General features: G+C 42.3%; 2 protein-coding genes and 1 long non-coding RNA gene across 4 annotated transcripts in view; 2 read left to right on the top strand and 1 right to left on the bottom strand.

The window, feature by feature from the left end:
* The first annotated feature begins 14,879 nt into the window (after positions 1–14,879).
* LOC139340585 (uncharacterized) lies at positions 14,880–78,140 on the top strand. 2 transcript variants are annotated; one of them, XM_070976497.1, is made up of 5 exons: positions 14,922–15,400; positions 32,709–32,839; positions 69,014–69,211; positions 72,126–72,192; positions 72,668–78,140. In XM_070976497.1, the coding sequence occupies exons 1-5, from the start codon at positions 15,106–15,108 to the stop codon at positions 73,645–73,647; spliced, it is 1,671 nt and encodes a 556-aa protein (XP_070832598.1). In that variant the 5' UTR covers positions 14,922–15,105; the 3' UTR covers positions 73,648–78,140. The 2 variants fall into 2 exon arrangements, with proteins under 2 accessions (XP_070832605.1, XP_070832598.1); XM_070976504.1 differs by lacking the exon at positions 69,014–69,211 and having other exon boundaries at positions 14,880–15,400.
* A 62,108-nt stretch (positions 78,141–140,248) lies between these two features.
* Positions 140,249–143,687, top strand: LOC139349058 (putative nuclease HARBI1). Its single transcript, XM_070989532.1, has 4 exons — positions 140,249–141,927; positions 142,027–142,139; positions 142,220–142,325; positions 143,659–143,687. The coding sequence occupies exons 1-4, from the start codon at positions 141,489–141,491 to the stop codon at positions 143,685–143,687; spliced, it is 687 nt and encodes a 228-aa protein (XP_070845633.1). The 5' UTR covers positions 140,249–141,488.
* LOC139340613 (uncharacterized) overlaps positions 141,096–144,179 on the bottom strand; it is a 3,192-nt gene continuing 108 nt past the window's right edge. The window contains exons 1-3 of the long non-coding RNA XR_011602955.1: positions 144,169–144,179; positions 144,011–144,081; positions 141,096–141,148 (exon numbers count right to left, since the gene is read on the bottom strand). The exon at positions 144,169–144,179 is cut by the window's right edge and continues 108 nt beyond it. This is a non-coding gene — a long non-coding RNA (uncharacterized lncRNA). The remainder of the gene's footprint in view (positions 141,149–144,010; positions 144,082–144,168) is intronic.

Here is a 144,179-nt window from a genome sequence, read left to right on the forward strand (position 1 = left end):
ATACATTGTAATGTTAAATGTAACGTGAACGATTACCAAACGTTCGGAACGTAGTGCAATAAGAATAATAAAGGTTTGGCGCCCTAAAAACTGCACAATGTGGTACTAAATGCTAACGTTACTTACGTAACTTTCGCACCCGTCTCTTTGTCTCCGCAGCTGCAGTTCGGTCGGGGCTGCTCCTCCAGAGCGAGCAGTCTGGCTTTTGTCACGGCCATTCTCCTCGCCAACTGCGCCATCAGCTGCGTTAGCAGTCGAGACAATCCACTGAAGATGCTGAGCAGTTTCTTCTCTAAATTGTTTGGACTTTCTGGATATGGTCGCTCCGCAGCCAGGCCGTCCACTCGTCGCAGAGGAGTGCCTTCTGGGATGAACTGAAGATGACGTCCGGCCATTGTATGAACAGAGCTAAAGTTTAGCAGGACGCGAAACGTAACTGTTGTAATCCAAGCTCGATTCACGTTCACAAACGCGCCAAGGTCGTTTTCTGCCGACGTCATTGCGTCAGAGGAGGCGTCCAATCATATGCGAGGTCGCGCTCTCGGAATTTCTCGCGAGACCATTTTTGTTGTGTAAATGAAAAACATGCTGTGATTTTGTTAGGTACTTTGATTTTCTAAATTGATTTTCTAAAGTGACATCATCGAAAATAAAAAAAGGAAAGTTACTTTGGTGTGTTCCTTTTTATTCCTACTTAAAGAATCATCAGTGGACTGACTCTGCTGGAATTTTGCAAGCTAATCACACAAGCATTGTTCATCTGGTGTTGTGGTGGCAAAATGCGAAAAATTGTGACCAGTGTCCAAGAACTGTAGATGCTTTAATTTTCACGATTTTGATTTAGCAATTTAAGTGGAAAATTAAAGACCTTTGAGAGTCAGGACACTTATCCTGTATGTAATCTGTAAAATTATTTAAACACACTTTTAAATCCTCATGAAAAAAAAAAATCTTTATATTCTGTAGGCACAGAACACACACACACACACACACACACACACACACAAACACAAAATCCCAATTTGCATTTGTATAGCTTTGCAGCATTTACATTTGCATTTTAACACCTCACGGTCACAGTGGCTGAGGGAGAACTTCCACGGCAATTTACAGTGACGGAAATTGACGGAAATGTGACTTTTCATGCAGTGGCTGCAGCTCAAAAAGAGAATTTAAAAAAAGAGGATTTAAAAACAGAAGCTAGACCCCCACCTTTACCTGTAGTCCGAGGGGAGCTGAGAAAGTCACACTGGGGAGGAAGAAGCTTCGAGAAGGGTAACAACTCAGCTTGGAGCCAGGTTTCTGTCAGAAACATAAAATCCAATTCCCGGAAAGTGAAGAAGTCATTCAGGATGAAAGTCTTGTTTGCTAGCGATCTAGCATTGATCAGGGCCAGACGAAGAGTGCGGTCCTCGCAGGCCGAGGGGGCAGCCCGAACCAGCAGACGAAGGTTTGAGGAGTCCACACCGCCTCTGTGAACCCGAATCCACATGGGAGGAGAAGGCACCCCTGACAGGTCAGGAACAGAGGCATCCAGCACGTCTCCTGGGACAACCGGACGGAGCCATCGGCATCATGAGCCAGGAACACGATGACATTTGTTGTGGGAACCGCCACAGGTAAACGGCGGAGGTATGCCGGTATGTCCGACAGGAAAGGAAATTTTAATATTCTATCTCCCAAATTGTGCGACAACAGACGATCGGACACTCGGATATTAAAAAGGGTTTGACGATCATAAACGAGTATGGCAGAGACATCTTTGCAGCATATACAGAGAAGTAAAAAGACAACAAACAACAGACTAGGCAGAGCTGACAGACAGCGTACCTTGCACAATGGTGCCATCATTCATAATGCCTTAAAACATAAGTCAGCCTTTTTGACCGTGCGCTATCGCAGAACAACCAAGCTGCACACAAACCAGTCCCCTCTGATCAGGTTCAGCAAAGATCCTGTAGAGTCTGCCAATCTCTGGAGCACTCCACCCTTGCGCACTGCAGATAGAAACGCCTGTGTTTAGCATGCTTTGAGCCAAATCATATTAAGAAATATGGCCTGCCGAGGTCGGCAGACCTCCCAGCCACAAAACACCCAGCCTTTAAACTAGCTGGCCTGCATTTTGGGGGGGATGTGTGGGCGCTAAAGAAACCCCTGGCATTGACATTGAACAACAGTACATGAAAGCATGTGCAGCAGCACCAGCTGGTGCCAAAGTAATAGCACAGAACACACAGAGAGTCAGTCCATTTGATCAACTGTTTTACACCCCTGTCATCATAAACAACACATTTCAGGTGCAGGGGATGCTTGATGCTTGAGCTTGCAGCGAGCCAGCAGAACTGAAGATGCTGAGTGAAAACACACTCTCAGCACCCATTCCCCTCACACAGGAGGTTGTGCTAGTAGGTTGTAGAGGGACACTGAGCAAACCAAAATGCATGTATGAGGTGGAAATGAAACTGTATGGACAGAGTTGCATCGTGCCTGTTCTTGTGGTGCCTGGCCAACATGATGACCTGATCATAAGCACAAATGTCATCAGATTTCTCATACATCAGTTGAAAGTAACCAATGACTATTGGCGTCTAGTTTCCAGTGGCAGTCTTCTCCCAGGGTGTGAGCAGTTCCTCAACCTCTTGGCAAACTCATCCCGGTGGAGAGGTGAAGAGCTTCCATACGTGATCGGGACTGTCAAGCTTCAGCAGTCAGTCACCTTGTTGGCTAAGCAAGAACATCTAGTTTGGGGGAAACTGCCAAACAATGTCCCTATGTCGCCCGGCAGTCCAGTAATTGTTGAGCCCACTTCCTCCAAGTCCATGCCTCGTAAGATCATGGTCGGCCGTGTCATCACACCATTGTGGGGTGACAGATGGATTCCCATGAAAGTTACTAACCTGACAGACAAACCCATTACCTTGAAGAGAAACAGTAAGTTGGCAGATGTGTCTCCCTGTCTGGCTGTGGAGGACTTTGAGGTTTTCCAGGGCACCAACCAACCTGGAAGAACCAAACAAGATGAAAAACATGATAATGCCTTGCCTGGAGATTTGAAACAGTGACTAAAACAGGTTGGGCTGTCATTGATATCGACTAGTGGCATACCGACCAAGTGGGGAAGGAGAAGTTGGTTGAACTGCTTGAGAAATACAACAACATCTTCTCCAAACATGCACTGGACTGTGGCTGTGGCAAAAGGCTTCACACATCGCATCAGGCTCACTGATGAAAGACCATTCCGCCTCCCCTATCGGCACGTACCACCAGCACATTACCAGAAACTACGGCAGGTACTGTCTGAAATGGAAGAGCAGGTGATAATAAGAAAATCAGTGAGTGGCTGTGCCTCCTCCCTCGTGCTTGTGTGGAAAAGGATGGCAGTTTGAGACTCTGCACAGACTTTAGGTGGCTAAATGCGAGGACCCTCAAGGATGCGCACCTGCTACCACATCAGTCAGACTCTTTGGCCGCTTTGGGTGGAAACACCTACTTCAGCACGATGGACCTGACCTCTGGGTTTTATAACATCCCGAGGGGTTAAGAAGTACACTGCATTTACAACTCCTATGGGGTTGTAAGAGTACAACAGGATGCAGTAGGGTTTGTGTAACAGTCCTGCCTCATTTATGCGCATGATGCTCAGCATATTTGGAGATCTGAATTTCAGCAGTCTGTTGTGCTACCTTGACAATGTACTCATGTTTGCTGCAACTGAAGAGGAGGCTCTGAGGAGGTTGGAAGGTGTTTTCCAGAGGCTATGACTTCATAACCTCAAACTGAGTCCCAAGAAATGCCACTTGATGAGATCCTCTGTCAAGTTTCTGGGTCACATTATAGATGGCGAAGGGGTGGCTGTGGACCCAGCAAAAGTTGAGGCCATATCAAAGATGTCAAAAGCAGACCCGATTGAGGATGATGGCGACACACCATCAGTGAAAAGGATAAAATCCTTCCTTGGGATGTTTTTTTATTATCAACACTTCCTCCCCAACTGCTTCTCCATGGCCAAACCATTGTTTGCTCTCACTGCCAGACAAAAGAAACGTGGGAAGGTCAAGTTCCAACACTGGTTCCTAAAACCCAAGCTCGACCCCTGTGAGCAACGCTGGGAGTCCAAGCTCGCCCCTTACACATTTGACCTGAAACACATACCTGGCACCAAGAATGTAGTGGCTGATGCCCTTAGCAGAGACCCCTTTGCAAAAACAGTTAGTCACAGGCTCATCACAGAACAGTATAGCCATCTTCTTGCTGAAGCTGAGGGTGTCAGTCACAACGGTATCCAAGACACCTTCCGGTTAAAGGTTCAATGTCACCGGGTAAAGATATCAAGCAGCAGCACTGTGACATCTCAGTCTGGCCTTCTCAACTGTCCCTGTGATGCTGTGGCTGTTAAAGCTGTTTTGGATGCTCATGATCATTGGAAGACTGCTGCTGAGACAAGAGCTGTGGAGTTCATCCAGTCTGTTCAGGATCTGTTGCCACCAGGGCAAGATGGCATTCCCTGTTTTCACATTGCAGGACCTCCAGCGCAGCCAGGAACTTGATTCCATCATTTCCACAGTCATTCCATTTGTCATCCGTAGGAGGCGCCCATCTAGACGCAAATGAGCAGGACTTAATGCAGAAGCCATGGTGCTTGTTAAACAGTGGGACAGACTCAAGGTTCAAAATGGTGTCCTCTACAGAGTTACCAGGGACCACATCCGTAAACAGAAAAGACTGCAATACATTCTGCCAGAAGGCCTCAAAGAAAAAGCATTACATGGCATACATGATGCTGCTGGACATCAGGGGCAGGCAAGGACCCTGTATCTCACAAGGCATTTTGGCCAAAAATGGAGTCTGATGTAAAAGAGTATGTGAAGCACTGCCAAAGGTGTATTCTGGCCAAAACACCTGATCCCTCTGCTCGAGCCCCTCTTGAAAGCATCAGAACGTCCGCTCCTATGGAACTAGTGTGTTTTGATTTCTGGAGTGCCGAGGACAGCAAGCAGCAATCAGTGGATGTTCTTGTCATGACAGATCACTTCACTAAGTTGGCTCACGCTTTTCCTTGCACAAATCACACTGCTAAACAAGTGACTAAGAAGCTGTGGGATCACGTCTTCTATGTCTGAGAGGGCTCGGGGCGCTCGCTCACCTGTGCAACCTGAGAGCAGCTTGCAGCAGCATTTTGTTTGTTTTCTGTCTGTTCTACCTGTTCGATGCTCCCCTATCTCAACTCTCCTAATATTTAATGCTTTGGAGTACACGTGGAATCTTTTTTAATCATGAAGGGAGTCTACCTGGGGGTCTTAGCCACTCTCTGGTCTCTGATCTGTCAGTTCACCAGCGGCCATCAAGATGGTGGAGCTGTAAAGTTCATATACAGCCGGGAGTCACTGCTGGCTCTCCGTCCTCCAGCAACAGGAGCTGACTTCTCACATACCCCTTGCTCGCCATAGAGGACTTTGAATGCCACGGAGAGTGGATCACTTTCGAGGAAATGCCGGAGGAAAAGAGGAAGGAGAGGCGGCGTTCAGCGCAGACTGAGGAGATTCGGGCTGAGTGACAGACGCCGGCTTCCACCTCTTCCCACAGTCCTTCTCTCCAATGTTCAGTCTATCTGGAATAAAATCAATGAGATAGCGATCTATGCCAGATGCAGACGTGAGTTCAGGGAGACATGTCTCCTCGCTTTCACTGAGACGTGGTTGGGAGAACGAGACAGGAATGAGGATCTCCATATAACCGGCTTCGGCTCCCCTATCCGTCTGGACCGCTCTCCTCCTATAACGAACAAATCCAAGGGAGGTGGAGTATTCTTTTACATAAATGAAAGATACTGTAAGACTGTTGTGGTGCGGGAGAGAATATGTACCTCTGATATTGAACTTTTATGTATGTTGCTTCGTCCCTTCTACCTGCCGAGGGAGTTCCCTCAGCTGTTCTTTTCAATTGTTTACATTCACCCGAGAGCTGACGTCACGGCAGCCTGTCAGCTGATCGAAGACATGAACAATAACTTGAATACGCTCTCTCCTGATGCTCCTAAATTTATTTTAGGGGATTTTAATCACTGTCGAATTGATAAAACACTGAAAACTTACAAACAGTATGTGACATGTGCAACAACTATGAGGAACTCCACCATTGATCTGTGCTATGGCTCAGTAGCCAATGCCTACAGGTCCATCCGCATGCCTCCCTTTGGAGCCTCCTCCCATAGCTGTGTCCTACTTCTACCGACCTATAGGTCAGTCTGTAAACGACAGGAGCAGACGATAAAGACAGTGAAATGCTGGTCGGAGGACAGCATTGATAACTTAAAAGCTTGTTTTGATTGTACAGCGTGGGATGTGTTTTATGATTCATGTTCCGATCTGAATGAACTGACACAGACTGTCTCCTCCTACATATCCTTCTGTGTCGACATCAATATCCCCCAGAAGAACATCACTGTCTACCCCAACAATAAATGGGTCACTAAAGGCTTAAAAAATATCATAAATAAAAAGAAAAAAATCTTTTATACAGGAAACAACCAAGAAAAGAAAGACATTAACAAAGAGGTAAAGAACGAAATTCGGAGAGCCAAAAGAGCTTATAAGGACAACGTAGAACAGAAGTATAGCACTGGTGACCTGCGGGCAGCCTGGAGAGGCATTAAATCCATGTCCTCAATCACCAATATCCCGGAGGAAACCAGGAAATCAATTAGGAAAGAGGGTAGAAATGATGATCTGCCAAATGCTTTTAACACCTTTTATTCACGATTTGAAAAACATGACCTTTTAGACAATCTCTCTGCGCTTAAACAGGAGATCTCCTCAGACACGGACTGTAATATGGTCATCACTGAGGAGTGTGTGAACATGCTCCTGAAGAAGGTCAACATAAGAAAGGCCTCTGGCCCAGATGGAATCTGTGGGCGCACATTAAAGTATTGTGCTGACCAGCTCAGCAGTGTGCTCCACCACATCTTTCAGATGTCACTCAACTGCAGTCTAGTCCCTGATTTATGGAAATCTTCAATAATAATTCCTGTTCCCAAAAACTCCTCCCCCAAACAACTCAATGATTTTAGACCAGTAGCCCTCACATCTTTGTGCATGAAGGTCTTTGAGAAAGTTGTTAAAAACATTATTACCTCGCACATACAGGGGGGAATCGACCCACTTCAGTTTGCTTATCAAGCAGGGAAAGGTGTGGATGACGCCAAGCTTTTTATTCTTAACTGTCTCTACAGACATCTGGAAAAGCATCAATCCCACGCTTGGCTTCTATTTGCAGACTTTTCCTCGGCTTTCAACCTGATGCAGCCGCATCTTTTATTGAGTAGACTAATAAGTGATTTTAATCTGCCCCACCAGGTTGTTTTATGGTTGTCAGACTTTTTAACCAACAGAAAGCAGAGGGTTCTTGTAAATGGCTGTGTCTCAGACTCCTTAGCCCTGTCCACCGGTTCACCACAAGGGTGTGTCCTCTCCCCTTTACTTTTTATCTTATATACAGACGAATGCAGGAGTGTCAAGAAAGGCAGCTACCTCATCAAATTTTCTGATGACACTGCACTGTTGTCTCTTCTTCAAGGATCTGAATCAGGACATGGGGAGGCTCTTGTTGATTTTGTTTCATGGTGTGACAGGAACTATTTAGACCTAAATGTGTCCAAAACTAAGGAGCTGATAATTGATTTTAGACGCAACAAAAACACAGCCACAGACAGTACCATTCATGGTGAAATTGTAGAAAGGGTATCCTCATATAAGTATTTAGGAACCTTTTTTGATGAGACCCTGAAATTTGACGGAAATACTGAAGATATTATGAAGCGAGGGCAACAGAGAATTCATCTTTTACGGAAACTAAACTAATTTTCTGTCAGTCCTGCCATCCTCTGTCGTTTTTACCAGTCCTTTATCGAAAGTCTCTTGTGTTTTTCTTTTATCTGTTGGTTCCCCAACCTTACACTGCGAGATAAAAACAGCTTGCACAACATCATAAAAACTTGCTCCAAGATAACTGGAGTGAAACTGAGGGATCTGGCAAGTTTTTGTGACCAACAGACTTTGAGGAAGGCAGAACTTATCCTCTCATCTCCTGGTCATGTGCTGGCCAGTGAATTTTCTCTGTTGTCCTCAGGCCGTCGCTATGTTTCACCAGTCTGTAGGACCAACCGCTTTTTGAAGTCTTTTATCCCCTCTGCCATTCGTCTTTTAAATTCTTTATAAGGTCCTTTCTTATTCCTTTTTAATTGGTAGGTCACATCCTGTAAATTTGCGTTACTCTCCTCAGTCGTCTTTGGACGCCGTGAGGAGAGGTAAGCATTACGGAGTTCTTGTTTATAAAGTGTTAAAATACAGTGAAAATGCTAAATGGGGTTACAAATTTTACTTGGTACAGGTCACACACGTTACCGGCTGCTTGTACATTTATTTTGAAGTTCGTATTCATCAAATAGACTAGCAGTGTATGAAGTAGTAGACCTCAGTCGTCTTCGGACGCTGTGAGGAGAGGTGTAGCTGTGGAAAGCTGGTCATGAGTAGCTGCTGCTGTACTGATTTTTTATGTGTTTTGCACAGAGAATAAATCCCCCCATTCAGTCAGGCAGAGGTTGTCCTTGTCTCCTTCTTTACCACCCACATCACAACGCAGGGCTGCAACATTGAGTGTCAGGCCAGACTGGTTACATATACATAGACACACACACACATACATATGTATGTAACACATATGTATTTTTTACATTATATTGTATTCTGCACACTACTGCTGTTCACATTTAGAGTTGGCTGGAAAGACAAAAGAAAACCTCACTCCAAGTACCAAGATTTGAAGCTGGGATAAATCACAACTTCACGCACAACTTCAAATGCTATTTTGCTGTCCAAAGTCAACACCTACAGCAGCATAACTGTTAGGAGCCTGCCTTCCTGTCTCTCCTTTTTTTGTCTCCTTGCCCTTTTTCCCTGTGTTTGTGTTGGGCATCCCCTTACCTGCTGCCAGCTCCGTCTCCTGGTACTCACCTGTGTGCACTCTTCCTGATCAGGCTGAGTATTTAAGGAGTGAGCTTTCTCCCACACGTTGCCAGATTATTCCTCATCCTTCCATGACGGTGTCTGGTCTACTGGTTTGTAAGTACTATGTCTCTTTGTTCTCCCCTCTTCTCTGAGAAAGCGTTAATGTTCCATTGTTTTGTTCCGGCCACTTATTCTGTGCTTTGCTCTTTTGTTTCAGTGCCTCCCTGCCACTTCCACGCGTGCCTCGTTTGTCATACCCGCTTCATCGGCGCTCCTTTTGTTTGTCCACTCCTTTTGAGTGCATCTTTCGTTTGTTATTCATCCACTCCTTTTGAGTGCGTCTTTAGTTTGTTTTTGGTCCACTCGTTGAGTGCGTTTTTTGTTTCCTGTTTGTTTAATAAACAGGGTTTTTATTTCCATAAGTTCTGTCTCCGGGTCTGCATCTTTGGGTCTGACTATTTGGAGGCTGACAGCCTAACAATAACTGCAGCGTGTAGACATGAAATACCTGTTTTTGATTAATCCGGTGTATTAGATACCTGACAATGAATGACTAAGTCTTATAAATCCAAAATTACCATTAAACAGCTGTGATGTGCCCACACATCACAGCAAGCAGAGATATGAAGGGAGAGGTATCCCAGTATACACCAAAGTCTCTTAAAGTTGAATTGTTGTAATCATCTCATGATATAGTATATCATCATATTGCCCACACTTTTTTTTTTAACACATATCTTTATTGATTTTTAACTTTTAACACATTACATCTCTTTTACAGCATAAATTGGTAGCATTGTTTGTCACCCTTGAACAACATACTCGTGGACAGACAGTGGAGATCCTTCTCAAATAGATTGCTTCAGCTCTGCTGTCACAAGGACTGCTTCAGGAAATCTTTCTTGCCACGAGCCATCACACTTTACAATAGCAATTTACAAAGTTAATCCACCAACCTCACAACCCCAATACTTAAAATTTTTATCTGCACTATTGCAATATTGCACAACATTTATTTATATTTACAGTATATTTACATTTAGTTTTATCTTGTATTCACTGCTGCTTTTCTGTACATATTTTTTGTCACTTTTTTGTTTACTTCTTTAAATTCTTGTATATATTCTATGGTCGTCTGTATGTTTTTGTTCATTGCTACTGCAAAAAAAACAATTTCCCTAGGTACCTCTATCTGTGGACCCTTTATTGCACTCCACACTCAAAACTGTTCATGTGCTCTAAAAGGATTACTGAGGGATACTGAAAATCTAACCTTGAGTTCAAGATGATGTGCTATAGACTGTGCCTTATTACCAGTGGCGTAGCTAGGCTGTATTCCACATGGGTTTTGAGGTCAAAGGGGCCCGACATTGCACACGCAAATAAAGGACAGAAAAAAGCCAAAAAAGTAAGGAATAAGTAAGCCAGGAATACACCATGACAGTGATTAGAATTGAAATAGCTGCCTTGTTTTATTGCTATCCATTCCCACCCTTTCCCCAGACCCTATACAAACAGGCAAAACAATAAATAAATAAATGACATACATGACCACCATAACATAAATAACAACACATAAATAACATTTTCCCAACACAATCCCGATACAAATAAATACACAAAATAAAATTACAATAAAATAACTTAAGGTGCCATTACACTCCTGTGACGGGCATATCAACACTTTCCAAATACAATACACAAAATAAAACTTGGCTCCAATAAACAACTCAAGGTGCCATTGCACCACCAGGCATAGAAATCTAAGAATAACTTCAGTAAATGTTGGTTAACATAAAAGTGCAGCTGCATGACAGCAAAAAGGGCTATTGAAAAAATACAAAATAATGAGTTGAGAACTTTGCATTTCTGCCACGATTTGACTTAGCCTAGAACTTTGTTTTTCTTTTCTTCATCGTAGCAAATGTCTCAACAACATCGTTAAAGTTAGCCCTCTCAGTAAGGTCTCTCTCAATGAAAGGAAATGCCAGGTTTGAGAGACGAGACTCACTCATCGTTGAGCGCAGGTATGATTTAATTAGTTTAAGGCGACTGAAAGTGCCTGAAAGCTCTTCCTGTGCACTGCTTATTGGAACAGTCAGATAGATCCTATATAATTTTTCAAGGTTCGGATAGGCCCGGTGCAGGTCATTTGCAATGAACTTAACTTGAAGTGCAACTTCAGCTCTGTTTTATATATTCACACACGTTTGTTTGCCTCTGCTCCAAACCATGGATGTATCATGGTCTAAATGCGCACCACCGTCAGAGCGTCTTGTTCCCATGACAACTGACCGGAGAAAGACACATGGCGCATCATGCTTATGGGCTTCACCTGTGGCTGTGGCCACACCAAGCAGCTGGAGCGGATCCAGGTTCGGTCACGTTCAGATTACCGGTAGTGTCGGTTCTTGTGACAACCCTAGTCTCAAGTCTGAGGTCATGATAGCGCAGTGTTACAGCAGACAGTGCTTGTTTACCTGCTGTGGCCGTGCGGCTGCTCGGACCCGTGTTGTCACTGGCCTGGCTGCTCCCGCCACGATAGAAGAGATCTGTCAGCTTTGTGCATTTGGCCGCATCCTCAATTAACTTCTCCTTCTTTTTTGCCCTCCGCTTATCTGCACCACACATCTCTTTTTTCTGGTGTCTTCTTTCTTTTAAGCATCTTTGCCTCTACCTTGCTTTTTGTTTTTCTTTCTTTCTTTTTTCCCAGAAAAATAACGGTCGCTGTCTGAGCAGCTGAGCCAATCACAATCAATAGATGCATGGATCAGTTCAAATTGGGAGGGGGCGCTCGTATCCCCCCTTATATGCAACACAATGCAGTGACCCAGTCTGACGTTACACTCCGAGCTACCTGCAGCTGCGAGGGTCAACCGCGGCAACATTACATTTAAAAAAAAAAATTTTGACCACAAGAGGGCCCATGGGTTTACAAAACCCACCAACCCTACGTCATCTACACCACTGCTTATTACTTTAATGATGTGGGACAAAGAAAGAAAATAATAACAAAAAAAAGTGTAAAGTTTATTTTTAGTAATTGAAAAATATATTAAACCTTATTTTTATTTTAGACAGAATATCAAACGAAAAGCCTTATTTCTATTTGCAAAGCAGCAAAAAACTGATATTTCTTTTTTCCAAGAGACACATTCAGTTAAGAACGATACACAGTTATGGAAAGCGCAGTGGGGCAATGATATTTGGTTACCACATGGCTCAGAAAGAGCAGCAGTTATTACTTCTGAATTCCATAAAACATTCTCCAAACAGCTGGCATGCTTCCTCCTTGGTCTTTTCCTATGATGTATAGGCAATGAATCTCTTCCTCCTTTCTTCATAAGTTTATTCCTTAAAGGCAGGGTCAGGCAGGGATGCCCCATATCCCCTTATCTTTTTTTGCTCTGCACTCTGCTTCCCACTGACTCTATAAGGCTTAGTACATTAAAAAGGTATTTCAATTTGCTTTTGCTTTGCTTTGCTTGAACATAAAGAAATGTGAATTGCTTGCTCTGAAATATTATGACATCCCTTCTGTTTGTAATATACCTGTAAAAGACAGTCAGTCATTACTAAAGATAGAGAAGCCAGATGCTATCTGAATTTTAACTTGATTATTGACAAAAAACAATGAACTCATATTATAAGGGTGGCCTTAACTTTTTAGACTTTTATACTTTAAATAATACTTTCAAAATAAATTGCCTGAAACAGTTCATCAAAAACCTATCATCAATTTTCATACCAAATTTTATTTTTTCTAAATTAGGAGGCCTAAATTTCATCTTACTTTGTAATTATAATGTTTTTAAAAAATCCCTCAAAACTGTCCTGCATTCATAAACAGATGCTTCTCTCGTGGTCATTGATCTACAAACATAATTTTTCCCCACATACTACATATGGAACAATAAAGACATTACGTACAGAAACAAATCCTTATTTTACCCTTTTTGGTTTACTCAAAACTAGTGCTGGCAGGCGATTAAAAAAATTAATCTAATTAATTACAGGATTTGTAATTAATTAATCTAATTAATCGCATTTTAATCTCATATCTGCTAAAGGTCCCCAAATAAAGAATTTGAATTCTAGGACATTACAATTCACTGACATTCACATTACAGCTGGTGAATTCTTTTCATCACTGTAGTTCTCGACGGTAGCTGGAAATTAGAGTCAGATGACGCTATCTGAAACGCTTCTTTTAGGCCCTCGTCTTCCACGATTGAAATCGGCCCGCAATCAGCAGCAACCCACTTTGCGATTGAGTTTGTCAGTTTTTCTGTCGTGGCTTTGCTCATTCGTTTTCCTAACTCAGCAAGTGTGGGTTGGCGGAGTGAGCTCACGGTAGCACTAGCAGCAACTACATGTTTAGCGTTTAAATGATAATTCAGGCTGGAGCTGCTACGGTGATAGGAAAATTCTTTTTTTGCACAAGGTACAAATCACTGCGTTCTTGTTAATAGTCCCGTCTTTGTTCTTTTTATAAATAAACTTGCCGTTCAAAGGTCCAAGTAGGCTTGCCTCGCTCTCCGGTGTCGCATCCATGTCTGTTGTCACCCTGCTTTTGACTAGTGGTGCAGGTAGGATGCGACCTGCCACTGCAACCTACGGGTCACTCAAAGGGCCAAATTTAAAATGCTTGCGCATTGACTTGCCACTCATGATTAATTGCGTTAATTTTTATAGCACGTTAATTTGCAGCGTAATTAATTAATCTAATTAACGCGTTAAACTGACAGCCCTACTCAAAACATACTCTTGGTTCATCAGTTGTTTAACCTAGATGGGTCATTAATGACATATCAAGAATTTATCTTAAAATAAAGTATCATAATCCCTATTAATGCATTTAATAGTATTATAAATGCAATCCCTGATGGAGTAATTATGTTCTTTAAAAACAGCAGGACAGAATCCAACATTATTATCCATTGATCCAACCAAACTTGAAATTGGTCAAATCTGTTTCTCTTCAACAAGCAACAGTAATTGTCGTATATGCTCATTATTTCAGAAAGATGTCGTATCAATTCCATATGTGGTAGCTTAACACCTTTATTAATAACCTTGACAGGAAAAAGATTTGGAGTTTGCCAGCTAGATATATTTAAAAAGTATAAGATATAAAAGAAGTATCTTTCAAAATAATTCACAGATTTTACCCATCTTAAGTTTTTTTTTGTTTTGTTACAACGATTCAAAAGAAGTTATAGATATAAATTACTCTTTCCGTGAAGGACACCCTGAAGATATATTTCATTTTTCCTTTTGCTTTGAACATAAAATATATATATTTTCCTTTTGCTTTGAACATAAAATATATATATATATATATATATATATATATATATATATATATATATATATATATATATATATATATATATATATATATATATATATATATATATATATATATATGATATGTATATCATATGTATGATATACATATATATAATTAATCTTCTTATATATTTAACCAAATGTCATGTCCACAAATGTCGATTCATGAATCAAAAACTACTCTTTTCTGACTTTGTTAATGAGGTCAAACAATATATTGAAACTATTAAATATTCCACTAATATGCAAGCCATTAAGACTTTTGATTTATGTGCTATTTTTAATTTATTTGTGTGGTATGATGTTCTGGAGTACTGCCTCTGAATGTTTGTAGCCCCCTGGCGGTTGTTCTTACACTGTATTGTATTGTATTGTATTGCACTGTACTATTTCCCTAATAAAGATTTACAATTGAACAACAACCAAAAAAAACAAAAACCAAAAAACTCTATCTGCAGCAGCTACAGGACACGCCTAGTACACAACCACTGACTGGTTGGGTTAGGACAGCGTTTCAGAGGGGGTGTGTCGTGTGAAGAAGTGGGTGTGTTAGATAGTACAGTGGGTGTGTCGTGTAATCCGCGAGACTGCATCTTGACTCGTCCTAATCAATAAAGACTACACAGCTGTGGACCACGCACTACAAACGTAGTTATGCGTTTCAGATAGCACGGCGACGTTTTTAGAAGTGCCACTGTAGACTTTAGGAGAAAATACGTTTCTTCGTCCGAAAGGCCGAGTGTTGACAATGGCAATGTCGATTGCTATGGACTTCCATTCTCAGATTGCCTCCATCATGGAGGTACTGGCTAATGCAGCCGTCGCAGAAATTTGTAAAGTTGTGGACGATGGATACGCGGTAGTTCAACTGGAAATGTCCCGGAGACAGAAGGAGAACGAGTTCCTGCGAAGGAAAATCAAACTGCTGGAACTGCAGATTGTCAGGTATCGAGCGGAGAGAGTGAGGGGAGCAGAGAGCTCCATCAGCAGCCGCTTCCCCGGGGTCCGTGTGCTCAGCCGCCCGAACACGGACTCACTGGCCGGTATGTATCCCCGACACCTACGACGGTGACGTTAGTCAGCACGACTCCGCTCAGAAATCTGTTACAAGTGTGTTCGCACTTAAAGAACAGCTTTTCTCTGCGGCTTGGTTTTGAGACCCCTGACGTTTCTGCCTCCACCTCGATACATTGGAGGTCAATGGAATTTCTTTTACGCTATTCTAAGCATTAAAAATTACATGTAAAAAAATTCAGCATCTCTTTTTGGAAACAATGTTCCAGGTCCTGTGAATGTGGATCAGAAGCCGTAGTATCAGTGTTTATATATATATATATATGTGTGTGTGTGTGTGTGTGTGTGTGTGTGTGTGTATGTATGTGTGTGTGTATACACACACACACACACACACACACACACACACACACACACACACACACACACACACACACAATTGGCATACATTTCTTCACATCGATGACAAATAAATCTAAACAGGTCTTACCAAAATCACTCTGCTTTTCATATCTGAAGGCCATACAACATGAAGTAAAATCTGTCTGAGAAAAAAAAAACTTTCAGGAAGGTGAAATATATCTCAGGTTCATTTTAAATATTACATATTATTGGTAATTAATGTTGTCTGTCAACTTTTAAGTTCAAGACATATGGGGGTCACGTGACGCAAATGTCGGAGTAGCAGCTCATTGCCTGGGCTCCCGCAGCTTATTTTTTGTCAGAAAAGCCTGGTCACAGTGAGCGGACATCATAGTCTAGAAGTAGGAGAATGCCTAGCACTCAGAAAAAACTCAGTCTTATTGCAAAATCCGCTAAATCAGCAGGAAATCAGTCACCTCCGAGCAGCCAAGATGACATGGTGGACGACATGCGGCCACTTTTTGGCCAAGTCGATGCCGATAGCTTGGTGGATAGAATAACTGCTTGAAGGCGTGGAGGTTTCCTTTGATTAAAAGATTGACCCAGTTCTGAAGAAACTCGAAGCCTGCTCGTCTAAAATCGCCACACTAGATACATGAATTACAGAGGCTGAAGACTGTATCTCGAACTCCCTGGACACCACAGCGATTCATAAGCTTCCTGAGCTTGAGAGCACCAATAGACAAGATTGACAATTTGGAAAACGGGCCGGCGGTGCAACATGCGTGTTGAAAGCAACGAAGGCACTAACCCTGTTGCTTTCTTTAGGACCTGGCTGCCGGAGCTTCTGAAGGTTAGCTTTAAAGGAGGGTCTGTTAAGGTGGATCGCTGCCATCGCGCCCTCACACGCCATCCATCCCCCGACCAGCGGCCCCGGGCTGTTTTCCTAAAGCTCCACAATTTTCAGGATACAGTCCGGATCATGCAAGCGGCAAGGAAAGCACAGTCCCTGATGTATAACGGTGCAACAATTATGATATTTGAGGATTCTCTGCAGCCGTTGTACGGAAGCGACAGGGATTTTACCAGGCGAAACAGCAGCTTAAGGAGAGAGGGATCGTCTTCGCCAAGCTGTACCCAGCGTTGCTCAGGATTAAACACAACGGGCAAGAAAAAGCCTTTAAACATCCTAAAGAAGTGGCTGACTTTTTGGATAAAGAGTCACAGCGCAGAGGTTCTTCCCCTGTGCTCCCTGCTGACTGAGCGCTTCCCTTCATTTCAGATACAGCATGCTACCGTGGTCATCTACTGAACTTCTCTGGGAATATGAGGTTTGATTGTTAGAGGAGTGTGTGAGCATAAAACCTAATAATATGGCACTGAGACTGACAAGACTGTCTCCTAATTTTCTTTACTCATTCCTCCTTCTTCTGTTGTCAATAGGAGATTTGCTATATGTTACTGAATGTGCTATATGGTTATTCTGGGTACATAGTCTGTGTGTTAATGTTCTCTGGGCTATGGATCCTTTTTTTCCCCGCGTGTTTTCTTGGCATCGGCCTACACATTGACAGTTGCTCACAAGCTCACTGTTGACTTTGTAATTTGTTTATCTTATTTACTTATTTATTTTATTCTGTTTTATTTTTCTCTGATCAGAGAAATCAGAATCAGAGTTTCTCAGCTGCTCTCAGCTGTACTTCCTGTGGTTCCATTAACAATATGCATCCATACAGTTCAAACCAGGATACAACAAAACTAAACAAAAAACAGGACCACTTTATGGCATCAACTTACTGAAATCAGTGGGTGCTTTTCATTCCATAAATTGGTCTCCTCATCTCCTCCACTCGCTTCCTCTCCTCGCGTCTTAGCTCCGCCCAGCGAGGACATGAAAGAGGGATGCGAAGAAGAGATGTGAGGACGGAGGAGACGAAACTCCGAAATGAAAAATCCTCGCTCCACAGCGTCAGTCCGAAGCGACGTCAATTTCTGATGACGTTTGCACAGCTGTAAAAGCTGTAAAACGTGATATTATGGTCAGATCTGCAGTCAGACTGTTCTACTCCTGATTGCTATTGATGAAGTTTCAATTTTATGCCGTTAGAGGCATAACAGAGGACGGCTGTGTGGTAGATTAAACCAACAGCATTGTAGCCTCGCTTTGAAAAAACGTAATATACCAAAAATTTTAATTAATTTCTTGGTGACAGAAACAATTGTTAAAAGGACACAGTTGAAACAAGAATCAAGATTACATTTGTGAAGACCTGCTCCCGCCGTGATTCAAACATGTGCCACGTACGACACGCCCTTAAATAATAAAAGACTTCCGCGTAGGCTACACCGGTGTATCCTCACTCTGATCTCCTTCAGAAGCCTCCTCTCTCCTCGTCTCCTTCAGGTGCATTTAAGCAATTGGAAGATCCTTCATCATGGCGGAGGGGTAACGACTTCCGGGTCGACGAAGGAGAGAGGAGACGAGGAGGCACAATTCAACGTAATGAAAAGCACCCAGTGTCAGTGAGACCCCTGGGCCTGTTTGCTGGCCACAAGCATATCATACCTGGGCCTGATGGGAGACAGTGAGACGCGCAGGGTATTCCCCACATTCAGCCTGCTTCTAAGTCTGGTCTTAGTGGCGGTCATGGCAGAAAAACCGGCCTCACACAGATATGATGTTGGGAATGGGAAGCAGCGTCTTTAGAGCAAGAGTGCTGATCTTGTTGTATTCTCCCGATACTTTGATCCAGAAGGATGACAGTGATGTTGAATCAAAGAGTGTTTTCAGTCCTCCGTCATTCCGGAGCTCAATCAGCTGGTCCCCTTGTTTTGACGGGAGCTGGTCTCGACCATCGTCATTGTGAAATGGATTGCGCATCCATCCTTTGCCATTCCCTGGGTCCTTTGCAGGTGGGAAATAGCGCTCAAACGCATCAGACAGTGATGTCAGGTGGGAAGGATGCTTTGTAGTTAAGTGCCTTTGGAGTTTGGATGGCTTCATTGCTTCGTTGGCCAGCGTTTCTCCACACAAAACACACAATGGGTTTTGCACCTCCGAATCGCCCGTCGCAACAAGTCCATATTTTATGTAGGAGTTGTCGTACTTGCAAGTGAAGTTCTTTTTGTTTTGTTTTTTTGGTAGCATTTTCCACTTGTTCCTCACTGCTTCTTTTACTCGAACAACCCGCGAAAAAACGGTTCGTAGCGGTTTGCTGAGGTCCACTCATCTCTTTGTTGGCTAACGCTGCACCTAACCTGCACAGCACCTGTGTACTGCTAATTAGTCTGGGCGGGTACCGCAGTGTCAGGAGCAGATCCGCCAAGCCATCACAGGGCTGTTCATAGACACCTGCGGCCGGCTGCGGGGGGGCTGGCTGCGGGGGGGCCGACCGCGGCCAGCGGAAATGGCTCATAACAATAAAAAAAAATTATTAGCCATTTCACGGCCCGGCAGGACCAACTCTGCGGACTGGTACCGGTCCACGGACCAGGGGTTGGGAGCCACTGGTGTAATAGACCAAAGTCTGACCCCAATGTCTAACTGTTATCTTTTCTTGTTGTTCCTTGTACATAGTTCTGTTTTAAATGCTAGCAAAGCAGTGGTCTTATTGTTTTTCAGTCTAGCTTCAGGGAGCTCTGTTTACTTTCAGGTTTTTTTTTTTATTTATTTATTTTTATTCACATATAGCCAGGATGGTTTCTTTAATACAAGATGAGCAGTGACAGACCCGCACTGAAATTGTGCAGTTGGAATGTGGGGGGGTAATCCTGTTAAGCGTCACTCATGTCTAAATATGAGATCCTTAGATGGTAAATTCTCGGCCTTCTCCTCCTCCTCAAAGCAATGATGTACTCCATCTTTGCAGATAACGTTAAGCATTACTATGATTGTATTTGGAATTAAATGATGTGGGTAATAGTAGACAACGATCATCACTTGCTTTTTTCCATGTGTCTGTCCCTCTCTCTGTCTCTCGAGTGCTCTGAGATAGATGCAGAATATATGCTCTGTAGGATGCCACAGCTGTTTCTGGTTGGCACAGCAAAGTTAATTGAATAGTTTACATCCCTGTTTCACCTGAACTTTTTTTCTGCAGGTTTAGTGCAGGAAGTTCACAAGCTGATTCACCTTCTGGTGAATAAAATGTTTTCAAATATGTGCAGTGTTTTGGAAACATAGCAGAAACTGAGGTGGACTTGACATCTGTAACATACAAACAAACAAACAAGCAAACATGATAGACAGTACAGTAAGATTGACTGAACTATAAAACCAGCCTAGACATATGAACAACTTTAGTCACTCTTCTCACTCGAAACATACATGAACTATTAAACTATATTTTTATTGCAAGTGTGTTTGAGAGAAAAAAAGTACATGTAAGAGATGTTTATAACCTGGCTTTTCCACAGTGCTCAGCGGAAGCATGTCTTTAGCTATATGATATGTCGCTGCCTCCGTTACGTCTTTGTGCCTTTTAGATAATTTGTCATCAGGCAATGAAGCAGAGTACCTCTGCATGGTGGTCAGCTGCTTGTGCGGTGGTGCTGCGGTTGGCGGATGTTGGCGAATATGGCTGCGCTCGAAAGCGTGAGTGCAGCTAAGGTGGTTAAATAAGTTTGTGGTATTACCGGTCTTGGTGGGGATGAAAGTCTTGCATAAGTTACAGACCACATTGGTCTGACTACGGTCCGACTTATAAAATCCAAAAAACTCCATACTGGCGAGCTGACTTTCCCTGTTCTATCGACAATTTCTTCGCTTGCTGCAGCGCTCACTTTCTATTTCTCATCTCACTCCTCGCAGAGCAACAAACACGTGACAACGACATGGCGCAACCGAACTTGATAATGTTACATGATAGGCGTGTTAGCGTGTCTCTCTCACTGATCAGCGATTACTCCTACGTTGCTCAGTTACCTGAGAGTGAGTGCCTTTGTTCATGCAACCAGCCTCGCTTCCCAACTTCAGGTTTCTTCCGACGAAGAAAAAAAAATAATCGAATGCTTTATCGAACGCATTTTATATTGATATTGATGACGTGTCTATCGCGAAACATATCGCTATCATTTTATCGGCCCAGCCCTAACTGTATGTGCTGACTCAGATAGTTGCATTGAATCATGGCTGTTGCTAATTATTGATCGCAGTGAAATGCCAGACACTGTGGAAATCTGCCTGTGAGGTATTGGTGACGTGAGCGCATGACTCCGCTGGTTTACGAAAATCCACTTACCTGCCGGTGCAACGCTGGCGCACAGAGTTGACCAGTTCTGGGGTGGCGAGCTTTCAGCACACTTTTGCATTGCTGGCGCAGACTGAAATGGGACGAAAATCAAAAGGAGTCGAAAATAGAGCCCATGGAGACTAATATCTCCCTGGTACTAAAAAAGGGGAAACCATCTGAAGAGTGCTCTTCATATAGTATAGTATATTATATAATTTTTTCTAAGAGTGAAGCCATGCCTCTCTGTTGCTCACAAACATTGGACCCAAACATCTCACACCCGTTTCGCTGGTCTCCAGCAGGATTCCTTTACCTAGGTATAAAAGTCTCACCGTGCTTAAAGGATCTGTATAAATTAAATATTGCTCCTCTGTTACAAACTGTAAAACAGGACCTTAATAGGTGGTGTGACCTGCCCCTATCCCTTGTAGGTTGCATTCATTTGATCAAAATGAACATCCTCCCACATCTCCTATATTTCTTTCAGATGTTGCCACTTATACTGTCAAAGAAAGTTTTTTCAAAATTAAATGGTGCAATTATATCATTTGCGTGGCATAAAAAGAGACCCAGGTTAAGATACAGTTTTCTCTGTCTACCTGTTAGAAAGGGTGGATTAGCAGCACGTTCATTTTCATTTTACCTGTGGGCTGCACAGTTCAAGTTTCTGTTGGAATGGTTCATAGGTGACCCTGACTCTGTCTGGCTTGGTTGCGAATAGAGATTGACCGATATGGATTTTTCAGGGCCGATACCGATTATTAATAATCAAGTGAAAACGACAGATGATATTTAGAACCGATATTCGTTTGCAGTAAAAATGAAAATTTTGGAGTCAAAATTTAGATTAACACACCTGGGACTAGAATGAATACAGTATACTGTTTGTTTGTTTTGTGTACACTGAAAAAAAAGATCTTAACTTTTTGTAAAATAACACAAACACAAAATCTTAATTGAAATGCCTTTAAGTTTAATTATTTAAAAACAAAAAGTGATGATTAATGATTCCTCTCCCTTTCCCTTAATGATGAAGAGCAAACCAATAAAGAGGGTGGCAGGAGCCTTGGCTCACTACATTTGATAGCTTTAGTATAGGGATGGGCCCTAAGAAGAAATCGTCGATAGAACAGGGAAAGTCAGCTAGTCAGTATGGAGTTTTTTGAATTTTATAAGTCGGACTGTAGTCAGACCAATGGTGGTCTGTAACTTATGCAAGACTTTCGTCCCCACCAAGACCGGTAATACCACAAACTTATTTAACCACCTTAGCCGCGCTCACTCTTTAGAGCGCAGCCGTATTTGCCAACGTCTGCCAACCGAAGCACCACCGCACAAGCAGCTGACCACCATGCAGAGGTATCTGCTTCAGTGCCTGATGACAAATCAACTAAAAGGCACAAAGACGTAACGGAGGCGGCGGCATATCATATAGCCAAAGACATGCTTCCGCTAAGCACTGTGGAGAAGCCAGGTTATAAACATCTCTTACACGTACTTTTTTTTTTCTTAAACACACTTGCAATAAAAATATAATTGAATAGTTCATGTATGTTTCGAGTAAGAAGAGTGACTAAAGTTGTTCATATGTCTAGGCTGGTTTTATAGTTCAGTCAGTGTTACTGTACTATCATGTTTGTTTGTTTGTTTGTTTGTATGTTACAGATGTCAAGTCCACCTCAGTTTCTGCTATGTTTCCAAAACACTGCACATATTTGAAAACATTTTATTCACCAGAAGGTGAATCAGCTTGTGAACTTCCTGCACTAAACCTGCAGAAAAAAGTTCTCAGGTTTCTCTCTGTTTACATTTTTACACTTTATTTTACATTTATTATTTGAGTGTTTTCCATGGTTGTGTTGACATTTCCTTTCTGCCTTGATAGCTGAGGGGATTATAATCAGAGGAAGGTTCAATTTAAAATAAAAATGTTTAAATTGAATGTATTTTTCTCCTGGTCCTTATTTTAAATAGGTCATAAAAAATATCAATAATTATTGATATCGACCAATATAAAACACTTATATCGCCATAGAGTTTTCAGCCATATCGCCCAGCCCTACTTTAGTAGTTACTTTTCAGATTACATTTTTACATAAAACAGCATAATGAATAAATAAAGATTAAACCTTCAGGGGTTCCCAGAGTTTTTTCACCGATAGTTCCTTATTTATTATTATATTTATTTATATATATATATATATAGAGAGAGAGAGTAATAAAGGCATATTCTGAATCTCAGAATTGGGACAGCCTTCGCGCAGCGCTATGACGTAATCGGCCTTCAAATGCGTCCTCCTCCGAGTGCTGAGGGAGAGGCGATTGTAAACAAACAAGGACACGTTAGCATGCAGTACTGTTAAACTTATTGGCTATAATCACATCCGGTGTTGTTTATTGATAAACTAGGAGCTGCCCCACGGGCTGAGACACGTTAGGAAATTTATTATTCCCACAAAGTAACGGTAACCGAAAGGGCCTATATTATTATTGTGCGTCTGACCACAGCTATAAAGTGGTTGTGGCAGTTATAACGTAGCGGTGGGTCATCATGAAATACGCCTTGCTGAATTTGTGAACAGTTTCGTCTCCAGAGCCAAACAGCGGAATTCAGCAGGTTTTCCTTCCTTATACTTGCTAGTCTACCTACTGGTATGTCGTTATGTCTTTTTTTATTATTGTGAAGTAAGGAGCTTCAGGTCATGTTCACTTGGTTACGTCTTTTTTTTTTTTTTTTTTGGTGCGTGACATTATTTATCTTGCAAAGTCGTATGCTTAATGTGATTAGACAAGTAGGTCTATGAAATTTCAACTCTGGGCTTGCATGTTATCACTGAAATTAATCATGAGGTTGTGGTGTTTTTAAAACTTCATCATAGAGGGTTCTTATTGCAACTTCGACTGACTCTGTCACCTTATTTCTGCTGGATCACTGGAGCAGTCGTCTGCTTCTCCTCGTCTGTGGCGCTGCATGTAGAGGCTTCAGTGTTGATTGGCTGTCACTGACTCACTTGTGCCATGTAGCCAATTGGTGAGGGCTGTGGGCGGGACATTGTTACACAGCCAAGAGGGGTGACTTCAGGTGGAGAGACGGCTGCATCAGAGTCAAAGGAGCGCATTTTAAAATACATTGATTAATTCTATTGGTTATCGGTGGAAAAAACGGCTGATGCCAATCATTGAAAAAAATGCCGAATATCGGCCGATATTATCGGTTAGGCCGATAATTGGTCGATCCCTAGCTGCGAATCAGCTTCTTTAGGTAGGATCCCCTTGTGGAATTTGTTGTATGTCTCTCCTGGCAAGGTTGCAACAGGAATAAAAGCAGATGATGTGCTTTTAAAGAATATGCTAAACATTTGGTGTCAGGAAATTGGAAGGGTACAGTAACTGCTTCTCTTTGTTAGCTCCTATTCATGAGAACCCTGACTTTCAGCCTGACCTTCAGGCTGGCCTGGCTGGCTGGAAGCACAAGGGCTTTAAAGTTGTTGGGGACATGATTCAGGGAGGCTCAATCCTCACATTTCAACAAGTGAAAAGCAAATATGGTGTCACCAATAGGGATTTCATTAAATTTGTTCAAGTTCGAAGCTTCATTTTGTGTAATTTGAAAGATTTTTCTGGAGGACTGGCCATTTCTCCTACATTGGTAAACAATATGCAACTTAAATCTTTCACTAAGACACTTTATACAGATGCAGCAGCCTCGAAATTCCCCTTCCAGCCAGAGGCCATCCAGCTCCCAGCCGGCTCCCAGCCGGCTGCCAGCCAGCTACCAGTCCCCCCCCTCCTCTTGGGGGTATGCCCAGAATCCACTATAAACACGCCTCTTCATTCAATTGCAGGGTGTCACCAGGAGATGGCGTGTCCCTCACAGGAACACATCTCAGGGGCAAAGATTTTTACTCCACTACATTCATCTGCTTTAGTAGGCTTATTTGTAGTTAGGCAGTCACAGTTACTCAACTATTTTACGTTGATTATTTAAATCAACTTAGAAAAATATTTCTCGCACAAAGTCTTAAAAAAGTCATAAATGTGTGTTTCTATCAGCCTGTTTTAATGCATATTTTCGATTTGCAAACAGGAAATTCCTAATTTTTTCTCTTACAATATACTGTATAAATTTTTTTGTGATTGTTGCGATCAAAAAAAACAAACTCATGTAAAAAAGTTGTATATAATCACTTCCTATTTGATAATAAGCATACTTCACATTACAGAAACAGTCGAAAAGATTCAGTTCCCAAAAAGCCCAAAACATAACTTCGAAAAAAAAAAGTTACAAAATCATTCCTGAGTCATAAAAATGATGTAGCTTTACAAAACAGCCTGTGACTCCAAGAATAAACAGGCTCCATCTGTTTACATAGAGTTTGCTTTTGATAATTATCAACAAAAATGATGACCTAATTTTACTTTACATGCGCTGGAACAGAGACAGAGCTGCAGGAGCAGAGCGCGTCATCTGGAGATTCCAGGGCTCGTCTATGTTTTCCGCAACAGGTGCGCGGCTCTCGGCAAAAATAGACCAGGAAGCGGCCAGTAGACAGTCATATTAGTATTGGTTGAATATGCGCTAATTTTTGCGATCGCAAGATTTCCTGGTCGGACTGATAACATACATTTTGATGCATGAGGGAGGTGGGAAAGTTGGCTTATCCATAAATGTAATTAAGTGTAATGGAAACATTTAGTGAAGTCTATAAAGTAGCCAGCGACACAATATTAATATCTGTGGCACAAATTGATTTTTAATTACTGGAAGTAAGCGCTCCCCTCAGCCCTACACCTATTTTACTGGCCATAGCTAGTCTGTGGGACAGTGGGGGCTGGGAGCCTGTTTGGCTGGCGACCATCCATTGAGTTAGAACAAAGGATACACTGTAATGCAAATAATGACTTTTCAGCCAACAACGCGGCCGGCTCCACACTACACATGCCTGACAGAGTGACAGACAGGAGAACATCATGACGCCCATGGTGATGTGTCAATGAAACTACAGGTTTACTCAGCTCTGAAATGTGCCGGGAGTTAATCACTTCAAATGCACAAATGCAGTGAAGTTCACAAACCACCAACAGTTTATAGAATAGGATGGACTGTCTATCAGTGGCCATTAGAGCAGCTCTCTAATAATTAAAATAGATGTCACACTGTGCGGAAGAGCTTAATAAGTTAACGAGATTTGGCCACGACAGCTGAAATGTAAACTTCTGTGATGCAAAACTGTGTTTGCTTCTGATGTCTAAGTGTGAAGCGTTTTAAATCATGTGCATCTTCTTTGTACTCAGAAGCACATCAAGAATGCATTTTTTACTTCGGAAATTATGAAGAATCAACAAAATATCACAGCCTAGAGAAGGATCACAAACTTTTCAATGTCTAATGTCAATTTAGTCGCCTTTATATTTATTTATTTACGTGCATAACGTGCTGTCTGCCACCAGCTTTGTGTGGAAATACTTCAAAATATGAAACAATGAAACAATTGGATTTATACTTTATCCAAAATCGGGGTGAAATATTGCATGCCACGGATTAGATAGATACAGAAATCATCATCTGAGAAATACTCATGATACTGATTTCACTGTTTATTGGCCGTTTTCATGTGTGTGTGTTAACTGATTGGTCAATAAAAACAAGTAGATTGGCCCATCTACATCGGCCCATTGGCCCTTTATGCCCCACAACATTGTTTTTTTTCATGGGTCTGATTGGCCCATTAGGATTATTCATGATTGAATGTAGGTGTCCGTGCGGGGGATGAGGCTCGCTGGCTGCGGAGGGAGAGTTGATGTTGTAGTAAGAACCTGTCTGCCTGGTCTAACATGATGAAGTCATGTTGAACATTTCCGTTTCCCAAAAAAACATTTATTTGAGGTGCAGCGGCACAATATTAAGATCAAACACGCGTGCACAACGCCTGGCGTAAAAAAATGCATTCTTGGTGTGCTTCTGAGTACTATGTTTTCCCGCGAATATAACTTTTTTCAATAGTTACTGTTTATATTCATTGCGTGAACAGTCTGAAAAAAGAGACAGAGACACAGAGAGGAGAACACAGACAGTCACACAGACAGAGTGATGAAAAAGATCAGTGATAATTAACTACAGTATATTAAGCCTATGATGTTAAACATCGCAGTGCGCAGTGCGAGCCGTCTGCTGCGCTCCGCAGCCGCCTGTGAAGGCGAACGAAATCTGGAACCTTTCAGCTCAATGACATGACTTTGAAAGCACCAAGTGACTTGTTTTAACGAATTTCGTTAGATTAAAATATGTAGAACTGTAAAATATCACTTCCATGAGGCTGTTCAGTCAGACATTAACAGATCACAGGCTGAAATTGGCATTTCATCCTCCCGTCCCTCCCTCTTCAGCGCACTGTAAATGATTTCTGTCCAGTAATATACAGTACACACACATACAGGACTCTGCGTATTGCTGGTAAACGTATCAAGTAGCGACCCGCAAATCTAAAATGCGCTATAAACAGGAAACCCACCAACAGAAAAGCAGAGTGGCTCCGTGAATCAGGCAGAGTATTAAACATTTAACTGTTTAGCAGTTCAGAATGCTAGAAAAACGCGACACACAACTTCTGTTATTCATGATTAATTTTCTGGGCACAAATCACTCGGCACGCAGAGATGCGCTGGGAGCCTCTCCAAAGGTGGAGAGAGATGTGGAGGAAAAGGCAGGATTGGTAGATGAGCAGATCCAAGTTTGTGAACGAGCACTACAATAATGTGGATGATTAAGCATAATTATGTTTAAAAAACTGCACATGGTGCTCTACTAGACAAGCAGTTTTTCTTACAGCAGTGGAGGCTATGTGCAGATCTAATGAACAAGACACGGCAGCTGACACGGTAACCAATTATAATGACTGCTCCTCCTGGTGGACTGATCGAGCGAGTGCAGGTAGTTTCCGCAAATGGAGCTTAGGGGCGTTATGAGTTGGCCCCGCGCTGATGACGTCATCGCGGGGGATCTCATTACAGTCACGAACCCGCCTACTGCAGAGCAGGGACCGGTCACGGACCCGCCAGGGCCCCAGCACGAGATTAGGGGAATTTCGAGGCCGCTACATCTGTAAGAGTCTCTGTAATCTCAATGTTGATAACTCTGCTAAAGTAAAAGGCAGATGGGAATCTGACTTGGGTACAATAGAGCCTGGAGACTGGGATGCCCTGTGTGGCCAGCCCTCCAAGGTCCTGGGGCCTCATGTAAAAAGACTGGCGTGGATTTCCTACTGAGACATGGCGGACGCTCAAATCCAGAACGTCGTACGCACAAAAATATCCAGATGTATGAATCTGTGCGCATGCACGAATCCAAGCACATTTCCTTTGTACATCCCAATCAACATGTTGGAGTACCCAACCCCTCGCTGTCCACGCCCCTATTTAAATACGCAAATCACATTTAAATGAGTTAGAAATATCTTAAGCTGTAGTTTAACCAGCAAGAAACAGCAAGTCACTAACTTTAACCACTGACTAGTAATGATGCTGTGAAGACTGGATAGAATTTGGGGACGCACATGCTGAATGCGCATCACGGGGATTAATATTAGGACAATGACACGAATAAATTTGCTCACCAAGAAGCCACCCATCGCGCACAGAGCCAGCTTGTAGTCTGTTCCCAACCATGCTGTTACTCAGAATGTATGAATCGTGCGTTGAACCATGCCACCTTGCTACAATGTTGGTTAATTGCATTTGCGCATCACATATGATCTGTACATTGATCGAATGAAAATGTTTCCTGTTGACATATACAAATTCATCATGTGATGGTGCTTTTATAGCAATGTGTGTGCAGTTGATAGCTCCGATTATGTTTGGAAAACCGGCTCTCGCTGCAAATCGCACTTTCATGTTGACCTGTTCAGCTGCATTGTATGGGAATTTGATATAACTGGCTGATGTAAGGGATAAAGGATAATGCCCGACGAGGTGTCCATTATTGAAAGAAATACATATTAAATCAATTATTAATACGTTAATGTTGTTTTTTTTACTGTTAAAATCGCAAGTTTTTCCACAACAAATGGCTGAGTGGACTATTTAATATCTCTCGTGATGCGTTGCCGAGGTAACTGGCTCTGGCCACAGAACCTGCAGCTCGGTCGGCCTAATCAGTGGAGGGAAGTGAGATGATTGCTTAGTTACATGATGCAAAGTATCATTTCAGAGGGCAAGTGCTCCTCTTACCACTTGTGTGTGTCCAGAGGATGATGCGAAATTTTGTTTCAAAGAATCAAAGTCCACAGATAGTTTCCTAAATTGTTTTTATTGCAAGAAATATTATCCACCATTCACTCTTATCATTAAATGTGTATCAAGCCTATCCTAAATCTGTTGCCACGGTTACCAACTAGCGTTTGAGCCAGCACAATAATTTAGAACAATCAGGCTATTTGACAGGAACTTTTTTATAGGTGTCCTACAACACTTTATAATGGACACCCTGCAGCCAATCAGAATCGAGTATTCACCCAGACCATGGTATAAATGTGGATAATTCCGTCCTACACGGCTGGCATGGCTCGGCTCAAGGTCGACCAGCACAGTCCCGATTGGTCGGCCAGCTCCCTCTGGAATGCCCCGGTTGCTAGGAACCCCAGTGTGGTCAGCACCTGTATGGGAACAGGCAGCGCATGGCTCCTCGCTGTGTTGCGCTTTAAGGCCGGCCACAGCTCTGCGCACAGTTCCAGGAGGACTGCCCTCGGGAACCCAGCGGTTTCTCCTGCAGGTGGTGGGCCCACAGGATGAAGATAGGGTGCCACGTAGTCTGTTCGGGCTGTGACTGGCTGGGCTCCCTGGCAAGCCCGACCACCAGGTGCTCGCTGAAAAAAGTCAAGAAAAAAACGAAAAAAAACCCAAAGCGGCTCGCACTCCGGCTCTCAGGCAGGAGCCGGCTCCGATCGTTCACTTCAAAGAGCGACTCTAAGAGCCGTTTCGTTTGCGACAGAGACATCACTACTGACTAGCGTCCTCTTCATCAGCTGTCTTTCTCAGAGAAATATTTGAACAAGCTCATCCGAAAATGCAGTCAGCAGTTACATCATGGTGTGTAGATATTAGCTCAATGCTATCAATTAGTTTACTCACATTAGTGACACTGAGTTGGCACTAGGCCCAATTAACTTAAGCTACCGATATCTTACGTAACGTTAGCTGGCCATCAATATTTTTCGAATGTCTATTTAACTTGTAAAATCTGTTATGAGTGTAGTGTGTACTAGGGGACTACCTTAATTTGATGTTGCATTCGTTGATAAAATAACGGGGCACCACCTTCCTCAGCTAAGAAGGACTGCAGAGATTAACTGCTATAACGCTGATAAATACTAACGAATGAACTAACAGTAAACCAGTCTGATAACCTGAAGTGTGAACTCTGGATACAGGGATCGTATATATTCAGTTCAAAAGGACACCGTCTAACCAGGACTTATATCAAAATATCATTTATTAAGCAGAATTATGGATAATGAGTGATGTATCATGAATAATAAGACAAGATGGGAGGTGATATGACAAAACACACAAGAAACTTATGGCGACATAATGGTAAATAAATTGGCGATAGTGAGAAGTAGTTGCAAGGGGATAATAAGGACGCGAACGTAAAGTTAGGGAATTAACGAGTAGTTGAGAGAACTTGGATAAATTGGCAGTATCTTAACCTCACGGACCAACTCTTATTCAAACCCACTTAGCATGCCTACTTGACTGATGGCGTCCCGTGGTGCTCTGCTCCGAACTAACTCGAAGATGCCCAGATGGTCGTCCTTGGCTCGATCTGCTCAATGGTCTGGTGAAGGCCAAGCGCACCAAGGTGGAGAGCTGATATTGGACGGTGACGTCTCTGGAACTGGTTCTAGAGTGTCGGTTACAGATGAGGGACGGCTCCGGACGGTTGATATCCGGACCAAGGATCAACAGCTGGCTGCAGGGTTTGGTTCGGTTGAGTCCGTGACGTATTATTTTAGGCTGATAGTACAAGTTAAGAGTCTCTTCGATGTCGGGCAAAAACTACAAAATTAGTATTACTTGCCTAAACTTACTGAAGTTAAAACAAAACGTTTGGCTAAACAAAAAGGTTAACTTGAAAATTTGCGGCAAATTATAGGAACACGTCTTCTGAAAAATGAATCACGCTACTCGGTATAGCTTTTGAGTAGCTCGAAGACGGGAAAAACTTAAAGAGCAAAAACGACTGTGCAAAACTAAAAGACAAAACTAAACATAACCTAAGACAAGACGGAGTAACGTGCACTCTGAGTAACGCGCGCACTCTGAGTAACGCACGCACTGTGAGTAACGAGCGCACGCACTGAATTCATGCTGCGGCTGCAGACATTTAAACCTCGCTCCAGAGGCGTGTCTAATGGGCTGGCCGTCGAACATGTGAGACGCTCTGTGACGCGCAATAGCCTCAAGGAGCTGAATTAATACATGAGTCACGCGAAGGGCTCATCTGCTTCTCACTATGGTCAATCACATATAATTTCAATAACAAATTTTCAATGACATTTCAACATTGTTCACAGCATGCATCAGGCACTTCCTATGGTTGGGTGACAATATTAAATGATAATCCTGGTACAGTTTCATCCCAACATGAATAATGATTCAATGTATAACTAATACAACAATAAAAGAAATAGAAAGAGATAAAGAAGGAAATAAAGATAAAGAAATTACGAAATAAAGAAATGCAGACAATATTTGCCAAAATGATTATCATCCTTATGATTGTTCCTTAATAAAGGTCTTATAAAGCACAGTCAACTTCAAACCCTACGAACCCTTAGATAATAGGAAGGCTCCATTGCAGAGCCTCAGGCAAATCTTAAAACAAAGTTAGATTCACAGCTTGTCATGGGACATGAGAGAACATGGGCATCATATAGATCATGGGTTTAGCCATGTGAATATGTCCATTGTTGAGTTGTACAGAGATGCAATTGTCAGGTATACCAAGAAACAAAGTCCTCTGGCTTACAAACAGTTCATTTTAAGGTTGGCTACTCAGCAGACTCTGTTTGGGGATTCAGTTGAAGCCTGGCCTTTGTTCTTCCCAGCCGGCTTTACTTCCTTAGGGCTATTGGGGGACCATTAGCATTGACATGGGACATCCTGTTTCTCTTCAAAATCACACTTCATTATGAGCATTCTAGATGGTCTATAGTTCAATCAGTTAGACTGGTTTCCAACTCCGTTTCTCATGAGAAGTCAGAGAGGGTAAGAGAAGGTCAGTTAGATGCTAGTTCTGCTACATGAGTTATCTTAAGCTAATAAGTCTACCTTTTCTCTGGTAAGTCGCTGCCCTATTTTCCAAGACAACACTCCTCTGACTCTCTGACCTGGTGCCTGGGTGCTTGAAGTGATGTCACTTTCAAGGCCGCACTCTTGCGAGTAATTGACGTCGGACTCTGCTGTGAAGGTGGAGACATGTGGCGGTGGTGTATTTGTGACAATGAAAAAAAAAAAGGAAATATGAAGGAGTGGCGGCTAGGATTTAGGAATGGCGGCCTGCCACTCGTAAGTGAATGTAGAGGAAACACTGAATTCTTAAATTTTGCACTCACATTTTGAACTCTGTTGCCTGTCTCACTAATCAGCTGTGCTACTCTGCCATTTTAACACCACACAGAGAAACATTGAGTTTAGCTATAATAATTAGTGGTTGATTATTCTCCTTCTGGTGTTCCTCAAGGCCCCTCTCTTCAGGGCAGGACCAGATTTCTTAACCGAGATCGAGTGGCTCAGCAGTCTGTGCCGAAGACCCAGCCTATCAACCTGGACCAGGATCCTGATCAGGAGGTTGTCACCACCACCAAAACTGAGGTAGCTGACAGTGCACACCAGAAAACCATTTTTAAATCTTTGTTTGTGCAGGGCACTGAAATGTCGGACTTTGACATGGCAACAGATTGCATGCACCCAAGGTTTCTTAATACTACCAGAAAAAGTCAGTTTAATTTTTTTTTGCACCTTTAATCTCTTTTCACAGAGGAGTTGATGTGCAATCCTACTCTAATGTGGTTTTGTTCAATCTGAGTTCAACCTAAATCTCATGCACAGGTCTGCTGTTAGACCAAATGACAAAAATAATCAGCAACAACACTGGTAATTAATGGAACAAAAAAGAAGACATTTGAAGATGTCTTCATTGACTCGAGATACTGTGATGGAGCTTTTCCCTGTATAACCTGTGGATTCATGGTGAATTGATTAATGGAAAAAGATCAAGATCAATCAATAATGATTATCAATCAATAATCAATCAGTAATTATTGTTCAACATTTTCTTTTATACTCTCAAGAATTAAAGGTCATTGTAGACTCCAGGTAGGGTCATTTTGTCTTTCACAGTCATGCTGAAGAAGAGGATGCAAGGAGGTGTAGCCCTAATGCTAACAATCAAACAGCATCAATTTTAGTGTTTTAATCTGAAATCGTAGTTCTAAGTTAAGGGGTTACAGTGTTACCATGGCAACTATGTGCACTGGCTCCATGGCTACACCAAGAACTGTTATAGATCATTGTGTTTCTGATGCTGGTAGAGATAGTTGACATGAACACAACAAGTGGAGCCCTAGCATCTCTGACACTGTTTTATGGTGAATGAAAGAGCGTAGAAACAACCCAGAGAGAGAGAGCTCAGAGATAAACTTACAATCAGTTAAACTATTTTCATATTAGACACATACAAATGATAATACTGTTGATCATCATGTCAGCATGACTGACAGTGCTGACCTCCTACCCACTGTTGCAATGTGACAGAAATCACATCTTTGTTGGTAGACTTAAGTTATTTTGCATTTGCTTTGACGTCAGAGTTTACTGTCTCTGGGGCAAACCGGGACTTTCCGTAGTTCCTCATTGACATTAGGGAAGCCTCTGACTACATTCAAGGTCATTTATCACAAAATTAAGTATCTTATTTATGTGTTATAGAGCTGGATATTTGTTGTTAATTGTTGCCTACTCTGATCATTAATCAAAGCTTCCAAGATGGCGGTGCCCTGTTTGGCTGCGGCTGCATGGGCCCGTGACAGTTACAATCAAAATATGCCGCCTAGGATGGCAAAATCAGTCAGTAATCTGAGCAAAATAGCATATGATTGCAAGCTCTTTTTGGAATTACTATCATCCAGTGACTTCGGCTTTGTAGATACAACCACTCTGGAGTGTTGTATCTACAACCTTGGAGTGCTACGCCGGCAAGACCCAGGGGTCTACAGTGTAGTGGACTCGCCTAGCAGCAGTTCACAAGAGAGAGCTGTTGGTGTCGGCTGAGCCTCTCGCTGTCACACTGCAGCTCAATGAGCTCCAGCTGCAGCTGATCCAGAGCATCGTCGGGGTCAACAGAAAGGGGAGTAGAGAGAGGCATGATCTCCTTTTCAATACCTGCAAAATCCCGAATTCGTTATTTGAACTCCTCAGCCAGAGATGCGATGTCTGCTGCATACCTCCTTGTTTGCATATTTTTTCTTCACGGTCACACCGCCAGATGGCGGCTACACAGTGCTGCTGCCATCTTTTGGTGAAACGTAAAATTGCATTTTGTATGTGTGGAATTTATATACTTGACAATGTGGCAGACCACAAGTGATACATTTTGTGACAGAGACAGTGGGCTGTATGAAATTTGACCATGGGCTGCAGTTGGCTCCCGGGCCGGACTTTGGACATGCCTGGTCTGATGGTTCCACCGTGTGGCAGTGCTGTGCATAGCGATAAAGCAATGCAGCCAACCTCTGCCATTTAGCCCCATGTAATATCTGGGATTAATCAGTTGTGTAATTTTATTCTTTTCCTATACAAGCCACTTGTTCGGTATGTTTTGACTATTTGTGGTTTGACACTACAGTGGTAGGCAGTAATTTTCCAGAAGCCAAGTGTATGAGAGAAGCTTCAGTCAGCCATTTTCTTTCTTTTATGGTCCCCCTATGTCCAAAATCACATTTTTTTCCCCTCTTGGCCAGCAGATCATAGTTTTACTGACCCCTTGTTTTCACTGACCCATCAGCCATTAATGACAGTAACTCTTTTTCTATAATTTAATAATTTATGGTAAAATTTCAGCAAATATGAATACATAGATAGAACAGAGTGAGACAGAACATAATGGCAAATCCCTGCAAATACCTCTATATTGCAACAAGTATTGTAAAAAGACATTTCAACACTGTGGGACATTAGGTAAATATATTAATAATAATAATAATTAGTGCTGTCAAAAATATCGCGTTAAGGTGTTAACGCAAATCAATTTTAATGGCGTCATTTTTTTCTGTCTTTTTTTTGTCATCTGTTTATTGACAGTGTTAAAATGTGTGAGATTTGATTCATTCAAATGTGAATGACTGATCAAAGTGAGAATGTTAGTGTGAAATCTAACACTACACATTGTTTTCGATTAAAAACATTTGCACAAAGCAAGCCTACCCACTTTTCCATGTTGATAACAGTATTAAAATGATAATTAATGGGACATTTAGAATAGATAAAAATGCGCGATTAATTTGCGATTAATCGCGAGTTAACTATGATATTTATGCGATTAATCGCGATTAAATATTTAAATCGATTGACAGCACTAATAATAATAATAATAATAATATTTTAATCCAATTACATAGTACAATACAGTACATAGGGATATTATTATTATTTTTTTTTTTTTTTTATTATTTATGGTGGTGGTTATCCGTCCTTGCCTAATGCAAACAACACGTTGAATAGTGAGACAGTCTACACATTTGGCAAGCATGGGAACAATAAATCAGACGCCCCCATCCAGACACTGTGTGTGAAGTGGGTAAAAACACCATCCTCTGGTACAAGTCCCTATCCATGGAAGTGACATCACTTCCTTAGACTGCTGTCTGTGTTGTTTATCAAACATGTTCCAACATTCATCACTAGCCCTGGGTTGGTTGAAATTAACTCTTAATTCCCGATTTGGGAGATGAACACTATTTAATATTTTCACATTTAACTCAGGAAGGAACCCCAGATAAGCAATTGGGCCATTGGTTATGTTGAACCCTGTCCCCATCTCATCACTGATAAGGATATCCATGATACCAAAAGAACAGCCAACTTGTGTGTTATGAGGCAATCATTCCCCTCCACACACTTGAAAGATTACAGCATCTCTTTCGTAGGACAAGCAACCTTCCACTTGAACTTTTTAATCCTGCTCAGCAGAATGGAAAGGAACCTGAGGAAAAAGAGGCTGCCATTGGCGATGAGCGTTCAGGATCATCTATCAGTCATGATGATTCCCAGTGCCCCCTAAGGTCTCATCAGAGTGGCCATCAGAGATTAGATGTGGAGAAAAAAAGCTATGCTCATGCTTATTGCTCTAGGAATTAAGTTTCGTTTGGGTGGCAATGCTTGGTAGAGGCTTTTAGCTGAGTGTCTCCCCGTCATTCTGATATGCTGCAAGTTACGATTGGTGCTTCCTCGCGTGAGTATTGATTATCTGAACTGCCCTCATCTCACGCTGCCCCCTGTACAGGCGCTCGTATTGAACGGGTTCATGGGTACAAGTCGGGGATTGCAACTTGGCTGAAGTATTTTCTGCTCGGTATTTCATACCTGGGATCCACTGTCTTGATGATTTGCCTGAAGCCTTCTTTTTCTGCAGTGTTAAGTGGGACCATGTCTTTGGTTAGGTGGATAGTGATGGAGTTGGTAATCTGGATCCATTGTTTGCCTTTTCTGTCATAGGGAGTCCCTCTAGCAAAGGTGCCTTGAAGTGACATTTGGCTCAGTTTTTCTTTTTCTTGTTGTGTACCTCCTGCAAAACACAGTTGATTTGATCCAGAGGAATGAAGACACGAACCACTCGCTTTCTTCCCAAATTTCCTCTGTTTATTACAAGGTTTACAACGGTAAAAATACATTTAACAATGAATATTAAAACTTTGCCATGTGCAATATTGTCTCTTTGTGTCAATGTCCATTGTGTGACATGTATCTCAATACATGTTACACAATGGACATACACATTAAGATGATTTTCCTTCTAACTCAGTCAGTTCCAGCACACTCTAACCCAAAGGAACATCAGCAGTGCATCAGCAACTGCACTATTCCTATTACTACCATTACATAGTGTACATTATACCTTACAGGTACTATTAATTTACTGAGCAACAACAATTGACGTACTCTATTTACCAGTCGCGGAGCCAGAATATTTTTATAGGGGTGCCCAGGCTGGGACCATAATTCACACAGGGGTTGCCACAGAAATCAGAAACATGGTTGTTTTCATTTAGCCTCTAAAATCAGCTCTACCTGATAGTATTAGGCCTATTCATACTAATGACATAGCTAACAGGCTGCCAGAAAACTTTATTCTATGTTATTGTAACTTTATTCTAGGTATATTAATATTAATAAACCTAGATCATCTTAATTTGTTCCCAGTTTCCTAGATTGATGCATTTAACTTAAACATACCCATCTAGAGGGTACATCTAGATAAAAGAAGTCCATTCTTTCAGTGCCTCATTTCCACAAGGATAAAATCTCTGTAAGCCAAAGAGTCGGAAACAAATAAATTGATGTTTTTATTTACCATCTCTTATCAAAATAGTACAGTAGCTCATACTACACATATAACTTCTGAATGCAAAACTTTTCACTGTTCCTCCTTGGCTAAATAAATCAATAAAGAAAATGTTAGGATAAAGGTGATAGTCAGACTTGCATTAAAAGTGCTTCTTAAAAGTGTGTGTGTTTTTGTGTGTGTGTGAGTGTGTGAAACTAACAGTTAACAATTTCTGAGCAGCAATGTATCAACGGTTTGTGAGACTGAACATCAGCTTAACAGTGAGTATTGTCCACTCTCGACCCTTTACCCAGATCAGACACCAAAATCTTGAACTCTCAAACACACAAAATCATAAAATTAATAAATAAGAATAGGAGTTCTGTATTGGTGTGAGAACCAGTACAGTAGCTCATACAACATATAACATCTGGATGCAAAATATTTCACTGTTCCTCCTTGGCTAAGTAAATCAATAAATGAATTGTGTCAGGATCTAGGTGATAGTAAGGCTTGCATTAAAAGTGCTTCTGTGTGTGTGTGTGTGTGTGTGTGTGTGTGTGTGTGTGTGTGTGTGTGTGTGTGTGTGTGTGTGTGAAACAGTTAATTTCTGAACATCAGCTTAACACTGAGTATTGTCCACTCTCGACCCTTCACCCAGATTAGACACCAAAATCTTGAACTCATAAATCTCATCAAAATCCTAAAACTAATAAGTGTGAACATTGGCTATACAGATTTTTCAGGGGCATCAATTTGGTCCAACAATGAACATTACATACTGAATCATGATAATCATCATGAGAATCGTCAGTCAAGAACCTATGTAAGTTGTATTCTTCAGTTAGATTGGCCAAAGTGATTAACAGAGTCATCCAGGTTAAGTGATTTTGCTCTTCTAGACTTTATTGATCCCCGAGGGGAAATTGTTTTTTGTAGCAGTGCTCCATACAAGATGGAATTATAGAATTAGAATAAAATATATATATATATATATATATATATATATATATATATATATATATATATAAAGGCAATATAAAAAAAACCTGAATATTAATACTAAGAATATATGTAATAACAAATATACAACACAATAAAATGTACAACAATAGAACATATATACTGAGCATCGGATGTGCAAAAAATTTAAGTTGGATGTGCAAAATTGAAACGTCATCCATCCTTGCTCTCAAGTATGATTTAATGAGTTTAAGTGCGGAGAAGCATCTTTCACTCATAGCAGTGCTAACAGGAATGGTGACTGCAATTTTACACAACCTAAAAAGATCATGGAAAACTTCACAGCATGGCTAGAGGAATTTTGTCACTCAAGTAGGGCTGGGCGATATGGCTAAAAACTCTATTGTGATATAAGTGTTTTATATTGGTCGATATCAAGAATTATTGATATTTTTTATGACCTATTTAAAATAAGGACCGGGAGAAAAATACATTCAATTTAAACATTTTTATTTTAAATTGAACCATCCTCTGATTATAATCCCCTCAGCTATCAAGGCAGAAAGGAAAGGAAATGTCAACACAGCCATGGAAAACACTCAAATAATAAATGTAAAAAAAAGTAAACAGAAAGAAACCTGAGAACTTTTTTCCTGCAGGTTTAGTGCAGGAAGTTCAAAAGCTGATTCACCTTCTGCTGAATAAAATGTTTTCAGATATGTGCAGTGTTTTGGAAACATAGCAGAAACTGAGGTAGACTTGACTGAATTATAAAACCAGCCTAGACATATGAACAACTTTAGTCACTCTTCTTACTCTCACCATACGTGAACTATTCAATTATATTTTTCTTGCAAGTGTGTGTTTTTTTTTCTTTTTTGGTAACACTTTATTTTAAGGGGTCACTGTTCCTGTGTATCTACCTAATTAATTACAGTGTAATTACCTATGTAACTATATGTAATAACATGTACTTACATTGTAAATACATAGTGTATTTTGGTGTACTTAAAGGTCCTTGTTACACTTATAATAAGAAATACTTGTTACAATACCTTGTCAAAGTGGCCTCTGTCTTTGGGGAAGGGGTACACCTGCAAGAAAAATGGGTGAAACCACAACCCATGTTGCCTGGGCAAACTTTTCCATCAATCTTCCTCCTGCCTCTTCAGTCTTGGAACATGTTTGCTGTTACACAACTTAGTATATGTAACAGTTGTGTTAATACACCTTTGTTACTCCTTGATCCTTGGTCTTGGTAGCACAGTGGCACAAGTGGTAACACTGTTGCCTCACAGCTAGAAGGTCCCCGGTTCGAATCCCGCTGTGGGCGCTGGTGGTGTGTCCTCCACCATGTCTTCAGTGCCTGCTGCTCAAGGAAAAAAGGGGGCCTTTCTGTGTGGAGTTTGCATGTTCATGGGTCCCCGGGCGCGGGCATTGGCTGGCAGCTGGCGGAAAAAATAATTTCACATTGCATGGCGTGTGTACAGTGTCCTCCTCCCTGTAGCATGTGTATGCTGTGATGAATAAAGTACAAATCTTAATCTTAATATTAATCTTAAATCTTAATCTTAATCTTAATCTTAATACAGTGGAATGAGCACATTAAAATAAAGTGTACCTGCTGGGATACCACAGCTCTTACACATTAACTGCAATAATCATTGTCTTCGATAGTGTACCACGTGTGCTGTTACACAACATAGTCTATGTAACAGTCATGTTAGTACACACTTGTTACTCTTTGATACAGTGGAATAAGCACATTAAAATAAAGTGTACCTGGGATACCTCAACTCTTATAATTTAACTGTGATAACCAGTGTCTTCGGTCTTGTACCACTTGCGCTGTTTCACAACTTAGTATAAATAACAGTTGTGTTAATACACCTTTGTTACTCTTTGATACAGTGGAATGAGCACATTAAAATAAAGTGTACCTGAGAAACCTCAACTCTTAGAAATTAACTGTGATAACCAGTGTCTTTGGTCTTGTACCACTTATGCAGTTAAACAACTATATGTAACAGTTGTGTTTATACACCTTTGTTACTCTTTGATACAGTGGAATGAGCACATTAAAGTGTACCTGCTGGGAAACCTCAATTCTTACACATTAACTTCAGTAATCAGCGTCTTCAATAGTGTACCACATGTGCTGTTACACAACATAGTCTATGTAACAGTTGTGTTAGTACACACTTGTTACTCTTTGATACAGTGGAATAAGCACATTAAAATAAAGTGTACCTGATACATACTTATTTACATGTTACCTGTAGAAACTCTAAACTGGTGTTGACCTTGGTACTCAAGTATTTTTGCATCAAAAAGTAATTTCATTGTGTTAATCCTATTTGATTCCAATCTTTTAAATGTGATAAACCTAAACAGTGTTACAATCACAACAAGTCGACAACATAATGATTTACATCTTTAATACAAATAGTGTATTCAGTTACAAATAGTGAAATCATAACTCCAGTGTTATTGTTACGATCCTGGCTTCCTGTCTCTCCCTGTGTGTCTCCTCTCCTTTTTCCCTGCGTGTGTGTCTGTCTGTCTACCCCTGGATCCATGGCTGGGCAGCCCCTCACCTGCTGCCAGCTCCTCCCACTGCGACTCACCTGCAGTCACTCTCCCTCATCAGGGAGAGTATTTAAGGCATGAACCTGCTCCTCTTCCTTGCCGGATTATTCCTCGATCTCCGTGTCGATGTTTGGTCATATGGTTCGTAAGTACAAGTCTCTTTGTCTCTCTCTCTATCTCAGAATTACGTCTTTTGTTGTCCACATTTTTCCAGCCATTAAGTGTGCTGTGTTTTTCTTTGTTTTCAGTGTCTGCCTGCCGCTTCCACGCGTGCCTCGTGTCCTACCCGCTTCGTCGGTGCTCCTTCAGTTTATCCACTCCGTTTGAGTGCGTCTTTTGTTTGTTCATTATCTGCTCGTTGAGCGCGTTTTCTGTTTTCCTTTTTATTAATGAATTTGGCTTTGTTTTCACACAATCTCTGTTTTGGGTCTGCATTTCTGGGTCCTATTACTCGGCGGCTGTACAGCCTCCTAACAGAATAATCCGGCCAGTATGGACCCAGCAGATCCAGTACGAAAAGCAGTGACTATGCAAGGCACTCTGCTGGGCCAGCATGATCAGCTGCTACAGGCATTGTGTGAATCCTCTCAGCATATGGCGGCACAGGTTGCCGATCTGTCTCGCCACATGTCTAGTCTATCTAGTTTCCTTTCCACTCCGTCGCAGCCTATGGTTAACCCGTCCGAACCTGCTCTTCCAGACTCCTTGGCCACGAATCCCGAACCGTTTGACGGTGCTCGGGACAAGTGCCGAGGATTTCTGTTACAATGCAGCATTCCGGGTGGAATGACACCGCTCTCCAAGGTGTGTTTTTACATGGACTCTCTGAGTGTTTGCAGGAGGAGCTCAGCACCCGAGAAAAACCCGCAGATCTACACGCACTCATCGACATGGCGGTCCAGATGGACAACCGGAGGAGGGAACATTCTCGGCTCCGCTCTTCCCATCATTCGGCTCTACCGCCACTCCGGTTGCAGGGATCAGCAGTCGTTTCCCCGGAGCCTCGGTCTGACCAGCCCTTCGTCCCTCCGCCTTCCGACAGGGAGGAACCAATGCAGTTAGGCAGAGCACGGCTATCCGCTGTGGAACGCCAGCGCAGGGTTGCCGCGGGTGAGTGTGTGTATTGTGGACGAACTGGCCATTTCCTCCCGGCCTGTCCTAGTCGGCCAAAAGGCAGGGCTCGTCAGTAGATTTGGGGGTACTGACGAGCCCAATCGCTCAGAACTCTGAATACTCCAAAGCTCGCAAGCTCCAAGCCCGAGCCTCTCTGGGTGTGGGGGAGGAGGTTTTCTCTTGTCTGGCTCTTATAGACTCTGGTGCTGAGGAGAACCTTTTGGATGAACACTTTGCCGTCGACCTGGGCTACGTCCTGGAGGAGCCTATCAAGGCCTACGCTCTCAATGGTAAGATCATGGCCCAGGTGACGCACCGTACTGCACCCATCCGACTCACCATCTCCGGTAATCACCAAGAAGAAATTTCACTCTTTGTTGTCCGCTCACCACACTCACCCCTCATTCTTGGCCACCACTGGCTTCAGAAACACAACCCTCAGATCGACTGGAGCCAGGGAAAGATTTTGGGCTGGAGTGCTCTGTGCCACGCCAATTGTCTCCGTTCAGCCATTCCTCCCACAGGGGGAGACAAAGGAGTCCATACCACACCTCCTGAGCCTCTGGATCTCTCCCTGGTTCCTGCTGCCTACCATCACCTCGGGGAGGTATTCAGCAAGGAGAGGGCGCTGTCTCTTCCGCCTCACCGTCCCTACGACTGCGCCATTGATCTCTTTCCCGGCGCTCCACTTCCCTCCAGTCGGCTTTTCAATGTGTCACGACAAGATAGGGAGGCTATGGAAGGATATATCCAGGAGTCACTAGCAGCCGGGATTATCAGACCCTCCACTTCCCCGCTTGGCGCAGGGTTTTTCTTTGTGGCCAAGAAAGATAAATCCCTCTGTCCCTGCATTGACTATCGGGGTTTGAATGAGATCACTGTGCGCAACAAGTATCCCTTACCTCTCATTAACTCTGCCTTTGACTCCCTCCAACAGTCTTCCATTTTCACCAAACTGGACCTGCGCAACGCATATCACCTGGTGCGTATCAGGGAGGGGGACGAGTGGAAGACCGCGTTCAACACACCTCTGGGACACTTTGAGTATCTGGTCATGCCATTTGGTCTCACGAACGCTCCGGCTGTGTTCCAAGCTCTGATTAATGTCCTCCGCGACTTCCTTAACAGATTTGTTTTCGTCTACCTAGATGATATTCTTATTTTTTCCCAGTCCCTGGAGGAACACAAGTCGCACGTCCAGCAGGTCCTATCCCGTCTCTTAGAGAACCGCTTGTTTGTGAAGGCCGAAAAGTGTGAATTTCATACTAACACTGTTTCTTTCCTCGGCTTCATAATTCAGGAGGGCAACCTGAAGGCTGATCCTGAAAAAATCAGGGCCGTCGCCGAGTGGCCAGTCCCGGAGACCTGGAAGGAGTTACAGCGCTTCCTTGGCCTCACTAACTTCTACCACAGGTTTGTCCGGGACTATAGCAAAATAGCCGAAATTGCTGTTCCCTCCGTAGCTGATCACATGAAGAGGGTTAAAGAGATCTGGCAGACGGCCACTAGAGCCCTCGAGCACAATCAGGAGGTGAAACGGCGCGCTGCTGACCGCCACAGGACCCCAGCTCCCACGTACAAACCAGGTCAGTCAGTTTGGCTCTCGACTAAGAACATCCCATTAAAGACTGAATCACGGAAGATGTCCCCCAGGTTCATCGGTCCGTTCCCCATAATCAAGGTCATTAACCCTCAAGCCGTCACCCTCAAGCTTCCTGATTCCATGAGGATTCATCCCACCTTCCATGTCTCTCAGCTTAAGCCGGTCTCCTCTAGCCCTCTGTGCCCTCCAGCCGAGCCCCCCCCCCCCCCCCCCCCCCCCACTCATCGACGGGGATCCTGTCTTCTCTGTCCGCCGCCTTTCGGTCCGGAAAGCATATCATATGCCCATAGTTGGCTGAACACAGACTAATTAGTTGCTTACTGATTGTAGTTTAGGCCATTATGATGGCCTGTATGTGATGGCAAGTGACACAACTGGCATGTTCAAGCATTGCACAGCCTACTCATACTTCATCACAATAATGGTTGCCAGTAGCCTAAAGAAAAAAAAAACTATCAAGACATTTTGATGTCTGACAGGCAGTAGACTCTAGCATAATACAGGAATGTATGTATATAATACCTCTTAGCTTAGATAGTGGATGAGGCTCCTTCTTCTGTTTCTTCTTCTTTTTTATCTTTTCTTCTCCATCAGAGTCAGACGAGAATGAACACTGCAGTCATGAGCCAGAATCTGAGCTGTCAGATGATGATGATGTATGATGTCGCTTTTTCAGTGTACTTTTTCCTGTGTGAATGGTACAAGAGATAGCTGTTATAAATAAGGACAATTTCAAATATGCTGTCTATGCAATACCAAACAGTGTGTTAGCATGTGTTGGCTGGCAATTAGTCTGTTCAACTGCAAATGTCTAAACCAATACACATTTAAAGCTGGAGGTAACAGGGTTTGATATCATTGCAAGTGTGCTTACTCACTGAACTGATTATGTAAACCCAGGGGAAGTAGGAACCCTAGGTTTTCAGTTTCCAAATGGTCAGGCACAATGAAAACATGCCCTAAAAATAATCTGGTAGGGATAGCTTTTGTTCAAGTATGCTAAGAGTTTAAGGCCATGTCTTTTCTTTCTTGCAACAAAAGGTTTTTGTATAGTTGTAAACATGGCTGTGATTATCCTTTAAAGACAATCTAGACTATTCTCATCTGGGGTCCGTTTCAGAAAGCGAGATTAGTGGAAACTCTGAGTATGTTGAGCCTGAGATGAGGGAAACTCAGAGTTTTCCGTTTCAGAGAGCAGGATCAGCGTAACGCTTAGTCGCTATGGCAACATGTGCTGTGAAGCAAACCTGCTCCCTGGCAGATTTGTTCCATCTTAACCTGAGGTTGATGCCGCTGAGCGTGGAGCAGGAAGCAGAGACACTTAGCACTTTTTGCTACACCCAAGCAGCACTCCATGCACTGCGTTCCTGATTGCAGTAATTTATTAGTGAATGACATCGCGGACATGAAACTTATTTAAAGGCCATTGAAGAGCGGATCATTACAGTTGAGCCTGTTGGAGGATTTATTACCTCTATAACAGATGGAGCTGTTTCATCACACATCATGGATAGGCTGTCATTCATTTTCATTGGAGCAGATTTTATTTAAATTTTTTGTCATTAGATTTTTCACCGACGGCAGCTTTTTTACATCGGAGACAGTGAACGCAGCAGCGAGACAGCGGCTCGTCGGACTTTGGCTGTACAGCAGAGACAAGACCGTGCAGGTTTTCATGTGGGACTGCGCGAGTAGAAATTGTTGAAGATACAGTAAACCTCTGTCGGCCCCTCAGCGTAGCAACTATTCATCAATTAAATGAAACGATTGCCAAATAATACAAGAATGAAGTAAACTAAATCCGTCAATGTGTTTTTGTCCCATCACTGCACTCTTTTTCCCACATCAGCGCACACGGTTTCGGCAGAATTTGATGTTTTTTAATGTGTTCGTACTCCACATATGCCTCATTAAACTCTCCAGTTGGGTCGGAGTTCGCGGCTCTGTTATTTTCTTTCTGTCTTTGTGAATCCTGTCATCTGTGCTCCACTGATGATGGCTTCTGGTGCTCACGGTGAACGCGCCTTCCCCCCAGGCTCAACATACTCTGGGTTGATTGAACTAATTCTGATCTGCTGTTCTAAAGCCGAAAACTCAGCTCAGGCTCAATCAGCCCTGAGCTCAGGATTTGACTTGATTGTTGAGCCTGCTTCCCGAAACAGGCACCTGTAGTCCCCAGACGGTGGACTAGCCTGCCAAACACTACCAGAGCAGGGGGAGCCCTCTCTACCTTCAAGAAACTCCTGAAGACACAGTCAGTCTAGCAGGTACCCAGAGTACCTGCTAGACTGCTAGACCCCCCCCCCCACTCTTTTACCTACTCTTCATACCTCTCACTGCTGTCCCACACATCTCCCCTCCCTTTTCCCCACTCCACTCCTTTATTCCTTTCTTTAATGCTCTTTTATTGTTATAGCACTTGTTTCTGTAGTGTGACTCTTGTATGTGTTTAAAGTAGCTCTACATGTTTGCAATTTCTGTAATTTCTAGTAATTTCTGCACCCCTGGTGTACTTCTCACAGACAAAAGCGTCTGCTAAATGACTAAATGTAATGTAATCTAAAATGTAAAGGTGTGTATCTTGTTGTATTCTTTTGTTTGTTGTTTTTACTTCAGTTGTGTGAGAAACAAGTATTTGAAAAGAGGCATTAATATGTCACACAACCTAGGTTACAGTATGAGCAAAAAACATACCCGCACTTAACATGCTTTTCATCGTTTCCCTCAGAAAATCTCTTTCCTCTTCTAACGAGGCAACTTTCTCTTCCAGAGCTTTGATATCCATTAAGAGCTTCTGATTTTGACGATTCTCTTTTGTGGTCGGAGGCTATATGTCTGAAACACACACAAGCACAAATGCATGTGAAAAAAAGGGCATATTACTATTAAATTTACTATTACACATGTGTAACATTGATTTAATTTTGACTTAAATCGTAAGTTTTGAATTGAAACAAGGTAAAATGTTACATGACACTGTGCATGGCAGTACACCAGTAAATGTAATTGTAGAGAGAAAAGTATAAGAAAACACCTCACCATCTGATCAATCACTAAGAGACAAAGTCACTTGTTCTTCCTCTTCTTCATTTATTTGCAAAAGCGCAGCATCAACCACCTCCATAGTGTCAGTGTCATTTTCTGGCTCTGGGACGGAGTCCGGTATGACTTTGTTTTCCTGTGGTCTTTTACCTTTTTTCTTCCGTGGTGCCATCCTGAGAAAATGTGGAAATGTACATTATAGAATACCCAATATCACCACGGCTACTTTCTAGCTGCTTTCCTACCAAATCATTGAGAATTTACCCTGTCCAGTGAAGGCAAACACACTAACTAGTGCTAGCTTGAACATCGTAGCATATTTGGGTTGGTTGGTCAAGAATGCCAATTTGCTACAAATTATGCAAAATGTACAGTTAAATAAAGCAGAAATGTAGCACTTAATGTGACTTTATCGACCTATAGGTTGATATGTTTTTTCCCCCTATGCATCACCGCATGCATTTGCATCAGTGTTGTGCTAGTTACTGAAAAATAGTCAGTAGTTACAGTTACAGTTAAAGTAATGCATTACTGAGAAAGCAATGCTCCCATTAAATAAAGGTTGGTTGAATTCCCTAACTCTCATTTCACTTCTGTACTGATGATGATGATGATGAAAAACACGTGTTTTTATCTGTACAATTTTACCCTCATCATCATCATCATCATGCTGCATGATGTCAGCATGTACAGGAGCTTGCAAACAGAACTGCAAAAAAAAATCTCGAGTTACGTTCAAGAACCTGTTTTCAGTGACAGAAGTAAATTCACTCCAGCGGTATTTTTTGTTATCGATCGATCAGTTGTGTTTACCCTGAGCGGTCGCTCTGTGTTTACCGTTTCAGGTGTCATGTCGCACTATCCGCTGCTGCTCGGGTGGAGTGGGTGCTTGTGTGTGCTTGCTGTGACTCTGGAGCTGTGTCCCAGTTCAGGGGCTGCAGCCTGAACTGACGCACAGCTTCAGTCTCGGATGCTGCGTTAGCTAACGTTACCTTAACTCGCCGTCATGCCGTGCCCAGAGAATCGCTCTGGCCCTGCTCTGCCCTGTTCAGTCCTCTTCATGTAGCGTGTTTGATTACGTGTGGGACACTAGAGGGCGGCCAACAAGTGCGTAGTGTCTGTGGCTGTGCTCTGTCTTTCTTTCAATTCAGTGAAACTTTATTGATCGTGTGTGCTGCTGTAACACCTCACCAAAATGAACGGAGTAACGTAACTCAGCGTTTTGTAACGGAGTTACTGATTAAAAAACAGACAAAGCGTTACTACCCGATAACGGTGTTATTAGCTTATTATTTATTTATTTTTAGCAATAGTGCTAATGTTAACGGTTGGCTGGCCGACTAGCTTTAGCTATCAAATAGTTGTTTGCAACGCCAAGTCCGGCTAAATATCAGATGACATGCAAATGTTTATCACAACCCTTACAAAATGCGTTCAACGTTGTATTTTTCAGTCCAACTTAACAAACTCATACCTTTTGAAATCCAGCAGTCTCGATTTGAACACGTTGTCTCCTCTTTGACAGATTTCAACCCGACTGCGGCTGCACACACGGTGCTTCTTGGGTTGGCGTTGTTTGAAAAGTGGAGGGTGTCCAGATCCTACTTTTTAAGCAGTATCTATCGAAGGCTTATTTTTCTCTAAAGTCACTTGTTGAAATTGGGAGTGATTTCCTAGTGTTTAGTTTAGATTTACTGTGTTTCTTCTGTGTCTCCAAAATTGTCCAGTGTGAGTGAGGCCCTTTAGCGAGGCAAAATTAATCAGAGAATCCCTCACACAGAGAAAACATCTGGCAACAATAGTCGAAACTAAATTGTGCACAGAGCGGGATGGAGGAGATTTTGGAGGGACTGAAGAGGTGAAACTCAATAGGTGAAAGACGCAACATCAACATGACATTATCTTTTAATAATTTGACGGGGAAGAAGAACCTCGGATCCAGAAAGAAGCTTCAATTGATCAAATGGATGCAACGTCATAAATTACATGCAGGCACTAAGAAGTGCAGTAAATGCAGAAATGAAATGAAAATGATCCGTCATCCAGGAAAAGATGGATTTATCTGGTAAGTCAACGGCCTTTTGGCCATATAATCACAATTAACATGGAGTGCAATGGTTTTGGGTTAGACTCGATACATTTATTGTTAATTTAAAGGTTTGAGTGATGTTATATGCAATGTTATTTATGTTTTATGCAATGTTATTTATGTCTTAGGCAATGCAAACGCACCAGATATCACAGGAAATGCAAAAAGTCAATACGAGATGGGTCCATGTTCTCCAGATCACACAAAGGACTGCATGACTGGATGGGGTTCATTTATAGGTAGGCATTAAATTAAGGCTTGTTGTTGAGGCCAACAACAACAAAATTAATGTAGGCCTAGAGCCTGTGTAGTCCAGGTCCTGGTGAAGATTTGTTTGCGCTTCATTTAGCAGAGAATATCTCAACTGTTTTTTGACTAATATTACCCCACTGAACAACGTGGGATGTGTGCCAAATTCTCTATCCCTAATGGCACAAGCCGAAAGGTATTTGGCATATACCCAATTTACCTACACCCAATGTATCATTCATGGGTAGCACATCAATGGAGGTGGGGTATGTTTCAAATAATGGTAAATCACATCCTGAGGATATTTGCTTTCAGAAAATGGTTTAGGTGGTTGAATCACTTTTCCCTTAACTTTGGTATTTGCTGAACTCTCAATTTACCTAATAGCCTATGTACTATGTATGGGAAGCATAGCAATGAAGAGGATGGGGCATGCACACTTGACATCTACAGAAACACAAATTTAAATATCAAACCACAATTCTTACATTACATGGTCATTGTAAACATTTTAATCACTTCAGAAAATCAGTAGCTTCAAGTTTATAGTTTATAATAGACATATTTAATTATATATTGTCTAATTTGCATATTTTATTACATTTTTAGACAAAGTGAAATACAAAAAGTGTTGCTCTTATTAGGATTAATCTGGTAGAAATGTGTGAGGACATCTAAATGAAAAAAAGGCCCATATGTGTCTGGTGTATCAGAGAAACTCAGACACATATGTGTCTGGTGTATCAGAGAAACTCAGGCGAATCTTTAACAAACACAACATCCCGGTACATTTCGAACCTGGGAACACTCTCAGACAAAGGCTGGTGCACCCCAAAGACCGGACACTTCATACTCAGAAGAACAATCTGGTGTATGCAGTCCAGTGCAGTGAGAAATGCACAGACTTATATATTGGGGAAACAAAACAGCCACTGAGCAGACGCATGGCGCAACACAGAAGAGCTAACTCTTCAGGTCTAGACTCAGCTGTTTACCTGCATCTCAAGGAGGAAGCACACTCCTTTGAGGATAAAAATGTGCATATTCTGGACAGAGAAGACAGATGGTTTGAAAGAGGAGTGAGAGAAGCCATCCATGTCAAGGTTGAAAAACCATCTCTGAACGGGGGGGGGGGGGGGGGGGGGTCTGAGACACCACCTATCTCCCACATACAATGCTGTCCTTTCATCTCTTCCAAAAAGATTCAAAAACGTAGCCTCTGAAAATAAACAACAAAGCCATTCACACATGGCTCAAGGAGCCTCCCAATGACAAGAATGGGACACTAACGAGGCAGATGACTGTCGTTAACACCCAAGGGTTGCACCCTACCCCGCCTTAATGGGGGATCGTTAGCCTCACAATAGAGTGATACCATCCTTGGTTTTTGGGGGTTGGCCTCACTCAGAGGATAAATACTTGAATCTAACACCATTTCATCGGACTAGAGCTGTCCTATCTAGTCTGGTGCGCATGAACTGATGAAACCTGCTTGGATGAGAGGCGAAACGTCTTCCAAGACAAACTGACAAAGTCCAGTTTCGATCGATTGAATGCCCTGAAGCTTACAATGACCTGGATGAATGAGAATATTCACAGGCAATGTGTAAGAACTGTGGTATCCCAGCAGGTACACTTTAGCACACGTGGTACACTATCGAAGACACTGATAATTGAAGTTAATGTGTAAGAACTGTGGTATCCCAGCAGGTACACTTTATTTTAATGTGCTCATTCCACTGTATCAAGGAGTAACAAAGGTGTATTAACACAACTGTTACATATACTAAGTTGTGTAACAGCATACATGTTCCAAGACTCAAGAGGCAGGAGGAAGATTGATGGAAAAGTTTGCCCAGGCAACATGGGTTGTGGTTTCACCCATTTTTCTTGCAGGTGTACCCCTTCCCCAAAGAGAAAGGCCACTTTGACAAGGTATTGTAACAAGCATTTCTTATTACAAGTGTAACAAGGACCTTTAAGTACACCAAAATACACTATGTATTTACAATGTAAGTACATGCTATTACATATAGTTACATAGGTAATTACACTGTAATTAATTAGGTAGATACACAGGAACAGTGACCCCTTAAAATAAAGTGTTACTTTTTTTTTTTTTTTTTTAAGCACGTGTATGGGATGTTTGTAACCTGGCTTCTCCACAGTGCTCAGTGGAAGCATGTCTTTAGCTATATGATATGCCGCTGCCTCCGTTATTTCTTTGTGCCTTTTAGATGATTTGTCATCAGGCACTGAAGCAATACCTCTGCATGGTGGTCAGCTGCTTGTGCGGTGGTGCTGCGGTTGGCGGATGTTGGCGAATACGGCTGCGCTCGAAAGCGTGAGTGCAGCTAAGGTGGTTAAATAAGTTTGTGGTATTACCGGTCTTGGTGGGGACGACAGTCTTGCATAAGTTACAGACCACATTGGTCTGACTATGGTCCGACTTATAAAATCCAAAAAACTCCATACTGGCGAGCTGACTTTCCCCGTTCTATTAACAATTTCATCGCTTGCTGCAGCGCTCACTTTCTATTTCTCATCTCACTCCTCGCAGAGCAACAAACACATGACAACGACATGGCGCAATCGAACTTGATAATGTTACATGATTGGCGTGTTAGCATGTCACTCCCACTGATCAGTGATTACTCCCTACATTGCTGAGTTACCTGAGAGCGAGTGCCTTTGTTCATGCAACCAACCTCGCTTCGCAACTTCAGGTTTCTTCCGACGAAGAAAAAAAAATAATCGAATGTTTTATCGAACGCATTTTTTATTGATATTGATGACGTGTCTATCGCGAAACATATCGCTATCGTTTTTATCGCCCAGCCCTACACTCAAGGGTTTTTCCCAAAACTGCTTGGATTTTTCGATCCAATATCCGCTTGAACTGGTGTACTTCATGACGGAGATCATCTATATTGCAGTCATAAAGTTCTGCATCACAGAAGCGATCACTTTTGGGGTTTAAGGCCTCAATACCATGCATTACAGCACAATTTGCCCTAGAAAACCTTTGTTCAATGTCACTCAACATCACATCAATTGCTTTGTAAAAAAAATCTGGCTTCAGAACACGTCTTTGTTTTTTTCTGAACGCCCACCAAGTGTGGACATCACATGTGAATCATCTAGCCTTTTGCTCAGTAGTGTTTTTATTCAGCTGGGCTGGACTTCGATGTTGCACTGCTGTGCTGTATCAATGACTATATTTCAAAACTCATCGAAGTACTCTTCATTTATGAAACGTTGGAGATTATGGACCAGTGCCTCAACCAAGTCTATAGCTAGACCCAGATCTATGTTTTGACTCTGAAGTGCCACTGATAAGCATTTCACCCCCAAAAAAATTTTGGAGTACAACAAACTCCATGTCAAATAAGGCCAACAGGCTCCGTGCCTCAACTGAATGGTCACACCTTTCACTGACATCTAACTCCTCGAGTACACAATTAATGGCTGGAAGCCTATCAAGAATTGTTTTGCATGCCTTCTGCTGACAGGCCCAATGTGTATCACTCATTTCTGAAGTTCCTTAGGAGTTGCCCATTCATACAATCTTGACTCAGACATGAAGTTGTACACTTTCTGCACAACAGAAAAAAAACTTTCCCCCTCAGGGACAATCTTTACAGTGTCAATAAGCACTAGATTCAGACAATGTGCATTACAATGCACATAGAATGCTTTCCTTGCCTGCTCCTTCATACAAGCGTGAACACCACTGTTTTTTCCATGCATGACTGACGCCTCATCATATGGCTGTCCAACAAGATTTTGTTTATACTCCAGGCCATACCGCTCAAGTATATTTACTATTCTTTGAGTCAACGCAGCAGCATCTAGTTCTTTCAGTGCCTCAAAGTGCAAAAAGCTCTTTCACTTCTCCACAGTAATAGTACTGTAGCACAAATGACATCTTTTCCTTCTTACTAATGTCTTTGGTTTCATCTGCCATAAGGGCAAAGACCAGGGACTCTTTCACTTCTCTGATAATGGTGGATCGCACCCTCTCTGCCATTGTGTCCAAAACCTCTTTTTGGATTTGATGGTGTATCTAGCATTGCACGCTCCATTCATTTTCTTTTCAACTATGGGGTCATGATTGGCATGAAGCTCCAATATTGCAAGAATGTCCCCCCTGTTGTCAACATCCTCACTTTCCTTATGGCCTCTTTGGGCAATGTTTTGTGTGGTGGTTAAACAATAACACCTCTGCTACACTTTTAATATAATGACAATTTTCTTGAACGACTTTTGAGTGGTCCTGAGACAATATATTCAACAGAGAGGTGTTCTCTTGTCCAGCCTTTTCAAAATCTCTCCAAGCCGACACTGCATTGCTGTGTGCCTCTGATTTTGCATGGGCAGCAAAGCCCCCAACCTTGAACATGGCCTTTTTCCAATTTTTAAACCCTTTACCAGTGAAGGCAGTTTCAAAATTGGGAAGGCCAAAGTGCCTACAGACATAACACAGCATCCTTGCACACAGAGTATTTGAGCCAAGTGTGTTGAGCATACCATGAGGCATTGAAATTTCCTAGGTTTGTTACTTGAAATGTTATTTACAAAGGACAACAACACAGGCATATTATCTACCTTGTGAAGTGCAAGGCATGGGATCTGTTTTGACATCACTGTCCATGTCTGAAGCACAACAGTTGTCATGGTAAGTCAGCTGTCATCATGGCAAGACTTAGTGTTTCTATACAGGTCTTTTAAGTACATCAAGCACAAAAATATAACACACATTGTCTGTGGAAGACATCACAACACACATCGGACACACATGGAAGGCATACAGTCAGATTGAGTTGTACCTGGCTCGTTTCCTTGAGAGTTGAGGTCTTCTGACTCGCTCTCATACTCAGGCTGCACCTCCCTCTCTGTGTCACTGTCCCTCACTCTCATCCTCTCACTCTTCTCCTGTCTTACCACATCACTTGGCCTTTTGCTAAAGTACGATGTAATCTTTCTTTTCATTTTGCCAGACAGGTGAAGAGAGCAGGTAGCGAAATATATATCAACCACATTATCAAATAAGGGTTTAGGACATGCCCACAGGCAGCTTGCAAGACAAACTTGCATTAATAAAAATGGACACATGCATCATTGAATCTGGGAAAACAACACTGCAGAGCTCAGCTAATGTAATACAGGAGAATTGTCCCATGGTTACATCTGTTTTACAGGGTTTATTGAGCTCATCTGTGTTCACATCAGCAGCAGTGCTGCCTCTGATTGAGTTCTTCACAGTTTGATGCAGAGAACTGTGGATGGGTGGGGGCAGTGCTGAGCAGCTGGTCAGTACTGGAGAATAATATTCTCCCAGCAGGTTTTTTTTTTTTTTTTTTTAAGGGGGAAACCCCAGGTGAACACGGGGAGAACATGTAAACTCCACACAGAAAGGCCCCTTTCCTTGGGCAGCAGGCACCAAAGGCATGGTGGAGGACACGCCCCCGGCGCCCACAGCAGGAATTGAACCTGGGACCTTCTAGTTGTGAGACGAGAGTGTTGCCACCATACCACCATGCCACCGTTAAGATTAGTTAAGATTAGTTTGGCATCAGGAAACACACAGTGATTGTCAGAAATAGGTCATTCTAATACTGAAATGTTGTCCATGTTTAACCCTGCTGTTATTACCCTGTCCAGAATGTTTCCATGCTGATAAGTGGCTTCATTTACATATTGGATAAGTTCAATTCAATTCAATTCAATTCAATTCAATTTTATTTGTATAGCACCAAATCACAACAGAAGTTGTCTCAGGACACTTTCCATATAGAGCTGCTACAGACCAAGCTCTTTTATCTACAGAGAACCAACAATTCCCCCATGAGCAAGCACTTGGCGACAGTGGCGAGGAAAAACTTCCTTTAACAGGCAGAAACCTCGGGCAGAACCAGACTCTGGGTGGGCGGCCATCTGCCTCAACCGGTTGGGTGAGAGAGGGAGAGTGAGACAGACAGACAGACAGACAGACAGACAGAAATGCAGTCAGAAGGAGAGAGAGACAGAGAGACAGACATGCAATCACAGGGCCAAGGCAGGAGACGCAGCTGCAATCCACAATCCAGATTCAGCCACTGTGGAACCTGCAAGACGACCAAGCACAGAGACTCCGGGGAAGTAGCTAAGTTAGTAACACGCCGCGGTAGGACACGAAAGCGTGCAGATGGAGAGGGACAGAAGGACAGAGGAGCTCGGTGTATCTTTGGAGGTCCCCCGACAGTCTAATCCTATAGCAGCATAACTAGGGGCTGGTCCAGGACAAGCCTGAGCCAGCCCTAACTATAAGCTTTATCAAAAAGGAAAGTTTTAAGCCTATCCTTAAATGTAGAGACAGTGTCTGCCTCCCGGACAAAGACTGGAAGATGGTTCCACAGGAGAGGAGCTTGATAGGTAAATGCTCTGACTCCTGTTCTGCTTTTTGAGACTTTAGGTACCATAAGTAGACCTGCATTCTGGGAACGCAGTGTTCGAGTGGGGCAATAAGGTACTATGAGCTCTTTATGATAAGAAGGTGCCTGGCCATTTATGGCTTTGTAAGTTAGGAGGAGAATTTTAAATTCTATTCTAAACTTTACAGCCAGTACACAGTGCAAAGTGGCTAGTATTGGAGAAATATGATCTCTCTTCCTGGTTTTTGTCAGAACACATGCTGCAGCGTTCTGGAGTAACTGGAGAATATTCAGCAACGAATTTGGGCAGCCTGATAGTAAAGAATTGCAATAATCCAGCCTGGAAGTTACGAATGCATGGACTAGTTTTTCTGCATCATTTTGAGACAAAATATGCCTGATTTTTGCGATATTACATAGGTGAAAAAAGGCAGTCCTTGAAATTTGTTTTACATGGGAGTGAAAGGACATGTCTTGGTCAAAGATGACTCCCAGATTCTTTACAGTGGTGCTGGAGGCCAGCGCAATGCCATCCACAGCTGCTATGTCATCAGAAAGTGACTTTCTAAGATGTTCAGGGCCTACTACTATAATTTCAGTTTTGTCCGAGTTTAGCATCAGAAAATTGCAGGTCATCCAGGTCTTTATGTCATGAAAACATGCTTGTAGTCTAGTTAACTGACTGGTTTCTTCTGGCTTCATTGATAAATATAGCTGGGTATCATCTGCATAGCAATAAAAATTCATTGAGTGCTTCCTGATAATCTTACCTAAAGGAAGCATATATAAGGTGAATAGAATTGGTCCAAGCACAGAACCCTGCGGAACGCCATAGCTGACTTTAGTGAGCACAGAGGAGTCATCATTAAGGCGTACAAACTGAGAGCGATTTGACAAGTAGGATTTAAACCAGCTTAGTGCAGTTCCCTTAATGCCAATGAAGTGTTCCAGTGTCTGCAATAGGATGCCATGGTCAATTGTGTCAAATGCAGCACTAAGATCCAATAAGAGTAGTACAGGGACAAATCCTTTATCAGATGGTCATTTGTAACTTTAACCAGTGCTATCTCTGTGCTATGATGTACTCTAAATCCTGACTGGAAATCCTCAAATAAACTATTATTGTTCAGAAGGTCGCACAGCTGATTGGCAACTGCTTTCTCAAAGAGTTTTTGAGAGAAAGGGAAGGTTGGATATCGGTCTATAGTTGGCTAAAACCCCTGGATCAAGAGTAGGCTTTTTAAGTAGCGGTTTTATCACAGCTACTTTAAAGGACTGTGGTACATAGCCTGTTGAGAAAGACAGATTGATCATGTCTAATACTGAAGAGTCAATTAGAGGTAATGCTTCTTTAAACAGCTTAGTCGGGATAGGATCTAAAATACAGGTTGATGATTTTGATGATGAAATTATTGAAATTAGTTGGTGAAGGTCGACAGGAGTAAAACAGTATAAAACTGTGACAGGCTGAGTAACAGTTTCTACAGTTTCTGTGTTTGAAGACAAAACAGTACCTGTTGACGGCAGGAGTGAATTCTGTCTCTAATAGTTAGAATTTTATCAATAAAGAAGCTCATGAAGTCATTACTGTTCAGAGCAAAAGGAATACATGGTTCAACAGAATTATGGCTCTCTGTCAGCCTGGCTACAGTACTGAAGAGAAACCTTATTTTCCTCTATTAGTACAGAGTAATAGGCTGCCCTGGCACTGCGGAGGGCTTTCCTGTATATTTTAAGACTGTCTTGCCAGGCAGACAGAAATTCTTCCAAATTTGTAGAACGGCATTTCCTTTCTATTTTCCATGAAGTTTGCTTTAATTTGCGGGTTTGAGGGGTATACCATGGAGCTAACCTCCTCTGTTTAATTTTCTTCTTTTTTAGGGGAGCAACAGAGTCAAGTGTCATATGCAATGAACCTGTAGCATGATCAACCAGGCAGTCAATCTGGGAGGGACTTACGTTAGCATAGGAATCCTTAGTTGTATTGAAACATAGCATTGAATTAAATACTGATGGGATCATATCCTTAAATTTAGCTACAGCACTATCAGACAGGAGTCTGGTATAAGAATTTTTGCCTACTGGCTGGTAGTCTGGTAATATGAATTCAAAAATTATTAAATGATGGTCAGATAAAAGAGGATTCTGTGAGGAGACTATTAAGTCTTCGATTTCAATGCCATATGTCAGAACAAGGTCGAGGGTGTGGTTAAAACAGTGAGTCGGTTCATGTACATTCTGATGGAAGCCAACTGAGTCAACTGAGATAAACTCAGTGCTAAGGCTGTCATTGTCAACGTCGGCATGTACATTAAAGTCACCTACAATAATTACTTTATCTGCTTTAAGGACTAAACCTCCGAGAAGTCAGCTATAAATTCGGAGTAAGGACCAGGGGTCTCATTTATAAAACATTGCGTGGAATCCTTCAGGGCATTCAATCGATCACAACTGGACTTTGTCAGTTTGTCTTGGAAGACGTTTCGCCTCTCATCCGAGCAGGCTTCATCAGTTCATGCGCACCGGACGAGATAGGACAGCTCTAGTTCAATGAAATGGTGTTAGGTTCAAGTATTTATCCTCTGAGTGAGGCCAACCCCCAAAACCAAGGATAGTATCACTCTATTGTGAGGCAAACAATCCCCCATTAAGGCGGGGTAGGGTGTGACCCTTGGGTGTCAACGACAGTCGTCTGCCTCGTTAGTGTCTCATTCTTGTCATTGGGAGGCTCCTTGAGCCATGTGTGAATGGCTTTGATGTTTATTTTCAGAGGCTAAGTTTTTGAATCTCTTTGGAAGAGATGAAAGGACAGCATTGTATGTGGGAGATAGGTGGTGTCTCAGACCTCCCCCTCTGTTCAGAGATGGTTTTTCAACCTTGACATGGATGGCTTCTCTCACTCCTCTTTCAAACCATCTGTCTTCTCTGTCCAGAATATGCACATTTTTATCCTCAAAGGAGTGTGCTTCCTCCTTGAGATGCAGGTAAACAGCTGAGTCTAGACCTGAAGAGTTAGCTCTTCTGTGTTGCGCCATGCGTCTGCTCAGTGGCTGTTTTGTTTCCCCAATATATAAGTCTGTGCATTTCTCACTGCACTGGACTGCATACACCAGATTGTTCTTCTGAGTATGAAGTGTCCGGTCTTTGGGGTGCACCAGCCTTTGTCTGAGAGTGTTCCCAGGTTCGAAATGTACCGGGATGTTGTGTTTGTTAAAGATTCGCCTGAGTTTCTCTGATACACCAGACACATATGGAATGACAATGTTATGCCGTCTGTCTCTCTTTTCTTCCTCTGTCACCCTGTTCTTTCTGGAAGCGGCTGAACTTTTCACAAAAGACCAGCTGGGATAACCACAAGTTCTGAGAGCATCCCTCAGGTGTTTGTGTTCCTTGTCTCTGGCCTGTTGGCTGGTTGGAACATTATCAGCTCTGTGCTGGAGAGTTCTGATAACACCCAGTTTGTGTTCCAGTGGGTGATGTGAGTCTAAAAGGAGGTACTGGTCTTTGTGAGTAGGTTTTCTGTAAACCCCAATATGGAGGCTCCTGTTCTCTCCGATGTGGACATCACAGTCCAAAAAAGGCAAACTCATGTCCTTGACATCCTCTCGAGTGAATTTGATGTTCTTGTCCACTGAGTTAATGTGCTCGGTGAAGGCTTGCACTTCTCGGCTTTGGATTTTTACCCATGTGTCATCCACATATCTGAACCAATGACTTGGTGTTGTTCCTTTGAAAGAGTTCAGGGCCGTTCTTTCCATGTTCTCCATGTACAGATTAGCCACAATGGGGGATACTGGTGAACCCATCGCACACCCATGTTTTTGCCTGTAAAACCTCCCCCTAAATTGAAAATAGGTGGTTTTTAAGCAGAGTTCCAGTAAATTGCATATTTGCTCTGGGTTAAGGGTAGTTCTGTTCTGCAAAGTGTTGTCTTGTAACAACTGCCGCCTCACTGTTTCCACTGCATCCTGAGTTGGAATGCATGTGAACAACGATGTGACATCGAAGGAAACCATTGTTTCTGATGGGTCTAGTTTTAAGTCCCGGACCTTATTTAATGCCCTGAAGCTTACAATGACCTGGATGAATGAGAATATTCACAGGCATTGCGTGGAATCCATACTAAAAGTGTGCGTACGCCCAAAAGCTGGAAATGGTGTGCGCCAAAAAAATATTCGGATTTATAAAACCGTGCGTACTCACACCTGCACGCAATCTTTCCTTTAAAAAATCACACTCCACCTGGAAGATTGCGCAGGTGGATTCACCTCACATCCCGCCCCCGACAGACCCACATTTTAACATGAATGGTCAATGCAAAGTACCTCATGAATGTCTTTGCATATAAATATGCCTGCTGATCAATGGCATTTTACGTACGATCATGGCAGAAAAAAGAAAAAGAAATTTTACGGAGGGTGAAATCGAGGTGCTTGTGGATGAGGTGGAGGCCAGAAAAGATATTTTGTTTGGTGGTCACAGTAGTGGCGTCACAAATAAAATAAAAAGAAATGAGTGGCAGCACATCGTCACCGCAGTGAACAGTTACAGTGCCACAGAGCGTTCTGTGGCAGAAATTAAAAAGAAGTGGTCGGATTTGAAGGTGGAGGCCAAGAAGAAAGTGGCATGGCACTGTCGAAGCGCATCTGCTACTGGTGGGGGCAAGGGCACACCTGAGCCCACACCGCTGGACACCAAGATAGCCTCGATCCTTGGTACGGCCAGCGTGTATGGCATAGTGTCAGAGAAGGAAGGAGACACCGATTTGGCAGAGACCACAGAGGAGACTGGTAAATTACAGTTTTATCTGTTTATTAAAGTAAATATTTTAAGACTTGTGAAAAGGTAGTTGACTTCTTTGTGTCCCCAGTCATTGTGGAGTTGGAAGCGGTGGGTGACGAGGAGGTTCCGGGCACGGCGTGTCCTGGCACCGTGGCTGAAGGCCTGGCTGTCCCCAGCACCAGTGCGTCCCGACCGCATGGCGCACCTAGAAGTGGTCGGATCCTGACAGACGCTGTCCTTCAAACACAAAGGGACACAATCAGTGCCATTAATGAAGTCCATGACGAGCTCCAGCAAATACGCACAGTGATGGGCAACATGTGTGAGGTCATGTCTGACATTGCCAGCTCCATTAAAGATCTTGTTAAAAAATGAAACATACTTGCCGTCTTATTTAAAACGCCGCATGACACCTTCACGGAGCCTTGCTCCCTGCTGAAATTCCTCATGTCGGGGAGGTGGTTGTGGATCCGGGTCCTCATGGTGTGGGAGAGGGAGGCCATGCGGGGGGGAACAGCATTCCCCAGTGCCACATTGTGCAGAACTCCACAAGCCATTATTATTTTACACACCTTTGTAGGGTGATAAAGCAGTCTGCCCCCCGAGGCATCCAAACACCTCCACCGAGCTTTGAGGAGACCGATGGCTCTCTCCACGACGGAGCGCGCACGAGAGTGTCCCACATTGAAGCGCATCTGCTCTGCGGGTTGGTGAAGGGGGTGAGGAGCCAGCACTTTAGAGGGTAGCCACTGTCACCTGCAAGGTATAACAGAAGAGTAATTATACATCAGGCTTTAATGGGTAGAATCTATACAATGGTGTTTATGTACTTACCCAGGAGCCAGCCTGCAGCCTGCTCCCTACACTGAATGAGTCATGTGTTGAACCAGGCCACCGTGCCACTACATTCGTCAAGATCATGTCCGAGGTACAAATAATTTGTACATTGAGTGAATGCCTTTTAATGTCGGCCTGTTCACCCCCAGTGTAAGGAAACCTGATGTATCAACTGGTCATTTTTATAATGCCATCCAAAACGGCTGGCATTATGGCGCTGAGGGATGGCTGCGATATCCCAGATCTAAGGACATAATTTATCTGAATTATATCATACCCAAAAGGGGCTTTAGACAGACAATGACCTAATTTTACTTTACATGCGCTGGAACAGAGACAGAGCTGAAGGAGCAGAGCGCGTCATCTGGAGATTCCAGGGCTCGCCTATGTTTTCCGCAACAGGCGCACGGCTCTCGGCAAAAATAGACCAAGAAGCGGCCAGTAGACAGTCATATTAGTATTGGTTGAATATGCGCTAATTTTTGCGATCGCAAGATTTCCTGGTCGGACTAATATACATTTTGATGCATGAGGGAGGTGGGAAAGTTGGCTTATCCATAAATATAATTAAGTGTAATGGAAACATTTAGTGAAGTCTATAAAGTAGCCAGCGACACAATATTAATATCTGTGGCACAAACTGATTTTTAATTACTGGAGGTACGCGCTCCCCTCAGCCTTCCACCTATTTTACTGGCCATAGCAAGTCTGTGGGACAGTGGGGGCTGGGAGCCTGTTTGGCTGGCGACCATCCATTGAGTTAGAACAAAGGATACACTGTAATGCAAATAATGACTTTTCAGCCAACAACGCGGCCAGCTCGACACTACACATGCCTGACAGAGTGACAGACAGGAGAACATCATGACGCCCGTGGTGATGATGCGCGATGTGTCAGTGAAACTACAGGTTTACTCAGCTCTGAAATGTGCCGGGAGTTAATCACTTCAAATGCACAAATGCAGTGAAGTTCACAAACCACCAACAGTTTATAGAATAGGATGGACTGTCTATCAGTGGCCATTAGAGCAGCTCTCTAATAATTAAAATAGATGTCACACTGTGCGGAAGAGCTTAATAAGTTAACAAGAGATTTGGCCACGACAGCTGAAACAATGAAACAATTGGATTTATACTTTATCCAAAATCGGGGTGAAATATTGCATGCCACGGATTAGATAGATACAGAAATCATCATCTGAGAAATAGTCATGATACTGATTTCACTGTTTATTGGCCGTTTTCATGTGTGTGTGTTAACTGATTGGCCAATAAAAACAAGTAGATTGGCCCATCTACATCGGCCCATTGGCCCTTTATGCCCCACAACATTGTTTTTTTTCATGGGTCTGATTGGCCCATTAGGATTATTCATGATTGAATGTCGGTGTCGTGCGGGGGATGAGGCTCGCTGGCTGCGGAGGGAGAGTTGATGTTGTAGTAAGAACCTGTCTGCCTGGTCTAACATGATGAAGTCATGTTGAACATTTCCGTTTCCCAAAAAAACATTTATTTGAGGTGCAGCGGCACAATATTAATATCAAACACGCATGCACAACGCCTGACGTAAAAAATGCATTCTTGGTGTGCTTCTGAGCACTATGTTTACCCGCGACTATAACTTTTTTTTTAATAGTTACTGTTTATATTCATTGCGTGAACAGTCTTAAAAAAGAGACAGAGACACAGAGAGGAGGACACAGACAGTCACACAGACAGAGTGATGAAAAAGATCAGTGATAATTAACTATAGTATATTAAGCCTATGATGTTGAACATCGCAGTGCGCAGTGCGAGCCGTTTGTGGCACTCCACAGCCGCCTGTGAAGGCGAACGAAATCTGGAACCTTTCAGCTCAATGACATGGCTTTGAAAGCACCAAGTGACTTGTTTTAACGAATTTCGTTAGATTAAAATATGTAGAACTGTAAAATATCACTTCCATGTGGCTGTTCAGTCAGACATTAACAGATCACAGGCTGAAATTGGCATTTCATCCTCCCGTCCCTCCCTCTTCAGTGCACTGTAAATGATTTCTGTCCAGTAATATACAGTACACACACATACAGGACTCTGCGTATTGCTGGTAACTGCATCAAATAGCGACCCGCAAATCTAAAATGCGCTACAAACAGGAAACCCACCAACTGAAAAGCAGAGTGGCTCCGCGAATCAGGCAGAGTATTAAACATTTAACTGTTTAGCAGTTCAGAATGCTAGAAAAACGCGACGCACAACTTCTGTTATTCATGATTAATTTTCTGGGCACAAATCACTCGGCACGCGGAGATGCGCTGGGAGCCTCTCCAAAGGTGGAGAGAGATGTGGAGGAAAAGGCAGGATGGGCAGATGAGCAGATCCAAGAAGTTTGTGAACGAGCACTACAATAATGTGGATGATTAAGCATAATTATATTTAAAAAACTGCACAGGGTGCTCTACTAGACAAGCAGTTTTTCTTACAGCAGTGGAGGCTATGTGCAGATCTAATGAACGCCTCAGCAAAGCTGACACGGTAATAATGACTGCTCCTCCTGGTGGACTGATCGAGCAAGTGCAGGTAGTTTCCGCAAATGGAGCTTAGGGGCGTTACGAGTTGGCCCCGCGCCGATGACGTCATCGCGGGGGATCTCATTACAGTCACGAACCCGCCTACTGCAGAGCAGGGACCGGTCACGGACCTGCCAGGGCCCCAGCATGAAATTAGGGGAATTTCGAGGCCGCTCCATCTGTACCTGTCGGCTAATTCCCGCTGAAAGAAGCCAGTCGCCAGGAACCCCAGAGTGGTCAGCACCTGGATATGCACCGGGATGGCGCGGTTCCGGCGGGTGGGTCTATCTAACACTGGGCCCAGTTCAGCACATAGATCCAAGAGCACCGCTCTAGGGAATCTAAATCGGCTTATTAGCCAGTCATCATCATGGGCCAGGAAATCTCCGTGGTCCCTAAAACTTCTCTCCATCCTGATCCTACCATTTGCATGATCTTCCAGCAGTGCCAGCGCATCCATTGTGCAGCATTACGCACGAGTGTCACCGCACTATTCATATGCTTACTCAGCAAATTGAATGATTGTTACACACCTTGTCACAATTACTACCAATCAATCAGTGCCATTCACCGTTCTGTATCATTTGAAGATGGAAGTATGATATATGAACATTGTGCATACAGTAGTAGGCCTAACGGCTCACTAAAGGAACACATGTATAACACTGCAGACCTGGGTGTTTATGATTACGCGGGTCTATAAGTCTGATATGTGATGACATTAAATGTATGAGATCAGTCTGGCTTCAATTCACCACCTCACCATCTGCACCGCCAGTTCCCCCGTCTCCAAAATGTTTGTAAGCAAGCATCAAAGTTGGCGTACCGGTTTATTTTTATAAATCACAATCTTTGCGTAGGAAGTTGCGCACGCAACATTTATGCCCCGTTTTGTGCGTAAGCAAGTTTTATAAATGAGACCCCAGGACAAACTCACGCTAAGTTTATTTTTATAAATCACAACCTTTGCGTAGGAAGGTGCGTACGCAACTTTTATGCCCTGTTTTGTGCGTAAGCAAGTTTTATAAATGAGACCCCAGGAGAGCGGTACACTATAACAAATAAAACTGGCTGCACTGTTTTCCATTTTTCATGAGAAAGAGTGAGAACAAGGCTTTCAAATGAGTTATAGTTGAGTTTAGGTTCAGGGTTGATCAAAAAGCTTGAGTCAAAAATGGCTGCAACTCCACCTCCTCGGCCGCTGCCTCGAGGAATGTGAGTATTAATATGGCTCGGAGGAGTAGCTTCATTTAGGCTCACATACTCTTCAGGACACAGCCAGGTTTCAGTCAGACAAAATAAATCAATATTATGGTCTGATATTAACTCATTTACTAGAACAGCTTTAGAGGACAGAGATCTGATGTTAAGGAGTCCACCTTTAATTCTCCTTTCTTGTTGTACTATTGCAGAGGTTGTTTTAATTTTAATTAGATTCTTATGTTTAACTCCTCTTCTCTGTACTTTTGGTTTACTTAGTTTATGTGGTCGGGGGGCAGACACAGTCTCTATGGAGTGTTGGGTGGGTAACTGCTCTAATGGAGGCGCAGAGAAGCGTGTAGGACTGCAGCTCTGCCTCCTGGTCTCAACTCTGAGTTGTCAGGGGTTAGGTTCATAAATAAAATTGGTCAGATTTCTAGAGATGAGAGCTGCTCCCTCCAAAGTGAGATGGATGCCGTCTCTCCTAATCAGACCGGGTCTTCCCCAGAAAGTCTGCCAATTATCAATGAAGCCCACACCGTTTGCTGGACACCACCTCGACAGCCAGCGATTGAATGATGACCATGTCATCACTGGTCAGATTTGGCAAGGGTCCAGAGAAAACTACGGAGTTCAACATCGTTTTAGCATATGTACACACCGATTCCACATTAATTTTAGTGACCTCCGATTGGCATAACCGGGTGTCATTACCGCCGAGTGAATAACAATCTTACGATATTTACGCTTATCCTTAGCCAGCAGTTTCAAATTTGATTCAACACCACCCGCTCTGGCCTCCGGCAGGCATTTGACTATGGTCGCTGGTGTCGCTAACTTCACATTTCTCAAAATGGAGCTGCCAATAATCAGAGTTGGTTTCTCAGTGGGTGTGTCGTTGAGTGGGGAGAACCTGTTAGAAACATGAAGCGGTTGGTGGTGACCCGTGGGCTTCAGCTCGGGACCATGCTTCCTTTGAACAGTCACCCAGCCTCCTTGGTTTCCCAGCTGCTCGGGAGCTGTCGAGGGACGGCTAGCTGGAGCTGCACTTGGTCGGTCTGCACCGGCTATGGGGGCCTGGTTAATGCAGCTAATGGTTTGGTTTCCATGGTGCGGAGCCGAGCTTCCAATTCACTAAGCCTCGCCTCCAACTCACCAAATAAACTACATTTATTACACGTACCAGTATCACTAAAGGAGGCAGAGGAGTAGCTAAACATGTGACACAGAGAGCTGGAGAGGGACAGAGAGAAGCCATCGCTAGCTGCTAGGCTAAGCTGGTGTAGCTAGCAGAGCAGACAAGCGCATAGACAAATAAAATTGACGGTCGTTAAATAAACAGACTTATGGGTGCTTGAGCAGAACTAATGTTACTTTAGAGCGCGGATAAAAGGCCGCTGTAACAAAACACAGAGCAAATTACACTCAGAGGAACAAGAGCGGCAAACGCACGCTACTCCTAAGGCAGCTACCAGAAACAGGAAGTGAGACAATGCGCTTACCTCAGCACGTCACAGTTCCTCAGCACAGTTCAGAGCTGTCCAGTAAATTCACATGTTCCATGGCTTTGGAGTCACTCTTTTTGTTGATGTGGATATTCAGGTCTCCATTCAGGATTATTCTGTCATATTTAGTGACACTAAGTGCGAGAATCTGAGAATTGTCTGAAAAAACACTGATGAATATCTTGGTGGTCGATTCAATGTAACGATGAACACTGATAATTCAGCTTTCAGCTGAAGAGCAAGATATTCAACTGATGTAAATTCACCCAGGTCAATGTCATTACGCACAAACTGTTTTGTCTGACTGACTGATAAAAAGCATAATTTGGAGGACAAGCTTCTATCAGTGTAGCTACACCAGTCATGCTATTTAGCCAGGTCTCAACTGAAAACATAAAATGCTAATTATTTTCAGCTATCAGATCATTAACAAAAAGGGATTTATTAGCCAATGATCTGACATTAAGAAGATCTCATTTTAGCTGTAGGGATTGTGTGACTGGAGATGAGACTGACACTATGTTTACACGCAGCCAGCTATCTTCATAAACGGACATTTCACCCTCTCTGTTTTCCAGAATAACATTGTGCACACGTGTCCGTTTTCAGAAAACTTTTCATTTACACTAACCCATGTACTTATGGCGTCGACGCTGGCGGTGACGCAGACTGGCTTTTCGTGTTGGAGGGGGGAGAAGTTGTTGCAAAATTGCTGACCTCTGACCACTGATTCGTCTCTGCTCCTCGATATAATAGAGGAGCTGTATTTGCAAATGCAAACATACGAAAAGGGTTTGCACCAACATAAATGCAACTGCTACTCTGAATGCATCTATGATCACCATAGCCAAATGAAAATGTAAACATAGGTCGCACTTTAGGCGCAGGTGCAAGTTCTGGCGTATAATGTGACGTCGGCTACATAAAACTCAGTTTTTCTCCATTTTTCTCCGTTTACATGCAAACGTGCAACGGAAGTTTTCCAAAATGTCCACTCCTGCCGGAGTTTTTAGAATGCATCATCAGATGCGAATTCTCCGTTTGCGTCTAAACGAAGGGCACAAACGAAGGGAGATGTCTCCGTTTTTCAAATAACCATGTATGTGTAAACAGGGCCTGACTGTTGTTGAACATTGACAAATTTCAGATGAGCGAGACGGGTACCAGATGGTCTGTGATTGCTACGATGTGTTTGACCATGCCACGTTTAAGATCACCGGCATGTTTAAGGAAGTGGCATGACATCTGTCACATTTCTGATGGACATTTGAGTGATGATGGCTGTGGTTGCTGTTGTTTAATACACACAAAAAAAACAGTTGTTCACCAATTGGACTGAGCTTCAGTGTGGCAGCTTTCACTAACCCCTTAATTGGGGATTGTTGTTGTTAAAACTGGGACTCAGGAAAAAGAGATGGCAATGGAGAGAGGGACGAGGGGTGTTGGATCCCTGACTGGGAGAGAGACATCCTCTGGATGCCTTGGGTGATTATAAGGAGGGAGACTGGTGAGGCTTTCTGCCTGTGTAGGCTGACCTTGGCACATATCTGTGTATTCTTGTTTTGGTACAGCATGCCAAGGGCGTGATGCAGGTTGGTGCCGAGCAGTCTGCAACCAGTGATGTTTGAGTGTACTCCATCAAGCTTAAAGTGTTCTTTACAGTTCCAAAATATATTGAATCAAGCAAGAATGGGAAAACATTCTACTTTCTAAATGACAGCAGTTGGTCTCCTCAGTTCCCAAACACTTACAGAGTGGTAAACGTGACCCTGTCCCAACTTTTTCTTGTTGTTGACATCCAATTCTAAATGAGAATAGAATTTTCAAAAACAATGAAATTTCAGTTTCCACATTTGACATGCTGTGCTATTTTCAATGAAATGTAGAGTTTCAGTATTTTGCAAATCATCACATTCTGTTTTTTTTGTTTGTTTTTTTTTGTTTTTTTTACATTTTACGCAGTGTCTTTTTTAGAGACAGTGTTGTACTTAGGACTGAAATAAACATCTTTACTTCATCTTCAAGTTTTAATTCACTACTACTATTCTCTTTAAAAAGGTTCAATTGAACAATAATCAAAGATAGATCAGTAAAGGACAGATCTTTTTGTAATAAAGATGCTAATTCATTAAACTGTCTATAATTATGTTATATAATTATAGACATTAATATATATTATATTATCAAACTGTGAGTGATTTTAGTAAGGATTCATGCAAAAATAGTTAAGAAAGCATGTGTCATTGTTTTTTTGGCTTCCATTATTATGGGAAAAAAATTAAATAGTACTGGAAGAACCCGTACAGCTTCTGCAAGTAGATATCTTGCCTATGTTATGTACAGATGTATCAAAACATCTCTTATCCTTTCCTGCTGTTTATCATTTAGTATGAATCAATAGGTAGCAGGTTTATTCTTGTAATTGTGGGATTATTGTGGGCAGGAACAATTTTTACTAAAGCTAGTTATAAAAGCCTTGAATCATTATTTTTAATGGATTTGTCCTCTCAGTCAGCAGAGCCTGAGGAGGAGGGGGGGCTCCTGATAGTAAAGGTGGAGGGAGTGATGGAGACAGGAACCACCAGCCCTGAGGTGCCAGTAGATGCCTGCATCAGCAGCAGAGGTGATGCAGACACCGCCACATCAGCCCCAACTGCCTCCAAGGACACCAGCAACAGCCAGATGTCTAGACCCCGCAACGAAATGGAGGTCAGTGGATCAGCTGAAACTGACAGCAGCAATGACACTACCCACAGTTCCCAGCTGGAGCTAAGAAGAAATGATGTCAGAGCAGGGGACAGTAAGCTGCTGAACACAGACACTGACATGATGCCAGGGGACGCTGTGCCAACTTCCTATGATGATGTAATGGATCCAAGAAAAGATAATGAGGCTGTGTTAGACACCCTCAGGTCCTCCCTGTTAGAGATGATAGTCATTGATGGAGGGGGGACATCAGACAAGGAGGGGGAGGTGTGTGAGTGGTCAGATATAGACCAGACAAAGAGAGAAGCAGGCAGAGGAAGTGACATGGATGGAAAAACTACATCACCCATGGTTCAGTGTGCTGGGCTGAAATCAGCAGGACCCAGAACAGTGCAGGTGAAGAACTCTCTGCCAGTAGGGTCTGTTCTCCCTCGTGACACTCCAAGAACATCCAGTGGTGGAACTACTTCTACTTCGCCTATCAACTCCTCCAATGATGCACACAGCATGGCTCTGCACTGCCCAATAGGCCACCCCAACCACAGACCGCACAAACTCTTGTCCAGCAGCTTCCATCTGGCTTTCTACCATGGCATCACCATGGAGCAGCCATATGGCTGCACAAGCTGCACCAAGCGCTTCTTCCTGGAGTCTGACCTGCAGAAGCACATGGCCAGGCACACCAGGGAAAAGCTCCATACCTGTCTGCTGTGTGGCAAGAGCTTTGTGTGCCAGAGTCAGCTGGACATCCACCGCAATGTGCACACTGGAGATAGGCCCTTCAGCTGCTCTGTCTGCAACCGACGCTTCTCCCATCCCAGCAATCTCAAGAGGCATCAGAAGATCCAGCATTGACCTGAAAAGGGACTTTCAGTCGTGATGGTTGAAGGGACAGCGTTTAAACAAAAAAATGTTCCACTTTCAGCATGTGCAGTTCTGTTTCAACACTTCCTGAGGTTCTCTACTACAGGAGAACAACTGGTTTGCTGTTCCCAGCAATATGTCAAAAAAGTGCTGGCAGGTAATTACAGAAGTAGCTGTTGTAAGAGTTAAATTTTGCTTTGTGATTTTCAATTTCCACCACTATGGCAGCTTGTTAGAATATTTTGTAAATGCCACACCTGTCCCTGTAAGTGTGTAAATGGTTTAAAGTCCCTAAAGTCCTCCCACAACACTGTTGCACCAAAGTTTTACAGCCAGGGTTATTCCTGAAGACAACGAGGCGAGGCTTTTTTACACAGTACTAATAGTTTCACTTCATCTTGATGCTTATTTTCATGATTTTTCAGAGAACTTTTTTATTTGGAACAGGACAAAATTTCAAGCAAACTAAAAGATGCAAATAATCATGCAAAAATGCAAATGCAATAATCAAAATCAAATGTGAATATAAGCAGCAACTCTCTTCAACTCTACTCCTCCTCTCCTTCGTCTCTCCACTAACCTGCAGGAAAAGTACTGACCATAAATTGTTTAAAAAGGGAGGCTGAAATAATGGAAATCTCATGGATTATAACTTTCAAGTCTGAAATCCCACCATGTAGAGTGTGGTCTGTTGAGTAGTACACACTGACATGTAAAACTACTTTTGCGTATTTAGTTCACTCAAAAATGTACCAGTATTTGACATTGTCACTTAACTTCTGCTGCTTGACTTCAGGGAGTAACGGAATCATCCATCTCACTTGATGCACACACACACACACACACACACACACACACACACACACACACACACACACACACACACACACACACACACACACACACACACACACAATGTAGGTTTTCATAACTTTCGGGGACATCACATAGACTTACATTAATTTCCTGGAGACTTACCCTAACCTGAACCCGAAATTAACCTTAACCTAAACCTAACCTTAACCCAAGTCTTTGCTCTAAAATGTAATGATTTACATTATGGGGACTTGCATTTTGTCCCCACAAGGAAGGCAAGTCCCCACAATGTGAATAATGCATGTCCACATGCGCACACACACACACTGCATACATAAATTTAACAAAGGTTATTTTTTAAATCTTTCTTGTGTATTTAATGATATAATTTTAATGATAGCTTCTTTTTAATAGATGTGTCATGCACCAACCTCACCAAAGCAAATTCCTCCTATGTGTAAAATCGTACTTGGCAATAAAGTTTTTTCTGATTCTGATTTTGATGAGAGTACCGGTACTTCAGGACCCTGAGTGGAATCGGGTTTCTTTTTAATAGATGTCTATTTTCACATCCAGTTAATAAATATTTTAATCTTAATTAATTTTAGTTTTTTCATCATATCATGTTTTGTTTTCTAATGAGAATTTGTTTTCTTTTGATCACATTAAGCAAGTGTGATCATAGTTGTGATAATTCTGTATACTACATTTCTTGATGCATACAGCATGTGGAAATGGATAGTGTGTGTGCTGAGTATGCTCTCACTGTTTGGATTCTGCAGTAAACCGGTTTAAAAACCTTGGTAAAGTTATCTACATGTTGTCGAAGCACCATTATTCAGCTCTGTGTGGACTACTTTTAAACTTTTGACCTGCTGTCCAAGACCATCTGTTAATCAGAGCTGTCATCAAAGAAAGAGGCAAGTTTAAATTTAAATTTGTTCTCACATACAAGGTAGTGTAAGTTAATCAATAAATAAAAGAACAAAGAGTCTCTTTGTGTCATTTTGTTTTTTATTTACTGTGTTAGTCACAGTGGAAGCAGCAGTGGGATGCAGTTCTCTGCTGCAGTTGAAGAGATTTACACAAAGTGAATAGCTGATCTTCATGAAAGGATTATATCTAGCACAATATCCAACACATCAACCCAATGACTCCTGTTTGAAATAATAATTATTACTATTTTATGGCCTTAGGGGTTCTTTGTGTCAGCTAAACACCTCCCTCCTCTTTCCAGGGCCAGGGATATCTGACAAACACAAGCATCCCTCAGAGGAAGGAGGAACAGATGGATGAAGTAGAAGGTATCAGTCTGTTTTTCTGTCGCACTGTTTCTTGAAGTGGAAATACCACTCAATCATTTCATCCAGCACCAAGCATCTTCATACCCTTACTCTTCAAAGAGTAGTGTCGTTGCATGTCCACATTTACCTCCTCAGCTGTTCTGTGATGCTTCACATCAAAACATTGAAAGGAGTGCAAAAGAGCACAGCACTGTGTGCTTTTGCATGTTGAAGCTCAAAGTAAGTACAAATGACATGACCCACATATCTGTTCCTTGAGACATTAGTTGGACTTTAGTTTTGATGATAATCAACTTGCAAAGAGTAGAACATTACTGTTGTCATTATTTCCATAAACATTAAAAATGATGTTGTATGTTAATACAGTTACAAGCAAGAACTGTTATAAAAAAAAAAAACAGCAATGCAGGAAATGACCAAATTAACATAATTTCCTCAAAATGTCTTTTTTTTTTTTTTTTTTTGGACTCATCAGGTGACATCCCAGAGAAACACAGTCCCTCCCAAACACCACTTGAGTGGCAGGAGAGCAGTGAGATTGAAGATATGGAGTGGCCATCTTGTTCCACATACACATCAGAAAAAGTAGTGGAAAAATCATCATTTAGGCAAATACAGACAAACCCTACTTCTGGTCTCCCCACAGTTTCTAAAAGGCCTCCTTGTGACATGAACCATGCAAGCTCTACATCTAAGCTAGACATCATTGTGATCAACTCACTTTCACATGCAGCAGAGGACAGCTGCAGTGGGGTGTTGTCATCTGGAAAAGGTGGAAACAGTGGAGCTGAAGAAGTGACACCTCTCATTCGTCAGAGCAACACCACTATGAGGTCACAGTATCAGCCGCTGCTGTGTATTCAGATCAATGAGACACCCAGTGAAGTGATGTTTGAAGGTAATGCAGCCGACAGTAATCACATTTCTACCTTTAACACCCTGGCTGTTAGCACGGGGACAGTGGACTCCCAGCAACAGCAAACACAGCATTCTTGGTCTGGAATCCAGCCAATAGACACCGTCCACTTCTCTGGTCGAGACCATCCCTTTCAACCACATAACAGTCAGAACCAGAAGTCTGGGTCAGCACAGTCCCAGCCGCCGCAGCAGACCTGCCTGCCTTATGTCTGCACCTTCTGTTCGCGCCGTTATGCCCACCAGTGCCAGCTGCGCATCCATGAGCGTGTCCACACAGGGGAGAAGCCTTACCAGTGCATCCAGTGCGGGAAGAGTTTCGGCCAAGTCTGCAGCCTGAAACGCCATCAGATGGTCCACACTGGGGAAAGACCGTTCCCCTGCTCCCACTGTGGGAAGCAGTTCTCCACCTCCACCAACCTGAAAGTCCACCAGAGCGTCCACACTGGGGAGAAGAGGTTCCATTGCTCTACATGTGGCAAGAATTTCTCCTTCCTCAGCAACCTCATCAGGCACCAGGGTCTTCACACCACCAAGTAGAGCAAGTTACACGGGGGAGTCTGCTTCATAAACCCCCTGTATGTACCTGAGCAGACAGATTAACATGAACACCCTCTGATATGATGCAGTCGGGACAACACCACAACCAGTCAATGCTACCAAATGACATTGAACTGTTCAGGTGCTGATATTATAATACAATATTATTGTCCAGCCCCTGTGGATAGATGGATATGTCTGGTCTTCATTTCAACAGCATTTGGTCATCATATCCTTAAAAAATTTACATTTAGCGTTAGTCTATTTGTTTGGTTTTTTGGATTCACTGTGGAAAATGTTCAGAAAGTCTTGAAAAGCATTCCTTCCTGGTCATTGGACGAATCTCTGACAGTTTGTTTGTCTTCTGCAGTTACTGAATCACATCTTAGGTTGGTGTACCTAACTTGATAGCAAAAAGTTGCTTATTTACACATCCAGCTGACACAGAGCCACATGAACATCCATTTGTCCAAGTCCATTGTTCACTCTCTCTTGGTTCTGAAAACAGCTGATGAGAGTATATTTGCTGTATGGAAAACAATGAGCTAATGGTAATTTTAAGGCTTGTAGAGCATCAGGGAACTGCAGTCAGCTGACAACTTTTTCTGGGTTTGTCACTTCGGCAATAACTTTCATATTACAGTCATGTGATCCATTGTTAATGTAAAAATATTGATACAGTTGTAGGGGAATCAGCTTATTAAATCTCTAATTTAATGTTGCATTCGTTAATAAAATACCAGGGCACCAACCTTCCTCAGCTAAGAAGGATTTTATTGATTATTAGTGATACAGTGCTGAGCACTGAACTCTCGTTATTCTGCACGTTTCTTCTTCTTCTTCTTCTTCTTCTTCTTCTTCTTCTTCTTCAACTTCAACTTATTAGTGATACAGTGCTGAGCACTGAACACTCTGAACACTACAAACTTCAGTTTGTACTCGTCAAAAACGATAGCGAGCAGACACATGATACACCAAAACGTGCGGCTCGATCGGACTCGGTGTGCTATCATTTATCTCCACAGAATATGCATTTCCCATTCAAAGTGATTGGGATGAGGCGAAAAAAGTGAAATAAAATTCTACCTTTTTCAAAAGACTACTGCTCCGGCATATGTTCACCTAGAGACGCCGTTCCAAATTTAAAACATAGACACAGGTCTTGTCTGTTCAGCATGGTCTTTAGCTTTTTCATATGTTCTATACTTTGTGATCAATCCCTCGTGATTGACAATGATCAATTTTGGAGAAATTCATTCATTCATTCATTCATTCATCTTCTATACCGCCTATCCCTTTCGGGGTTGCAGGGGGGCTGGAGCCTATCCCAGCTGTCAACGGGCGAGAGGCGGGGTACACCCGGTCGCAGTTTGGAGAAATTTTGAGATTATAATGGGTGTGTATTGCACGGAATGTTCGCGCTAGAGTGAAGGAGACCAACTGCCAGAGTGGAGAGACGTGTCTGAAATTTTTTCTTTCCACGCTCCTCCAAACCACAAATTTCACTCTACGCGTGTGAAATTGTCTAAAGTTGTAGTGCCACTTGTGTTGATTATTACAATGTGCTTGGCTAAACAATAAGACTTACAATGTTTGACTTCTGCGCCTCTGAGTGAGGAGAGTAACTCTGACTTGGCCCATAAGGTCCAATACAAATCAAAAACAGGAGAGACAGAAGCCACCCATTTTTTAACTCGCTCTAAAATTCACATTTTTGACCCCAGCAATGTGAGGGAATTTTCTATCACAGGCCTTCTGTGGTAAGGCGCCCAAAAGTCTCAGGGTTGGACAACACAGAGGCCTCAGACAGAGACACATTAACATAATATTTGGAGGCCATTCTAGCAGACAGTAGATAGAAAGTCTCTCCTCGTGAGGTAGCTAAGGTCTTACAGATAAACTGTATAGACTGATATCGGACCAATTCAAGGAGGAATGCTCGAGGAGACATTTTAAGAGAATTAGGTCAAAAGTGTCCTCAGTTAGAGGGATGGATGTCAGGGCATACGTAAGTATGGTATGAGCTATTGTTTGGGCTTTGACTATCCAATAGAGTACCAGAAATGTAGAAGGAGGGTGCAGAATATCCATAATAAGGAAATAGTTCAAAGAATAGAAGGGAAAACATGTGACATTGGGGGTATTAATACACCCCATTAGATCGGACATCTTCAGAATTTGGTGTGGCACTACCCTGGTTCACTTGTGGACATTGTGTTGCTCATCAACTTCTCCTTGATGCATCAAGCCTGCAATAAATACCTCTGCATAACACATCTGAAGTCTCCTGGTGAACTCTATCCTTCAGCTCACAAGAATTTCCACCACAAGCAAAAAAATAAAGTGATCAGCGTGTACAGCAAAGCCTTGTAGCTTTGATGGTGAAGAAATTTCGGCAATAGGAGTTTTGTTGTGAGAAGCGTTTGTTCAAGGGGTGCGCCGAGGCTAAATTCAGACCCTCACAGAGCCAAAAGGGCTCATCACCACAGCAACCGCTGGCCTAGGAGAGCAAGCCCAAGGGTGGGGGCCATTACCATGCCTTTAGTCTCTCCAGGCAGGACTGCAGTGCTATAGAGGTCATTGTTCTGTCTTTAGTACTGGATACTGACCTCTATAGCACTAGCCACACACTTGGGGATGGGAATTGAGAACCGGTTCTTTTTGAAAACCGGCTCGCAGTAGCTCAGTTCCTTGAAATCGTTTGCCTGCCTGGTTAACGATTCTGCTTATCGATTCCGCCTGTCTTGCACATGCGTGATAACGTCATGGACAATGCATTGTTTTGGTTTAGAGCGTAGCCGATATGGCATCGAGGCAGAAACGCTTCAAAGTATGACTATGTTTCACGTGAAAAGCTGACACCAGGGCCACTTGCAAAACAAAACAAAACTTGCAAGGAATGTCACGTGTTTGATACGCTACTTAGTGCGGCAGAGCAAACACCAGGGCGTCATCTGTAATTAGTGCCGAAGGTAATGTTGAACTCTTACAAGCCATGTCTGTTGTGTTAAGGTTAGAGCCATTTAATTGTGTAAACTGCTTTCGCCATATGAATCATCTCCATGTCCTTCCATCAAATTTAGATGACGATGACTGCCAGAGTCAGGCTGGCTCAGAGGCTGCAGCGAGCACCGGCAGGTCTCGCGCACCTCTATCCACTCCTTTCACTGAGGCAGAGAAGACTGAAATGGCCGAGACGAGGATAAAGGAATGTCAGAGAGCGGTCACTGGATTTGTGGTGAAAGGTTTGCACCCTTTTGCCACTGTAGATGCCCCTTAATTATGTAGGTTAATTCGTTGCATTTCATCTGGCGTATCTGTTCAAATGAAAATCAGAAATCAGCGGTGCATGTTGTTATTTTAACCAGTGTAGTTCTGCTTCATTCATTCGTACTGTGAGAAGTAGCTCTTCTACTTTTTAGGTTTGTTTTGAGGTTACACATCATTTGTGCATACTGTATATGTTATATTTTCTGTGCAGAGATGAAAATATAAAAGACAGTTAAGGCAAACAAACCCATTTGTACTCTTTTATTTCCTCACCCAATGAGAAATGATAAGAGAATCGAGAAGGAATCGGATCGATAAGCAAAGTCGATAATGGAATCGGAAAAATTCTTATCAATTCCCATCCATACACACAGCCCCGCGTTTGCGCACTGTATCACTGTAAAAATTTCCCACCAGGGGGAAATTGTCTAGTTTCTTTTTGTAATGCTGATGTAACACTAACGAATGAACCAGTAGTAGACCAGTCTGATAATCTGAAGCATAACCTCTCGATACAGGGATTGTTTATATCCAGCTCAAAAGGACACCATCCTACGACTTGAATGAAAAGTTTTATTTATTGAACACAGTCATGAATAATGAATAATGAATAGCACGACAGAGGATATGGGTGATATGGAGTAACACAAACAACTGCAGAGAAAAACATATGGCAAAACAATGGCAGAATGAGTTTGGCGATAGTGAGAAGTAGTTTTAAGGGGAAAATGGGAACGCGAATGTAAAGTTAATTTCTTGAATGAATTGTTGAGAGAATTTAAGCAAACTGACAGTATCATGACCTCACGGACCAACTCTTATTTAAACCCGAAACTCCTATAGATGTCTGCTCCAAAATGACATGAAATGGCTTCAAGCTGTTGTCCGTGGCTCTGATCTGCGCTGCGGTCTGCCGAATCAGGCAAACCATGGTTGAGAGCAGATGTTGGACAGGGATGTATCAGGAGGTGAAGATCTCCGGTGTCGGCTACAGACAAGGAGTGGCTTCTGATGCTTATTTAACCCGAACCCAGTGGGTCAGAGCTGACTGCAGGTCTTCGGGTGAGTTGGCGATCGTGTGGCAAGACTTAAGATTAATAATAAGATTGAGAGTCTCTTCGATGGCCGGTTGAAAGTGTCTCCAAAATTATTACGTGACTAGAGTTTAACTAATGAAAAAAACCATGCAGCTTAAGGTGGCGAGCAAAAATTAAAGTTTCACAAAGAGGAAAAACGAGAAAAGTACGTTTTCTGAAGAACGAAATCGAGCTACTCTGCGTGGCTGAGCAGCAACAAAAGACTGAGAAAACGACAGAATGGAAAAACAACTGAAGAACAAGACAAGAATAAGATAGAAAGAAGACTAACAGAAACTAAGAACAAGACAACACGAATGCAAAAACAGAACTTAACCAAAACTAACAGGAAACTAAACCTGTCCGCTGCACGCTGCAGACGGTGTATTCGCTCCAGGGCGTGTCTAATCACCAATAGGCTGTCGCTCATGTAGGATGGCTTTCAGGAGAGCACTGTGATCTCACCTTATAGAGCAAGAATTAACTAATGATTTGTACGAGGGGGCTTATCTGCTTCTCACTATGATCAATCAGATATATTTTAAATGATCAATTTTCAATGGCATTTCAACATTGTTCACACCATGAATTAGACAATTCTTATGAGTAGATGACGACATTCAACAATAATCATGATAACAATTTCTAATACTCATCCTAATATACATAATGACTAAGGGTATAACTAACTTATTATGGAAAAGAAAAAGGAAAGGCAGACTATATTTATCAAGATGATTATTACTATTTAAAATCATTTTGTTATTTTATAAGTTAGAAACATGGGAAAGGCGGGCGGCACAGTGACACAGCAGGTAGTGCGTGTGCCTCACAGCAAGAAGGTTCGCCAGTTCAATCCCCGGGTGGGCCGGGGCCTTTCTGTGTGAAGTTTGCATCTTCTTCCCGTGCATGCGTGGGTTCTCTCTGGGCACTCCAGCTTCCTTCCACAGACCAAAGACGTGCTTGTTAGGTTAAGTGGTGACTCTAAATTGTCCTTAGGTGTAAGAGTGTGAGAGTGAATGATTGTATGTCTATATACTATATGTTGCCCTGTGATCAGCTGGCGACTGGTCCAGGGTGTTCCCTGCCTCTCACCCAATGACAGCTGGGATAGGCATCAGCCCCCCCCCCGCAACCCTGAAAGGGATAGTCGGGCATAGACAATGGATGGATGGATGGAAAAGGCATTGATATCATACAGGTTATGGGCTTAATAGTACCAGTACCAGAACATTGTCAAAGAGACCAAAAGAGAACACCTGTCAGACATCATTGTGTGCAATCGCCATAACCCACGTGTTATTCAAAACCATCGACTCTGTTTTAAATGCCCCACAGTCTGTTGGTATTGAAGCATCCCCTGAACTGTGCAATAACTTCCTGCACTTTTTCATTGATAACGTTGTGAGCACAAGGGTTCTCATCTCAGCTCCTGCATCTGACCCCTCTGTGTCTGTTCCCTGCCCGGCTGTGTTTGATAAGTTTGAACCTGTGACTCTGTCATATTTAGAGGATCTGGTCAGCCATATTAAGCCATCAGGCTCCCCTCACGATGCTGTCCCTCCTCATTTCTTTAAAGAGGTTTTCCCCAGTATAGGGCAGCTGGTCCTTACCATTATTAACAGCAGCTTGTCTTTTGGTGTTGTCCCCAGAAGTTTTAAACGCGCAGTAGTGCAACCCCTGCTGAAGAAACCTGGTCTTGACCCTGCGATAGTGGCTAATTTCAGGCCCATCTCCAAGCTGCCTTTTATTACAAAAATCTTAGAGAAAGTTGTCTATGCTCAGCTGAAGTGTTTTCTGGATGAACATGATATTCTTGAGGTCTTCCAGTCTGGTTTTAAAACTCTACATAGCACAGAATCAGCGTTACTCAGGGTCTTCAATGACATCCTCCTGGCTAGTGATTCAGGTGACTATGTGATTCTTGTCTTGCTGGACCTAACTGCTGCCTTTGACACAGTGGACCACAATATTTTAGTATCTCGGCTGCAGCATCTAGTCGGCATTTGTGGTAGTGCACTGGAATGGTTTAAGTCATATCTGGCAGACAGAACTATGTGTGTGAACATTGCTGGTTCTGAATCTTCCTCTGCTCCTCTACTGTATGGGGTTCCACAGGGCTCAGTTTTAGGCCCCCTGCTCTTTTCATTGTATTTACTTCCTCTGGGTTCCATTCTGAGAAAACATGGCATCTCCTTCCACTGTTATGCTGATGACAGTCAGATATATGTGCCACTGAAGAAAAAACATGCTTTCTCTATTAAACAACTTCTGTTATGTCTTGACGACATCAAAGCCTGGATGGCCCTGAACTTTTTAAATTTTAATGAAAATAAAATGGAGGTGTTGATGTTTGGACCCAGTGGCCCCTGTGAAACCCCCCCCCCCCCCCCCCCCCGTTGATTTGGGCCCCTTGGCCCTATATGTGAAGCCAACAGTCTCAAACCTGGGTTTTAAGATGGACGGTGATTTTAAATTGGACCGTCAGATAAGTGCAGTGGTCAAATCAAGCTTCTTCCATCTCAGGCAATTGGCAAAGGTGAAGCCTATTCTCCAAAGTCAGCACTTTGAAACAGTGATTCATGCCTTTGTTACTTCTCGGCTGGATTACTGTAACGCCCTTTATTTTGGAGTCAGCCAGTCTTCCCTCTCACGTCTCCAGTTGGTCCAGAACGCTGCTGCTCGTCTACTGACTGGAACACGTAAGAGGGAACACATAACGCCCGTCCTGGCCTCCCTCCACTGGCTGCCTGTGCATTTTAGAGTTCACTTTAAGATTCTTTTATTTGTTTTTAAATCTTTAAATGGTCTCGCCCCGCCTTACCTCTCTGAGCTGCTTCATCTTTACGCTCCTGCTCGGTGCCTCAGGTCAGCTGATCAGCTGCTCCTGGAGGTACCGAGGTCAAAGTTGAAGCTCAGAGGGGATCGTGCCTTTTCTGTCGCTGCCCCAAGATTATGGAACGACCTACCTTTGTGCATCAGACAGGCCCCCTCATTGTCCATTTTTAAAACTCGTCTTAAAACACATTTTTATTCCTTGGCTTTCGACCAAGCTTGAGACCTTGCTCCTGTTTTATTGTGTCTATTGTTTTTATTGTTTGTCTTATATTTTAGGTTTATTCATTTTATCTATTTATTTATGTTCCTATGTGCAGCACTTTGTCACAGCTGTGGTTGTTTTTTAAAGTGCTTTATAAATAAAGTTGAGTTGAGTTGAGTTAATAAGGTAAAAACATCCAAAGTTAAATCAGACATCGAGATTTTGTTATCCTGGTGTGTTACAAAAGGGGCACACAGACATACAGCACAGTTTGCTTCAGGAATGTCTAATTTACAACCCATCAGCATTATCTGATTTGTAGATTCCTCGGAGACATGGCATTTGTTCATCCAGACAGTTTTATTGTCCTGGTCTCCGATGGGCTATCAAGAAAGAATTAGCATCTCCATGAGAAACATCCTGAGCAAAAGGTACCCTTTGAAGTAGAGGTGTCGGTGTTTCCCGCTTTTCTGAAAAAATGTGGAGGAGATGTCTCTAAGCCAGACATCCTGTCTCTCTAAAATTACACCTCCCTGTGAACATTTGAAATGGTTAATAACTCGTAAAAGGTTTAGGTTTTACAACTGCATGTCTCCTAAGGAATGCAGAGAGGGGAACAGAGGGTCAGTTACAGGCCAGTTCTGCTACATAGTGGAGTTTTAGATTGAAGATTTTAATAAGGAGAAAAATATTTGCGGGGGGGGGGGCAGTATTGGACCAACACAGGTCAGGACAACTACAATGGCATAGCTAATGCAACCACCTCTGTTTTTCATTCTTTGCTCATCTGCCAGTGCCAGCCCGTGCTTCAACCATTCCTCATCCACCTCTCGTCTTCATTGAGTAGAGCCACGAGTGACCAGTAACAGGGCCAACCCAACACCCATTGTGGCCAGGATTCAGAGTTGTCAACACGAAACTTGGACTCTAGTCACACTCCACTCACCAAAATGAGGAATTGCAATTTTTCTAGGACTGACAAACCAATCTTACAGTTTAAGGTCAAGACACCCATATGGCATGATAAATTCATTACCACACACCCAATCTGTAATCTTGGTATCTTTCATCTGTTGTCATTGTCGTGCTAAAATCTAATATTGAAAACAAACGCAGAACACATGATGAAATAAAACCTGATTAAAATAGTAAATCTGATAATACAGCTAATTGTTAGGGCCTTACCTACCATTGAGGACACTGCAGTCATGTTTTAGCAGCCTGAGGGGAGTTTACATTCTTCACTTAACAAAATTACACATGGGGTTATTTCATTTGCAAAATCTAGTACTTGTACAGTCAACTTTGGAAAGAACCATTAACTGGATAAACAATATCAAAACAAGATTTTCCTTTTGGTGTGTGGGTGGATACTTTATGGGAATTAGACTGACCAGTATTTCTATTTCACCAATATCTATTTTAATATTCATCTTTATGGTAATTACAGTAGAGAAAGGAACAATTTTGGAGCATACTGCAAAACCTGAAAGAATTATGGAATAGAAATCTTCATTAGGGCCACATGGGTTCAGACTTGTAGCCACACGATTCCTAAATGCAGTAAACATGAACAGTCTTCAGAGATCAATGAAGAATGGGGGGGGGGGTTGCCTTAAAGGTCCCATATTATGAAGCTTTTTCAATAAGTTACATCGGTCTAACATAGGCCTGTTCAATACGAGGGTCCCCTGTACAGGGGGCAGCGTGAGATGCGCGCAGTTCAGATGGTCAGTGCTCACGCTAGGAAGCACCAATCCTGACTTGTAGCATACCAGAATGACAGGGAGGAACTCAGCTAAAAGCCACTGCCAAGCATTGCCACCCAAACTAAACATAATTCATACCCCATGAAATTATGTGGGCATGTAACAAAAACATGAAAATAGCTTATGTCCACTTTAGTGCATCTGCTGATTTCACCACATCTTGCAAACCACACAAGCCTGGTATCATATGAAAGCAGAGAGTCCGAAGGTCCTGGTTGTGTACATAAAGAGGAGGGGGTTTCTAGAGTGGGGGGAGCACTCTTCATGCGATATACTGTCTCTGGGGTTACTTCCTTCTGGATCGTCATTGATATTTCTATGGTGAACTTGAGTGTTGTCCCTTGATTCTCTTGACTCTGACTGGTCGATAGAGGTGTCGATCATCAATTCGTCAATTCGACCACTGTTTCAGCACTCCTTCTCATTTACACATGAATGGGCAGAGTGCACACAGAAGACACTGCTGACCAGCACTACTGGCCATTCACCTCCTGCTGAGAAAAAGTAGCTAGCAAGAGCACACACATTCAAATCTAAAACATGGGTGCTATTAATTCAATTTTCAGTTCAATTCAATTTTATTTGTATAGCGCCAAATCACAACAGAAGTTGTCTCAGGACACTGTTAGCTTTGAAGCTCGGTTCTTTATTGGAAGCTCAAGAACGGTCCGGAGAAGTCTTCAGTTCACAGTCAAAGTATTTATTGTAGGTCACAGGTAAAGCAATGCAGCGCTGGACTCAGACTGACAGAGCTCCCTCAGGATCTCAGCCAGAATGAGCACCGTTCACAGACAATCGTTCACATTTAAGGAGCTGGGATTGACCAGCCCAGTACATTAATCAGTTCAGGACATTCTAGACACCTTCAAGTACTAACCACTAAACATGTGATAAGTAAAACATATGTGTGTATGTGTGTTGTGTCCGGCGTGAGGATAATATTGCAGACATCGTAAATAAGGAGTAGAGGTGCCATGGACATCTTGTTTGCCACTACTGATTGTCTCTGGGGATATGATATTTATGACTCAGGGCTAAGAGTCAGGCCTACTATCACAGTGACAAGATGTTTTTGTATGCCAGAGCACAAAACAAGATGTTAGAGTGTTTAAACAAGATGTTCTCCGCAACAATCCCCCTTTTGACATGATTCTATCATGTCAATACAAACAATAGGAATTATAAGTAGATAATTGAAAAAACCTTAAAAGCTAATCAGTGATCGTATAGATGACTAAATCCATAAGAATGAAACATAGAAATGAATAACAAATCGATAAAATTGTATAAATGACAAAAATAGAAATGAATAACAAATCGATAAAATTGTATAAATGACAAAAACCATAAGAATGAAACATAATAAATCAATAAAATGGTATAAGTGACAAAATCCATAATAATGAAACATAAAAATGAATAATAAATTGATAAAAGAACACACAAGATGCAATAACCTAATCCAATGAACACAGCAAAAAAAATAAAGTCATCAAAATTAAAAAAAAACATAGTAACCAAAGTTCTTATTGTATTACCGAAAACAATATGAATAACATAGCGTATCTGAAAATTATAAATTGCGTAACATGTTTGAAAATGAAATAATAAAAATGGCGGAATAAAACCAAGCATAAATGTGAATGAAAACAGGATGATATGAAGGTATACTGAAAACAAAATAACATAATTTCTTTTAAATGCTTAAGCAGGTCTAGTTGCAACATGAGCGGATCAGAGTCGAAGGCATGAAAGTCAATTCAGCAGCAGCATAAAAGAGGCCTTGTCAGCGACACTCCTTCAGAGGGCAATCCCGGACTGCCATGAGTGGGTCCCAGTCAGTCTGAGCGGAGTCGTACCACAGTGAAACCAGGAGAACCAGAATGACCGTAGCCAACAGCCGAAGTAGGGCAGACTCGTATTTTATCTGGGCCGTCAGGTGCCGGTAACAGCAATGGAGCGCGCATGGGGGTGATCATACAACCCAATTTGAATGTTTGAGGCCAGCTGCAGGACTCCGATCCAACACAGTTGCACTAGGAGAAATAGAAAAACATATCATAATTAATAGGAGCTTTGACTGTGACTGTGAAGGATATAATAATCAAGTAACATATAGAATATAAAGTAAACTGTAAAAATAATCAAGTAAAATATAGAATTAAAATGAATAAAGTAAACTGTAAAACACATAAAAGGTGTTTAGGATTAAAAATTAAAGGTTAAACATTAGAAATTGTTGTGTGTGTGTATCTTCGCATCTTATGTGTGAGCAATATATGTAAGCTGTTCTTCATTGCATTAACAAGCAGCAAGCATATCTTTGTTGCACAAGCATGTCGGAAGCAATTGGAACTAAATTCTTATAAAAGAATAATAAAACAATTAGATATAAAACTGTATAACGTAAAATAGTACTGTGTTCATTGGAAAAGCTGTAGTGTGTTCAAAACAGGAAAACATAACCCAAAACAATGTGATACTGAAACATAGCGTACAATGAAAATGCTTCGTTGTAAATATTAAAACTTAAAGTAATAAAAGATAACATCACAAAATGAATAATATCGTAAAACAATAATAATGGAAGAAATCATGCAGTTGAAGTCCAGTTGCGCTTCAGCGTCTTCCTGTTCAAACTCAGAGGGGGAGGAGGAAAGCATGGAAACAGCCTCACCAGGATATTGTGCCAATTGATAATGAGGTGGTGGTGGAAATTTATCATTAATGGCCGTAGTAATACATTTTAGACAGAGGTGCCTGATGCATGGTATACAGCAACATCCACATAAGATGAAGACAGTTACTGCAGCAATGAGTGACATCAAAATAGAAGCAATTAGTGTCCTCCACTTGCCAAACGTAGCATCAAACCAAGTGGGCAGGGTATTATCAATTCCAGAGTCTTCTGCTAGTTCTACAGATAATGTCCTGAGGCCAGTGAGGGCTTGAGTTACAGAGCCATCTGGGGCTGTGTTGTTAGGGATGAACACACAGCAGTCCTGAGCAAAAAGAGCACACACACCACCTTTTTCAGTCAGGAGAAAGTCAAGGGCCATTCTGTTCTGATACGTCATTAGAGAAGTCGCAGCAAGTTGTTCATGCAGGCCGGCAACGGCGTCTCTAGTCATGTTGTTCAATCTCTGAATATTAAAGTGGATGTAGTTGATCCAGTCAACATTCTTATTTAATGTCACCCGCCAAAAGAGAGAAGATTCAAAACCTGCTGCAACTTGATTAACCAACTTATATTCATCAGGTACACCTCTGGGAACGCCAATTGCATCTATATAAGTGGGAGTGTTGTGGTATAGGTCAAATAAACTACGTTTCTTCCTGTGGGGAATAATTGTAGATCGGAAGGATGCAGACTGCCAAGATAAAATTTCATCTGCTGTGGTCGGAACTGACATTCAGAGTTGCATTAGGGGTGGATCTCAAATTAAACAGTACAATAGGCAGGGCCTCAATCCACGTCAACTTTGTGTCGGCCCAGACTTTTGCAGGGCCTTCCTTAATAGTTCTGTTTGCCCTTTCAACTAAACCTTGTGAGGCCGGGTGGTAAACTGCTCCAAATTTATGCTGAATGCCAAATCTTTTTTCCACCTGCCTCAGATCTTCATTAGTGAAATGGGGACCGTTATCGGATCTTATGACTTCTGGGATTCCAAATCTGGGAATTATTTCTCTTATCAGCCAATTAATCACTTCCTTTCCTTTTTCTTTTTTGGATCTACACGAGAAAATGGATCTACACAGACTAGAAGATATCTTTTACCTTCAGTTCTGTGGTCTGCCCCCATGTCAGTAAAGTCAATTACTATTTCTTTCCATGGGGCATCAGGAACTGGGTAGCTGCCTAGCCCAGTTTTGAGGGAGATCTTTGGGTTATACTGATTGCATATTTCACAGGACTGCACAAAATAGTTGGTGATGTACCAGGCTTATTTTGTCTGTCTTCTCCCAAATGACCTACCCAAAATAAATAGCGTATATCTTCACAACTACAAGGGCTGTATGAATAATCTTGGTCTCAAAGAAAGCTAAGACCTGTGAGATTACTACAGAAGTGTCAGAATCAAAATATATGTTACTATGTCAGAGTAAATTAATCTTGAACACAGTAGAAATTATTAATTAAAAACAACAAAACATTACTTTGAGTAAAAACCACCTTTAAATCATGTGATGAAGGCCAAATTCTTCTACGAATTAGTAAAGTCATATCTGATGAGTAATTGTGCAAAAGTACATGCCAAAATAATGAACCTGAGCAGTTTTATGGAGGTTTTCCCACAGGTGCTTGTCTGAGCGGAGCACCGTTATCTCTCTGAAGGCTCTCTACCAATCTTCTCTGTAGCGGCCGTTTTCTTTTTTTCTGTTGTTTTTACTCTCATGAAAGGACGAAATACAAATAAAACAGCAAAATAACACCTCGGCCTGCTTAGCAGGGTCGTCTGTGAGCCTCTGTAAGCGCTCTGCCTATTCACTTGTGAATGACACGAAGAAGTGAAACTAATTCGGGGGGCAGGACCCAAGTTCACCATAGAAACACCAATGACAATACGAAAGGTATCGTAGAAGTAAGCCGAAAGATAGGGTATTTGATGCGTGCACTCCCCCCACTCTTGAAACCCCCTCCTCTTTATGTAAACAACCAGGACCCTCGCGGTGGATCGTAAACTAACACAGAGTCATAGGAGCAGACTGTAGCAGCGTTTTTTCGAGCTGGAATATAACTTTTGACCATAAAACAGCAAAGGTAAGACATACTGTATGGTTTTGAGAAATATTTTTCTGCTACTCTTTGGCTGCTGGCTCACCGAGTTTTGGTCGCACAGTGCGGAGGCAGACATTGTCGTGATCGTCAAACTCTCTGCTTTCATATGATATCAGGCTTTTGTGGTTTGTATAAAGTGGTGAACACAGCAGACGCTCTAAACTGGACGTACGCTGTTTTCGTGTTTTCCTTATATACCCATATAATTTATTGCAGTATGAATTAGGTTTCATTTTGGTGGCAATGCTTGGTAGAGGCTTTTAGCTGATTTCTCCCCTTATTCTGGTATGCTACAAGTTAGGATTGGTGCTCGCGAGTGTGACCTTCGATCATCGACGGCGCACGCATCCCAGGTTGCCCCCTGTACAGGGGGCACCGTACTGAAGAGGTTACGATGCGGGTGCCACCAATGTTGTGAAATAAGAGCTGTCACCTTTGAACTAGTACAGTGACCCCTGCTGTGTGCCTCTTGACACAGTAGATTTAGTAGTCCACAGGAGCTACTATTTTTCCTTCATGATTTCTCCAGAGCCCTAGAGAATCTCTGGTGGCTCCTTTTTCACTCCATGCTTGTTTTTTCAGATGGAGCAGCCGCCTGTTGAAGCTCCTTGATATTTTGCACACATAGATCTCTATGTGGCTTGTCATCAGGAGCCTTTTGAGACATTTGTTTACTAATATTGTATCCTGCTATCTCTTTTGCCGCCATATCTGCAGCATTGTTGCCTCTTACAATGTGGCCATTTCCTTTTGATGTCCTCTGCACTTAATAACAGCAACCTGTTCTGGTTCTAACAAGCATATTAAAGGTCAATTTACTGATTCAGATGTTTAACAGGGGTGCCAGCTGAGGTCATAAACCCTTTCCTCCTCCAGTGACACATGTCCACATGCACAGCTTGAACCGCATAAGCCGAATCAGTATAGATATTCACAGTCTTGCCTTTTGCCACTTTACATGCTTCGGTGATTGCAATTAATTCTGCCATCTGAGCTGATGCTGGTTGTGCAACAGTTTGCGCCTGTTGTGTCAGTAAATCAGTTGGTGTTTCTTCTACAACGGCATATGATGTTATTAATGTCCCTGTTGGTGTATGATGACTATGACCGTCGCAGAACAAGATCATCTGAGCATTTTCAATCGGCTCTTTATGTAGCGAGGAGTGCAGCCGAATCTCCTTATCTGTCTCTGCCACACAATCATGATCCTGTACAGTGTCCATTTGCAGAGCCATATTAGTGCCTTCACTAGTGAAATGAATGTGAGGTTTGTTAAGCAACTGTTGTAGGCCCAAGATTCTGTTTGCCGATAATGTGAACGCGTTAGAGTCAAGAAATGCTTTTACGCCGTGTGTAGTATGCACTATGGTCTGGTTGCTCATGGTGATGTGAGACGTTTTCTGTACTGCTTTCCCTAATGCTGCCACATGTCTTACACATGTAGGGTGCCCTTTTTCCACGTTATCCAATTTTGAACTGTAGTACATCAAAATCTTTCTGTCTGTTGCACTTCTATTCTCCCCCTTTTGAAACAGAACGGCATTGACAAAGCCGTTCTTTTCATCAACATCCAAATGGAAAGGCTCCGAGTAGTCGAGAGAGTGCAGAGAGCAGGCATGAGATAATGCGGCCTTTACATCAACAAAAGCCTTATCAGCCTCAGCTGTCCATTGCAAAGGAGAGTTATAGTTTGTGTAGCCAGCCTGTGTGATCAGTGCTCTCAGAGGTGCTACTAAGCCAGAGAAATCAGGAATGAAATTTTTGCTGTACGTTACCAGTCCCAGAAACTGCATCATGGATTTAACAGTGGTTTGTCTGGAATGACTCACCACACGGCCCAGGAATGTGACCTTAGGATGGCCAAGCTGAAGTTTAGACTTTGAGACTTTAAAACCACATTTCGCAAGGTGGCGCAAGAGTACTTCAGTAGCCTTCATGATGGAATGAGAGTCAGGTGCAGCCAACAGGATGTCATCGTGTCATCTACGTACTGAAGCTGGGTGACACCTGGAGGGAGGGTCAAAGATTGTAACTGCTGTTTCAGAACGTAATTAAAGATGGACGGGGAGTCAATAAAACCCTGAGGCAGCCGAGAGTAGGTGTACTGCGTGCCTTCATATGTAAAAGCAAACATCTGTTGTGAATCTTCATACAAAGGAACGCAGAAAAATGCATTAGCCAGATCAATGCAGGTGAAGAATTTGTAATCAGGGGAAACAGCATTCAACATCGTGTAGGGGTTTGGTGTGTCATAATGAGTGGGAACAACAACCTTATTAACCAGCCGGAGATCATGAACCATACGGTAGTCTGGTTTGCCAGGCTTTGGAACAGGATTGATAGGAGTATTCCAGGAAGAAACTGTAGGCCTAAGCACCCCCGTCTGTAGAAATCCACTAATGGTATTCTTAATGCCTGAAACCTGATCATACTTCAAGGGATACTGTGACCTATAAATAGGAACAGTGTTAGGCTTAAGAGGGATAGAGACAGGAGGGATGTTAAGTAGACCAACATCAGTGGCACCTGTTGACCACAAGGAGGCTGGCAAACTGTCCAGTAATGCCTGAGCATCAGGGTGATCAGTGTTTTCCCTGCCGTGTGTGCGAGAGAGCATGCGCTTTTCTGGTTGCAGGAAAGCGTGTGAGGAGTGAGCAATCATGTAGACTTTTGTGGACGGTGAATATCTGAGATGGATATTTTGAGTAAGCGTCCAATCGCAGGCTGCCAAACAACGTTTAATCATAGGGCCCAAATTCTTAGCTTCACCTCCAGCAGCAACCTTCAAAGTTATATGAGGAGCTGAAGTGTTGGCCAATGCATAGAATGGTTGAAGAAAGTCAGGTAAGGAGACAGCAGCCACCACTCCTTCAGGGCTGACATAAATGTCACGAATCTCGACCGAGGGATATTCTTCATTCTCACAACAATGTTTTGCAAAACCTTCCCACAAAGCAGCGTAGTTCTCATCCCCATGTAAATCATAATTGAGTGTACAGTGGGGAGGGTCAAGAGGATCGGTGTAAAGATGTAGCACCGAAATCCATGGAAGCCAGCGAGAGAAAGCCTGGTGGAGAGATGTGGAGGAAAAATCAGAAATGAGACCCCACCATATCTCAGCTCCCTGTTCATCAGCTGAAGAAGATGATGAAGCCGTAGTCTGGATCATCTGGGTGAAAGCTCGCTTAGGTGTGGCACAGCGTTGCACAGAGCTGTCAGGAAAAGTGATGTCAACATAATCAGGGGCCTTGAGAAGGGATATGTTTTGTGTACACAGTACATCCCTTGCTAGGAGATTCACGGGACAGGAGGGGGACAGAAGAAAAGAATGTTCAAAGGAAAGTGAATTCCAATGACAGGACAGGGGTTTAGACAAAGGCCACTCTTCTGTGTTTCCCGAGAAGCCAACAACAGGTACGGTATTCCTAGAAAGGGGGAAGTGGCGCGTTTAGAGTGGAATACCTGGCTCCTGTGTCGATCATACACATGTAATCTTGACCATCAATGGTGAGTTTGAGAAGAGGCTCAAGAAACAAGTCATGCAAACACAGAGAGTCACCAGCTGTTAACCCTGGGCAGCCCTACTGAGGGAACTGATGCATCCCAGGGGCCTGATGTATAGGGCCCTGAGGATAGGGAGCTGGAGGAGGGGGGGCTGAAGTGGCGGGAGGGGGAGGATACATGTGTGGGTAGTGAGGCATCCCACCCATTGAGCGTGATTGCTGGAAGGCAGGACATTCCCACCCCAGCCCAGTGACCAGAGCCTCCACACCTGAAGCAATGGTCAAAGGAGGGAGGAGCCACACCAAATCTGTTAACACGTTTGGCCCCGCGCCTGTTGTTGTCATAAATATACTTTCGTTTAGAAGCAACATGGCGTGACTGGTGAGGGGAGGTATAAGGAGGAGGTGGGGCAGAGGGCAAAGAGGGCATGGGATAAGGGGAAGTTGGAGGTGGGGCAGAGGGCAAAGAGGGCATGGGATAAGGGGTGGGGATGGGTGGTTGTTGAGGCAGCTGTTTAACAGCAGCCTTGTTGTAATTTATCTCATCTCTCATTTTCTTCACTTGTGATTTCAGCAACTGTGTCTGGAGGGAAGCCAATTCTTTATCTTCCTGACGTTGATTCTCGAGGTCATTGTCAATGTATTGTACCACATGATTAGCCCACACAGCATAAGTCATGCTCAGCAGACCAACCACTTGTTTCAGCATTTTCTGGACAGCTGGAGGCACAGAACTTTCCACCGCACCTCTAAAGAACATCTCTATGGTCTCACTCGCAGCTGGGTCTTCCCCAGTCCTGTCATGCCACATTTCTCTCACCCGGAGCAAGTATGCAGCTCCTTTCTCATCCACATTAGGTGGAACGTGACACAACTCAGCAGATCTCATCTGCACAGGGTATTTTTCTCGGATGACAGGCCACAAGAGGTGTACTAAATGATGCAAGGGCAGATCATCTGAGTCCTTGTCAGTGTGACTAAGCTGTTCAATTTCTTTCAACATCCCTAGAGTGGTGCATGAGGCAAACACCCGCCTGAAATCACCCAGCGCTGGGACAAGTCCTGCACATTTTTCTAAAAATGCTTTTATCCACTGGGCTCTCCCTTTATTTATGTCTGGCAAACCTGATCTAATCATTGCGGTATCTTGCAGGGAGAACGGAGTGTACGTGATAACAGTGCGACCGCCGGCGGTGGTGGCTGACGTCAGTGGCATCTGAAAGTGACGATGACGGTTATCTGTACATGCATGGACGTTAGCGAGAGCGCGTTCATGTGGGATGGACTGAGGCAGACCGAGAAAGCTTGATTGTTCCGCTTGATCTTTCCAGTTCTGAAGGCAGTGTTGCTCAAAAGCAGATGTCAGTGCATGAATTGAAGGATCAGCGCAGTCAGATTCCTGAATGTTCTGACCTTCCATTGGAAGCGGTTCTGATGTAACAACACAGGATCTTGTTTGCAGGGAAGCTGGTGTTTTGAGCGCCTGGTCAATACTTACGTGCACCGTTTCATTTAGATAACTTTCTGCCTGTCTTTGTGACTCCTCACTGCCTGGATACGGGGCTGTTTACAGTAGGCCATTTTTAATCACAACCAACGGGGACTTTGTTGTGTTTTGATCTGGGAACGTGTCTGAGCTGGTCGAGGGTGCGGTTTGGGTCTCCGTTGATGTGGCATGATTCGCCTGTAGAACTAGAGGCATCTGATGCTGAAGGGCATCTAGCAATACTCGTGCCTCAGCGTAAGGCATAGATTGTTTAGGCAAGGGTGGATCATTGTTTGTGTCAGAGCTTTGTGCGACTGGAGGCGAAGATATAGCTGGCACCGGAGTTTGTGGTTGTGCAGAGGACAGAGATAGAATGGAGCATCTCAATTCTCCCATAAAGCAGTGGCAATCGGTCAGAAATGCTTCTGCCTTTTTTTCTTCTTTCCATGCTTTGCCTTTGTTCAATAATCCTGCATCTTGTACCAAGGCTTTTGCTTTGTCTCTACTCCCAATAGCCTGATTCAGAAAAACTCTGAGTTCGCCAGGCCTCAGCGGAGAACTGTCACAGTCCCTAAGCATGCCTCTCATCTGCATGTCCTTGACCCAGTTCACAAATCTATCCCTGCCATTGTCTTTTTCTTCATGCATAACCTTTTTCTGCCATCTAGTCAAAGTTGTGTGCAACACCGACCCCAAAGAGCTGGGTTTACATTTCTCCCAATTGTCAACAACTGATTGTGCCATATTCAAAAGTTTTCACACGTGTTTTCAGAGAAGGAGAATGACGTAGTGCCCGAGAGAGGACCCAATCAAGAAGCTTCTACACACTATGTGCGCTTGATCGCTGGGGGTTTTCCCAGTCTGTTCACTCGTTTTAATTCACCAGTCTCTGTAACACCTTAGCTGAAAAAGCCCCTTTAATCTATTCCAATGCCCCCCTTTTCAGGACTACTTGAGATCTGTGTCAGAGCAGGAATTCTCGATCAGTCTGTACTTCTCGATATGCTGTCACTCACACAGTGAAAATAACATCAATCAAGTAGGAAACCACCCCACATTTATGTGAAAAATAACAAACTTATCCCTGTGTCCTTTTTTTTTTTTTTTTTTTTTTTTTTATAAGTATACTTATGCCCAGCACTTGGTTATAGTCTGCCTATAGACCGAGGCCAGCTACACGCATCTATAGTCGGCCTATAGATCCGGAGGTTGTTCTCTTGACAGCTTCAGAACCCCACTCAGAGCCAAAGCTTTTTCTCTTGCAGCTCCGCGCACCTCCCAGGGCTGGAACTATCCTTTTGTCGCTCCCACGCGCCTCTCTGGGCCGGAGCTTATCTTAGTCAGCTATGCACCTCCCTGGGCCGCAACTGAACAGTCGTCGCTACCACGTCCTAATGACGGAGCTATACCTATTAACTAACACACTAGGGCACTTATTCACTTTCCCTTGTGTGAGACTATGTGATTAATACTTTACATGTGACCAGTTCAACAACAACAATAATTTCTTTTATTAAAAAAAATCAAATTTCACAGAATTTAGCGATCAGTGGATGACACTTAACAGACAATTTTTGATTTGGTATATCCAATGTGCAGAAATTTTCTTTTTAGAAAAGGTTTTCTACTTACCAGGTGCGTCAGGTGCGCCTGAAATTTTCTGAGAAGGTTCTCCCCCCTGATCGACTCCGCTGGTCATCAACAGGACACGGCCTTGGAGTCAGCCAATCCGGGTCACGGCACCAATTTGTTAGCTTTGAAGCTTGGTTCTTTATTGGAAGCTCAAGAACAGTCCGGAGAAGTCTTCAGTTCACAGTCCAAGTATTTATTGTAGGTCACAGGTAAAGCAATGCAGCGCTGGACTCAGACTGACAGAGCTCCCTCAGGATCTCAGCCAGAATGAGCACCGTTCACAGACAATCGTTCACATTTAAGGAGTTGGGATTGACCAGCCCAGTACATTAATCAGTTCAGGACATTCTAGACATCTTCAAGTACTAACCACTAAACATGTGATAAGTAAACCATATGTGTGTATGTGTGTTGTGTCCGGCGTGAGGATAATATTGCAGACATCGTAAATAAGGAGTAGAGGTGCCATGGACATCTTGTTTGCCACTACTGATTGTCTCTGGGGATATGATATTTATGACTCAGGGCTAAGAGTCACACCTTCTATCACAGTGACAAGATGTTTTTGTATGCCAGAGTACAAAACAAGATGTTAGAGTGTTTAAACAAGATGTTCTCCGCAACAACACTTTCCATAGAGAGCTGGTACAGACCAAGCTCTTTTATCTACAGAGAACCAACAATTCCCCCATGAGCAAGCACTTGGCGACAGTGGCGAGGAAAAACTTCCTTTTAACAGGAAGAAACCTCGGGCAGAACCAGACTCTGGGTGGGTGGCCATCTGCCTCGACCGGTTGGGTGAGAGAGGGAGAGCAAGAGAGGGAGAGTGAGACAGACACAGACAGACGGACAGACAGACAGAAATGCAGTCAGAGAGAGAGAGAGAGAGACAGAGAGACAGACATGCAATCACAGTAACAGTGACAGTGGATGTAATAATAGCAGTAGCAGTTGCAGTGGATGTCAGGCAGGGCCAAGGCAGGAGACGCAGCTGTAAATCCACAATCCAGATTCAGCCACTGTGGAACCTGCAAGACGACCAAGCACAGAGACTCTGGGGAAGTAGCTAATAGTAACACGCCGTGGTAGGACTGAAAGCGTGCAGATGGAGAGGGACAGAAGGACAGAGGAGCTCGGTGTATCTTTGGAGGTCCCCCGACAGTCTAATCCTATAGCAGCATAACTAGGGGCTGGTCCAGGACAAGCCTGAGCCAGCCCTAACTATAAGCTTTATCAAAAAGGAAAGTTTTAAGCCTACCCTTAAATGTAGAGACAGTGTCTGCCTCCCGGACAAAGACTGGAAGATGGTTCCACAGGAGAGGAGCTTGATAGCTAAATGCTCCGACTCCTGTTCTGCTTTTTGAGACTTAAGGAACCATAAGTAGACCTGCATTCTGGGAACGCAGTGTTCGAGTGGGGCAATAAGGTACTATGAGCTCTTTAAGATAAGAAGGTGCCTGGCCATTTATGGCTTTGTAAGTAAGGAGGAGAATTTTTAAATTCTATTCTAAACTTTACAGGGAGCCAGTGCAAAGTTGCTAGTATTGGAGAAATATGATCTCTCTTCCTGGTTTTTGTCAGAACACATGCTGCAGCGTTCTGGAGCAACTGGAGAATATTCAGCAACGAATTTGGGCAGCCTGATAGTAAAGAATTGCAATAATCCAGCCTGGAAGTTACGAATGCATGGACTAGTTTTTCTGCATCATTTTGAGACAAAATATGCCTGATTTTTGCGATATTACATAGGTGAAAAAAGGCAGTCCTTGAAATTTGTTTTACATGGGAGTGAAAGGACATGTCTTGGTCAAAGATGACTCCAGATTCTTTACAGTGGTGCTGGAGGCCAACGCAATGCCATCCATAGCTGCCATGTCATCAGAAAGTGACTTTCTAAGATGTTCAGGGCCTACTACTATAACTTCAGTTTTGACTGAGTTTAGCATCAGAAAATTGCAGGTCATCCAGGTCTTTATGTCATGAAGACATGCTTGTAGTCTAGTTAACTGACTGGTTTCTTCCGGCTTCATTGATAAATATAGCTGGGTATCATCTGCATAGCAATGAAAATTTATTGAGTGCTTACCTAAAGGAAGCATATATAAGGTGAAGAGAATTGGTCCAACTCCATAGCTGACTTTAGTGAGCACAGAGGAGTCGTCATTAACGCGTACAAACTGAGAGCGATCTGACAAGTAGGATTTAAACCAGCTTAGCGCAGTTCCCTTAATGCCAATGAAGTGCTCCAGTGTCTGCAATAGGATGCCATGGTCAATGGTGTCAAATGCAGCACTAAGATCCAATAAGACTAGTACAGAGACAAATCCTTTATCAGATGCAATTAGAAGGTCATTTGTAACTTTAACCAGTGCTGTCTCTGTGTTATGATGTACTCTAAATCCTGACTGGAAATCCTCAAATAAACTATTATTGTTTAGAAAGTCGTACAGCTGATTGGCAACTGCTTTCTCAAAGAGTTTTTGAGAGAAAGGGAAGGTTGGATATCGGTCTATAGTTGGCTAAAACCCCTGGATCAAGAGTAGGCTTTTTAAGTAGCGGTTTTATCACAGCTACTTTAAAGGACTGTGGTACGTAGCCTGTTGATAAAGACAGATTGATCATGTCTAATACTGAAGAGTCAATTAGAGGTAATACTTCTTTAAACAGCTTAGTCGGGATAGGATCTAAAATACAGGTTGATGATTTTGATGATGAAATTATTGAAATTAGTTGGTGAAGGTCGACAGGAGTAAAACAGTCTAAAATTGCGACAGACTGAGTAACACTTTCTACGGTTTCTGTGTTTGAAGACAAAACAGTACCTGTTGACGGCAGGAGCTGATGAATTCTGTCTCTAATAGTTAGAATTTTATCATTAAAGAAGCTCATGAAGTCATTACTGTTCAGAGCAAAAGTAATACATGGTTCAACAGAATTATGGCTCTCTGTCAGCCTGGCTACAGTACTGAAGAGAAACCTTATTTTCCTCTATTAGTACAGAGTAATAGGCTGCCCTGGCACTGCGGAGGGCTTTCCTGTATATTTTAAGACTGTCTTGCCAGGCGGACCGAAATTCTTCCAAATTGGTAGAACGCCATTTCCTTTCTATTTTCCGTGAAGTTTGCTTTAATTTGCGGGTTTGAGGAGTATACCATGGAGCTAACCTCCTCTGTTTAATTTTCTTCTTTTTTAGGGGAGCAACAGAGTCAAGTGTCATACGCAATGAACCTGTAGCATGATCAACCAGGTAGTCAATCTGGGAGGGACTAACGTTAGCATAGGAATCCTTAGTTGTATTGAAACATAGCATTGAATTAAATACTGATGGGATCATATCCTTAAATTTAGCTACAGCACTATCAGACAGGAGTCTGGTATAAGAACTTTTGCCGACTGGCTGGTAGTCTGGTAATATGAATTCAAAAGTTATTAAATGATGGTCCGATAAAAGAGGATTCTGTGAGAAGACTATTAAGTCTTCGATTTCAATGCCATATGTCAGAACAAGGTCGAGGGTGTGGTTAAAACAGTGAGTCGGTTCATGTACATTCTGATGGAAGCCAACTGAGTCTAATACTGAGATAAACGCAGTGCTAAGGCTGTCATTATCAACGTCGACATGTACATTAAAGTCACCTACAATAATTACTTTATCTGCTTTAAGGACTAAACCTGATAGAAACTCCGAGAACTCAGCTATAAATTTGGAGTAAGGACCAGGAGAGCGGTATACTATAACAAATAAAACTGGCTGCACTGTTTTCCATTTTTCATGAGAAAGAGTGAGAACAAGGCTTTCAAATGAGTTATAGTCGAGTTTAGGTTTAGGGTTGATCAAAAGGCTTGAGTCAAAAATGGCTGCAACTCCACCTCCTCTGCCGCTACCTCGAGGAATGTGAGTATTAATATGGCTCGGATGAGTAGCTTCATTTAGGCTCACATACTCTTCAGGACACAGCCAGGTTTCAGTCAGACAAAATAAATCAACATTATGGTCTGATATTAACTCATTTACTAGAACAGCTTTAGAGGACAGAGATCTGATGTTAAGGAGTCCACCTTTAATTCTCCTATCTTGTTGTACTATTGCAGAGGTTGTGTTAATTTTAATTAGATTCTTATGTTTAACTCCTCTTCTCTGTACTTTTGGTTTACTTAGTTTATGTGGTCGGGGGGCAGACACAGTCTCTATGGAGTGTTGGGTGGGTAACTGCTCTAATGGAGGCGCAGAGAAGCGTGTAGGACTGCAGCTCTGCCTCCTGGTCTCAACTCTGAGTTGTCAGGGGTTTTGTTCATAAATAAAATCGGTCAAATTTCTAGAGATGAGAGCTGCTCCCTCCAAAGTGGGATGGATGCCGTCTCTCCTAATCAGACCAGGTCTTCCCCAGAAAGTCTGCCAATTATCAATGAAGCCCACACCGTTTGCTGGACACCACCTCGACAGCCAGCGATTGAATGATGACATGCGGCTAAACATGTCATCACTGGTCAGATTTGGCAGAGTTCAACATCGTTTTAGCATATGTACACACCGATTCCACATTAATTTTAGTGACCTCAGATTGGCGTAACCGGGTGTCATTACCGTCGACGTGAATAACAATCTTACGGTATTTACGCTTATCCTTAGCCAGCAGTTTCAAATTTGATTCGACGTCGCCCGCTCTGGCCCCCGGCAGGCATTTGACTATGGTCGCTGGTGTCGCTAACTTCACGTTTCTCAAAATGGAGCTGCCAATAATCAGAGTTGGTTTCTCAGCGGGTGTGTCGTTGGGTGGGGAGAACCTGTTAGAAACATGAAGCGGTTGGTGGTGACCCGTGGGCTTCAGCTTGTGACTATGCTTCCTTCGAACAGTCACCCAGCCTCCCTGGTTTCCCAGCTGCTCGGGAGCTGTCAAGGGACAGCTAGCCGGAGCTGCACTTGGTCGGTCCGCACCGGCTACGGGGGCCTGGCTAACTACAGCTAATGGTTTGGTTTCCATGGTGCGGAGCCGAGCTTCCAATTCACTAAGCCTCGCCTCCAACTCACCAAATAAACTACATTTATTACACGTACCAGTATCACTAAAGGAGGCAGAGGAGTAGCTAAACATGTGACACACCAAGCAGGAGAGAGCTGGAGAGGGACAGAGACAAGCCATCGCTAGCTGCTAGGCTAAGTTGATGTAGCTAGCAGAGCAGACAAGCGCGTAGACAAATAAAATTGACGGTCGCTAAATAAACAGACTTATGGGTGCTTGAGCAGAACTAATGTTACTTTAGAGCGCGGATAAAATGCCGCTGTAACAAAACACAGAGCAAATTACACTCAGAGGAACAAGAGCGACAAACGCACGCAACTCCTAAGGCAGCAACCAGAAACAGGAAGTGAGACAATACGCTTACCTCAGCACGTCCGTTCACCAGAACAACAGTAAGTCTACACTACATCCTGTTAGAGCATACACAAAACCAGCCAGGAGGCATTTCCAGAGGCCTTACACTCTTTTTTTCATGCACCATGGACCAGCGGCATGGCCCAACCAAGAGACTCTTATCAGTGAACCCCTCTGCACATTTCCTTGCTTTTTTTTCCCCAGTAGTCACTAATTTTATTTGGTTGATCCTTGTTGATGTGTGTTCGCCACGATTTCATTAAAGACTTTTTCAAATTTTTTTCTGTCAGAAGGTGGATAAAATAAATGAAAATAAAAATAAAAAAAAAATAAATAAAATAAAAATAATAAAAAATAAAATAAAATAAAATAAAATAAAATAAAATAAAATAAAAGTTGCCCTCCAATTGCATGATCACTCACTCATGTGATTGGAGTTGCTAACCAATCACATGAGGGTTTCCTTTTAAAATGCCTGTGGCATTTTAAAAGGAATGGAATTTTAAAAGGAAATGGTTGTTTGTGAAGCCAGCAGGCCAGCCTGAGTAGATCAACGTCGGTAGCATTCATGTGCTAATTACAGCTATTCGCACCTTCGTGGAGGCGTGAAAAACCACGCCCCCCCACCGACAGAGGGTCCGTTTCCGACTATATTTGGAGCGGATGAACTTCCCTGTAAACTGGCCGTAAATTGCCAATAATCAACGAACTTCGCGGGGGTTTACTGGTCGTAAATGTGGTTTTTCATGCAGTGCTCACTACTGCAGAGGAAGCGCCGCAGGCGGTGCAAGAGGAGGTAGAAGCAGGGAAAGCACAGGGGTATCCGGGCCAGGCCAGTGGCAATCCACAAAAGCCAGCTATACCATCTATCATACTCACCAATGTATGCTCCTTGAACAACAAACTGGACTATATACACCTGAGATCGACCCAGCGGACCAGTGTTGTATTTTGTTTTTATGGAAACATGGCTCAACAATAGCATACACGGACTCGGTATCCAGCTCGACCGGCTAACATCCGTGGCCACGGGGTCTGAGTTTACATCAGGGATGCTTGGTGTCAAGACGCTGTGGTGATTTGTAGACACTGTTCACCCCTCGTGGAGTTTATGATCATCAAGTGCTGGCCTTTCTATCTCTTCTGCCATACTGCTAGTTGCAGTCTACATCCCTCCTTGCTGCAGCAACAATGATAGAGACAGGGCACTGAGTGAACTGTACAGCGCCATCAATGACCAGCATACAGCCCAAAGAGGGACTTCTCATCGTGGCTGGAGATTTCAACCATGCAAATCTCAGAACAGTGTTTCCTCAGTTGTACCAACACATTGACTTTCCAACACGGGGAAACAACACACTGGACCTGGTTTACACAACACATACAAGACAATACCTTACCCCCCATCTCGGTACTTCAGACCACATCACTGTGATACTAATGCCAGTACAGGTCGAAGGTCAAAAATCACCAGACTGGTCCAGAAGCAGGTACAGGTGTGGCCAGAGGGTGCCTCCCCAGCACTTCAGGACTGCTTTAACACCACCAGACTGGGACATGTTTATGCAGGCAGCCACCTACAACCACCAGAAGTATTCAGACACTGTTACTGCCTACATCAGCAAATGCATCAATGATGTCACGGACACCAAGACCATCACAATACGGGCCAACCAGAAACCATGGCTGACGGGGAAAGTCCACAGGCTACTGAAAGCCCAGAACGCTGCTTTCAGAGCAGGTGATGAGGTTGGTCTGAGATCAGCAAGAGCCAACTTGTCCTGTGGCATCAGACTAGCAAAGAGGCAGTACAGCAGCAGGATAATCCTCCACTTCACTGACAGCAGAGACACAAGGAGCCTGTGGCAGGGAATATAGACCATCATGGACTGTAAACCCCGACCACAGACCTGCGACAGTGACATTGCTCTGCTGAACAGTTTAAATAACATATTTGGACCGTTTGAAGCTGACAACAACACCCCTGCACAGAAGACACCACCCCCTCCAGATGAACAGGTGCTGTCCCTGTCTCCAGCCAGCATGAGGAGATCCCTCTCCGAGATCAACGCTCACAAAGCTGCAGGCTTGACAACATTCCTGGTCGTGTGCTTAAGGACTGTGCAGAGGAGCTCACAGATGTCCTCACAGACATCTTCAACACCTCCCTGAGCCAAGCTGTTGTCCCCACCTGCTTCAAGAGTACCACCATCATCCCTGTTCCAAAGAAGACTTCTTCATCCTGCTTCAACGACTACCGCCCTGTGGCACTGACCCCCATCATCATAAAGCGGTTAGTCATGCACCACATCAAATCTGTCCTCCGTCCCTCCCTGGACCCCTACCAATTTGCATATCGGGCCAACCGGCCCACTGATGATGCAATCTCCACCCCCCTCCACTCAGCTCTCACCCACCAGGATCATAAGGACACATACGTGAGGATTGTGTTCTTAGACTTTAGTTCAGCTTTCAACACGATCATCACCCCAGCAGCTGATACAGAAACTGGACCGTCTAGGACTAAACACCTCACTCTGCAACTGGTTGTTGGACTTCCTGACCGGAAGACCACAGGCAGTCCGGGTCAGCAGCAACGCATCCAGCACCATCATGCTGAACACAGGGGCCCCCCAAGGATGCATGCTCAGCCCCCTCCTCTTCACCCTGCTGACCCACGACTGCACACCAACACACAACACCAACCTCTTCAGACAGCTTCATTCACCGGGCCATCAGGATGCTAAACTCCCTCCCAGCTCTCCTCCCCCTTCCTTCCCTGCCCTCTGCCCCCACAAACTCTGGACACTGACCCCCCACCCCCCACTCTCACCCCACCACCACCACCATGCACAAAGCATGGCACCAGCCACTTCACAAACTCAAAAAAATCTTTTAGATCTTTTTCCTTTATATTTTTTTATTTTATATTATATTTATATATCATGTTTATTGCTGTTTGCAGCAGGGATTGGAAGGAAATGATATTTCAATTCTGTGCATGTCCTGTACATATAGCAGCATTGACAATAAAGTTGACTTGACTTATGCATAATTGGTTACAAGACGGCAGCAGCAGCTGGATGAAAGGCCTCCATACATGATTGACCATCTAGGTTTAGAACCTGGTTGCCTAAATATGTTCTTGCTGCAGAACACATGCAACATTTATAGGGCTGAGTACAGCTATGGGGGATAGAGCATTGAGTTTTATCTATAATAACCTACTTCACTGTTCATACACCATAATAAACTTAATATAGTCAGCCAATTCCACAAATTCAGATTGTTTTTTTCTTGAACATATAGCCAAGTTCTTCCTAAGCAAATACTGTATATTACACACAAATTCACATGAAACATTTTACAGATATACAATAAAAATTTATTGACTGCAGTCATGAATATTCATACATGGAAATACAGTACAAGTGAAGGATTCACTGAATCCAAATTAGAAAAATGTAAATACAGATGTTGACATTATAGAACCGGTTGACTAACATAATGTTCATTTTTCTCAGTTGTTACAGGTATTTAGCCTATAGGAGTGTTATAAGCTGGTGCTGGGGCTTCCTTGGGCGGAAGATACGCGTAGTCATCCCACTTAGCGTAGTACTTTGAATACGTCGGGAGTTTCCTGACACCCAAGGAGGATATGGAGGCTTCAAACTGACCCCTATCCAGACAAGGAGGACCTCTTCCTTGTCTGGATGCTAATATTGTGAAGAAATGTCTGGCGGGATTTTTATCTTCACAATCTCAGCTCTGTAGAATGATGGGTCAACAAAGACCTTCTCCATTATCATGTTCATCAAATCATCAATATACCCTGTGCAATACACAGACACACCAAACAAACAAAAGTGAATCACTAGTAGGCCTGGGCGATAAACCGAAAATTTACCGTTACCGAAATTTACTACGATAACCAACGTCATTTTGCCCATGTCGGTAAATTTGGTGTTTTAATAAAACAGAAAATAAAAGTCTTTTTTGTCTGTTTTGACTGTGTGCTGGTAGGCTATGTTCATTCCCCTTTAAGACGAGGTACAGCGTGTGTAGTGACTCCACCCATCCAGTCTGAATAAGAAGGGAAACAGACGATGAAGAAATGGCTGATGGTTCAAAAGAAGAAGCGGCTGACACAGCCGTAGACGAAGTAATGTTGGTAGAAGTTGATCCTGTTGTGCTTGTTCCGAAAAGAAATTCGACATCTGTCGTTTGGAAATATTTTGGGTTCCACAAAGATGATGTTGAGCAAAAGAACGTGAAATGCAAAGTGTGTCTGAAAACTGTCGTAACCACCCACAGCAACACGTCCAACCTTTTCCACCACCTACAGCACAACCATGCTGTTGAATTCGAAGATGTGCGAAAAACTCAAAGCTCAAAGCAAGGTTCGACAAGTGCCACCCCCAGACAGCAGCCCATAACGGCGGTATTTGCAGGGGCAACACCATACGAGAGAACGTCTAAGAGGTGGATAGAAATAACAAATGCGATAGCTTATCACATAGCTAAGGATATAGCTCCCATAGCTACAGTGGAGCGCACGGGATTTAAACGCCTCCTGAAAGTAGCCGACAAGAGGTACACCATACCAACGCGAAAATACTTTTCGCAAACCGTGCTTCCCAATATGTACAACACTGAGAGGGAGAAGGTCGCTGCCGAGCTTAGATATGTCAAGCATTTTGCAGCCACATCCGACCTGTGGTCAAGTCGTACTATGGAGCCCTATATGAGCCTGACTGTGCATTACATAGACGACAAGTGGCAACTGCGCACCAGAGTGCTCGAGACAGCATATTTTCCTGATGATCACACGGGAGAGATGATCGCACAGGGCCTGAGACTAATGCTCTCTGCGTGGGACCTCAAAGAAGAGAACCTTGTTGCCATCACAACTGACAACGGTGCCAACATTGTGAAGGCTGCAGAGCTCAACCAGTGGATGCGGGAGCAGTGCTTTGGACACAGACTGCACCTGGCAATCGGTAAGTGTGCACATTTAATGGGGATATGTTTTGGTGGTGAGTCGACTGACTGTTAATATAAAATATTAAATAGCCTACTGTGTTACTGGCACATAAGAGCTACAACTGTGTGTGTGTGTGTGTGTGTGTGTGTGTGTGTGTGTGTGTGTGTGTGTGTGTGTGTGTGTGTGTGTGTGTGTGTGCGTGCGTGTCTGTGACTATGACTGTACAATGTAGAGAAAATATTAAATGATGTCTTATCAGCATAAAGTATAATTCAACAGTGTAGGTATAAAATGACAGTTAAATGGCTACAGCTATGTTTCTGTGTGCTATATTCTGTGTGTGTCATTGTACAATGTAGGCCATATTAAAATATCAAATGATGTTTTATCGGCACATAAGATAAAACATCTAGCTTTAACGTGTGTGTGTGCGTGCGCGTCTGTTTCAGAAAACGCTCTGAAAAATCAACCCGCTGTGGATCGGGCCACGAAGGTCTGCAAAAAGATCGTCAGCTCCTTCTCCTACAGCTGGAAGAAGATGAAGGCGTTACGCAAGGCACAGAAAGAGCTGAACCTGCCACAACACAAGCTCAAAACGTCATGCCCCACCAGATGGGGATCAATGCAGCTGATGACTGCAAGGCTTCTTGAGCAAAAGAAAGCCATCACAGAGGTAGGCTATGATCCTTGGTACTTTATTTTATTGTGTGTCTTACTGGCTGGGCTCAGGCACTGATTATAGTCTTTACTGTAATTGCTCTGATTGTCATTTAAAGGGGAAGTTCAGCTTTTTTCAACCTGGACTCTATTTTCCCATCTACCTCTATCTAAAAGAGTGGTGGGATTTCATACATTGAATACATTGAAAGAAAAGTCCCTTGCTTCTTACAGGAGCAATTGATAAAATTGACTATCCCACCACTCTTTTAGATAAAAGAAGATGGGAAAATAGAGTCAAGGTTGGAAAAAGCTGAACTAAGTTGAAAAGCGCTATATAAATATAATTATATAAATGTAATTATTATTATTATTATTACTATTATTACAGGTCCTGATGACAGAGCATCAAGGCATCTTGTTCCAAAATGGTCTGACCTGGATGTGTTGGAGGCCGTCCGCAAAGCTCTCGCTCCTCTGATGGAATTCACAGACGCCCTGTCGGGCGAAGAGTATGTGACAATTTCATCCATGAAGCCTGTCCTACACATCCTCCATTCACGAGTGCTGGCTGAGGAAGAAGATGATGTAGAGCTGACCAAAGCCATCAAATCTGACATCCTTGCATACCTTGATGAGAAGTTCTCAGATCCCACCACTGAAGAGCTTTTGGACACAGCCAGTTTTGTTGATCCCAGATTCAAAGCATCATACATTTCTGCAGACCGTGTCCCCGCCATTCAGGAGAAAATGAAAACAGAGATGGAGTCAACAGCTGCAGACCACACGGGACGTACCGGAGGGAGCACCGCCACCGAGCCTCAGCCTTCTGCATCTTCATCAGAAGCAAAGAAGCCAAAGAGATCATTGGGAAGCTTTTTCAAAGGAAGCGAGGCAGCCCCTTCAACTGCACCCACTGTGTCACGTCAGCAAGCAGTAGAAGCAGAGCTGAGCAGCTACTTGGTGTCCCCTGTGCAGGATAGTGAGGGAAATCCACTAGATTGGTGGAGAGAGCATCATGCACACTTTCCCACTCTGAGCAAAGTGGCAAAAAAGTACCTTTGTGTACCAGCCACTAGCTCCCCATCCGAGGGGGTTTTTAGCTCTGGAGGAAACATTGTAACATGCCTCAGATCCTGCCTGAAACCAGAAATGGTAAAAATGCTAGTGTTTCTTAGTAGGAACCTGGAGTAAACACTAGTGCGCAGAGTAGAGTGATTACATGTAACAGCAGCCATGAGTCAGATTCACATCTACAGATAGTTGAGAAAACAGGATACCCAGTCTGCTGCTTTTTTTTTTGAAGTGCACTGTTCAAGCCCCTCTTGCTTTTAATCATCAGTGTTACATTGACATTTTTGCACATGGGCCATGGCACTATTTAAAATGTTTGTTAAAAAGATGTAAAACACTGTCTACCTTTCGCATGGCAGTGTTTATTTGCAATTGTTTATAAGTATTGCATTGACATTTTTTTTATTTTATTTATCATTTTGTTTACAAGCCACACTACCTTCTTTGCACATGGCATTATTTATATTATTTGTTTACAAGAGACATTACCTCCACAAAGACATACCGCCTTTACACAAATATAGGCCTTTGTACATGGCATTACCTTTGCACAAGCCATTTGCACAAAAAAGTTTACAAGAGGTAACCTCTTTCTCCTGTTCTATGTGACATTGTTCAAGTCATGCAAGCTATTTTGAATGTTTATACTTGAATGGTTACAAGGGTTTTTTATACTTTTATATTTCATTGAAAGTAATGTGTGCCAGTTGGTCAATAAATCAGCGAAAAGCAGTTAATTTGCATTTCCTGCAATTATTTTCAGATGGCAAAGATATACAGTGGTCCGCGGGGGGTGGGGGCGTGGGTTTATCGTGCATTTATCGTTATCAAGGTAAAACTGCCCAATTTATCGTGATATTGATTTGAGGTCATATCGCCCAGCCCTAATCACTAGTATCATTTACTAGATTATTCAACAACTGTTAATATAGTGACATTTTGCACTTTGAATTTTGTAGTTTCTTGGGTATTTAAGTGTGTTTTTTGATTTATTTATTGAGTTGAATTGTGAATTGTGGTAGTTTCTGTCATGTACAATAGAAATGTTTATTTTTTGAGTGAAAAAAAGAAGTTAACACTTACGAATGGTTTGGCTCTGCACTCTCCCTTCCTGGACTTTGGAAAGCTCAGTTTGAAAAGAGGATCCGCTGATGATGTGGTGGCTTGTCCTCTATCAGTATTCCCGTTACATTAATCCTTGCAGGACACAGTATCCTGGACAGCTGTAACAAAAGTATATTTTGATGATAACAGGGTGTACTTAGGAGTAAAACATGACAGCACTAAAGGCTGCAACAGCTCACTGTTACACTTGATCAACAGCAAGTAAGTGTAATGATGCACTGGCCTATATAAAAAGAGAGAAGTGACATCAACTTTATCTCACATGTATAGCTATGCCAACAGCTACATACAGCGTAAAAAATGATCACTCATAAATAAACTCCAAGAAAAGAAACTCATTGCACAGAATGGTTGGCTTGAAATGTAAATTGTGTTGTAATATAGCCGTCTCAACCATACACTCGTTTTGCCCTGGGCTATTGCATTTTAGAAAACATTTCCAAATGCATTATTTTCACAAAATTCCCGAAGCTTAGACCTGGCAGGGGGGTCTGTGTATGTATCGCTTGACCGACTGGGTCGCTGGGTTAGCATGTGGAGACCATGCTGATTGCTAACTAGAAGCTAGCAGTTAGCCTTACATCACTCTCAATGGCAAAAATGCACGCTACAACATGCAAGGGTTCACACTAATCTACAAAAGAAACACACAGCTAATTATTTGTATACTTACATGTCCCTTGTCTGCAGGTGTTCCATGCAAAGTTGGAAGTGACCCTCCTTTTGAAAAAGTTTCCTGGCTAATCCTGCCTTGAAGAAACAGTCAGTCTCGAAGTGGCACCAACAGGTTTTTGTCAACTGGGATGTTGCCTTCAGAAATGAATTCAGTCCACACCACTCTTCTGTCCTCTAGGAGCCGATGGCGCGAATTGTGGTCATCTTTACAGCCAACAACAGAACACTGCGTGTGGCGCCTCCACATGATGATTCTTAACATGGAACTTTTGAAAACGGTGGTGGAAATGGTGGATCTGTGAGAAGGTACCGCTTTATCTGGTGGGTGGAGAGACACCGTATTTATGCCTCAATGGGAGGGAAGATGGGGAGGGGGCTGGTGGCTGGTGGGTGGGAATATGCAAATGTGTGGGCTTGTTAGGTAATTGTCCACGCTGAATATGATTGGCTCGTTTTGAAGCTTCAGGCAGGGTGCTTTCAGGAATCCATATCTCACTCAAAAAAGCACAGATGGTGCAAAAGTTTGTATGATACAAAGTTTGTATGCATGTGGCAGCACCAGAGACCCAAAATAACACCCCAAATCCCAGAAAAAGTGAGTTTTTCATAATATGGGACCTTTAAAGCAGGTACAACAAAACCGAGTTGGTCCCAGGGAGCAACTGAATCAGAAACAGAAATCACAAACTGTTATACTAACTCCTCCAAGCATGGAGCTTGATCATAACACACTCCCATCGCTATTTGTCTTTGGCCTGGCTTAGCTTGTGAAGACACCATTACTTAATGTCTCGGGTACTTTCAGTGCTTTCCTCTGCTCTCTAAAAATGACTTGTGTTTACACTCCTCAGTAACTGATATCTTTATGGGAGGAGACATCAGACACATTCCTGCACCACTCCGTTATAATCTAAGGCACACTCACAGTATCAAATTGAACAAGATTAAATTAATAAGAACAAAATATCATGATCATGTATATGTGAATAAGAGTAAACAAATTCATATATTTCACACACCATACACGGCAGACCAGGAGCGGTGGGCTGCCATCCGACCGGCGCCCCGGGACCCAGTTTCCTTTGTCACCATTGGTCAGATGCTGATCTTCTTGCATGTTTTTAGTGGGTTTTTTTTAAGGAGGAAACCCCAGGTGCAAACTCCACACAGAAAGGTCCCTTTCCTCGAGCAGCAGGCACCGAAGGCATGGTGGAGGACACGCCCCCGGCACCCACAGTGAGAATCGAACCGGGACCTTCTAGCTGTGAGGCGACAGTGTTTCCACCGTGTCACTGTGCCACCAAAAAGCTATTTGGGCCGTTCGGGGAAGAAGTGCCGTAATGTTACTCGACAGTATAGCAAGTTATGTTGATTTCCACACTCACCTGGCGTCCATCATGGAGGTGTTGGCTAACGCCACGGCGGCTGACATCTGTCAGCTCGTGGACGATGGGTTTGCCACCCAAAATTGCTAGCCAGATCTGCAGTCAAAAACACAAGCAAGAGTCCAAAAACCAGAAACTGAGGATCAGGCAAAGGTACAGAGACGCTGGGCAAAAGGCAGACAAAGAGCAAAACAGGTCGAAACACTAGGAAGTCAAAACACAAGGAAACGCCGTAAAGCTACTCACAGTGAACCCAGACAATTTGACAAACACTACGTTTACATGCAGTCAATATTCGGGTTATGGTCAATATTCCGGTTTCTGTAACAGGTATTCGGAATAACCTTTTTACATCCGTGAGCAAACGGGTAATCAATTGGGATATCCTGATCAAAACAGTGACGCACGGACGTGTCGATGCATGGGGTAAGCAAGAATATGAGAATATTCCAGTTTTTTAAAAGGGTTATTGCTGATATTCCGGTTACGAAAGGGTTTCTTGACTGCATGTAAACGTAGTGACAGACACACTGGGGAGAGCAGGGGGGTATTCCAGGAAGCGGGTTATGTGAAAACTCAGAGTAAGTTAACCCTGAGATGAGGGAAACTCTGAGTTTTTCATTCCAGAAAGAGAGGTAACTGAAACTCTGAGTCACTCACCATGGTAACAGACTCTGTGATCATAACCTGCTCGCTGACAGGTTTACTATAAGAAACCCTGAGTTTCTGCCTGTCTCCTCCCACATGAAGAAAGCTGTTAGATATGGATTGCCTGTTCATTCCCAATCCGATTGATATCGAAGCCCAACTGACAGGGGCGTGTCCAGACGTTTTTAATAGGGGTGGCCCAAGTGGGGCACTGACTTATGGTGGGGTGGCATGAAGCCTGACCATGACCATGAGCACACACATTAGCACATGGGCATGCAAACACACGCCCACACACAGGTTTTGGTCGTACCCAGTTTTGTCTGCAAAACCCATATCTACTTCAGTTACTAACACTGCAAGAAAAACTAGACCTACTAGTCACAAAATACAGGAGCAGCAATTGTGGCGGAAAATAGCAATATTTTATTCATGAAAAAATTAATAAATAAAAGCCAGTATAAAATAATGCAACAAAAATCAAAATCAAAACAGTTTTTCTCTCTTAACTGTGCACATTTGAACATATGTCACATTTTGTCTTTGTACCACAATAATCAAATACTATACACTTCAAACCATACACTGTTAGAATGATAATAAAATCAGTCTTTCCCTAAGTAAACTAAATGATATGTTTACCAATCCAGATAACCCAAATGAATTTAATACTATTGCACCTTAACACACAAAATAAAAAAGTTTATAAATTACCACAATATCACTGATATTTGGGCAAATAATTTCATCTTTAAATTTAAATAAGTTCAAATGAGAAAAATCTGTAACTATCAGGATTTTACCTACCCATGTGTACAGCTGAAGCTGAAGGCTCCAGCTGTACAGCGTTGACAAGCTGGCCCTCATCCTCAGAGTTGCTGCTCTGGCCCTGCTCTTGCTGAGCTACAGCTACTCTGACTTTCTTCCTTTGGAAGAATTGTTGAATATTCTTCTGACTTCTTTTCATACTGTAATAGTCCCATAAAGCATGTCACTATGTATTGTACAATGGGTACACGAATGAAAATTAAATGTAGGCTAAATACCACTTATTTTTGAACAACTGTAGCAAACATTTGTCCTGATCCATTAAGCTTAAAATCTGCCGGAATAGTCAGACTCTCAAGTTTTGGATGGTACTTGAACGCACCTCGTGTGATGTCGGCAACGTATCTAAAATTAGGCCTGAAATATCATGAGATTCTTGTCACTAGGCATTATTGGGTTACATCACCCTGAACCCACAGAGGTGTAGGACTTCATATTGCAGATTTGCACATTAGCTTTAGCATCGTTGACAGTCTATACTGTGTTAATGGGATGATGAGAGACTTCTGGCACTTAGCCTACAATGAAATAACAAATAAAATAAGACCGGGGAAACTTTTTTAAGCTTGCTACTGTTACAGCTTTTAACCATAGGCACAGTAAGTGTCTTTACCAAAAAATGTACTTACCTCGATCTTCCACATTTCCTGCAGGTAACTGACGCGAGTCAAGACGGTTGGGATGCTGTATCAGAATTGCTCCTCTCAATCACAAGTTCTTCTTCAGAAGTTCTTCTTCTCGCTTGTCTTTTTTTGCAGGCTAGATACTACTTTGTTGCATTCTTGCCTCTCAGGTTTAAGGTGGAACTGCAACTCAAGTGCTGTTTACATTCAGCGTCATGGCCCGCGGCCCGCCTCTGATTGGGCAGGGTGGCACCTGGGGTGGCCAATCAGATTTCAGGGGTGGCCCGTGCCACCCAAGGCCACTCCCTGAACACGCCACTGCCAACTGATTCAAAATGCTTTACGTCGCGAGAGAATCTTCCGACCCAGATTAGATGTCCTGTCATTTCCAGAGGAATATCTGTTCGAACGCTACCGCTTTTCATCAAACGGTAGAATTTATCTCGATGACATTCTCCAGCCATACATCACCAACCTCACACACCGCGGACGTGCGCTCACATCACAGCAAATTTTACGCTCAGCGCTACATTTTTCTTTTTGCAAATGGTAGTTTTTTGTACAATATTGAGGATGCAGAGCACTTCGGAAAGGCAACAGTGTGTAGAGCTGTGAGGAAAGTGACCCTTGCACTGAAACGCCTGTTACCAATGATGGTAGTGAATGGTGACTGATGTAGAAATCATATATTCTTTTATTTTAAATTATGATATACATTCTGCTGAAACCTCAGAGTGGGTTCAGTAGCTTAATTAGCTGCCATTTTGCAGGGCTTCCTAATGTGATAGGATGCATAGATGGGAAACAAATTCCTGTTACTGCGCCTGTGGAAAACGAAGGGGACTATGCGAATAGAAAATCCTTTCAGAGCATCAATGTCCAGGTTTATGACCTACCATCTTAAAAATGATGTACATGAAAATGCATACATTACAATACATTGTAACTCATGTCATTCTCTGCACCGTGAAGATCATATGTGATGCTTACATCATTACAAATGTAGAAGCCAGGTGGCCTGGCTCTGTACATGACTCCCAGATCTACTGGAAGTGTAGTCTGAGCAACAGATTTGCACACGGTAAGGAAGCTAAAACTTTCTACAAATGTTCTTTGTCTCCCTTTTTAATGTGCTCAAATGTGTCCTTTATAATTACAGGAGTGCTTGATGGCTACCTACTGGGGGGTCGAGGCTATCCATGTCAGCCCACTCTGTTGACCCCTTACCCTGACCCTGAGCCGGGGCCCCAACAATGTTTTAATGTGGCCCACTGCAGGACTGGAGCCCAGGTAGAGATGGCCATAGGCATACTCAAATCCTGGTTCCAGTGCCTGCGTAACCCCAGAGAGGGCATGTGACATCATTGTGGCATGTGTTGTTCTCCATAATATTGGAACTATTAGAGGAGAACAACACCCTACTGTCCAAATGAATGACCCTGAGGATAACCATCCATCCACCCTGCAGACATCCAGGATGGAAGGGCTTTAAGGGACCTTAACAGCAGAAACTACTTTTGATTAAAACAGTCAAATAATGACAAATTCACATGTGGTTTGGTCTCCTTTATTCCCTAAAAGTACAAAAGCAGCGGTCAGGATTTGTAATATAGTTCCATCCATTAACATATTTCACCTGTGAAGTGCACCCACCTCAACTGGCGTTCCAGAAATAGAATTTCAAGGTCTGTTTTTCTAATCTGGCGATCCAGATAGACCATTTCCTTTTCACTTTTCTCTATACTCTTCATGAAGTGGACTCTATACAACTCCTTCACTGGTAACTGGGAAACTTATGGACGACATTTAAATCCTAGTGTTCTACATACAGATTTAACATGGTATTGACCAAAAATCTGACTGTGTCAAGCTGCGCTGTGGAAGTCGATGGACCTTCCTCCTGGTGATGGCCGGTTGTTCTATTGAAGGACAAGAATGTGCTAGTTGTTTGTACATTATCTGTGCTCATCAGTGTACATGTCAAACTCCAAATTCCACTCCAGAATGTAAAGGGATATGAATGAGCAGAGCACTGCCAGTAGTTATACATAATATTAAGACACACTTCAGTAGGCCTCTCTGGATCACTCCCTGTGGCAGCAGACAGTGTTTCATCATTATCATCATCCTCCTGTGATGAAGGAAAAGATACTGTTTCAGAATACTTTGGTGGTGGATGTAGCCCTCCACCCGTTTTTTGGGCCTCTGCCATCTCTCTGTTGGCTGAGCAGAACTAAAATGTTAATCTTTTTAAAATTGGTATTTTATTGAGTGTTTGTAGACACATCATCACATTTTAAATGACCTCAATACGAATAAAATAAAAATGTGTAAACATTGTATCAAGTGTTAATCTACTAAGTGGGATATTAAGTGAAATGACGTCGCCACTGAATTAATATTTACTTTAATAGCCTAAGTCAATTTAAAAAAAAATAAATAAAATTCTGCTGGGAGACTTCAATGCTCACGTGGGCAGCGACAGTGACACCTGGAGGGGAGTGATTGGGAGGAACGGCCTCCCCGATCTGAACCCAAGTGGTGTTCTGTTATTGGATTTCTGTGCTAGTCACAGTTTGTCCATAACGCACCCCAATATTCAAGCATAAGGGTGTCCATCAGTGCACGTGGCACCAGGACACCCTAGGCCGGAGGTCAATGATCGACTTTGTAGTCGTATCATCTGACCTTCGGCGGTATGTCTTGGACACTCGGGTAAAGAGAGGGGCTGAGCTGTCAACTGATCACCACCTGGTGGCGAGTTGGATTCACTGGCAGGGGAAGAAGCGGGACAGACTTGGCAGACCCAAACGTACCGTGAGGGTCTGTTGGGAACGTCTGGCGGAACCCGCTGTCAGGGAAGTTTTCAACTCCCACCTCCGGGAGAGCTTCAACCAGATCCCGAGGGAGGTTGGAGACATTGAGTCCGAATGGACCATGTTCTCCACTTCCATTGTTGATGCAGCCGCCTGTAGCTGTGGCCGTAAAGTCGGCGGTGCCTGTCGTGGCGGCAACCTCCGAACCTGGTGGTGGACACCGGAAGTAAGGGATGCCGTCAAGCTGAAGAAGGAGTCCTATCGGGCCTGGTTGGCTCATAGGACTCCTGAGGCAGCTGATGGGTACCGGCAGGCCAAGCGTGCGGCAGCTCGGGCGGTTGTAGAAGCAAAAACTCGGGTCTGGGAGGAGTTCGGGGAGGCCATGGAGGAGGACTACCGGTCGGCCTCAAGGAAATTCTGGCAAACCGTTTGGCGCCTCAGGAGGGGGAAGCAGCTTTCTGTCAACACTGTTTACAGTGGAGGTGGGGAACTGTTGACCTCGACTGGGGATATTGTCGGGCGGTGGAAGGTATACTTTCAGGATCTCCTCAATCCCTCTGTCATGTCTTCCGTAGAGGAAGCAGAGACTGGGGACTTGGAGGTTGATTCATTCATCACCGGGGCTGAAGTCACTGAGGTAGTTCGCAAGCTCCTTGGTGGCAAAGCGCCGGGGGTGGATGAGATCCGCCCTGAGTACCTCAAGTCTCTGGATGTTGTAGGACTGTCTTGGTTGACACGCCTCTGCAGCATCGCGTGGCAGATGGGGACAGTGCCTCTGGACTGGCAGACTGGGGTGATGGTCCCTCTTTTTAAAAAGGGGGACCGGAGGGTGTGTTCCAACTATCGGGGGATCACACTCCTCAGCCTCCCTGGTAAAGTCTATTCCAGGGTACTGGAGAGGATTCAAGAGGAACAATGCGGTTTTCGTCCTGGCCGTGGAACACTGGACCAGCTCTATACCCTCCACAGGGTGCTTGAGGGTTCATGGGAGTTTGCCCAACCAGTCCACATGTGCTTCGTGGACTTGGAGAAGGCATTCAACCGTGTCCCTCGCTTCATTCTGTGGGAGGTGCTCCAGGAGTATGGGGTTGGAGGCCCTCTGTTGAGGGCTGTACAGTCCCTGTACAACCGGAGCAGGAGCTTGGTCCGCATTGCCGGCAGTAAGTCGGACCTGTTCCTGGTGCATGTTGGACTCCGGCAGGGCTGCCCTTTGTCACCGGTTCTGTTCATCATTTTTATGGACAGGATTTCTAGGCGCAGCCAGGGGCCGGAGGGGGTTCGGTTTGGGGGCCGGCAGATTTTGTCTCTGCTTTTCGCGGATGATGTTGTCTTGTTGGCTACCTCGAGCCAGGACCTTCAGCATGCGCTGGGGCAGTTCGCAGCCGAGTGTGAAGCATCTGGGATGAGAGTCAGCACCTCCAAGTCCGAGGCCATGGTTCTCGACCGGAAAAAGGTGGATTGCTCCCTTCAGGTTGGGGGAGAGTTCCTGCCTCAAGTGGAGGAGTTTAAGTATCTTGGGATCCTGTTCACGAGTGAGGGAAGGATGGAACGTGAGATTGACAGGCGGATCGGTGCAGCGGCTGCAGTAATGCGGTCGCTGTATCGGTCTGTCGTGGTAAGAAGGAGCTGAGCCGAAAGGCGAAGCTCTCGATTTACCGGTCAATCTACGTTCCTACCCTCACCTATGGTCATGAACTTTGGGTCATGACCGAAAGAACAAGGTCCCGGATACAAGCGGCTGAAATGAGTTTTCTCCGCAGGGTGGTGGGGCGCTCCCTTAGAGATAGGGTGAGGAGCTCTGTCACCCGGGAGGAGCTCAGAGTAGAGTCGCTGCTCCTCCGCATCAAGAGGAGTCAGCTGAGGTGGCTCGGGCATCTCTATCGGATGCCCCTGGACGCCTCCCTAGGGAGGTGTTCCAGGCATGTCCCACCGGGAGGAGGCCCCGGGGAAGACCCAGGACACGCTGGGGTGACTGTGTCACTCGGCTGGCCTGGGAACGCCTCGGGATCCCCCCGGAAGAGCTGGAGGAAGTGTCCGGGGAGAGGGAAGTCTGGGCGTCCTTGCTCAGACTGCTCCCCCCGCAACCCGGCCCCTGATAAGCGGAAGACAATGGATGGATGGATGGAAAATCAAAGTGAGGTACAATCATAGCCTAGCAAAATATGCCTTACCTTTCTGAATAATGTTTTTATATTTCATTTTCTGCTGCTTCTTTCTCTGCTGTTGGATTGCACCTAAATGAAAATCAGTGTTTATTCCTACTTATATTCATAACTGTATGCAACGATCTTAAGTACAGTTAAGTGTTAAGTCAATGGAACAGTACATTCAAACTTACGCGTTGACTCTTGTAGCAGTTTTCTCCCATGCTGTTTCTCTCTCCTTCGCTGCTGCAGCGGTGATATATTTACACCGAAATATGTGCTCATACTCCACATAGGCCTGCAATAAGACCTCCAACTCCATCGGGGTAAAATAACAAACTTTTTTTTTTTTAGTTGTCATGGTGACTCGTGGTATCAGGGCTCTATTGATGATGGCTTTTTATAGTGGTTGTGCACACGTGCAACTCAAGGTTAACATACTCAGAGTTGATTGAACTAACTCAGATCAGCTGTTCTGGAACCGGATACTCAGAGTTTCCCATCTCAGAGTAAGTCAACTCAGAGTTCAGGGATAAACTCAGAGTTTGTTGAACCTCCTACCTGGAATACCCCCCAGGTGATTTGAGTTAGTTCAATCAACTCAGAGTAGGTTAACTCAGAGTTAAGCGCGTGCACCACGACTATAAAAAGCCAACATCAGTGGAGCCCCGATTCGACAAGTCACCATGGCAATGGGGAAGAGGAGGGCTGCATTTTTTACCCCACTAGAACTGGAAATCTTAATGCACTCAAACGGCGAATTTAAACATGTTTTTAGAAAAAAGTGCAACACCGCTGCAGCTGTAAAAGAGAGGGAGATGGCTTGGGAAAAGCAATGTGTGTAAGTTTAAATGTAGTCCTTTGCAATCACAATAATATTACAGAGGAAAACTGCTTGAATGGTAGCTCATTAATTTATTTCATGTAGGTGCAATCCCATGGGGGAGAAGCACACTTGGCACCAGCTTAAGATGAAATATAAAAACGTTCAAACAGGTAAGACCTCGATATAATTTAATGGGGGTACCTTATTTTGATCATGTTTTATATTGTAAAGTAAATATTAAGTGACTGTTTGACTGTGCAGTTGTTTTATCCCCAACATAATGCTGTTTTCGCACACACAAATGTCTTCTCATCTATATCATATTCTGTTAAATAATTAAGCCTATTTAAACTAACACAGACTTCTGCTCAGCCAACAGAAAGAAGGCAGATGCCCGCAAAACAGGTGGTGGCCCAGCACCGCCACCTCTAACGGAGGCAGAGGAGCTGGCCCTAAGCCAGAATTTAGGAAGGCCAGTGGCTGAGGGAATTCCTGGAGGGACCTCATCTTCAGAGCTTACCCCCAAGACACAAGTGCCTTTATAAAATGTAATATGCCTAGGCCTATATATCTTTTTTAAGCCTATTCATAAAAGTATTTATTTCCCTTTCATGTCTTTTTTTTTTTTTTCTTTTGTCCCAACAGATTCTGATGGTGCTATCTGCCTGGTGGAGCCCCCTCACGCCACAACAGACCTTGTAACTAGTAGGTAGGTAAGAAGGCAATACTCCAAAGATTTTGCCAAATGGTAATTTAAGTATACTGAAACATATCACTCATCTAGGATGAAGAGCACGAGGAAACTGTGTCGGCTGCCTTTACAGAGGGGGATCCAGAAAGGCCTACAGAGGTAACATCTTGACATGTTACTGATAGTTCTCTTCCCATTTACATTTCTTAACATTCTGGTGGAATATAGTGTGACATTTAGCCTACACTGAAGTATTAACACATTCTCATCCTTTTTAACAGGGCATGGCTGGGCAGCAGCCAGAGAGTCCCTCAACTTCCACTGCACAGATTGACACAGTAAGATGGATGTTCAGTAAACACCAGAGGTTCATTCTGTGGAATTCATGTGCATTAAATTATATTTAATGTCCTCCTTATGTATTCCCAGTTACCAGTCAAAGAGGTTTAGAAAATTCACCTGCTGAAAAAAATCCAAAAAACCAACAAAGAAATGCAATACTTGGACCGCCAGATTAGGAGGGCAGATCTAGAAATTGAAATACTGGAGCACAAATTAGAGGTGGGTGCATGGTCACAGGTGAATTATGTTAATTATGTTAACTATTGGAACATTAACTAAACTAGCTCTTGTATTTGCAGGAAATAAAGAAGACCAAAATGAAGTGTGTATTGTGTCTTTATTTGACTACTGTGGTGGTGGTGGTGGTGGTGATGATGGTGATGATGGTGACTCAATCTCTGAAGTGACTATGGCATTTGGTGTCTCTGACTGCTCTGCCGTCCTGCATAGCTGGCAGGTGGATGGGGTCATCATCAGGGTCTTTAATTTAAGGCAGGGTGTTGCTCTCCTCTAATAGTAGCAATATTATGAAGAACAACACATGCCACAATAATATCACAGGCCCTCTCAGGGGTCACCCTGAGGTGACGCAGGCACTGGAAACGGGCTTTCAGCAGGCCTATAGTCATCTCCACCCGGGCTCTCGTCCTGCAGTGAGCCCGGTTGAAGTTCTGTTGGGGGCCTGGTTCAGGGTCAGGGTAAGGGGTCAGCAGCCTAGGTTGGCATGGGTAACCTCTGTCACCTAGCAGAAGGCCATCAAACTCTCCTGTAATGTGTAGTGGACACATAAGAGTATATTAAAGGAGGGAGACAAGTGAATTATATTGTGCAAATCTTTAGGCTGCTTACCATGTTGCAGTCTGTTGCTCAGGTTAGACTCGCGATGAATCCTTGAGTCATGAATGGACCCAGGCCACTTGGCCTCCACATTGAAAATTAGGTATGCAGCATCACATATGATCTTGACAGTGCAGAGAATGACAGATTTTGAACTATGATGCAGTCTTTAACATTTTGAAACAGTAGTCAGGGAGCCGTGATGGGGGATGTGTCTGCCATCTATGCAGCTAATCACATTGGGAAATCCTAAAAGAAATGAAAATTACTAAACCCAGTCTGAGGTTGCAGCACAATAATTACAAATTCATTTGGATCTCTACATCATTCACCTGCAATCCTGTGGAACTCCTCCTTGATGACTCTGACAGGTTTATGTCCAGGGAAAACCACAAAGATGGGTAATAGCTGTTTCAGGGTGAGGCACACTTTTCTGACCGCTCTGCATACAGTTACCTTACTCAAGTGCTCTGCATCTCCGACATTATACAAAAAACTCCCCAGAATATCTATGCGCGGTCTGATAACCATCTCCCAACGAATATTTAATTCCCTGCCCAGTAATGCTGCACCTTCATCTCGAGGTTACACACACACACACACACACACACACACACACACACACACACACACACACACACATATATATATATATATATATATATATATATATATATATATATATATATATATATATATATATATATATATGTATATGTAGTGGAGTGGAGTGGACTTCATTTTTCTTATATTTCGTCATAAGAAAAATGAAGTCCACTCCGTTCAGTGTATCTGGTTGAATTTTTACTCGAGAAAAAGGTGACTGTTCAAAAGTACATGCTACAAACAGAACCTGAGCAGTTTTACAGATGTTTTAACACAGGTATGTCCAGGCGCTCATATGGGCGCGTCTGGGCAGAGTACCGTTATCTCGTCCAAGCATACGGAGAAACTCCTCCGTTGAAAACACTTTTTCAGCCTTTTTTCTGCTTGCTGTTGTTCTTAGCTCTCGTAAAAGGACGAAATGCAAATAAAACCGTAAAATAACACTTCGGGCTGCTCAGCAGTGTCCTCTGTGAGCGCTCTGCTCTTTCATGAGACGGAGCGGTGAAGCTAACTGTGTGGTTACGCTGGTCAATAGCTCAGCGACCCGCCCACATTCACCATAGAAACACCAATGACGATCCAGAAGGAAGTAACCCCAGTGATAGGTTATTGCATGAAGAGCGCTCCCTCCATTCAAGAAACCTCCTCCTTTTTATGTAAACAAGAAGGACCTTCGTGATTGATCTCAAACTAACGCAGAGTCATAGGAGGAGACATTAGCAACGTTTTTTCGGGCTGGAATATAACTTTTGACCACAAAAAAGCAAAGGTAAAACATACTTTATAATTTAGCGAAGTTTTTTTTCCCTGCTACTCTGTGGCTGCTAGCTCGCTGAGTTTTCGTGTGTGTGGAGGCAGACATCTTCGTGATGATCAAACTCTCTGCTTTCACATGATACCGGGCTTTTGTGGTCTGCGTGAAGTGGTGAAATCAGCAGATGCAGTGCCCTTGACGTGCGCTATTTTCGTGCTTTCGTTACATGCACATATAATTACACATATTGAATATTGCACATATTTCGTGGGGTATGAATTATGTTTCATTTGGGTGCCAATGCTTGGTAGAGGCTTTAAACTGAGTTTCTCCCTGTTATTCTTGTATGCTACAAGTTAGGACTGGTGCTTCTTCACGTGAGCATTGACCTGAACTGCGCGCATGTCACGCTGCCCTGCAAAAAGATTTTTAATTAGTCACGGTAATACAGTATACCTCTGACCGCCACAGCGGTCACACAGACCGCAGTTGAAAGATGATACATTTTGCAGGGTTGTTTCAATGGCTATAAAATTAAATCTTAAGACTAATATAGCACATGCTATGATATGATGATGATATAGTAGAATAAATGTTACATATTATCTATTATTATAGAGTGTATTTTAGCAAATTATTCTTTTGAATGGGGGATGTGAAGCAGCAGTAAAAAAAATAAAATAAAATGAACAAATAAAAAAGCCTACTACTAAATTGACATTAGACATTGAAAAGTTTGTGATCCTGCTCTAGGCTGTGATATTTTGTTGATTTATCATAATTTCTGGAAAAAAAAAAATGCAGTCTTGGTGTGCTAAGCACAAACAATGGAATTACATATAATGGTCTGGCTGACATGCGGCGCTTGGAGGGGGTGCTATAATGCTGGCAGTCCTAGTGTTAATGTGCATGTTTTGTTTTACTATTTTAGATGTTTAAGGTTGAGATAATTTTAACTACTTTATATACTGTTGTGTAGGCTAATCTGTAAGATCATATTAATGTATTGTTTGATTAAACATGCACAAAATGAGCTATGCTGTGTCTTATGTCTTCCCATCACGTATGTGGCAAAATTTTGGTTGGCTCAACCAAATCTCACTCCAAGGTTTTTTGAGAAGTTGGCAGCCCTGCCCCTGGGGGATATTCCAGGTAGGAGGTTCAACAAACTCTGAGTTTATCCCTGAACTCTGAGTTGACTTACTCTGAGATGGGGAAACTCTGAATATCCGGTTTCAGAATAGCTGATCTGAGTTAGTTCAATCAACTCTGAGTATGTTAACCTTGAGTTGCGCGTGTGCACAACCACTATAAAAAGCCATCATCAATAGAGCCCTGATACCACGAGTCACCATGACAACTGAAAAAAAAAGTTTGTTATTTTACCTCGATTGAGTTGGAGATCTTATTGCAGGCCTATGTGGAGTATGAGCGCATATTTTGGCATAAATATATCACCGCTGCAGCAGCGAAGGAGAGAGAAACGGCATGGGAGAAAACTGCTACAAGAGTCAACGCATAAGTTTGAATGTACTGTTCCATTGACTTAACATTTAACTGTACTTAAGATCGTAGCATACAGTTATGAATGTAAGTAGGAATAAACACTGATTTTCATTTAGGTGCAATCCAACAGCGGAGAAAGAAGCAGCGAAAAATGAAATATAAAAACATTATTCAGAAAGGTAAGGCATATTTTGCTAGGCTATGATTGTACCTCACTTTGATTTAAATTTTTTTTTTTTTTAATTGACTTAGGCTATTAAACAAAGTAAATATTAATTCAGTGGCTACTTCAAGTAGTAATTTAAACCCCTAACAACATGTATGTATGTATGTATGTATGTATGTATGTATGTATGTGTGTTAAAATCAGTGTCACAAACATTAGCAGTTTCAGTCCAGGCTATTGTGGAATCTTTGTCATCCTAAAGCTGTGAACAGTTGTTTAAATTTAGACATGTCAGGCCAGAAGGTGTTTTTGTACGTGTGTGTTTGAAAGCAGCAGTGGACTGTAGGGATGAAGTTTTAAAAATACTACAACCTTATGATTAATTTCAGTGATAACATGCAAGCCCAGAGTTGACATTTCACCGACCTAATCACATCAAGCATACGACGATAAAAAAAAAGACGTAACCAAGTGAACATGATCTGAAGTTCCTTACTTAATTAAAAAAACAACAACAACAACAACAACAACAACAACAACAACAACAAAAACATAACGACATACCGGTAGGTTGACTATAGCAAGTATAAGGGAGGAAAACCTGCTGTATTCCACCGCTGTTGGCTCTGGAGATGAAACACAACTACAACAAGGCTTATACCATGGTCTGGGTGAATACTCGATTCTGAATGGCTGCAGGGTGTCTGTTAAAAAGTGTTGTAGGACACATAAAAAAGTTCCGGTCAAATAGCCTGATTGTTCTAAATTATTGCACTGGCTCAAACGCTGGTTGAGCCAGCGCTTCACGTCGGGCGGTTCACGCCTCAGCATCATCCGTTCATTTCTGATAATGGACACCTCGTTATAACTGCCGCAACTGCTTTGTGGCCAGACGCACAATAATAATATAGGCCCCTTCGGTTACTACGGAAGCGTATTGCTGCCACATCAGGGGAAAAAAAGGATCAGTATTACGTTATAACGTGAAAAAGTTATTGTTCTAACAATAAGTTTTTCACGTTCTAACAATATATTTTCACATTATAACGTGATAACATATTGTAAAAATGTGGAAAATTTCACGTTATAACGTGATAACATATTGTAAAAACGTGGAAAATTTCACATTATAACGTGATATTTTTTATTTTAAGAACGTGAAAAGTTTCATGTTATAATGTAATGAAGAGATGATGAAACGGTGAGCAGAGAGCGGATTTAACTGAGGAAAATTATGCGCACTCTACGAAGGATTTTAAAAAGCATGGGATTGTACAGAAGGAAGAATCAGTCTGACCCTCTGGAGGTTACATCTTTTCTCATTGAACAACTCGATGAGTATGGCAGGCACCATGGGTACAAGCTACACCACCTGAGCTGCATCCAGGCCGGGTATGTTGTGACCCAAAGTACAGTGAGGCTTCTGTTAAAGTTTCTTGACCCCCGTGGTGTTGAACGAAGACGGAGAAACTGCCTGATGTGACGCATGTACGTTAATCCTGCACTGTAAAAAAAATATGTAATTTAACAGGAAATATTCTGTATTTTTTTTGTTTGTTTGTTTTGTTTGTTATTTTTGTTTTCCAATAAAACAATGAAATGCCAGTAGATTTACAGATATTTTCAGTAATTTTAGGTTTTATGTTTAAAATTACAGTTAATTAACCATAATGTGAGATTACATTAATATTATGTTTTTTAATGACAATTTATTGTATTTGTACACCTTTAACTCTAATTTTACATACAATTTTCTGAATGTTTTTACAGGTTTACCACCTTTTTCCATAAGACAGTGTAATAACTGTAAATTAACAGATACTAGCCATAATTTAAATATTTACCTTTAGAATAACATTTAATTACTAATAATTTATTATTACAGTATTACTGTGTTTTTTAAGGGTAATTTAACATATTTCTTTCATATTCAAATGTAATTTTACACAAAATGCAATGTAATTTTACTGATCTTTCCTGATAATGATAATGAAGAAATGTACGTAAAATTACAGAAATCTGTAGTGTTTACATTAAAAATTGCAGTTCATTAAGGATGTGTGCTTAAGGTGATTTTATGTTTTTTTTAGAGGTAATAAGTAGTATTTGTAAAGTAATTTACTGTACATTACTGTATAAAGACAATTTAAAATACATTGTTTTACAAAAAGTGCACTTTAAATAATGTCATTTTACAGAGAGTATTCTGTATTCTTACAGATTTTTGCTTTTTTAAACTATAAAGTGCCTGTACATTTAGATATTGGAAGTAATTTAAATTTTTACCATTTATATGGTATTGTATTAGTACACATTCCACTGTAATTTTGAATATATTTTTTTGTTTTTTACAGGTTTATCACCATTTTCAAAAAGACAATAACTGTAGATTAATGTATATTAGCAGTAATTTAAACATTTCCCCCTAAAATTAGACATAATTAACCATAGTAACATTACATTATTAGTATGTTTTTAAAGGCAGCTTGTCTTTTTTATATTCAAATGTAATTTTACATCATATATGATGTCATTTTACAGATCTTTCCCAATAATTGTAATGAAGAAATGTACATAAAATTACATAAATCCGTAGTTATTTCCACAAAATTGTAGGTTATTTAGCACGTGCGGTTAAGTTGATTTTATGTTTTTTAACCCCGGGTCGGGCCTTTCTGTGTGAAGTTTGCATGTTCTTCCCATGCATGCGTGGGTTCTCTCCGGGTACTCCGGCTTCCTCCCACAGACCAAAAACATGCTCATTAGGTTAATTGGTGACTCTAAAATTGCCCCTAGGTGTGTGTGTGTGTGTGTGTGTGTGTGTGTGTGTGTGTGTGTGTGTGTGTGTGTGTGTGTGTGTGTGAATGGTTGTTTGTTTGTGCCCTGCAATCGGCTGGCGACCAGTCCAGGGTGTACCCTGCCTCTTGCCCGTTGACAGCCGAGATAGGCTCCGGCCCCCCCGCGACCCCGAAAGGGATAAGCGGCATAGAAAATGGATGGATGGATTAAAAAAAGAAAAACTGAAATATCACATGGTCATAAGTATTCAGACCCTTTGCTCAGTATTTAGTAGAAGCACCCTTTTGAGCTAATACAGCCATGAGTCTTTTTGGGAATGATGCAACAAGTTTTTCACACCTGGATTTTGGGCTCCTTTGCCATTCCTCTTTGCAGATCCTCTCCAGTTCTGTCAGTTTGGATGGTGAACGTTGGTGGACAGCCATTTTAGGTCTCTCCAGAGATGCTCTATTGAGTTTAAGTCAGGGCTCTGGCTGGGCCATTCAAGAACAGTCACGGAGTTGTTCTGAAGCGACTCCGTTATTTTAGCTGTGTGCTTAGGGTCATTGTTTTGTTGGAAGGTGAACCTTGCAGTCTGAGGTCCTGAGCACTCTGGAGAAGATTTTTGTCCAGAATATCCCTGTACTTGGCCGCATTCATCTTTTCTTCGATTGCAACCAGTCCTCCTGTCCATGCAACTGAAAAACACCCCCACAGCATGATGCTGCCACCACCGTGCTTCACTGTTGGGACTGTATTGGACAGGTGATGAGCAGTGCCTGGTTTTCTCCACACATACTGCTTAGAATTAAGGCCAAAAAGTTCTATCTTGGTCTCATCAGACCAGAGAATCTTATTTCTCACCATCTTGGAGTCCTTCAGGTGTTTTTTTTTTTTTTAGCAAACTCCATGCAGGCTTTCATGTGTCTTGTACTGAGGAGAGGCTTCCGTCGGGCCACTCTGCCATAAAGCCCCGACTGGTGGAGGGCTGCAGTGATGGTTGACTTTCTAGAACTTTCTCTCATCTCCCGACTGCATCTCTGGAGCTCAGCCACAGTGATCTTTGGGTTCTTCTTTACCTCTCTCACCAAGGCTCTTCTCCCACGATTGCTCAGTTTGGCCGGACGGCCAGCTCTAGGAAGGGTTCTGGTCATCCCAAACGTCTTCCATTTAAGGATTATGGAGGCCACTGTGCTCTTAGGAACCCTAAGTGCAGCAGAATTTTTTTGTAACCTTGGCCAGATCTGTGCCTTGCCACAATTCTGTCTCTGAGCTCTTCAGGCAGTTCCTTTGACCTCATGATTCTCATTTTGCTCTGACATGCACTGTGAGCTGTAAGGTCTTATATAGACAGATGTGTGGCTTTCCTAATCAAGTCAAATCAGTATAATCAAACACAGCTGGACTCCAATGAAGGTAGAACCATCTCAAGGATGATCAGAAGAAATGGACAGTTCCTGATTTAAATATATGAGTGTCACAGCAAAGAGTCTGACTACTTATGACCATGTGATATTTCAGTTTTTTCTTTTTTAATAATCTGCAAAAATGTCAACAGTTCTGTGTTTTTCTGTCAACATGGGGTGCTGTATGTACATTAATGAGGAAAAAAATGAACTTAAATGATTTTAGCAAATGGCTGCAATATAACAAAGAGTGAAACATTTAAGGGGGTCTGAATACTTTCCGTACCCACTGTACATGCAGTGTCTTATTCATGTACAGATATTAGTGCTCATTTTCAGGTTGTGGTAACTGATAAATTGATGAAGTGCACATTAGGAACTGACCAAACTCTGTGTATCCAAAAACCCTTAACTTAGACTAAACTATGTAACATCAGTGGGGCTATTCTTGTAAATTAGTCATGGAAAGTTTACCACTCTCTACAACTTTTTCATAAAATATTGCAACAACTTTTCCTCAGAATTGTTTTCATGCAAATTTAAAACTGTTGTGTGAAGTATTGCAACACACACACACACACACACACACACACACACACACACACACACACACACACACACACACACACACACACACACACACACACACACACACGTATATGTATTTTATATATGTGTGTATATATATGTATTTATGTATTTTTTATTTATTTAATTGTTTTAATTAGAAACGCACGTCATTCACCTCAGACTAGGCAGATTCAAATTTCAAAGTTGGCGCCTATTTCCAGTTTGCTTCGTCCCGCTCATAACGACCAAGCAAGTGTCCAATCAGGTTAATAGTAGACATGTCATGAGTGATGCACGTGAAAGATTTGCCCTCGTGGGCGCGTGATCTGTATGGAGGATGTATGAAAGAAAGCCACAACGGACATGTCAACCAAACGCCCCTTTGATGTAAGTGTCCCAGATAACGCATGTGAACGATATCGTAATTCATTTTCATACCTGGAGTGGACAGCCTTGAAGCTAACGTTAGCGTCCCTCTGATAAATTGCTACTATCCCATAAGCTATTATTAACGGATAGCTATGGTTTTGTGACTAAGTGACTGATGGCAGCCGGGTCATTTATTTTACAGCTAAAGTATTAATTGTTAACGCTTGCTTTCGCGCAAAGCCTTCTCTAACATGGCCAGAGGTTAGTCCTAATTGTGTTCTCTGCTGATGTATATTCATAAAAGTTGTTATTTGTGATTTGAATGTGGTCCAACTGCGTATCGGATACTGCTTTATCCTCTTGTATCGGACTTTCGACGCGAAGGTAATTGTTTTCTCTGCTGTCTGTAGTTTCATTGTTTTGTCTTGGAAATGTCCTGTTCAAATGTTCAGAAGCAGCTGTAAGGTCATCGTAATAATGCTGTGTGTATGGAGCGGCGTTTTTAGTCATTTTCATGCATAAATCTATTACTTTGAAAAGAAATGCGTCTAGACTTGTAGAGGCGCATGGTTGTGGTGTAGCATGTTATGCAAACGTGTATTGTTAGCACTGGTTGCTAGTATAGTGCATTTACACACGTTATCCATGTCACACAGGAGCTGAAAGCAGCCAGGCAAGAGAGACTGAGACATGTATATGTTTCTGTGTTTCTCAAACACAAGTATGTGGGTTTCTGTTAATTTAACAATGTAAGTGGTATTTAATTTTATTTTATTAGATTTCTTATGTGATTGTAGATATTTTTACTTCCTATCGGACTTTCGGCATGAAGCTGAAAGCTTGACTACGATATAGGGATGTAACAATTACTCGTGGGCCGGTTAAAAATTAGAATATGTCACGAGTTAAATTGGTGGTGGTGGTGGGGGGGTCTCTGTGATGAAACAGCTGATAGGCAAATTAGTTTTGACCGTTTATCTGCGTGTGCGTTGCGTGTGCGTGCGCCTCGCATGTCTGTTGAGTCTAAAGGGCTGCAGCTGCGTTTGCACAGGCTGCGTGTCTCCTGCTGTCAGCTGTATCGCTTTACACTGAGTTTTCCGTTGATAATGACCGTCAAAATAAAAGCCTTGTTTTAAAAAATGAAGGGATTCTTTGCACAGAGACGCTAGAGCTAGTGTTTTTAATTTGAAAACGCTTCCGGTGTGGTCCCAAAAGTGAAACTTAACCTACTGTACCTACCTCAGAAATGGAGAATTGCCTTAGTTTGTGCCTTACAGTCAGTTACTGTGTCTACCTCCTCAGGAATAGAAATTGTTTAATTTGATACAGTATTGAAAAGGAGGCAAGAAAATACAGTACAATGGATTTTTTTGTTGATTTTCCGTAACAGAAATTAGAAAAAATTAAAAAAATCAGTCATCTTTCTGGAAAATAATTTTGTTAAAAGAAATCATGAAAAATCGTAATCGTGGACTAAAAATCATGAATCAAACTCGTAACCTGAGTGAATCGTTCCATCCCTACTATGATATGAACTACTTAGATAAATGACATATTGGTAGTAAGGAATTTTTGGTACATGTTAATTTGTGAGCTTTTATTAGCTTTGCACAGAGCCAGGCTGACTTTTTTCTCCTGTTTCCCCATATGTGTCTGAGAACTGCTTGTATTGATGTCATGCCTGTAAATAAGGAGACTTCGACATGAAGGTAAGACCATATTTGCTGCTCTGTTAAACTTTTCGTTTTCACTTGAGCAAATGTTACTTTTAAGAATATAATGTTGATGGGAGTAATGTGCTGAGTGTAATCTCAAAAGAGAATATTTATCACTCTTTATATCTGCTCTTTTGTGTCTCTCTTAGTTAAGAAGTAAAGTGGCACATTGTTGGCTTTGATAGAAAACAGATACTCCTCGATGCTTCACCTTGCACAGCCAAAGTAAGTGTACACACACACACACACACACACACACAAGAGAAAACAAATTCTAGTCCCTCTCCAGTAGCATCGGTTTGTTTTAGAGCAGGGCGATTATAACAAAAGTCAAAATCTCAATTAATTTAACTTTTAATCTTGATTATGATTAATGAACGTTTATCTCCACCCTTGATGAACAATTGTGTATTTTCAGTTTGTTTTGTATTTTACACTGCCCTCACACCTGGATATTTTGTGATATTTTCACATAGTGTCTTTTGGGAGTGAAAACAATAATGTTGGTGTGATACTGGTGTGACACTGTGGTTAAAGTCTAGTTGTGTTTAAGCACAAAACCCACTTGATTGAAGCTATAAAATATCATGGTTTGGGTTAACATGATCACTGTAGACAAGTTTTCAAATTCCTTAAATATATGCAACTTTTACTGTCATGGCAACAGCGAACACCATGATTGATATGAGCAAGATCAAGTCCATTAGAGTTTGATTATTTTTCGATTAATTGCTCAGCCCTAGTTTGTTGTAAGATTCTTTGTTACATTCTGTTTGCATATGGGTTGCTTGGTGCGTGGTATTAGTGTAATATTCCTCCATGTGCCCCTTTTTAACGCATTCCCTCGAGGTCTCTGCATGGCCCTGGTTAGCTTGTAAAATACAATGGGTTCAGAAAATTTTCATTTTTAATATCAATCTAGACTCCATATCCCTTAATGACAAAGTGAAAACAGAATTTTAGAAATGTTTGCAAGTTTATTAAAAATGTAAAATATCACATTGTACTTTTTAGACCCTTTACTATAACACTTGAAATGAAGCTCAGGTTGCTTCCATTCTCTCAGTCATCTTTGAGTTGTTTCTACACTTTGATTGGAGCCCAGCTGTGGTAAATTCAATTGATTGGACATAATTTGGAAAGGCAGACACCTGTCTATATAAGGTCTCAGAGCTGACAATGCATATCAGAGCAAAAACCAAGCCATGAGGTGGAAGGAAATGCCTGCAGGGCTCAGAGACAGGATTGTGTCAAGGCACAGATCTGGGGAAGGCTACAAACAAATCTGCTACATTGAAGGTTCCCAAGAGCACAGTGGTCCCATAATTCTTAAATCGAAGAAGTTTGGAACAACTAGGGCTCCTCCTGGAGCTGGCCCCCCAGCACATCTGAGCAATCAGGGGTGAGGAGCCTTGGTAAGAGAGGTGTCCAAGAACCTGATGGTCACTGTGTGGAGATGGGAGAAACTTCCAGAAGGTCAGCCATCACAGTAACAGTCCACCGATATGGGCTTTATGGCAGAATGGCCAGATAGAAGCCTCTCCTCAGTGATACACAGGAAAGATGGCTTAGAGTTTTTCTCACAGTCAGAGTCCTTGCCAGATCAGCTTGTTATGCATAATCAAGTTCAAGTTAACTTTATTGATACCCATAGGTAGATTTGTTCCGCAGCAAAACAGGAGAAGGCATCCCACACACCATACCTGTGACATTTGACATCTGGAACAATCCTTATTACTCAACGTGTAAATTTGACGTGAAAATTTTTGGAAATTTCTCTCTCCATATATCAGTTCTTCCTCAGTCCAATCCTTGCCTTTGGTTTGTTTTGTTCTTTTGAACTTTGTTCCTTCCCAGCTTATCTGAGTTCTGTTGTATGGTTGTGCTTTATAAATTTAATTGCAAACTACAACTGCTTAGTAAGTTAAAGATGTGTTGCTGATTACAGCTTGAAGTGGTGATGAGGTCTTAAAATATTTTTAGAAGGTCTTTTGAAAAGGCATTGAAATTAACTTCAGGATTCCTGTAAATACTTTGGTAATGTATGATAAGAAAAAAACAACTCAAATTAGAAATGCTAATTTCAGTTCTCATGTTTGTCTGTAAAATGCCAATAGGTTCACATGGAATGTCTAAACAAATGTCTGTTTTTTCCCTAGATGGACAATCAGAGATATTTAAGGAGGCCCCAGCAGCCAAGCAAGTGAACAGACAGTTTGAAATGATCTGACAACAGTTTCTCACACACAGTATGTATTGCCCAAATTAAATGTGTCTTAAAATGATTTTTACATTTGTTTCTTTTGCAAGAAATAGTTACAAAGTTTAATGGCCATGACCTAAGTCCAAATATTACTGTGCATCTTAATAAGCTGCTCCTGTGCTTGGCAATTGTGGAACAGAGTCCAGCTCCTACTACACATTCATTGCCTTGAGAAAAAGGCCTCAAAATTACTCTTATTGCAAATAACATGCAATAAGTAGATTCTGCTATTATATTTTACAAAAACCTATGTAATTATGTCAAATTTTAATCGCCATCCCATGGGGATAGGTTACTTTTTCACTGCAGTGAAAAAAGAATTCATATCATACATATGCAATGTTGACTTACCTTATGACTTTACACAGCTTTACATGATCAGGATTTTTGGGCCGATAGCTGATCAGTGAGTTTAAATAAACTGATAACGGATCATGATCTCATCGCGTGAGGTAGCAATATGTCTATATCAGAGTATGCCAGCAAACATTGAAAGGCAGGTCGGCCAGCACCATAAATTCCATAAGCTTCCTTGTACCACCCCTTGCCTTCTCACTGTCACGCCTACACGGATGGGCACTGTCTGAAGATGTTTGCTTTAGCATCCGTTTCGGTTAGGGTTGTCCCGATCCGATCACGTGATCGGAAATCGGGGCCGATCATGTGACTGCAGACTCGATCTGATATCGGACATTATGTCCCGATCAGGTATCGGAAAAATAACATATATATATATACATATGTATATTTATTGTTATTTTTAATCATATTTACAATATATGGGCTAGTGATTAAAAATAAATGAGAATAAAATAGTATTTATTAAATACCAACGTTTACAGGGCGGGTCTGTGTCTGTGACAGACGCCATTGAACAGCGCATGCGCGGAACACGGCAGAACGCAACAGTTTGTTTTGAAGCTGAGGTGCGTGATATGCTGCTTATGTCTGCTGTGTGGAAATATTTCAAAGTAAACAACGATTGCGCTGGCTCAAATGCTAGTTGGTAACTGTGGCAACAGAAACTCAGAACATACGTTAACATACGTTGTTTCACAGTTTATTAATCACAATAGCAAGGCAGTAGAGGACACACACAAGCGGTAAGAGGTGCACTTGCCCTCTGAAATGATACTTTGTATCACATAACATAACGTTAAGCAATCATCTCACTTCCCTCCACTGATTAGGCCTAATGTAACAGCTGCGGCCAGAGCCGGTTACCATGGCAACGCGTCACAACAAGAGATATTAAATAGTCCACTCAGGCGCTTCTTGTGAAAAACTTACGATTTTAAAGGAAGAAAACAAACATTAACTTATTAATAATTGATTTAACATTTATTTCTTTAGTAAGTGACCATGGTATAAGCGGGATGCCCTTCGAGGTATCCATTATCAGAAATGAAAGCGAAGTCCATTCATTCATTCGGTTCACGGTTATTTTATTTCTGTGTTCTGTTCTGACTTGAGACTGTAATTCAAGCTACTTCATAGAAGTACAACACACTGCACTGCATTGTGCATAAGTGTTACATGTTAATATAAGAGCCATTGGTTAAAAAAATAAAAGATAAAAAGGACATCCTGGATCTTATTCTCTGCTCTTAGTTCGTTTCGTAATGTTTTATAGAAGTATCGGATCGGGACTCAGTATCTGCAGATACTCAAAATCAGTTTCTGTGTTTTGTTTTTTTTTTCTTTTTCCGTGCTCCGTTTCTGGAACTCGGCATGCTCCTCCTTGTGTTTCTTATCCAGGTGGCTGATTAAATTTGTCGCGTTGAATCCTTTTACAGATGCTCCCCCACGAGGTACTGTAGCATTTCATAGATTGCAGATAGCTTGTGTTTTATCTGTCTCACTCACTTTGAAGAAGTTCCACACCACTGACATGTTTGTTTGTATCTGACAGCATGGATGTTGCGTCCAACAGCTAATGATTCTAGATTCAAAAAACTTTATTGTCCGTCACATAGTGACAGGAGTCTAAACCAAAAGCCACAAAGATGGATAATAACGTTTTTTCAATTTTAAATCATTAGCTCTCAGATACAAACAAACATGTCTGTGCCATGAAACTTCTTTGGAGTAAATGAGACATAAAACACAAGCCATCTGTAATCTATGCAACAGGAGCATCTGCAAAAAGTTTCAACACAACAATGTCATTGATCGAATCGGTGAATTGAGACATTACGGCCGATCACAGAAATTGCATAAAATGCCAAATATCAGATCGGCGTAAACCCTACTTATAAAAAATGTAGACATCCTTATTTATCTTCTTTACGTTGAGTTGACTGTGGTCTACCACACAGCTTAATCCACCAGAGACATTTAGCTCTGTTTAGATGTGGTTTAGGAAATGGGATGTCGGGGATGAAATATACCCCATCGCACCTCATATCAGAGTTGTATTACCCCTGCACATCCCTTATGATGGCTCCTGGGCGAGGTCCATCTGTCTCCAAAAGTTGTGTATGGCAACTTGTATCTTGAGAAATTGCTTTTACACTTAGCTTCTATGCTAACGACTGCTATGAGAGCAGTCAGACTGGATAATGCAGTAAAACGAAATGGCAATTTGGTCTGATTATCAGGCTAGCAATGCATTAAGTTGAGTATGTGCAGTCAACTCGCACTGCATACTCAAAAATTCTTGATAGTTTAGTATACATACAGGCGTTTCCTGCTTACATAATCCACATACTATGCAGCTGGATGACTACATAATCAATCTAACATGCTTTGTATGAATAGTACATGGTAGTACATGGTAATAGTACACACAATAGTAATACAGTATGATGGACAGCATGACAGCTCCTCAAGTGAAGCCAAAACATCTCAATCACCCCCCTGGTGGCTGGCTGTAGTATAGGACTTAAAGTCCACCCTCTCGATGTTGTCAAGTGGAACATGGGCCAAACTCAAAAAAACTCCCGAGTACGTGTTTATTATTTTAATTAAATTGTTTTGTAGGTAGGTAGGTAGTTCTTATGCTGATGTTACCTATAGATGAAGGGTGTTTCCAGTTTTGCCCTGTATATGGAGGTCTAGTCAATGTAACTTACTTGTTGAGCACAGGAGCAGCTGCTGAAAGCTGATCGGATTGTGACTGAAAACATGTCATTTGGGCCCAGGGTTAAAAATAATAAAGTGAAGTTTTTACAGATATTATCCTTAAATGTACATATTGATGTATTTTGATGTACGGTGTTTAATTTTCCATTGTCCAATTGTTTAAAATAACTAATACTGTAAATGTGCAGAAATTCCTATTTGATTAAAGGTGCATATTTTGTTTATACATTGTGTCATTGTTTTTGTACTCGGGGAAACCACAATAATGCAGCAAATCAGTGTAGATGGACAAAACAGTTTCATGAAATGACTACTAAATACTCTTAATTTACAGGGATTCGCCTTAAATATAGCTATTTTTGATGTGTTTTTAATATATTCTGCTTTTTTTCTACTTTCCAATAAACATATTTAAATCTCGTAATTCTTTAAAATGACAAATTAATACTGTGAATGGGCAGACATTCATCGTTCGTTTAATGCATTTTTAGCATTTTTATACATTATTTCTTAGTGATTGTACATGAAAGAACAATAAATAAACAGGAAATTACTCTAGGTAGACGAGACCACTCCATTAAATAAATACTAAATACCCTTAATTTAAAGAGAGAGGCATTAAATGTAGCTATTTTCGATGTATTTGTAATGTATTTAGCTTGTTTTTCCACTGTCCAATGGTTGTTTTTTAATATACAAATTCTATAAAATGACAGATTAATACTGTTAATTTGCAGACAGTTATCCTAAATTTTATGAACCTAGTTCTTTTTTATACATTCTAACTTTGTTATTGTACATGGAAAAAATTGTATTTTAACATGAAGTTACTGTAGATAGACTTGGCTATTTCCTAAAATAAATAATGTATACTGTGAAATTACAGAGATTAATCTGAAAGGTATCTGATTTTAATGTTTTTTACTGTAATATGTATGTTGTTTTACAGTATAATGGGCATTTATCACTGTAATACACTGCATTTTAATTAAATTTGACTGTAAAAATCAACTTTTTTTTTACAGTTATTGTATGTAGTTCTGTGATATGGTTATTTACTGTAATTTTACGGTATCTGTCTGGAAACTTTGCTGCCAGTGCTCTTACCGTTTTTTTACAGTTTTTAATAATACTGTAAAATTACAGAGATTAACCTGAAGGTTATCTGTTTTTTAATTTTTTTTTACATATTATGTATGATATTTTACAGTATAATGGGCATTTATCAACTATTATATGCTGTATTTTAATTATATTTGACTGTAAAAATCTGCTCTGTTTTTTTAAAGTTATTGTACGTACTTCTGTGATATTGTTATTTACTGTAATTTTACGGTATACCTTTGGAAACTTTGCTGCCAGTGCTTTTACCGTTTTTTTACAGTTTTTTTTTTTACAGTGTGGGCCTAATTATATGTGGCATGTTGACTCCTACGACAAACTAAAGCCGTTTGGTATATGTATAAATGGAGCGATTGATGGCTTTTCAAGGCTCATAGTGTGGCTTCATGCCTATTCAACAAACAGCAACCCCAAGATCATCGCTGGTTATTTCCTAGCAGAAGTTGAGAAGAGGATGGGGACGATTTGGGAACAGAAAATGTCACAATGGCACAGATGCAGAGATTCCTGCGATGGAGTGAGGATCGTCACATCACCAACTCTTATATTTCTGGCTCCCGTAATCACAATCAGCGCATCGAGAGCTGGTGGGCCTTTTTGAGAACGCATCATGTCCAGTCCTGGATAAATCGTCTCCAGGAACTGAAGGACAATGACTGTTTCTCTGGAGACTTCTTGGACAAGCAGCTTCTGCTGTTTACTTATCTGAACATAATTGAGGTATGTTCGTAGATCTCTGTGCTGTATCTCTCATTCTGTCCCCTTCATTTGTGTATTTGCAAACTGCATCTCTCTCTCTCTCTCTCTCTCTCTCTCTCTCTCTCATGCACACACATACCCCTTCTCCTCCCACATCTCTGTCTTTAAGTCATCCCCCCTTCTTTCTTTTCTTCATCTTTTTTTTACTCGTCTCCCCCTCTTCCATTCATTCATTGCCTGTCTTCTTTCACTCCAATTTCTCCTCCCCTTTCCTTCTACCTTTACTACCTTCTTTCCTCCTCTCCTCTTCCTTTCCTCCTCCCTTTCCTTTATCCATTTTCATCTTTTGGTCTTCTTCTCCCCCTTCACCAACCTTTTCCTCTGTCCATGTCCTACTTCTGTTACACATTTTTGCACTGTTCCCCTCCTTCTTCCATCCTTCTTTTCTTTCCCTCTCTCCTTTTCACCTCCCACCCCTCTTATCCTTTACACCCAGCCCCGCTCCTGCCTCAATGATGATGGACCCCTTTTCCAGCCATTTAGGCTCTTGCATTCTCCAATTATCTGCCTGCATGGAGCTTCTCAATTTTGATCAATATTCATTGTGTTTATTAATATTTCAATGTTTGTGGTTCATGGAAATAAAGTGTTTTGAAGTAAATTCCCACTAACAGCCAACATAAATATGTCCATAACATGGAAAGTGCCTGAATATACCTACAAATTTCATCATAAATCTTGTGTTTTAGTATATTTTCATCAAATTTATGGTTACAGTTGTAGTCAAAGAATAGGAGAAAATATTTAGTTGCATAATGATCCATAGGATGTAAGTTGTAATCATAATATTGCATTTGAAATTTAGATTGTATACTTGGTGAGGATAATCATCTTATTTTTTCCTTTACTGCATCTCTATTTACACTGAAATAGTAAAAGAAATAGGTTTACTTACAAAGCTTTTTAACCTATCAAAAGACGATCAAAGTATGCATATAGGCCTTGTGGCTGAGGAGATATTCCTGATTAATTTTGGGTATGTTAGTTAGGAATTTTTTGATAGCAACAGGGTGGGTCATTTAGCATTTTGCCAGTAGGCCAAAAAAAAAAAAACCTCTTCTCCACAGCCCACTCACCCCTTTTGTCCGTAAGAGAGCATATGTCTGCATATAACATATTGACTCAATATATGAAGTGTTACATTAATATTTGTTGTCACTGGTATTTTTCCTCTGCAGGAAGAGCTGCAACAAGTTGCACATTTGTGGAATAAGTGGACGTCCAATTCTCGTGTACACTATCCCTCATCTATTTGGAGGAGAAGATCACCTGAAAGAGTTCTCCCAGGAAGCAGTGGAGGCATGTAAACAAGAATGCCAACAGAGAGGACCTTATCCTTGTAATGAAACCGTATTCAGCTTGTGTTGCCTTATAATGGCAGAGAACTCCTTACACCCACCCACCACAGCAGATGAGGCCATAGAGCTATATCTCTTCCTGAGAGCAAACATACTTAAAGACTTGTAAATTACCCCAAGAGCTCTGGAACATTAAGACACAGTCGCATTATGTCAACTGATGCCCTGGTTATTTTTTAACATCTCTTTTATTTGTAAGGAAAATCAAAAACTAATCACAACCATAATATGTTCATATGTTGTTGTAAATGAGTTTCACAAAATATTTATCCTGTACCATGCTCACAGGACAATTCACCCCACCCCAGTAGCTCCTACATGAAAGTGCTCACAACAAAGTACATGGATTAAGTTGAGTGACTGGGTCATAATTTTTGGAAAAGGACACTAGTTTTGAATTTTTCAAATGTTTTTATTTCTTTTTCTGGTGCTTTAAGCACCACATAACTTGCACCATTTATTCTCATATTGTAGAGAAGGCAGATATCTCTATGGCTGATATATCCAAAATAACTCACACCAAAACAATGTAGATAAATAACACTACAGACCAGAGGAAAAATATGTATTTTTGCCTCTAGGGTGAACTATCAAACTATCAAAATGGGGCCATGTCCTGAAGGTCTGCATCTAGCCCAACATGACAGAAGAGTTAATGCAGAGCTGTGACCTGCTCATTGTGAGAAGAGATTCTCTCAAATTCATCAGATATAATGGTATAACAGTGGTACATTAACCATTTGACAGCAGATTGCCTCTTTACGGGGTCTACAGGACAGGGGGTGTTGTACCCTGTACAGATTGAGAAACCCACTGAGGCAAACTAAGATTTGTGATACTGGGCAGTACAAATAAAATTTGATTGATTTGATTGACTGTACTTTGTTAATATTAACATACTTTTACTTAAGTAAGGTTATGAATGCAGGACTTGTCACTCATAGTATTTTCACAGTGTGGTATTTTCACTTAAATAAAGGATCTGAATATTTCTGCCAACATTACTTACTGACAGATTTTTGGAAACTTCTAAAATGTCTAATGTCCCACTGCCTATGAACACGCAGGAGAAAAAATTGAAATTTTCTGCTAGACTGAAAATGATGTGATGACATGAATATTCAGTTTGAAAGGTGCAACAGCACATTTATTTACAGTTTTCCAACCATTGAAACATGTAGAGCAGCCAGAACAATTCCACAAAGTGATGTCTCCCCCAAAATGGTCTAAAACTATAGACTGTTGTTCAAGTCAGTACAACTAACTACTGTGAAACTTGACAAAAACAACTTCAGAAAAATAAGACAGTAGTAGTACAAATACAAATCATCACCTCATAACTCATTGCTCTCTGAGGGAATTAAGCAGCACTTAACAGTTTTAAAGGGAACAGGCCTGTTTTTAACAAACTTGCTAGGCAATAAAAAGCTGTGTATTTCTGTAATTAGAAATATCAACGTGCATCTCCAGCTCTCAAGCAACAACTGATACCATACTGCTTCAACATACTTGGTAAACTTCCTAAAGTTCCAGATGACGTCCTCAAATGTCTTGTTTTGTCCACAACTCAAAGATATTCAGTTTACTGTCAGAGGAGTAATGAAACCAGAAAATATTCACATTTAAGATGCTGATATCAGAGCATTTTGACTTAAAAAAAAAAAAAAAAATTACTCCCAACTGATTAAATGATTATCAAAATAAATGACGAATAATTTGATAATCAATTTGTAATCAATTAACTGTTGCAACTCTACAGCCAGATTAATGCTGCTTTATTGATTACATATTTCTCTTTACACTAATTGTTCAAAGTATTTCAACCTCCTATTTTCAGGAGAACATTCATCTCCCTAAAATTAGTTCTCTGCCTTTGTTATTGGTGCATTAATTATTAGAATTCTTCAAATCTTTTGTGGCCTACATTTTGCCACCTTAAATACATGTTTCTTCTAAATGTAATTCCCCCTTTCCTTTTTCATGTTACAATGGCTTTACCTTGTAAGTACATGCTGAATGGATCTAAACAATACTTCTCATGGACCCATCAATCATTTTCATTCACTGGATGAAAAGTCACACTTCCATCAATTTCCGTCACTGTAAATTGCCGTGGAAGTTCTCTTTCAGCCACTGTGACCATGAGGTGTTAAAATGCTAATGTAAATGCTGCAAAGCTATACAGATGCAAATTGGGATTTTGTGTGTGTGTGTGTGTGTGTATGTTCTGTGCCTACAGAATACAAAGATTTTTTTTTCATGAGGATTTAAAAGTGTGTTTAAATAATTTTATAGGTTACATACAGGATAAGTGTCCTGACTCTCAAAGGTCTTTAATTTTCCACTTAAATTGCTAAATCAAAATTCTGAAAATTAAAGCATCTACAGTTCTTGGACAGTGGTCGCAATTTTTCACATTTTGCCACCACAACACCAGATGAACAATGCTTGTGTGATTAGCTTGCAAAATTCCAGCAGAGTAAGTCCACTGATGATTCTTTAAGTAGGAATAAAAAGGGAATACACCAAAGTAACTTTTCTTTTTTTTATTTTCGATGATGTCACTTTAAAGAAGTTTACATGTTTTATAAAATATTCAGGTACAAAAATAGAAAATCAAAGTACCTAACAAAATCACAGCATGTTTTTCAGTCTACGCAACAAAAATGGTCTCGCGAGAAATACCGAGAGCGCGACCTCGCATATGATTGGACGCCTCCTCTGACGCAATGACATTGGCAGAAAACGACCTCGGCGCGTATGTGAACGCGAATCGAGCTTGGATTACAACAGTTACGTTTCGGGTCCTGCTAAACTTTAACTCTGTTCATACGAGTGGATGGCCTGGCTGCGGAGCGACCATATCCAGAAAGTCCAAACAATTTAGAGAAGAAACTGCTCAGCGTCTTCAGTGGATTGTCTCGGCTGCTAACGCAGCTGATGGCGCAGTTGGCGAGGAGAATGACCGTGACAAAAGCCAGACTGCTCGCTCTGGAGGAGCAGCCCCGACCGAACTGCAGCTGCGGAGACGAAGAGACGGAAGCTTAAGTTACGTAAGTAACGTTAGCATTTAGTACCACATTGTGCAGTTTTTAGGGCGCCAAACCTTTATTATTCTTATTGCACTACGTTCCGAACGTTTGGTAATCGTTCACGTTACATTTAACATTACAATGTATTTTGTATTTTAAAGGAAAAGGTGCGACGTCTGCACAATAGTGACGGAAACGACAGGCGATATGAACATGAGCAGGGGTAAGTTAATAAAATGCACAGGAAATATTCTGCAGAATATAAGTAAGTGTAAACGTTGCATGACCTGTTTGTACTTTTTGCGTTTTACAGACTAAACTCGCCCCACAACGAAACGGTGAGGTCATATTTGATGGTGACTTTAACTGGGAGTCCAGGGGCCCGTTTCACAAAGCAGGTTTTGTGAAAACTCCGAGTTTGTTAAGCCTGAAATGAAGGAAACTCGGAGTTTTCCGTTTCACAAAGGGAGGTAACTCAAACCAGAGGAGGAGGGGTAACTCTAGCCTGTTTCACAGAGAGAGGTAACTTAAACTCTCGGTCAGTTACCATGGTAACAGACTCTATGAACCTAACCTGGTCGGGACCAGGTTTTTCTCAATGATCCTCGAGTTTCTCTCTGTCTCCGCCCCCTGTCAGCCACACGTTTTTTGATTTCCTCATTCATTCAGGCAGCAGGCGAGTTTTGGTATAACATAGTTCTGCCGTCTGTTATTTAAAAAAAAAAAAATCAGCCAGTCGGCGTATATGAGAAGTCCACTTTTCCACTATGGCATGTCCTTTTGACAACGATCCCGTGGATGAAGGTGCAGCATTACTGCGCAGGGAATTAAATATTTGTCGGGAGATGGTTATCAGACCACGCATAGATGTTCTGGCATTTCCAGACAATTATCTTTTTGAACGGTACCGTTTCACGTCGCAGTCCATCACCTACATCCACAACCTAATCCGTCCTTATATCTGCAACATTACCAGCCGTAGTCATGCTCTCACATCCCAGCAGATATTGTGTGTTGCGCTGCGTTTCTTTGCAAATGGGAGTTTTTTGTATAACATCGGAGATGCAGAGCACTTAAGCAAGGCAACTGTGTGCAGGGCGGTCAGAAAAGTTTGCCTCGCCTTGAAACGGCTATTACCCATCTTCGTGGTTTTCCCTGGACATAAACCTGTCAGAGTCATCAAGGAGGAGTTCCACAGGATTGCAGGTGAATGATGCAGAGATCCAAATGAATTTTAAATTATATTCCATTAATGACATTGTGCTGCAATCTCAGAATGGGATTAGTAATTTTAATTTCTTTTAGGATTCCCCAGTGTGATTGGCTGCATAGATGGCACACACATCCCCATCACGGCTCCCTCACATAATGAAGCAGATTATGTGAATAGGAAGTCCATCCACAGCATAAATGTGCAGGTACATGTAGATTGACTACTGTTTCAAAATGTTAAAGACTGCATCATAATTCAACATCTGTCATTCTCTGCACTGTCAAGATCGTATGTGATGCTGCATACTTAATTTCCAATGTGGAGGCCAAGTGGCCTGGGTCTGTTCATGACTCAAGGATTTATCGCGAGTCTAACCTGAGCAACAGACTGCAACGTGGTAAGCAGCCTAAAGATTTGCACAATATAATTCACCTGTCTCCCTCCTTAAATATACTCTGATGTGTCTCCTACACATTACAGGAGAGTTTGATGGCCTTCTGCTGGGTGACAGAGGTTACCCATGCCAACCCAGGCTGCTGATTCCTTACCCTGACCCTGAACCAGGCCCCCAACAGAACTTCAACCGGGCTCACTGCAGGACAAGAGCCCGGGTGGAGATGACCATAGGCCTGCTGAAAGCCCGTTTCCAGTGCCTATGTCACCTCAGGGTGACCCCTGAGAGGGCCTGTGATATCACTGTGGCATGTGTTGTTCTTCATAATATTGCCACTATTAGAGGAGAGCGACACCCTGCCCTACAAATTGAAGACCCTGATGATGACCCCATCCACCTGCCAGCTATGCAGGACGGCAGAGCAGTCAGAGACACCATATGCCATAGTCACTTCAGAGATTGAGTCACCACCACCACCACCACCACCACCACAGCAGTCAAATAAAGACACAATACACACTTCATTTGGTCTTCTTTATTTCCTACAAATAAAAGAGCTAGATTAGTTAATGTTCCAATAGTTAACATAATTAACATAATTCACCTGTGACCATGCACCCACCTCTAATTTGTGTTCCAGTATTTCAATTTCTAAATCTGCCTTCCTAATCTGGCGGTCCAAGTATTGCATTTCTTTGTTGGTTTTTTGGATTTTTTTCAGCAGGTGAATTTTATAAATCTCTTTTACTGGTAACTGGGAATACATAAGGAGGACATTAAATTATACAGTTGCACATGAATTCCACAGAATGAACCTCTGGTGTTTACTGAACATCCATCTCACTGTGTCAATCTGTGCTGTGGAAGTTGAGGGACTCTCCTGCTGCTGCCGAGCCATGCCCTGTTAAAGAGGATGAGAATGTGTTAATACTTCAGTGTAGGCTAAATGTCACACTCTATATTGTTGTTGAATGTTAAGAAATGTAAATGGGAAGAGAACTATCAGTAACATAACAAGATGTTACCTCTATAGGCCTTTCTGGATCGCCCTCTGTAAAGGCAGCAGACACAGTTTCTTCATGCTCTTCATCCTAGATGAGTGATATGTTTCAGTATACTTAAACTACCATTTGGCAAAATCTTTGGAGTATTGCCTACTTACAGTCACAAGGTCTGTTGTGGCATGAGGGGGCTCCACCAGGCAGATAGCACCATCAGAATCTGTTGGGACAAAAAAAAAAAAAAAAAAAAGACATGAGAGGGAAATAAATATTTTTATGAATAGGCTTAAAAGAGATATATAGGCCTAGGCATATTACATTTTATAAAGGCACTCGTGTCTTGGGGGGCGAGCTCTGAAGATGAGCTCCCTCCAGGAATTCCCTCAGCCACTGGCCTTCCTAAATTGTGGCTTAGGGCCAGCTCCTCTGCCTCCGTTAGAGGTGGCGGTGCTGGGCCACCACCCGTTTTGCGGGCATCTGCCTTCTTTCTGTTGGCTGAGCAGAGGTCTGTGTTAGTTTAAATAGGCTTAATTATTTAACAGAATATATAGATGAGAAGACGTTTATGTGTGTGAAAACAGCATTATGTTGGGGATAAAACAACAGCCACTTAATATTTACTTTACAATGTAAAACATGATCAAAATGAGGTACCCCTATTTAATTATGCCGGGGTCTTACCTGTTTGAACAATGTTTTTATATTTCATCTTAAGCTGCTGCCAAGTGCGCTTCTCCCCCGCGGGATTGCACCTGCATGAAATAAATTAATGAGCTACCATTCAAGCAGTTTTCCCCTGTAATATTATTGCGATTGCAAAGGACTGCATTTAAACTTACGCATTGACCCG

The sequence above is a fragment of the Chaetodon trifascialis genome, chromosome 2 (genome assembly GCF_039877785.1).
Source record: "Chaetodon trifascialis isolate fChaTrf1 chromosome 2, fChaTrf1.hap1, whole genome shotgun sequence".
Taxonomy (NCBI): domain Eukaryota; kingdom Metazoa; phylum Chordata; class Actinopteri; order Chaetodontiformes; family Chaetodontidae; genus Chaetodon; species Chaetodon trifascialis.

Bases quoted from the DNA above. Each gene is read 5' to 3' on its own strand.
- LOC139340585 (XM_070976497.1), top strand. From the start codon at position 15,106: ATGGCAATGTCGATTGCTATGGACTTCCATTCTCAGATTGCCTCCATC. The intron at 32,840-69,013 runs GTAGCTGACAGT...TTGTCCTCTCAG, and splicing joins TCACCACCACCAAAACTGAG to TCAGCAGAGCCTGAGGAGGA. The intron at 69,212-72,125 runs GTCAGTGGATCA...TCCTCTTTCCAG, and splicing joins GACCCCGCAACGAAATGGAG to GGCCAGGGATATCTGACAAA.
- LOC139349058 (XM_070989532.1), top strand. From the start codon at position 141,489: ATGGCATGTCCTTTTGACAACGATCCCGTGGATGAAGGTGCAGCATTA. The intron at 141,928-142,026 runs GTGAATGATGCA...AATTTCTTTTAG, and splicing joins GGAGTTCCACAGGATTGCAG to GATTCCCCAGTGTGATTGGC. The intron at 142,326-143,658 runs AACGTGGTAAGC...CATTTTATAAAG, and splicing joins TAACCTGAGCAACAGACTGC to GCACTCGTGTCTTGGGGGGC.